At 42.6% G+C, this 106353-nt stretch overlaps 2 protein-coding genes across 2 annotated transcripts; both read right to left on the bottom strand.

Moving 5' to 3' along the window:
- Nucleotides 1-906: 906 nt before the first annotated feature.
- On the bottom strand, nt 907-1883 carry MRPL17 (mitochondrial ribosomal protein L17). The gene is made up of 3 exons (XM_054652101.2): nt 1647-1883; nt 1436-1504; nt 907-1365 (listed from the first exon to the last, which is right to left on the bottom strand). Exons 1-3 carry the CDS (start codon nt 1818-1820, stop codon nt 1111-1113), a joined length of 498 nt encoding a protein of 165 aa, XP_054508076.1. The 5' UTR covers nt 1821-1883; the 3' UTR covers nt 907-1110.
- Nucleotides 1884-3468: 1585 nt separating this feature from the next.
- CCBE1 (collagen and calcium binding EGF domains 1) lies at nt 3469-99213 on the bottom strand. Its single transcript, XM_054652656.2, has 11 exons — nt 99002-99213; nt 98805-98885; nt 28145-28197; nt 22850-22984; nt 21999-22136; nt 16792-16898; nt 11785-11905; nt 9669-9808; nt 9542-9577; nt 8966-9001; nt 3469-7470 (listed from the first exon to the last, which is right to left on the bottom strand). Exons 1-11 carry the CDS (start codon nt 99100-99102, stop codon nt 7237-7239), a joined length of 1182 nt encoding a protein of 393 aa, XP_054508631.2. The 5' UTR covers nt 99103-99213; the 3' UTR covers nt 3469-7236.
- Nucleotides 99214-106353: the final 7140 nt, after the last annotated feature.

Genomic DNA, 106353 nt, shown 5'->3' with positions numbered 1-106353 from the left:
AATTAGCTTGCTACACAGGGCCACTTGTTTAAATCTCTTAAATTTGTGAAACTTGGGAGGAAGAAATGCAACAAAGTTTAGGAAGCCACACTGGTTCCACTGTGTTTTGCCAAGAAAGGTTGGGCCAGGTGTTCTTGAAGTCCTTTCCAACTGGGTATTCTATCCTGTGATTTTACATTTGGGTTTTGTTTTGGGGTTTTTTTCAATTCAAAGTTACAGCTAGGACTTTCAAGAACTAGCTGGGCCTGAAATTAAAGACAAAGCTAACAAATTAACATTCTTATTGCTCAATAGTTGTATCATTCTCAAGAAGTTCTGCTACTGCCCCTTTTTGTTCCAATAGAGTAATAGAGATGTCTTGCAATCCTGCCTCTGAAGCTGGGGTGGTCCGTCAAGCTCTTGCTGGATTACTATGACTCATGACTATGTTACCACCTTATAGGACAAGTTTCTTTTGGTTTCTCTTTATAGTACTCAGCTCAGTGTTACCATCCTATTTACATTCAGTGCTTCTTAAACAGCAAAAGTATCTTATTTCTCACCAAACTTCCCACCCTGAAATGCTGAACACTGGCTCCTAGAACACACTGTTAGCAAATCCATTTTTCTGGAATAAGCTATTAACTTACAAGCACAGGAGTTATGCTGAGGCAGGGGAGGTTTATGTAGGACATTACAAAGAATTTCTTCACAAAAGGGGTGAATAGACACGAAGGAGCTGCCCAGGATGTGATGGAGACACAGTTCCAATCACACCTGGAGATGTTAAAATTAAGACTGGATACAGCACTTAGTGCCATAGTCTGGCTGACACGGTGGTGTTTGGTCATAGGCTGGATCTGATAACTTCAGAGGTCTTTTCTGCCCTAAATGATTCTCCGAACACAACTCAAATACAAGCAAACCGACTTTCTGAACAAAGTTTATTTACATAGAAAATACCGATCATCACAGCTCCTAGCTTTATTTCCTTCTCTTGCTGAATGTCATCTTCAAACTATCGGGAGGAAGTGGTGAAACTCAGCAGCCCTCTCCATGGCAACTTCCATCACCCTCCATCCCTCCTGCCTGCCTCACACACCATCCCTTCCCTGGGCCACGGGGGGAGCCCTAGACGGGGGTGCCGCGGGCCCGCTGTGCGTCCTGCCGGTACCCCTTGAGCAGCTGGTTCAGCAGGGTCCTGTCGGAGTCGCGGCGCGGGCGGACGAGCGGCGGCAGCGGGTTCCCCTTCAGCTCGATCACCGCCATCTTAGCGCGGTCCAGCCCGTCCCGGTTGGGGATCTGCAGCAGCCGCGTGTAGCTGCCAGCGTGCGGCTGGAAGCGGGGCGCCAGCACCTTGAACAGCTTGTGGACGAGGTCCTTCTCCTGCAGGGCGGCACGCTCAGCCCCGGCTCCGTGGCGGGCCGGGACCGATGCGGGGCTGGGGGGTACTTACGGTCAGCCAGAAATCCGCCATGCGCATGGCGCGCTCGTCCTTGTCCCCCCGCTTGGCGTAGTCGATGAGCTGCGGGGGGGAAGGAGGCGGCGGGTCAGGAGAGAGGCGGCGGGTGAGGAAGGAGGCGGTGGGTCAGGAGAGAGGCGGTGGGTCAGGGTGCCTCGGCCGCCCGCCACCCCCCGGCCCGGCCCGGCGCGGTGCCGCCGCTCACCCGCTCGGCGTAGCCGCGCATCTCGTCGGCCCGCGCCCAGGGCGTCTCGATGCGCTCATAGCGCACCAGCGCTGTCACCAAGTTCCGCAGCAGGTCCAGGCGCGACCGCGGGCTGAGCCCGAGCCGCCGGTAGACGCGGCCATGCGAGATGGCGGCCGCCACCGACAGCCGCATCCCGCCGACCGACCGAGCGCCCGGCCTCCGCCGCCGCCTCCCGGCAGCGCCCGGGCGCCGCGCAGCCCGCTGGGAGCTGTAGTCACAGCCGCAGTCCCGCCGTCCCGGAACGGGTCAGGCTGGAGAGGCTCCACGGCGGGACAGCTGATCCAGCCTGCCTGCTCGAACAGGGTCATCCTGGAGCACACGGCACAAGAACGTGTTCATGCAGTTCTTGAGTGTCTCGGATAAGGGAGACGCCGCTGCCTCTCCGGGAAATCTGTTCCAGTGCTCGGTCACCCGAACGAGTAAAGAAGTTCTTCCTCCTGCTGAAGTGGGACTTCCTGTGCACCGGTTGCGGCTCGTTGTCCCGTGTCCTACCGCTCAGCACCACCGAGCAGTGCCTGGTCCATCCCCTGACCCTTCCCTGCAGGCACTGACAGACATGGATAAGGTCCCCTCTCAGTCTCCTTTGGAGGATGAACACGACCAACTCCTGCAGCCTTTTCTCATAAGAGACACTCCAGCCCTTTAATTCCTTTTGCCACCCTCCGCTGGACCCGCTCTAGGAGCTCCCTGTCTCTCTGGCGCTCAGGAGCCCAGAACTGGAGCCCAGCCCAGCGCTCCGTGCTGGGACACGATCACCTCCGTCGCCCTGCTGCTCCTCACGGAGTTCAGCCCGCAGCCGCGTACCGGGACCTCGCACCGGGACAGGGACCGGGGCAGACCCGGCCGAGCGGGGGATGCTTGCGGGCGCGAAGGAGCCGCGCCGCGGCGAGCCAGGGTCCCGGCGGTCCTCTGCTAGTTCTTTTTAAAACTATCGGATGTAAGCCAATTAAACAAGAAGATTTTAAAATGTCTGACTTAAATACACTGCTGTGTAATTGGTTAAAAGGAAAAGGACTAAAAGGACTGCATCGTGTCATACGACTACCATCTGGCTTTCCCCAAATGCACACATCATGTAACTGAGATCCTGCTTTCCACGAATTATTGACAGTTCTGTTTTGTTATCCTCATACTGTCACGGGAACAGTACTACTAGCAGGATCCTCAGGATCTACTAACAGGATCCGGGAACTCCTTTGTCTACCTTTTCATTCCTAGATCTGCTAACCATAGATTTTTGTCTTTAACACTTCGCTTCCACTATCTACTTTCTAAAACTGAAGACGGTTGTTACTGTGACTGGTCCAACTTTTCCCTTTTTTTTTTCCTTCCCCCCCCCCCCCCCCCCCCGCCATGTTTCACTATGATTTATAGACACTTTTCGTTTTCCTTTGTTTACACATCTACCCGCGTATCGGGTATTTCCCCATTAGCGGTGGCGGGATGCCGGGGAGCTCCGGAGCCCCGTGCCGCATCCCCGGGCTGTGCAGGAGCTGCGCGCACCCGGCAGCCCGCGGTGCTGGATCCAGCCTCGTGTAGCCCTGATGAGGCAAAGGAGCCACCAACCATCCACAGGGCAGGGGTGGCTGTGTGCTTTATTCCCACGAAGTCTGAAACCCACCCCAGCTTGCAAGAGCTCATGTCCCAGAGTCGAAGAACTATGACAGTATTGTTCAGCTCCAAGAAAAGTGCTAGAAGGCACAGTAAGGAGATTTCTTGCCATCTGTTTCTTCCAGTTGCAGAGAAAGGGCAAAGTGTAATAAAAAGCAGCTACCAACAGTGTAAGAAAAAATATCTTTGTTATTTTGAATACATCATAAAATCACAGTCATCTTATACACATTTTAGTATTTTATATATAAATAAAGTGAACAGTATAGTTATTGGAATGTGTAAAAGGAACAAACGTATGGATTTTTTAAAGTGTGAAATTAAGAGAGAATTGGACCTCACCCCCACCTTTTGTTGCTGCTCTGGGACTTGGTACATTAACTCTGAAATACTTCTAGGCAGAAGGCTATGCAAGCTGTGATGCTAACAGTAACTCCAGGCACCACCCTAATTCCATTTACAATCAATTTTCCTCTCCTTTTCTTATTTAGTCTGACTATATAGGAATTCTTGTGTGTCAGAACTACAGCCTTGCAACAAAATGTTAAACCCATTAACAATCAGAATTTTCTTATCACTACACACTCTTGCAAATGTTCCCATTAAATATATTTCTAATATTAATAAAATAACAAATTCTTTATTATCCTTCTGCTTATAATTTGATGTCTTAACATCAAAATAATATTTATTTCTAATAAAATTATACATACCATTTATATGAAACAAAGTTGTCATGTGCATAAGCCTGGTAATGAGACTAGCCATGAGTGTAGAAGTTTCTACTTTCTTGTTTTGGATTCTTGGGAGAGTTTGTTATTTTTGGAGCCGCAGAGTAATAAATAATTTGCAAGGTAATGACTTCTCTGGCTACCACTAAGGAAACTTAAGATTGAAAATGATTTCTCTGCTCTGGCTTTATGAAACATTTGGTGTGCTGAAGAAAATGACAGTTTTCTGAACCTTTTTGTGTTTACCCCAAAATCTGAATGAAATGTTGCTGATACAATGTTTTATGAGTTACCACACAGGTAATCAGAACCTAGAAAGTTCCATGCAAAGATCTCAGCTGGATGTGGGCTGAAGGCTGAGCCTTCCCAGCCACCTGTGCTCAGAGGGACTCTCCCTGCTGTAGGAATTCCTGTGTTGTGCCGGGTGATCTTTGCCATGGTGTTCCCTCCTTGCTGCTGAGACTCAAACAGTTCTGAGGCAGGAAATCTGTGCAGAGGAGGGCAATGCCAAGCGCAAGCCCAAGGAACACATTCTGTCACTTTCTTTTTTTTAATACTGTGAAAGCCAATCATGCCAGCTCCAGAAAGGGAAGTCATTGAGGTTTCCATTCAGAAAGCCAGGTAAGCATGTGCTATTTTTATATTCATGAATCTGTACGAAAACTTGCTGTACTTACAGCAAAATATGTATTTTATCTGCTTTTCTGGTCCAGTCTCAGAATAGCTCTTCCCCGGGCACTTTTACACAGCAGGGCACTTGTCACGTCTCCCTGAAATTTGATGGTCAAACTGTGGGAACTTCTCATTGGGTATGTGCCTCTATTCAGAAAAGCAGAACTTAGAACTAAAATAAGTGCCTTTTTTAGAATACATCACTTTGTGGGCAGCAAGTATTAGTATTTAGTTTGTATATAGGAAGTGACTCATCTAACAGAAGTTAGATTATTCAGTGTCGAAGGTCAAAAACCTGCAGCTACTAATTCTCTAGTGGGAGCCAGCCTGATCCAGCAGGGTGCAGTGGTAAACATATGCAAGGATTCCATAATTTGCTAGATTTAAAAATACAACATTTGACATTTAACAAACTTAATTAAAATGGCATATTCATCAATAACATAATCTATACTCAGTTGCCTGCTTCAAATCAAGAAAATAAGACACAATTGCCTCAGTTCATGCTATCTTTGAGGTTTTTTCCAGCCTGCTGCATATAAGACCATCCCTCTTTTGGACACAGGTACCTTCCTCAAGTCTCCCTTATGTGATTCACAAGACTGCTTGGATCTGCAGCTGCTGGCAGAGCTCCTCCCAGGCAGAGGAGAAGCCCAAGGACCACAGGGTTAGATTTCTAGAATTTTTTTCAGCTATCCCCATGACTTAGGCATTGCTTTGTAAATATTGATACAGATATAACGTGAAAAGAAATACAGAACACTCATGTTTTTAAAAGCTAATGCCCTGGCTTGTGGCTTAGTGGCAGTGGGACCTTGGGAAATGGCTACAGGAATGAACACATCCTCTTAAGACAGTACACAGAAGTTATGGAAAAGTCTAGACAACCACCTGTTTATGCAGCATGACCTGTACTGGTGCTGTCAGGATTACACCAACTGTCTTTCAGCCCAGAGAATATGGAACGGAATCCAAACCTTTATGTATTTTCTGAAAAGGCCCTTCTTCTATTTTTACCTGTATTTATTCTACTAGAACATGCAAGCCCTGAAATACATGGCAAAGTAACAACTTTCTCTTTGCATTTGTGACATGGACACTACCAAACACTAAACATACTGTAGAAGTAGCAGCTACACAGACACAACATTGAAATTTTGTGCTTAATATACTCCTTTATATTCTAAGCATGGCAACGTCCTCAGCAGCTGTAGTAATCCAAAAGAAATGGCAACATACATCATCCATGAGGTATGGTATAACTTGTGCATCCAATTTTCCAGTGTAAATAAAGGGCACTCCCTTTTATCCCCATTCACAAGTATAGGATCCCATGTGCAGTACCTCACCTTAGCCATCCTCGTACCAGCTGAAATGTTTTGTCATGTGCACTCCTGCACATACTCACACTCCTCATACACCCAGCCAAACACACTGCCACTCTGTGTTCCAGTCTGGTGAAAGCCATTTAGGTTGGTCTCATGCAGCAGAGGAACAAAACAGGTGGAAGCTCTTTGCAAACATGAGGCCTTTCTCTGGTCTTGATTTCACTCAGACTTCAGAATCAGCTACCAAGGAAGACATGCACCTGCAGGAGGTCAGAACCTGACTCTTTCTGCAAGGCTGGGATATATTTTGTTCTTGCCGATAAGCCTGCCTGATTCACTTTTGATTTGGTTTCCTGCTTTAAACATCCCCTTTATCTTGATTATCTTTGTGTAATGCATCCAACACAAATCTGTTGAGAAAGCTAACTGGCCTTCACACTGAGCAGTGGGACAATGGTAAAGAAAAAGTAGTGTTTGTGTGTGTCCTAAAGTAGTTTAGGACACACACATCTTTTGACTGTCTTTGAACAATACTCTAGCAACACAAAGCCAAATAATTTACTGATCAAGCAGCAGCACCCTTGGTTAACCCTTCAACTTTTTTTTTGCCTTTTTCTGCCTTGATGAGGCATAGTAGAAGGCATGTCTCACTTAGAGATGGCCTCTGCTGTGAAACAGGGGTCCACTTCTCACACTCTCCTGAGCCTGGGGACAGTAGCTGGAGACTTGAGTTTTGTGGTATAATTTATTTGCATTCATAAAGTAACTGTGGACCAAAGTGTTCACTATCAACATAATTCAAGGATGATGTTCAGCTAACCCTTTGTCCCTGGCAAAATTTGTGTACTGGGTCATTTGGACATAGAATGCAAAGTAGGCAGATGGAATGCTGTGGTCTGTGTTATTAGCTAGAGCATGCCTTAATCATACTATATGCTAAGAAGGTTTTTTTGATAGTCTAGGTACAATGCACAGTGCAGGCTTGGCAGTATGGAATTTCTGCAAGGAGGCTACCATGAACCAGGAAAGCTACAGTACAGGCAGCATGGTTCAGGAAAAGCAGAAAGAAAAATGGGAAATAAGATATATATATATATATATATATACACACACACATAGATATATATATATATATATTACATTGTCAGTGCATTTTTTTTTTATCTTGAAGAATTCTAAAGAGGCTTTGTTGTTCAGTAGGAATAGCTAAGGGTGGTCTGCCTTCTGTATCCTGGTGTTTCTGGATGTTGCCCGTGGTTTGTAGTCTTCTCCGGATCCAAAGTCTACTGTGTCGTGATAGTTTGTGAATTCCTGAGGTAATGGAAACTCTTCTGTTGATGAGTGAGTCCTGTGTCCAAACACTCTCTCTTGCAGCTCAGCGATGTCGTTTCTGATGTCTGCCATCATCAGCAATAGGAAATCAAATGAACCCGGTGGGCCCTGCAGTCACAAGGCACTGCCATTAATCACAATCCATAGTTTTCAAACTGGCTGATAGAATTACTCCTGCAGGGGTTGTTCAGTAAAATTCTGCTTTGTATCAATTGCCAAAAGCTAATGGTCTGTTTTTTAACCACCTTTAATCAGGAAACAATTTTTGAAAGAATCAGATGTTTTTGCAGACAGAGCTTACATTTCCAAAATGCTCAGTCCTTTTGTCACTTAATTCCTTTGCTCCATAAGAATACCTTCAGACCTCATGGGAATAGAGGAGATTAATCTTGGTTTCTTGTCTTCTTGCTTATTAAACTGACATAAATTACATTCTTAGAATGATTAATCAACAAATTCTTTTAAGACTGCTATTATTTGTCAAGTGTCTTTTCAATATGGTAACCTTGCTGCTGTCCATCACTTTCTAAATATATTGGTAATTACAATGCAGAGAGTATCTGATTTTAGAAAATCATTATTTCATTTTAGCTGACTTCACACAGTAAAATAAACTCAATACTGAGCACACTCTACTGGTCACACCCTGAAAAATCAACTCCACCAATGAGAAAATACCATAAATGAATAGAATCACAGAGTGATTTGAGTTGAAGGGACCTTAAAGACCATGTTGTCCCAGCACTTCTGCCATGGGCAGGGACACTTTTCAATAGACCAGATTGCTCAGAGCCCCATCCTGCTTGGCCTTAAGCACTTGAAGGGATGGGACACCCACAGCTTCTCTTGGCAACCTGTGCCAGTGTCTCACCACCCTCACAGAAAATATCCTAATATCCTAATATCTAATTTAAACCTGCCTTCTTTCAGTTTGAAGCCATTCCTTTGTCCTGTCACTACATGCCCTTGTGAATAGTCCCTCTCCATCTTCCTTGTGGATTCCCTTCAGGTATGCCATTAGGTCACCCTGAAGCCTTGTCTTTTCCAGGCTGAAAAATCCCAACTCTCTCAGCCTTTCCTCATAGGAGAGATGCTCCAGCCCTCTGATCAACTTGGTGGCCTCCTCTGGACTTGCTCAAACAGGTCCATGTCCTTCCTGTGCTGGGGATCCCAGAGATTTTTTGAACAAGTTCACCTGAAAACAGATCCCCAGTATTCATTCCTTCTTCTGGAACTCAATACCTCTAGTTTCCCAAATCTGAGAGAGGTAAGGGGCAGGATTTTAAAAGATTCCGGGGATCAAATTCCCGGAAGCAGAGGTTGGGAGCAGAGGTTGAACTGTACTAAGTAGCACCCTGCAGGGTTCTGCCTCCTAAGGGTGTCACCTACTGCCTTTGGTCACACACTCAGCAAAGGAAGAGATTTGTAGGCAAAAACATTTGGATGAAAACAGGCAATTACTTTCTTTCCAACAACATTTTCTGTGTATGTAAATTATCTGTTATCTTGGCACAGGAGTTTTTTTTCTTTAACTTTTGGCTGACCTGTGGTTAGTAGTCAACATCACTCTGTTGTGGAAATTCCACCTGTGTGGAATACTTACAGGTATCCCCTTTGGTCCTGGTGCTCCTCGCTCCCCCTGTAATCAATACCACCTCAGTTAGTTTGCTGTGACTAAAGCAAGTTTAAAAAGTTTGCTTCTGTAGCCTCATTTACTGTCCCCACATCAAGAATCATCAGCTGATGCTTATTTGGAAAATGAAAAGGAAGTGAAGGAGGAATGCAAGGAAATTGCTGCTGATTCTAGTGGGAACAGAGTGGAGAATTTCTGATATTTCTCCTGGACAGTAACAAGTGAATCAATGAACAGGAAGAATTCACAATGAATGAAAAGGGCTAAAGCCAACATTTCTTCATGGAAAAGCCAAAAGAGCTGCAGAGAAACAAAATAATTCAGTGTGGCATAGAGCCTGGCAGGACTATTTGCAAGACTTTAGGAATGGCAAACACAAAATAGCAGAAAGATGACATGAAGGAGTCAGAAAACAGGATGCTTTCATCTTTAAAAAGGAAATGAGGTAGCAAAAGGGTGTGACTACAAGCGTGCTGAGTCTCTCTGGCAAGCCGGCACTTCACATGTGCACGTGCCCATCTTATGGAAATTAGTACCTCTCCTCACCTTGCTGCCATCTCTCCCTGGGGCGCCAGGTGGGCCCTGCAAGAGAAAAGAAAGTGTCACAAGGGTGTGAGAAGCTGTGGAGCTAAGGGCACTTGTGCAGTGCACTGCAGGAGACAGGAATACTGACCACAGGGCCCCGTCTGCCCTGCTTAATGTGTGATATGTCTGGAGATGGGCCCATTGGTCCCATTGATCCACGAGGGCCTGGCTGGCCAGGAGGTCCAGGTAATCCAGGAGCTCCTTGACTCCCTTTAGGTCCTGGAGCCCCTGAAATCAAAAGCAAAAGTTACCTGCCAGGGAAAGCCTTCACGACACTTCATCAGTGCAAAAAGTTGGGAACGACTTTTTTTTAAAGACCCAGTGGGCTGGTTACTTAAACACACCCAAAGCCACAACAACACAACCAATTTATCTGCATCTGCACATCAGCAGTCATCTGAGACAACATTAACCCTTGTCACAGTAGCTACAAGAGGTGACCACCAAACAATTAAATCTTGTGTATAACAAGAATTTGAGTCTGCCAGGTAATTAGGGACATAGACTGGGAATGAAAAGAAAAGCACAAATTCCTCATTTTCACACAAAGAAGAACAAACAAATCACATTTAGGAGCATCTGATAAAAAAAAAGCCTCAGAAAACTCATGGGAATTTTGGGTCATGGGCATCTACATGACTGACACAAGCAAGCTCTTTCCAGTGGGGGGCTGCACCTCTCTTTTGCCCAGTGCAATAGCCAATGTGTTAGGGGGAAAAGAAGCTCTGTTCTTCCATTTTGCTTCATGTAATTTTCAGCTTCTGCTGGTTCAGCAGAGCATGTTAGTTTTTGGAAGGACTCAGGCAACAAAACATATGTTTAGCTCAAAGGAAACAGTAGGAAACATAAACCAGAAAATCAGGCACCTGAAACAACATTTGCAGGCAATAAAGACCATTAAAATGTCACTAGCTCAAATGCTTCATGATTAGAAGAGGAAACACTTCTCTTCATACTGAGGGCACATGAAAAACATAGAGAATAAAAGGCAGAGAGTAAAAAGCATTCAGCAGGACCGAGTATGTACAGTTAGGATTTTCAAAAGGAGACAACTCAAGTTCCGTGATGACTCCCTGGGACTCTCTCTGGGGGGCAGCAGAGGAGGTGATCAAGCGTTTTAAGGGGGTTTTTAGGGGTGGTTTTCAGTTTTCTGCAGTACCTCGGACAGCTCAGTCGAGGGGAAACCGAGTGGGGGGAAGACCTGCAGGGTCAGGCCTTTGCAATTCCTTGGAGGAATTTCAAAGCAAGCCACTCTACACTTCAGAGTCTGTTGCAGAACTTCTAAACATACTGTCCTTGCACTTATGAAGAGCTGAAGACTGAAGATACTCATCCTCCAGGAAAGTGAGATAATGACTCAGAAAACAAAGCAAGATTGCAAAAGGGGATGTAAATGGGAAGGTGGGGTGCAGTTCAGGAGGGAGTAAATCAATCCTCATAAGGAACATTTGCCAGTACTCTGTAAGAATCCTGATGAAATCCAGCACAATGCTTGGATTTATTGCTGACCCAAAATTAGATCTGCATTCAACATAATTTGCAAAATTTTGAGTATTGTTGGCCACCAGATGGGAGGTGTCTGGATTAAGTTTGGGCTTTAGGATTTCTCTGTTTTTCACTGTGTTTCAATCTATAACTTAGCAAAGAAGGTGTGAGTGGAGTTATACTTTTCAGATTGCTTTCAATCTGGGATACAACATAAAACCAACAGATTAATCCTTGCAAATCAGACAAAGAAAAATAAAAGAGTTGGCACAAACTCCTACAAACTGAAAGCACATTTTTTCCTCTAATCCTGACTGTGAGCTAAAGCAATAGATATTCCTGAAATTAAATGGAGAGTGTTTTAAGACAAGTTAAAATACTGGAAATGACAACTGAAGCAGGTGAGATATCCCAGGGAGAGGGAGAAATTTGACACATACAGGACAAACACAGCTCGCATGCCAAGAAACACACAGATTTACAATGGATGATGTCAGACAGTTGGCAGAGGCTGACCATAACACCCATAAAGTTTTGTTTGTTTGTTTGTTTTAATTTAGCACAAATTCTAACATAATATATCAATCAAAATATGAAATATCTGGAATCATATGACATGAAATGAAATATGAAATCATGCTGGCAGACTGAAGTTTACTTTTTTAGTCCTAAACATTTCTGTACAACAGTCCTGCACATTTCCACCCCTCTGGTATTACCTGGAGGGCCTGGTTGGCCAGGCTGGCCTGGGGGACCAGGGATATATGCATTAGAGGCAAGCACTTTTTCACCAGTGATTTGCTTGCTAAGATCAGCAGCATTATTTGGCAGCAAAGCCACCTGCCAAGACAAAAAAAAAAAAAAAAATATCTGTGTAAGACCTTAATTGTTCAGCCAGAAAAACTACATTCTTATTCAAGCTTTCATGTGAACAAACAGTTATTTAAATATTTCAGGAAAATATAATGAGTTTATTCCTATCCTTGATTGATATAATCAGAAAAACATTCTTATTCTGTGAGTCTGTTCACTTTTCAAGTCACTGTGGAAATACTGAAAGCCAATCCAACAGAGGACAGAGGAAATTCAGGAGAGATACAAGTTCTGAAAAACTTGAGTCTCATTACTGCTTCTCAGGAAACCTGGTTTTCCTTATTTGAAGTTTCCTCTATTCATTTACTTCCTTTCTCAGGGCAACATTTTCTCAGATATTTAAGTCCTGAATTGCTGCACAAGCCACTAACTTTCCATAGGTTTTAATGAGAACCCTAAATCCTTTGTGAATCTGGTCCTGGAAAGTAACCACACTGTTTAACCCATCAGATGTCTGGATCTGCTCTGCACAGAGAGACAAAGTGAGAATGCAAGCAGAATTGTATACTACAGTTTAAACTGTCATTATCCATTACCTGTTTAATTATCCATGAAACATTCACCTATGCAGTTGAATGTATTTAATAATTCAGCATATTTAGAAATATTCTGCAAATGTTTAGTCTCTTAAGAGGCAGCTGAAGGGTGCCTGGAGGAGCCAAGAGGCTGGTGTGCAGTGAGGAGAGGAGTTTATTAGTGGTGAGTGGCTGCATGTAGACTTAGGGATTTTGCACTGCCAAATTGAACTGGAAAACTATTTCAGCAATAGCAGTGCAGACCTACCCCTGGGTGAACTTTGTTGCTTCTTGAATGAATTTGGCTCATTGGATAAATTGATGCTGAATTCTGCAGCATTTGCCTGTGACAGCTGCATTGAATAATATAGATGATGACTCCTGCTATTTGACAAAGCTTTTTATCAGCTATCTGGAATTCTCTGAGCTGGGCTGTTTTTAAAACTCCTACCTGTTTCTGTAATTATTTGACATACATTCTTCTGCCAGTACTGGAAACCTAATGTAATGCACAGGGGAAAGCCACAGTGTTATGCACCTGCAGTACCTACTTGAACTGGGAAAATTTCCTTTGGCAAACATGTTATTGCTTAAGGATTACAATTTAAAGGCAGCCTGTGATGCTTATAGCTTGGGGTTGGATGCACAGGACAGTTCTGAAGGAAAAAAACAAATCAGGAAAAAAGGTTGAAAATGCTGGGATAGTTCTTGGTGGCATTTCGGAAACACCAGTTTGATTTTGAGACTGGAGCTCAAAATGTGATGACAGGAACACAAGGATTTATCAGCCATTTGTGAGTTAGGTTTTGGAGAGAATTGTGGTTCCAAAGACCAGATGACTACACTATAGGCAAATTAAGAATCATGATGTATGTTTAACAAGAATTTGGTAGATTCACTCCACCCCTGCAGAAATCAGTGTCTGGATGAGATCATATTTTCACAGAAGTCCCAGAGGGTATTTCTTGTATTCTCACTCCTATGAATTTGCTTTTCACACAGAAAATGGGGATTCAGCACACCTATAGCTCTGGGGTGAGCTGTCATCTCTGCTTTTTCAAAGGAAAACATGTGCTTTGCTTACCAGTGACCTTGCAGCTTTCTGGGCCAGCTTCCCAGCCAGTGCAGCACAGACCAAACTGTGGGGCTCCTGAACAGAGGGCTACTCTGTGGGACACAACACCCTACCTCTGGAGCGGAAGAGGAAAATTCCATATCTGGGGGCTCTCACAGATACTCTCACTGGCCAGGATCAGCATGGGAACATCTACTGGCTGGCTCTGGTCAGCAAAGTTTTGTTTCCTAGAGGTGTGTCCTGCCCAGAGGACACACCTGTTCCTGGCTGGATACAAAGGAAAGGCTTGCAAGGACTGTGGTACAAAACTTCCACTACATGACACAAATCAATCAAGGACTCTGTGGTTCCAATGCTGACAAGCAAAAGCAGAGACAAAAAGTCAAATCCTGTGGCTACCTGAGAGTATTATATTTTTAAAGTAGTTTTTTTGAGAATATTTTCAGTATCATCAGTGAGTGCTTCTCCTTAGGGATAGCCACAGCTGAGTGGCAGATTAACTGAAGCCCTCTTTTTAGCTTGCATGTAAATATCTAATTCTGGGGATCTACAGCTATATCAGTTGATAAACAGATGTCACTTAGTACATAGACCCAGCCATGAATACTCTTCAGGTTATACTGCAAATGGTCAGACTGGAGTAAAAAGGTGCATTTAGTGGCAAAGACTCATCATGAAGTGGATTTGGAAGTGTATTCTCTTCTGATGCTTAAATATTTATTTGTTCCTGCCAGCTGGGCTGTTGTAACAACTGAGTAATTAGAAAAGAAATCACATAGCTGCTGTGAAAGCATCTATGCATGCTTCCCCACTGACTCAGCTGGACTTGAAGTACACGCTAGGAGTGCCAAAATACCCAGGCTCTGGTCTAGCTCACTGCTCTTTGATATCTTCTGGCCAGAAAATGGTTGTTACATGCTCTGGGCCAAACCATGTGTTTTTGTTGTTGACTCACATCCTCTTAGCTATTGGATATACTCACTGGCCTAATTTCTGTTTCACCTTTTAACTGAACCAGGATCCCAGTCCAGGGTAACCTTGGCTTTCTCCATCTACAACTCCAATTCCTAATGGCCCTTAGAAAATAATATTTTGGTTGTTTTTCCCATCTGCATCCAAATATTAGCAAGAGTAAATTCTAAAGAAAGGCTCTTCTAGAAATAAATCTTCCATGTGCTGTTTTGCATGTTGCATTTGGAGTTTTGCATAGTTTCTAGGAGGTCTGTGGTTTAGAAAATTGGACAATGCTTGTCAGGAGTGATGTGGAACATGGCTTTCTAATTAAGATGTTTAAACACATCTGTGCAATAGGATCAAGCTTACTCGGTTTTTTCCTTCTTTTAATTGTTGGCTGTGTGTCAGCATGCCAGATATATTTTCCTCAGTTTTTCAGCTTCCCACTCTTCTTCCTTTCATCAAGGTCTTAGATCAACCTAGGACTGCCCACAGACCTCTAGTCTATCAGGACAGTGCATCTCATTGGATGACAGGCTTTTCTGCTAACCACAATTTTGAATAAAGTTAATAAAATCTGAAAGTCTTAACCACAAGACTGAAAACTCATTTCATAAACCATCTCCCTGGCAGACAGAAATAAACTTTTCTATGTAAAACAGAACAGCTTTAACCACAGCTATTGAGAGATGTCCTCCCCAGGAGAACTTGGCCATGGCAAGTGGCTGGTGAAACATGAGGGTTGATGTCTCCCTGGGCAGAGAAGCACCATGGGGACAGGTCTCCACTCAGCATAGACAAAAACTCTCTTTTCTTTGGGGTAACAGTTGCTGAGGGTATTGGGAACCTTCTCTTTCAGCTCCTTCTGTGTGGAGCACAACCCTGTGGGTTCCCTCTGAGGATGCCAAGTCAATCAAGTCTCTCTAGGGGCATACAGGGGGAAAAATTAAGTTGGGAACTATGACAAGATTTAGCTGTGAAGCAAGAGTGAGCTGCTACACAGCTACTACACAAATGCCTACAGTGACAGGTCTCAGTGGTCTGAGTTTTCCTGGAATGAGTTTTGAACACAAGCAGAAGTTAGACACAAAAACCTCCCATTAATTCCATCAATCAATTCTCGAGCAAACAATGTGGCCAATAATGTGACCCCCAGATCCTTCCCTGGAGGTCAGTGTGAGTCTGCTCAGCATCATGGAAAACAGCTGGAGAAACAGGCACTCAAAGGCATGGATCCTTTTTTAACCTCTCTGCTACCATTTTTTGAAAAACAGAATTTTCATCACATGAAATTCTGTCACTTCCATGTTTGTGTTCATACTGATTCAGAAAAAATAAATGATGTTTTGAGATTTTGGAGATAAAGAGTATCTCCAACCTCAGTAAATTTCACTTTAATAAGGAATATTTCTTTCTTCCTAATATTAAATGAGTAACATCAAATGCAATGACTGAATACACCAAATTGTGTTTTGACATAATGGAAAGAAATTAATTGAGTACCCTGGGAGAAATAATTACAGCCTGTCAGCATGATCTGCTGAGAATATTCCTACAGAAAGCTTCAATTTGAAAGAACTTTAGTGTTCAAAGGAGATGCCACCAGAAAAGGCATTACACCTGCATTCCTGCATATGTCTCTCCAAATCTGAGGCTGTGTCTTTGCATTATCTCACTACTACTCTTTCATTATTGCACTACTAAAATGCAAAAGGAAGCTACACATGTGAGCAATTGAAGCCCAGGAAAAGTTTCTAAATGCATTATTCTCTACTAGCAAGGGAATAGGTAAAAAAATACCAAAAGGTTTGTGACTGAGGGTTTTTCTTTTTTAAGAGGAAAGTCATATTTAAAGCTAGTGATATTTTTGTTTAGTCCCACACCTATTTGGCATGAATTCTGTACCAGCATCCTATTAATGAAAAATCATGTTCCCACATCTATGAAATGTCTTGCATGAGCTTACTCTAGAGGTGGATCATGTCCAAAATCCTCTGCATTCAGAGTGAATGAAAAACTCAGGCCAGCACAGATTGCTGAGAAATCTGGGCTCGGCCTGGGATGGGTGTTTGTCAGACTCTGTTACCACAAGCTTGGTAACACAGCTCCATGTATTTGGGGAGCAATCTGCTTACAAATTGTAAAAGAGCATAAGGAAGAGATCATTCCTATGTGATTTTAAAATATATTGCCCTTCTCTTTGTATGTGCAAGAACCACATGTCAGTGACAGCTCCAAACGTAGAAATTAACCTCAGTTGCTGTAAAACATGCAGGTCTGGTAAAGACATGAGTGATCAGTGTTCATACCTTTTGCTTCAGCTGTAAAACTGTCTGCTTTATTTGATGGAATTCCTTACAAGAGGCACAGCACGTCCCCGGTTTCGCCACATTTTCAGATTTCTCAGGAAGCCCAACTGAAAGAAAGCAGTTTCCACTATAAATGTAAAGATCCAAAAGAAAGAAATTCATAAAGTGATAGCAAAAGCAACTTGAAGGTCGTTATATTTCCCCAGACTGTGAAAAGAGAAGGGCATCCTACCATTATTAAATCTTTGACTGTGAATTTCTATGTAAGGCTGAGAAACTTTGCAGGGACAGCTCTGAGCACATTTTTAAAGCAGCTGTTTCCAGTTAACAGTCCCCAGAGAATTCATTTGTTTAATACCTGGAAAAGTTCACACCCCTTCTTTTATCTTTTTGTTTAGGGTAGACTAACCCCATAGATCTGAACTGACTTACAGTCCCCTGAAGGGCAAATTTTCATATGCTATAAATTACAGTAAAATCCCTCAGAATATGCTTATTTCGCTCATTTTGCACAAATGCTCTTTATCATCATGGGTTATTCTCCATGTGATGGAATTAGTCTGAGCAGAGATGGGGATTGAGATTAATGACAGGGATTTAAATCCACACAAGAGGAAGGGTCACATCTGTTGATACTATGCATGAATAGGATCTTTTCAAGAATCCATTAAGTTATTCAAACTGTGAGAGATATTGCAAATGTTATTTTTGTCCTTTTCCCAGTACCATACACAGTCAAGCAGTTCTGCATTGCAAGCAAACCAGCATTGTTGTAACAGATGTCTTCTTAAAGACAAATCTGGTTTCCAAACCACAGGGTGACACATACTGGCAAACTCTAGGTGAATTTTTTTTCACGTCAACATTGTTGAGAAATATCAAGTCTATTGAGGCTTTGCATATGATGGGTAGCCTTGTATGATGTTACCTGGGAGGGCTGCTGGGCGTGTTTGAACACTGACCTTTCAGAGCATGTCCCACAGTGGAAAAGCTCTGCAGGTGCTCTTGTTAAAGCCAGGGAATCTTCAAAGTCTTCCAAAAGGATCAACTGCATCATGCTGAGTTACTGTGTTACACTTGTCTCTTGGATTAAATGCCCTTCATCTTTTCAGAAATGTGTATTGATTTTGAAACATCTGCATCTTTTGAAATGAACCTTGAAGATTCTAATACAAAAAATATTATGTGCTACTTGACTTTAAATATTTGCAAGGTCCAGTATGGAAGACTGCAACCATCTGATGGTTGTCTATGGACCACCTATTTGGGTGGCACATATGGCATATATTTGGGAAGGTATGTTTATTCCATTGGCTATAATGGCATATTGATTTTAGAAGACAAAGCTTATCTGCTAATCAGTTAGGAGAGAGATGTAAGGGCAAGATGCTGGAATAACCAGGAGCATTAGGACAGCTATTAGTACTGATTGGAAAATTGGGGCACAAAGGCCTGGATTTTTTCCTCAGTCATGAACTGCCTGTTCCCATGGCTGCACTCCAACAGCCTTACTATATTACACATATCATTTACCATTTTTATGGCAGCAAGCACACTGCTGTTTGAGCTCCCCAGCCCTTTCCCCAGCACAGGTTTTGTACCTGATCAGCTTTCTGTGCAGTGTTCAGATGACTCCAAAGTTTAAGACCAGATGGTACTACTTGATGTTTTCCAATGGATTCTACACAGCACAGAATAGAATTTCACCAAACTTCAGCTATGCTGGATCTGAAACTATTTAGCCACAAGACCTCCCAGAGGAGCTCCAGCATTTTTGTGAAGCTACTGGAATACACAGTATATGCTGCTTTCCTTCTTCTCTCCTATATTCATAATGCTAATAATTTTTTGCCTTTGATTCCCTCCAAAACCTGTTTGCCCATAAACCTTTCTCTGTAGCTGAAATAATCTTCACCATGCAGGGCTTTTTTTCCTTAAGAGGGAATTGATGTGCTGTAATGAAGACACCACTTAACATTTCTGTAAAAGAAATTTGCTCTTGACCACAAGTCAGTTATTGCAGAGTTCTTCCTCCCTCTCCAATTTTTCATCTTCCTTTAGAAAACCCCAGCATCTTGACATGCCCATTTTTGGACCTGTATAGGAGTTACAGAGGGATGTATACGGAGCCATAAAAGAAAAAAAAAACCCAACTTTTTTTTCTTTCTTTTTCAAAGACCAATAAAGTCTGGATTTTTTACTGTTCTCAACAAAAATTTCTTTTTATAGCTATCTCACCAAATGAGTTCTATCATTGTGTTAGGAAATGTTGCTGAAAGCAACACACAGTCATGTGGAGAGACTGCCAGAGCTCTGCTGTTGGAAACCTCATGCAATCCCACCAGAATCTGTGGAATTATATGCAGATTAAGAAGCGGTGAATTTGGCCTTGTGTTTCATTTTAGAACCCAGTTTATCTTCCTGAAGGATGTGACACACGGGGCTGACAAGCACAGATAAAACAATCCATGGAGACGAATGCTGGGGGGATCAGCTAATGTTTGGGAAATGTCATACCAGTGAGATTTCTGCAAAACTGGCTGGATTGACTTGTCAGAGGAAGAAGTCCAAGATCCTTGTATGAGCAAGCATGAGCTGCATCTCAGGAGAGAGGTGGAATCCCCCTAACTCATACCAGGCAGAGGTGATGATTTTCCCGGGGAAGGAGTCATCCATCAAACATTTGCTCTACCCCCATCCAACCCTGTATCAGGACCAAACTAGGAGTAAAGTCAGAATAAAGTGTGGATAAAGCCAGAAGTCACCTAGGATGGGCCAGCAGAGGCAAAAGGCCATTAGATGGAGCCACCCACGTATGATGCAGAAACTGAGGTCACCTACCAGGCTCAGCTGGGCCAGCATGAGCAAGGCACTTAAATAACTTGTTCCCATTGCACAGACCTACTCAAGGAAACTGAAATTATTTTGAAGAAGGCCTAAAACAGGCCCATTTCATAGAGGGTCTCAGAACACAAGGCTAGCTTACACATGATGGGAGCCCTTTAATCTTGGTGAGATGCTGGTGAGCCCTGTGGCACCTCTTGCTGAGGGATCTGCTTGGGGAGTGCTGTGTTTTCTTTGTGTATGGGCTCGGAGGCCGTGCCTTGCTGACGCTGGGAGAGGAGGAGGAGATGCTGGCAGGAGAGAGCTCTGTGGGAGCTCTTCTGCGGGCAGCCTTTGCATGGAGGCTCTTGAGCTGATCATCTGTGTTGTATTATCTGGGCTCAGCCTGCTGAGATGGTTTCATCTGCCTACTTCTGTGCGGGTAGCTGCATTGTCTCCATCAAATGCGACTGTGGATGCAAGAAAAAATGCTCCCTCTTCTTGCGTCCACCAACCAACCCAAAGCTCGCTGTCAGGTCACTTACAGAGCCAAAAAAAGGGTGACCACATTACAGCCACTTACAGAGCCAAAAAGATGTCTGAATTGCATCCTTTGGGCATGGAACAATGAGAACGTGGCTCTATCTCCCAGAAAACATGCACCCTCGTTAGAAATGGAGAGCGGTAACGGGGTTTTGCCTCTCCCACTAAATTTTAAAATAAAGCGCGTATGTTCCGGCTGCGATGAAAAGCGGATGAGGTGTTTATGGGGCAGGCGCTCCGGCACGGGCGCGGTGCAGGGCTGGGGCCGGCCGCGGGGGGGAGCGGCGCTGCAGCCGCTCCGGGCACAGCCCGCCCGTCCCCTCGGAGCCGGGCACGGACGCGGCTCCTCGCGCTCACCCGCGCTCCAAAAATTCCGAACATTTACGCGGAGTACAGCGGCGTAACTGGGCAGAAGGCATCCTTCTTTACTTCGCATAGCTGGCTGGGGAGATATCTGGAGAGATGGTGGGTGTTTCATTCCAGATTATCTGCTGGAATTGACACTTTTATGTGCCGTGCACATTCAGTGTAAAAATGGTGGTTTTCAAACAGTAGAATAATTTCCATAACCTTGAATATTTTGAATGGTTGGTTATCCCGAATGCTTTGGACATTACTGTATAAAGAAATTTGAACTACCCAGAGGAATATCTAAAAAACCCCTCCAATTTGTAGGGGAATTATCTAGGTTATTTATCACATGCACGCACACACACACTCTGATAAGGAAAAAAAAATTAAAACTACAAGGAACAATTACAGTTAATGGAGTGGCTCCAGTTACACATTTTCAGATGAAAATGAAAATTATAAATTGCTCTGGCCATCCGGTGGGATTTGGATCACACTGTGAGACCACATTCAGGCATTAATTGATGAACCTGTGGTAAGTCACCATTCATCAGAAGTTGTTGGGGCTTTTTTTTTCAGACCACTGTTCTCTTCCTCCCTTCTTTTTAAATTTTCATATCAGTATTTATTCTGTAGTATTCTAAATGCTGTAATTTAATAAGTAGGATGAGGTCAAATGTTTAAAATAATTTTTGCACAGCACATGTAGACACTCTGAACCAACACTGAGATGCAAAGATGCAAGAACAAGACCTTACATTTACCCTTTTCCCATTATATTCCATTAAAAAAAAAAGAGAGAAAAAAAGAGAAAAAAAATAAGACCCCAGGCATAGGACACACAATTTGACATAATTGCAGGTCAACAGCATATGGTCTTGGTCAATGTAATTTAGAAATTGATTTAAGCAAGGCTTGGAAAATGTGTTGGATCCCCAAGCACACATTTTTTGAGCCTCTAAGGGCCAAGGGGCACTAGCCATCCAACTCAGGGCCATTTGCTAATCTCAGATGTGGGTGTGTAAATACAAATTAAAGTTACTGAAATTATGTAATTTACAGGTGAAAATTTTTAAGGTTCTTCATCTGGTAAGATTTTTTCCTATGTCTCTTTAGCTCAGGAACACAAGAAAGTTACAATCCAGGCTTGTATTGGAGCAAACGATGGCTTTTAGCAACTGGATCCAGCAGGAATGATCTAACTGAAGCTATAATGGTAAATTTTATTATTCAGCCATTTTGCCTCCCTAGGAGAAGATGCCTTCCACATCCTCCAGTGTACTTGTGCATTGGAGGAGAGAGTTTGGCAGGGCTGCTCCACAGGTGCTCAGGTGCACAGCGAACTGCCCGGATACCCCAGGAGCATCTGCTAGATCCCAGCTTTGGATCCCCAGCTCCACATGTAGCATTGGGAACAGTTGCTGTTCCTGACAGACCAACCCTTTAGGCATCCATTTGACCCAGGACATTTAGTCTGCACTAGCACCTGCCTTTTTCTCCTTTGGTGCATGTCCTGCCGTCCTCCTCCCGGACGTAGCCTTCGTGACACTCGCACCTGTAGCTGCCCACGGTGTTGACACAGATCTGAGAGCACAGAGTCCCGTTGCTCGTCGCACACTCGTCGATATCTGGAGAGAAGCAGAGATTAAAAACGTCCCGTAGCTGGAGGCTTCAGACCTCCAACACAATAAAAGACTTCCTTTAGAGGTAAAGAGAGATTTAGTGGTTAAACAAACAAGAAGCTGGAACACCACAATTGCAATTGAAGCTGGAGCCTTTGGTCTGGAGCTCTGGGCAAGCTGCACTATTAGAATTATTAACACACCTGGCATTTTATCAGTGAACATTGTTTGAAAGTCTCCTTTCTTTGAAAAGCTCACAAGCAAAGCTCAGTCCTGCAAACCTTGGCTCCCTGGCATGGCAAACCATGCAGGGCAGGGCAGGACTAGCCACAGCAGGACCACATGTAAATGATCAGTCCTGAATTATATTCTGGCTATCTGAGTCAAACCTCAAATATTAGTTTTAGTAATTAGGCCTAGTGATAATGCCTCAATATTCAGTATATATGGCTCACAGCCAGCAGGAGGAATTAAAGGAAAAATTACAGCAGCCCAACACTTCAAAGTGTTTGGGTGTGTAAGTCTTGTTGTAGGTAATACCTCCTAATAATTTCAGGGGCATCTACATCTCTCAATTCTTAACATAGTTAACTCCCACATTTCTTCTGTGATAATATTGAGAATAAGAAAGGTTTCAGATTCAAACTGACTCCTGAAAGTCTGAAGGGAGCAGAATAAATAATTAACCAGGGAGGAGCTCAACATGCTCATCTACCCACCCAGGCAGTAAGGCTTCTCTCTGTTCCTGTGCCTCTCCCGATCATAGCGGTATCCAGGATAGCAAGTGCATAAGACTCTCCCAAAATTATCTGTGCACTGCTGTTCGCAGGGAGCTTCAGCACAGACGTCGTAGTCTAAGGGAGAGGAAAATGTGGTTAGGAAAAATACCAAAGTCAATAGATGGATGATGCTTAGATTGCAAACATTTCGCCTCTCTGCTAATTAATATAAAGTTGAGTTACATTGTTTTTAAGGACTCAAGGAACCTAGATATAAAACATTCATGAGACATAAGCAAAGGAATATATTAAAATTGTAATTGCTATTCACAGCTTTACAGTAGTTAGACTATTTCTTAAAGCTGTATTTTAAGCAAGAGTCACTTTTGCATTTGGCAGATTTTAGGAGTTCTTTTCACATAAATATTAAATTACCTAAAACATTCTTTTAGCTTTCTTCAACAGATTTTTAAGTCTGATAGCAGCATTTCCTATGCAGAATACTGTGAAAAATCACGAGGTTAACCGTGAAAGCCAGGCAGAAAGTATATCACAAGGAAAAGTTAATTACATCACGTGTTAATTGTTTGAAGCCAGATATAACCCTTCTAGCAAACAGTGCATTGTTACAAACCCATCATCTCTCTTAAGAGCTGCAGTGTGCAGATCAGGGTATGTCATTGAAATCCCAAAGGACTGAAGTGCCTATTTGAAACCCAAAGGAGGGAAAATCTGTTTCTAATTTCACTGCTGTGTAGCAGCAGAACTGAAGTCTCAGGGATGGACACCAGAGCACAATGGGGTTTGACCCACATCCCTGTCTTGTCAGGGGCTGGATGTGGCCCTCGGAATGGTGCTGGTGGCAGGGCTGGGGGTGAAGGACAGCTCCCAGCTATGGGTGTGAGGGTTTTGCAGCACCATGGGGAACATCTGCCAGGAGACACCAGGACCTCGAGTGGCATCTGGTCTCAAAACCAGCTTGGGCACAGCCTGCCCAAGGTCAGGTTTTACACCAAAGCAAGTGGCAGTTTCTGTGACCATTCCAGAGAACATCACCCTGCAGAGAGCATCCCGGTCACTGTGACAATCCAGTGAGTGGGCACTGGGGGCCACAGCAGAAATATCTCATCCATGCTCCAGACCAAACTTGTCCAAACAAAATCTAAGTGGTTCATGCAAGCTTCCATCAAAGCACACACTGTGTTTCCATACACATAATTAAAACTCATTATTGACTCACCCTAATGACTAGCAGATACCTCTGGGTATGGTGATTGTTCCAAACAATTAAAATGAGCTAAGAGATGGTAAAGCAAATGAAAACACATTTTCTGTACAAAGTATATAGACTACATGCCTAGCACTGGGGTTAAAAGTGACAGCACGCCAAAATACAGAAAAGCACAAAATGAGACTTAACAAGATGCTGTATGTCACACCAGAACCCCTTAGGAAAAAAATGTACTATTCTAATAGACATACTACTATAATAGTGCCAAGAATTCTGTTTGTCACCTCCTAAATAACAGACATCCTTTCCTTCTTTCTTCCCAAACTGAAGTCTGCCCACAGTGCTGTGGTGGTGAATGGCAATGCTAGGACCCCCTGCAGTAAACAGTGTCCAACAGTGCAGAGCCATGAAAGAAAAACATAACTCTTGCTTTCAAACTGTTCAGTCTAAGTGTAGTTTGGACTCTCTAGGTGATGCTGGGCTGTAAATTCCTATTACATTTGGCACTACTAAATAGCTTTAAAGCATTGCTAGTATTTTTCCTGAGCATGGCTGCAATTTTTTCTTTCCACTGAAACAAAATCAAAGTGAGAACAGGATGGTATGTCCAGCATGGGGGTGAACGTGCTGCTCCTTACCCCACTCAGGTGCGGGACTTGGCCTGTGCCATGTTCAGCTATTCAGAGCAGAGGTAAAACAAGCTCTGGCCTCCCTGTGCTTCCATGAATAGATGTGCCCTAACAAAATCAGAAAAAGCAATGCTGGAAGGCCCCATCTCCCATCAAAAGCAGGAGTAGCTATGCATAAACATTTCCCAGTTTTCCTTTTCCCTAAGGGATGCATATGGCTCGCCTAGTAGTCTGGTCCCAAGATGAAATATCCTTGCAGACAGAAAGCTTTTTACTCATATCTAATCCAAACTCCCCTTACAGACACTTAGGCCCATTATTTTTGTCCTCTTTTCCTCAGCCATAAAGAACAATTTACCTTCCCCCTTGCAGCAAGTTTTCACATACCTAAAAACTCTTATCATGTCTCCCCTCAGCCTCCTTTCTTCTAGACTAAACAATGCCAGTTCTTTTTATCCATCTGTCGCCAAATTTAATGTAACCAGTCTTTGAATGTGTCCACCTCAGCAGAGCTCCATCATGTCCATTGCCTCATTTACCTTCACACAAAGCTGCAGAAGGGTCCAGGAAGGACAAATATCCCTGCTGGTGGTCCCACACACTCAACCCAAATCACACAATGGTTGTAGGCAGGTCTCAGGTCCAGAGCTGCATCCCCAGGGCTTTGGTCCCAGGTAACATGACTTCCCTAGAAACAGTTCTGTCAACTGAGATTAAACTAGGCAAAAGCTGCTGCACCACCTGTGTGTGCTCTGCAGAACTGGAGACGAAAATTCCCTCCTGTGTTCAAATCCCTCGTTTGCCAGCCTCAGAAATGTGGTTTAGGGATGAATCAAAACCATACAATAAGGATCAGGCTGTTCCAGACTTTAGGAAAATGCAAAAGCCAAAGCAGAATAACAAACGTCTCTGTATAAGTTTCAATGAACTCAGAAATGACAGTACAGCACGGAAAGTTTACCAAGGAAATTTTTGAAACAACATTCCTAAGGAAAGACCAGATCTGACTATAGTTGGCCTATAATAGAGTATTTTACTCTGAATTCTTCCACAGCCAGTTTAGGAAACAAACCAGCAATAGGAAGGGTGGTCTCCAAGATAAACTGCTCCATACTGCATCTGTCCCTTCTTCACTCTAACACCATGGGACAGGACCCAAGACTGGACTTGGCTGGAGCAGTAAGTCTCCAAATAAAAAGGAGATCGCACAGGAGAAAAAGGTGAGGAGCTGTTCTTTTTACCCACTTTGCTGAACAGGTGGAGCAGGAAGAGATGCTATGGAGAGAATCAGACACATGGAAGTAACTCCACTCAATGTTTCCTGAGTATCCCTGGTCCTGCAGCTGGAAGCCACAGTGGGAAGGTGAGTACAAAACAGACGAAATGCAGAAACTGGAGGCATAGACTCATACTGTACTGCACTGATTTCTGTTCCTTTTCAAGGGCAGATGAAAAATAACAGGACGAAAACCAATGAGGGACATGGACAAAGCCACAAGCCTTTGGGAAAGATTCTGTTTAAGGAACAGCTGTCCCAGAAGGAGATTGGTGTGTTCCCCAGGCAGCTATAAAAAGGTGGAAAAGGGAGGATCTATACCTCTGTCAACCTTCCTCCCTGCAGCCACTGCTAAATCATAGAGAAGACAGGGCTGGAACTACTTCTCACAGTTTCAGTGTGCCAGTACTGGATTAAAAGGTGCAGACGTGCTCTAATAAACTCACATCTGTAATGCATTTATGTGTCTGTTTGGAGATATGGATTTCATACAGCTACTCTGTCAAGATTATGCCAAAACAATGTGTGAAGAGCCAAGTGATGTCTTGTAACAGAGTAAGTGAAACGAATACTTCAGTGAATCATGTTTCTTGCCCCTACACCAAGGGCCTGAGATTGTCTCAGATGTTATAGAAACTGCTGTGGCCTATGAAGTTCCAGGCAAAATACAGATAAAGCTGAAAAGGGGAAATGGAGAAACAAAGGGAGAGAAGCAGAGAATTGAATCAGGGGCAGAAACTCTCAGGTTACTGAAATGCAGTTAAAAGACGGGATTGGACAAAGTCAGTGGGCACATAATAAAAGCTGCTTTCATAATCACCTAACATCTCAAGAGATGAGAATTAGAAGCCAAAGTAATAAATTGCCATGGCTCTCATTTTATTTTTGCTCCTATTAATTCTCTTGCTGTATCCATTATATTCAGTGAGTAGCCAGTAAATAAAATTCTTAAATCCATAGGAAAGCTGGAGGCCAGAATGTAGAGTCCTGGCTTCCTTCCACCCTGAAAGGATTCAGGAATTCTGCCTCCAATACACACAACTGCCTCTTCCAAGTGTCTGTCTCACACTGGAGCTGTCGTCCATATCACACACACTGAGACAAAACTCACAGCAAAACCATGGGATGAGGAATTATGTGTGAGCACCAATTTCACCCAAACCCTACCCAGCTCCTCCAGGCACAGGGTCATCATGAGCTGTTTCCCTCTTTTTTTCTCTCTGTCTCCACCCCCATCAGTCCACCAATTGTTTTAGTGTTTCTAGCCAGCAGCAAAGAAGACACAAATTAAAAACAACAACAGCAACAAACCCACTACAAACCCATAAGGATTGGAGTTCGAGTTAGAATCCCTTTTGGCTGGACACTGCAACTCAAAACCAGCTGATTCTCCAGTATGTGGATTTGTCACTTTTTTTTCCAAAACATCAGTCACAAACTAGGAAAATTCTCAGACCAAATCAAGGCTTTCCATATATCATCAAATAGAAGAATATGTTGCCATAGATAAACTTTTTAACTTAGTTGTTGTAAAAAAAAAAAGTTTTTTGGCATGTTGTTTCTGGGCATTTGCTCCTGCCTGGTAGTTCCTGCAGTCCAAAAAATTCAGAGCCAGTTTCATCCAAATCAGATCCATTTTTACTATTGCATACTGAATGATCATGATTAAATCTGCATCTTCCTTGGCCCCTGGTGACAAGGAAGCCACACCCATGGGAAATTACAGGCAGGCCTAACTCACCTACTCACCATCTCCCTGTGCACTGACAGGTCAGGTCAGCTGTACCAGATCGGAGAGAAAAAAGGGGAAAGGCATCAGCCATGAAAGGTGCACAGAGTGCTCCCAGCTACCCAGCCAAGGGCAGAACATGTTCCTCTGTCTGCAGAGCAGCAGGTCATGGCACAAGATCTGTGCAGCCATGTGTACTCAGGGGAGGATCAAGGCTTGGCATGGTAAGCAGCGCTTTTGGAAATCGTTGATCTTTTTATTTTCCCAACAATTTCTGGGAAACAGCTCCTCCCTGCACTGATACATTAGATATGGCAAAGCCTGTGCTTCTGTCAGGTTGCTCTTCCAAACAGACAATGTGGAGAAGATGGCAGATGGGGAAAGACAAATGCATGGGGACATGACGTGTAAGAACAGTGAAATCACATACCTTCAGGGATGCACTGTCCAAGAACAAACTTATAACCCTTACAGCATTTTTTCCTGAAAAACAATAAAATAAATAAATGAATAAATAAATGTATCCTCTGTAGATTGGTGCTGCCTTTAGAAACAGCATAAGTGGACTGTGGATGTCATGAACCAAACAAGATGAGGATCCTGGGCTGTTGGAGTTCAGCATTACAGAACACAACAGGGAAATGCACCACCTGGCCCAGGAGGAATTTCACATGGCAGCGTGTTCAGCCACCTCAGGACCTGGGGCAGAGTACCCCAACACTGACCCACCCAACATCCCAAGTAATTCCCAAAAATCCTGCTCTCTTGTGTTGTCTGGCTGCTGTCTGGACAGCTCAATGTTGTCCAAATACACAACTCAGGTCATCATTTTCATGGCACAGCCAAGGCTGTTTTTAAATATCTGTCACTACAATGTAAACCTGCAGGAAGGGATAAGTCTCAGTGAGGAGTACACAGAGGATACATGTTATCAGTCACTTCTCGTCTTCTAATAAACCTGGAGGAGGTAAACTCAATATATTGGGTATCTCATCTGGAGCAAGGGAGAGTATCTTATATAGTCCGAGGGACAAAACTGCAGTGTGGAGTCAATAGGATCAGACACTTTTTATATGCCTATGATATGAACAAAGTCTGAATGCTGAGAAATTACTGTTTCTGACACACTGGCCTGTAATGACATTTAGGCATCCAGCTAAACCTGCTGGTTTTCTCTCCAGGCAGCAAACCACGTTCAGTCACCAAGGCTCCCAGCAGCCCTCAGGAGCCTTTACAAATGGCTGTGTGCCTTATCATCCTGAGAGTCTCTCTGCAGGGACCTAGTGACTTTCAAAGAGACCCAGGTTGGTGACTACCAGGACTGCTCTAAAAGAAAAAAAAACTGCTGTTCAGTGCACTATTACATTAAGTATACATGAGTCTGGGGGGGGAAAAATCCCTCAGTATTTTACAAATACACAGTTTTTTCATGCTTTGTGGACATGATGAAATATCTCCCAAACTGGGAAACCATCCATTCTGTTTTTTCCTTTGATTCAATAACTGATGCAGAAGAATGCTAAAGCCATGTCAGCCACTGACGCTACACTCCCCTGGACAACATGTAGCCATCACAAATCATCATTATGTTGAATTTAAATTAGCTATCAGTAGCAACTGATGGCTTAAAACAAACAATGCATTTCTCCAAACAATGTAAAAACAAACTTTGGCTCCCTATTTTACCCTCTTCCTTAAGATTAGCTGGAATATAAATTATGCCTAATGAGAGTTGAACATCTCAAGAGGAAGCCTTGCTTTGTTATGCAAACAGTGGTGCCTCATTAGACTCCTCTCCAAACACTGCTGTGAAGTTTTATCTGCAAGACAAACAAATGCAGGAGGAACGAGTTCAAAGGTGCACTGGGGAGGCTGTTCATATGCTGCAAGCCCTGCTGATGGCTTTCCAAGTGCACATAGATCTCCTTCCCTCTGCAAAAGAAAAGAGGCTTCCTTGTAGCTGCTCTTCAGAGGAAGATACAGCCCAGCTTGAGAGGGCTGGGAGATGAGCAAGGAGAGGAGGACATCCCTGCCATGAGATGCTGACCCGTGGGGTTGTGCCAGCCAGAGCTAACCAGCCACAGGGAGCAGCAACTTCCATAATTTGTACCCTTCTCCATGGAATTCCCACCTTATTTTCAGGTTTAGGACCAATGAGACCTGTGTCAGCAGATGATGTGATAACCTGCTCCAGGGTAAGGGGTCACCTGCTGGGAAGCTTGCAGGAGCTGCCTCTCTGCTCTCAGCTTGGCTGGTCATGGCTTTTGGCTGGATTCATCAGCTTTCTTGTGGCTAAAGTGAGTTTTATCTGCCTGGCTGGATTATCCCAAAAGCCAAAACACTTGCCCTGATCAAACCCTTCTCCCACAGGCATACATTGAGAACCCATCACATGCTAAGTTTCAGGCATTAAACGCTGCCCTGGCACCCTGATATTGCACAGCCTTGTGCTTTAGCTTTCACTTAAAACAACCAAAAAATCATGTTCCCATGGCTGATATCCAAGTGCTTGCTGAAATCCCTCCCTTCAGCAGCTTCTTGCAGCAATGGGTTCCACAGTGGGATGGTTTTGAGAAATGATTTCCTTGTTTTCAGTGTCCCTCTCAAATTTTTGTTGGAATTTTCCCAAGCCGTACTGATAAGGGGATTTTGAAATATTTTCTCTAAATGTGTGAAGATTTTTCTGCATTGTGGAAGTTTTAAATTATACTTAAAGAAGTGTTTAGAAGAGGGATGCCATGCCTTCAGACCACATTCCACATGATAATCTCTTCCCAGTTGAAAGTTACAGATCTCTGCCTAAGTGCAGCCTGTACTCAACAGCACCCTTATCAGCATGATTTCGCCAGGGAAACTGCTACTTTAGGGTTAATGCAAAGGAAATACAATACAATACCTGTTTCTCTGAACATTACATTGCAACCCTGGGATTCCTGCATGCTTTAGTTTTCTACATTCTTAAAGTGAAATCTGTCAAAATGATGGACACATGAGCATTAGCAAAGGCATTTTAATAGCAACATTCATTTTCAGACGTCCAGGTCCAGGCTGACATGTCTAATCAACGTTGCACAGCAGCAATCTCGTTGTACATAATGAGAGGTAAGAAGGGGTTCCTACTGATAATTTTAGCTACTGGATAACTTTCAGCAAGGTGGTTGCTATGCAGCTGTACATGTGGCCATGCACGAAACACAAACACACGGCTGTGGGTTTGAAGCTCCACCACTAAAACCTGGACCTCTGGGGAAATTAGGTTGATTTGTTAACCTGAAATCTGGTTTACAAAGGATGAAGCTTCTGGCTGACTTTTATCTGTTGCAGCTTTAAATGGGCTACTTCAGCAATTAAAAATGCAGTAACTTTTGATTCTCATGCAATCTTTACTCAGGAATAAGAACAACCCCAAACTGACAGAGGGTTTGGGGCACCATGATTTTTTTAATGCAACATCCAGCTTTTGTGGTTGTAAGAAAATCTGTAATGATAGGGACAACCCCAAAACCAAGTCACCCCTTATTTTTTCTGGCGGGTACCTGCTGGAGAAAGAGGGAGATATTGTGCTCCTACCCTCTGCTCTAGAGTTTGAGATACTTCTAGAAGACTAAATGCCAGAAGATGGGAGATGGGATTTAGGGTCAAACTTTTGATGCCAATAAATATATTTATGACTAGGCAGATCTGTGGCAGACAGTGGCAGATCTGTCTTTTTTTTTCCCAGGATTTGTGGCCTATTACCTTGCCAACTGAGAGGAGGTGAGTTTTCCAGGAGCTCCCCTGTGTCCCATCACCCATAGCCCCCTCCCAGAGTGCCCAGCACACAGGGGTGCATCAGCACAGCACCCCTGCCCCATCCTGCAAAGCAGTAGCTGCTTGATAGCATCGCCTCAGACAGGCTGGACGAGAGGCAAGATGGGAGGAATGCGGCTTAATTAAGCCTCTGCTTTATTAAGTTAGCTTATCTGGCAGCTATCAGCAGTAAGTCATCCAGTGAGGACCGTTTTTTCCCCATAATTGCTTCCACCTGGCGCAGAGCTGCCGTCACCCCAGCCCACCTCCTGCTCTGCACGGGACACCGCAGCGATGCCAGAGACACCGACCAGGGCATGCTGAACCCAGAAAATAAACACATTGTGTGAGAGGGGAGGGAGTCACTCAGGGTCCTACAGCTGCTGAAAATCTTCAGAAATGCAAACAATAACAGGATAAACATTTTAAATTATAATTAACCTGCATCTGTTTGCAGTAACATGGCAGTGAGTTGGGTTATAACAACAGCTGCTCTGTGCGTTTATTGAGGTTTTGGAGAGGCAGCTCTAAATCTCTGCCATGAGTCATGCTGAAAAAGATACATGGTCATCATTTAGTGATTGAAAAAAAGGAACACAAAGGGGAAATGTAAAGAGAAGATGAAAAATACATGTTTTATACCAGTTTCAGACTAAACATAATATGTTAAGGAAGCTCTTGCTAAAGATGTCAAAAGTAGAAAGAGAAGAGTCTGCTCTAGGAAATATTATCCTCCTAGGAGCAAAGCAGACACAGAAATCTCTATGTTGAGCCTGAAAGTGAGTTCTTAGGATAAAATATTGCCCTTGCTTTATCCCTAAAATGCTGCCAGGCAGTCAGTCTCCAGGCTGACTCCTCCCAGACAGAGGTAGTTCAAGAAGAGGAACTTTACCTCCCATTTACTGGGGCTAGGAGAGCACTCACGGACAGTTTCTAGAGCTCCTCTGAGGCCTGAGGTCATGCCACTGGAAGATGCAGCAACTCCATAGGTGGCCAGGCAGGTCAAATCCCTACTCTCCAAAACACTCTTTCTGATATATAAATATCAGATCAGTTGCAATTTAGGGGGCAAAAGAGATGCTTAGGATTTCATACAGATTTAAATAGATCAGCACTGTTCTTTCAAGTTGGTGCAGGTAGAAAGCAACCATAATACACTCAAGAAATGTCTTTAATAAAAAACCAATTTCCTCCTGGGGAAGGGGAGGACTTTTTTCAATACCAGACTTCTTCAGCTTGAATCATAACTTGAACTTAGAAGAACTTATGCTGTGTTCTGAAGACCTGCCAGTTACACCTGGCATGGCGTTTTTAATTGCACAAAGAGTCTTTGTTAGATCCCTCTCCTTATTGTTCCTGCCCAGTGTTTCTTTTTTGATCACCCTTGCTTTGAGAAATAAATGGTGTAGCAAAAATGCAAATATAAGATACAGAAATGAATGTACAAAAAATAATTAGACATCTATAAATGCAAGCCAACGAGGTACACTAAAAACGAGCCTAAAAAAACCCAACCAAGCATCAAACTCACTTTTCTTCTATATGAAATCCAAATGAGCAACAGGTTTGTCTGCCAAAGCACGCACAGACAAAGCCCATCTGCAGCACAAGTGCAGCAGCTCAGTAGCTGTGCACAGTTTCGCCGTAATTCACATGGAGAGAAGATTTATGTCAACATGGTGTAAAACTGAAGCAATGCACTTTATTTTTGTTTGCCTTTCTGTGGGACACATACCGAAATCTTGAGTAAGAGGGGATGGCCTCCCTGCAGACACTTGCTCAGCATACACTTTGCCATGATTTCCAGACTTAGTCCTTTTTCACAGATTTGTAAAGAGATAATTTATGTTCACACTGGGTGTAATGCAAGGTCCAAGGCCAGCCCAAGCCCTTCCTGTCATCATCTCAGCTGAGGGGGAATAACCCAAACACAGTGAAGTCTTCCAACACTGCAGCACCTATGAGTGCTGTGGGTACCTGTGTGCTTCTTTATTTTTCTTAACTGACTGATCAGAGCAGGATTTGCTTGAACAACCCTGGGGAACTCAGACCTCTGAGAGCAAGTCACTGCAATTTACTAGCTGATTTCTGCAGAAGTAAAATTTCCAGTGGTAAAAGCATTGCCTGAAACCAACTCTTGTTTTTTGTCAGCTATTAAAGTCATATAATTTTGCCCACATATAATGGTTTTCTTTCTCTTAGCAGGGGAAAAAAAAAGCGCCCTGCTATCTGCTCTTTTGCTCAACTCTGGCTATTAAGACTGATACCAGAAATGAAATCACATTCCAGTCATTGCTAATGGGAAGGTTTTGATAAGATTCACAGTTCCTGGACTCCTCTTGTGTGAATGCAAGCCAGGGACCTGATCCTCCCCTGGAAAAAGCCACATACCTCTCTTGACTCTAAGGAACTGTGCCAGTGCTTACCCTGGGAGACCCTGACTGATGCTCTTGAAAGCTTTCAGACACGCTCCTTGGCTGCTCCTTACTGTTAACTGACCCCTTCCCTCCTCCAAGTGCTGTTTCATGTCATCTTTTTATGGCCAAAGGGATTTTTATGGTGGCAGAGCATAAACTGGAGTTCCTTTTTCTCAGAAGAGAACTTCCAAATGAATATGATGGTTTACAGCCCCTGCTGAGCACAGTATTTGTGAATGCTTGAAGCTCATTCCTCTATAAAAGAGAAAAGAAATACTTTGAGGTGTGGGAGAAGCCCTCTACCCCACATGGGTATCTCTGGGGCTGGGAGGTGCTGACCTGCATGAAACTGAAAGATGCACAAAAACAAAACCTCACAGGTCTCACAAATTTAGCCACCAATAAAAAAGTAGATTATTTTTGTAGGACAATCTGGGCCTCTGTTCTCCACGGGAACAGTGCAGGACACCTCTCCCAGTGGGGTTTGTGGTTTTACTTAAGTAAATGAGATGTGGTGAGGTATTCAGTAGTGGTTTCAAACAACATCAAGGCAGGGAGATCATTCCCCCAACACATCTGCCTGCATCAGCAGATCAGCACTCCCAGGAGACCATCTTTTTTGGACTTTCTTAGGGCTTCAGGATGCAGAGAAAGGAGTTGATGTGAAAACCCTGCAGGCAGCCACAACAGAAAAAAATTTCTCATAAGCTTCTGCTCATTGCAGAAAGAACTGGCAACTAAACCTTAGCTTTCTATCTCTCTTTTGGGCAGAAGAAAAAGACCTTTGGAAACGTTTCCTGTGATCCTCCCTTTCAATGTGTAACTTAAAGATGCTGTTGTTGTGAAACATAAAGATGCTGTTGGGATTTCCACATGAGCCACAGAGACCACAGTTCCACGCTTTTGGGGAAGCAATAACTCTGTGCAACAGGGCCAGAACCAACATTTTCCCTGGCCGGTTCCTGGCCCAGCCAGAGCCACGAGGCTCCAAACACATTGACCAAGCACAGGCTGATCAGCATCTTTTTCTGCAGAGCAGACCAGCTGGCAGCACTGGTAACCAGCAGGGCCTGTGTCTCACTTAGCATACCAGTGTCCAAAAATGACTGAATAAAAGACTGCCTGCAAATGTCCCCTCAGCGAAGAAGGAAACTCTCATCAGGAAAATGTTACACAACTTTGAAAAGGTAATGACCTCGGCCACCACTGGAAAAGCCATTTGTTGGATATTTTACATGCATGTAAACATCATCCTTGAAATCACATATGAGATCCCTTCAAGCACTAGACTGTACTTTCTTCCGCTCTTTCCTGGATTTTTATTTCATAGTTTTTTTTTTTTTTCATAACACAAGGGAATGCTCATGTGGTTTATCACTAGACAACATGTCAAAAATAGCAGAATGATTAAATAAAAGGCTTTTGACTGTTTTCATCTGCTTAGACTCAGCTGTCAGCTTTGTCTTGCTCTCTTTTCTAACAAATTTCTTTTATTTTCTGGCATTGTACCAAGAAAATGATTTTGTTTAGTTTTGCAGGTGAAGTTGGTATGGATTCTGCAGAATCAAGTCAATGTTTGACAGGTATGAAATCTGAGGGGAAGAAAAAAAGGAATTTTATACAATGATAGCACTGTTTGCATTTAATAAAGTTCTAATGAACTGGCAAAGTATAATGCATCCTCATAAATATATAGTAATTTCCATGAACAAGTAGCCTACTAAATATCAATTTAAATGATCCAAGATTAAGATTCAGTTTTAAAATAACTCACTGCTTTGAGATCTAAAGCACAAGAATCGAGCAAAAGTCTTTTTTTCCACCTTCTCTAACTTCCAATTAGAGTACTGCAAGCCAAATTTCCTTCCAAGTCTGTAAGTAGTATGTTTTGCTGATGGCACACATTCAATTATTTATCTAACCCAAGGTGAGCCAGAGTACAGGACTAATCACAGCACATCTGTCCTGCCTCTTGGATTTTTTAAACTTCCATGACTCTTCATTTCGTAGCTCCAATTTCCTACCAAGTGTCCATGTGAGATAGAGAGCAATAAATTCCATTTCATGGGGGAAGGCAGAGCCAGAGCAGTGCTGCGAGGGGCTGCACTCATGGGCTGGCTGCTGTGCTGGTGCTCGGTCGCTGGAGTCAAACAGCCACTAATTGCTGGCAAGCTCTCAGACTTACTGAATCCAGCCCAATGCAGCCCTGTTTATATAGCATCTCTCGTCAACAAGATCACAAAAATGCTGCATAAGCAATGTCTAATAAACTCCTTTAGGTAAACAGCAAAAGGAAAGCTCATTTTATGCACGCATGCACAGAAAAACACATCACACAAACTGTGCCAGGAAGTCAGATCTCTAAAGCTGCATCTCCAAACAGGACATAAATCCCAATTAACCTTCAGAGACAAGCCAGTCACTCTGTCTACATTTACTTACTGGAGTGCTGATATTAAAGGGCCTGATCCTGGTTCTGCTGCAATCCCTGGCAGCTTTGACAGGAACATGTGTCAGATTGGGAACAGGATCTGACCAAGGCTCAGGATGGTGGATGAGGACATGCTCAGCTCTGAGGATGTGCTACAATTGGACATCTTGGAAGAACAGTTCCAGAAAATCACTCAGACTTGATCAAGTCTTGGTGAAAGTTGTCTTTAAAACAGTTGAAAGATTCATCTTGGTTTTGATGGATCTGGGATGTGAAATCTACCACTGCTCCTACACTCCCCGCCCTCCCCCCCCCGGGCACAACATCCATCTACACCTTAAACCATCCATCTGCACTCTAGACACAGACCCAGACACTTAATCCAGATATTTAATAGGTCTTTTAATTTGTTTTTTGAATGGTTTTTGAAATTCCACTCCAGGAAAAAGGTAAGTAAATAAGTCCAGCCAGGCTAATACTTCCAACTTAAATAGTCTAGAAGTGGGGAGAGCCAAACACAAAGCCTTCAGCTTTTAAGAAGTCAAATAGCATGGAAAAACACTTGAAGAAAGATATATCTTTGAGCACCTTTGAATGTGATTAGTCCTGTACTCTCCACACTGACTCTTCATGATGTCCAGACGATATTACGGTTTCCAGCACTTGGCTGGAAACTGATATGAGGAGGATGATGTCTGCATTTGGATACTCTGCCTCTCTGTGGAAAGCTCATAGTGAAAGGACAAGAGGCATGCAAGGCACAGAGGTTTATGTGCATTGCTCCTGATTTCTGGGACAATGTGAAAATCTCAATGGTCACTTTCCACACCATCTATAGATAAGGGGTATGTGATGGCTCCTCTGTTCAGAGAACACTTTGTGCAAAAGGCACAAAGCAATCTAATTTTATACATTGTGAATCACATAAGGATGCTTAACAACTCCTTATGCCTAAGGATTTTTATCCTTCCAGAACTGGCTTAGAGTCACTGGGGCATGACCCTGCTTCAGCACTGCTGAGGGGACTTTTCAAGGCAAAGTTTCAGCCAAGCAACAGAAACAAAACCCCCATAATTTTAGAAAAATAGATTCACAGCATAATTTGAGTAGCAAGGGACCTTTGGAAAGATTGTGATCCAAGTGCACCTGACAGCAGAGAACTGCTCAGAGACTTGCCCTGATGAATGTTGAATGTCTTTAAGGATGGAGATTGCCTCACTTCTCTGGGACCCTCTTCTGTGTGCTTAACCACTTCACTGCCCATTTGCTCCTTTATATCTGCTTAAAATGGCCCTGCTGCAACCTGTGGCTCTTGTCTTGTGTTGTTTTGCGGTGCACCTCTGATGAAGGTCTGGCTTCATCTTCTCCATACCCCCAACATGTCTTCCTTGTAACTCCCCATTAGTTAGTGGGAGGCACCAATTAAATTCACCCTAAGCTCCTTCCTCTCCAGAATGAGCAAACACAGATCCCTTGGGCTCCCCTTGAATAGAATGTGCTCCAGCCCCTGAGCATCTTGACTCCAGCTTGGTGAGTGCATGAAACTTCACATAATCAAGTCAAAAATAACACTAGCAGGTATTCTTTGAAAATACTAAAAAATTGGATACAAACAAAAACCTTAAAAAAAAAAAAAAGGAGGACAAAGAGGGTTATCTGTTAAATTCCAATTAAATGGGAGATTTGGTCCACAATCACTATTTTGTCTCCCCACTTCATTTCCAAATGGAAGTTTAAAAGAAGAAAAGCTGACAAAAAAAGGTAGTAAAACTTGAATGAAATACAAACAATGCTATTTTTTTCATTAAAGTATTGTCAACAGAAGAGTTGGCCGGTTATCATCACTATCTAAGCAACAAGAACTTGAAGTTGTTTTTTTAATATAATTTCAACATCAATAGCAGCAATGGAATTAAGTTCTTAGTGTAAGCCCTTGGAAATATCTATAAAGACACTAAAAAGATAATATTTCAAGTGTTCACTGATCCAGATGTTTCTCTCTTTTTCCCCTCTGTTTTATTGTTTCCAGAGAAGACCTTATAAATGCTGAAACTGCTTATTAAGTATACAGACTTAATGAATTGGACAAGGGAAGAAATAATTCTTAACATAACATGTTCACAAGTCAGACCCATGTTTATTGTCAATGGAGATGATAGCAAAATACTCTCTATGCAAAGAGTAGTCTCTTTTAGGATAGAATCTGTCTCCATGAACCACTTCCAGCATACTGAAAAGATTAATTTCTAAGACAACGCAGTATGAAAGTTTGTTGAATTATGTAGTGATGCTGTACCATGGCCCCAGTGCCAAGGCTTATTTTTGGAGCCACACATCTGCAGATTATTTGTTGCAGGATGGGGTGGATGGAGTGAATCCTTAAACAATTTCCTAAGTAGAGAAGCATTACTGGAATGAGCAGTTGTTTATATGGTGCAACTGGAAGGCCTGGTATCTGGGATATGGCAGTGGTGTCGGAGCTGCCTGGATAGCTGAGACTACTCCACTCATGCTGCAGTCAGCAGACAGTGGGAATTTCACAAAGCAACTTTTTGATGTGGCACTCAGCTCCTCTGTTCAAAGTGGCAGGAGCAGGAATGCCATCCAGCCACGGGCTGCTGTGATTTTGGGAAGGAGTGTGGGGCCCCTCAAAGCCAGTGCATCCCACTCTTTAATTTATAAACAAATGAGTGGCACTAAGACAGTTCTAAACATAAAAAGCAAAGCTATTTTCAGAAACTTCCCCACATTTCCCCACCACACTGTGTCCTTCACAGGGCTCAGCTTTCAATCCAGCCTGAGCCAATTGCCTGTTGGCCATGTACTAATTGCAGGAGTGATCACACCATGCCCTAACTGATCAAACCACTGCCCCACTCCCTGGTTTTATTGCCTAATTTAATGGGACTGGCATTGGCTGCTGCTCTTCTTTCTCAGCCTGCTGCTGGAATATGGTTTTAGCTCTGAATAACCTGCTGAGGTTGAACACAGGACTTCAATGAAATGCTGAAATGCTACTGAGAAAACTCACCTCCATTTCACTCTGTATATTTGATATTTGCAGCCATGTTCCAGTTGAAAGACTCTTCTCCCTCCTAGTCCCCTCTAACTCACTGCCTCAAAAATAGGGATGAGGTCTGCTACCAGGCATGGCACCCAGGGAGCCTGAGGCAGGATGAAGAAGCATTTTGCTCTGGACAGCTATGAAACACTGAGAGCAAAGAAGTAGAAATGAGCCAAAGGAAAATGGACCTGTTGTGGGGCAAAACCTTGCTGCTGGGACAGATTTTTGCTGAATGCAAAACCTTTTGGGATGCACAAGAGAGGTGAGAGGAAAGGTCACAAACCCAAACCTGGACCCTCCCATCCTCAGATGGACAGTGAAGATGTGGTCCTGAGCTGGTGAGGGTGACTTGTGGATGCATGGAGAGCCTCAAGCATGATGAATTCTGAGAGGAAGCCTGATGGCTTGCAGCACAGTGCAATTGCCCTTGTATTAATTACACCTCCCATTAAAATGGGGTCATGTTTTCAGATACTGATGCCTGCAGGCATTCACCAAATTTGTATTACTTCACCCTCTCCTAAAACCAATGCACACTGGGGATGACTCTGCTGGAGCTGGTGCAGCAGTTCCAGTTCCAGGAAGCAATTCAAAGCTGCCAGTGCTGGAGTGACTCTGGCATTTGGAGCATCAAAAAGGGCTCAGCATTTGGGCTCAGAAGTGAAAAAAACTGACACCAGAGTGAGAACAGAGTCAGGGTTATTGACCAATTTACCCAGGAAGACTGAGTAGGCCCCTCAGTTTGTCTCATTTCATCAGGTTTCCCCTCCCTGCAGCTCATCCTGGACAACTGCCCTGCGCACCAGCCCAGTTGTGACATTCAGTGGTTTTGTCTGTGACTGCAAGGTCTTTTCAACTCACTTGCAAACGTTTGTTTTCTTCTAGTGATGGGACTTTGCTTTGTCTGCCTTATTTCCGTGACCCACAATGAGGGCAAATATCCTGCTGGGTGTCAGTTTTAAGACGTGCTTGCTGCTGGTCATATTCTTGTTTGCCTGTGGGAACCTGTCTCTCCCCATTACTCTGCCATCAGCTTTTGGTATTTCTCTCACAATGTCACTTTTTTGATGACTAGTTTTGGTGGTCTGGGTCAGGCTGCTGTTTCTTGATAATGCTCAGTGCCACATTTCTGCTTCTTTCTTTACCATTAGTATATTTAAGGTATTACAGCATAAATATCTTGCTACTGTAATGCCTGTTCATACCTAGGAAATATATGGAAGGATGGTCCTTGTGGTAGGACCTGAACCTGCCTGCACAGCCATCACTGGAATGGCACCATAAACCTGAAAATATGGTGTTGGTAACAAAAGTTATACAACTGCTATCATATGTGCCTTCATTTCTGCTAATGCTTTATTCTCTATACAGTATTTAAACATCTTTTTCATGTCACAGCAGTCATGGCTGAGAGGAGGCTCAGGAAAAACCATGATCATGGCCATAGGCAAGGGTCAACACCTTCATCTAAAGCAAGCCACCAGGGAAAGTTTGGGTGATTTCTTCCTAATAACTTATCCTCCTGTAATATGTTTCATGCAGTGTCATTGCTAAGCTTCCAGAAATTTTCAAGCTGATGTTGTACTTAAATAAGTAAATACAAAGTGACTGCTAAGGAAGTTTAGGAGATAGAAGAGCAGTGTATTTTTTTTTTAAACTGGTTTATTATGACTGGTGTAACTGTGGGTGACAGTCACTTTGGCTCTCCATGAGTTAAATTCAATTCCTCCTGGAAAGTGGAAGTTGTGTCCAAAAAGCAGTCTTGCAGGTAAACACACTGTACACTCAAGGCATCTGTCTGTGCTAGCCTGTAGAGACAATGCTAAATTTAGACCTAAGGCTAAATCAGTATCAGTAAAAACAAGATTATAATTGCTAGATTCATACCTCAGAACTTCCATTTTGTGTTTCTGTTCCTCTCAGAGTATACATTTTGTGTCACTTTATACTGCTTCTACATTACCACCTATTCATCTTTGTGCATTGTCTTTGAGTGCACTGTTCACACTAGAATATTCTTACAGAGGTAGTATTTTATGCAGAATAAAACAAACTAATTATTTTCTTTCCTACTCTATTCACAAGTTGGTTTTTATTTTTGAGACACTCCAAGGAAGAAAACCCAACATTTTTACCGGCTGAGATATCAATCTGATTCTGTAAGGCTGTTTGAAAGCACTATAATATAACTGGCTCACTCTAATATATTTGGAATAAAGTTTTGGCATGTGGTGTAAAGCAGACTCCCTCAAACCCATGAGTGCAAGCAGCAAAATGAAATCAATACTGTGTGCATTCCTTGAGAAATTTCATCTCGGTTTGGATTTTTTTCCCACCTTTTCTACTAATGAAGTGCTTGTTCATCAGTGTTACAGCCCGATGGGCACAGTGTGTATTACAATCTCACCATCTGCATCATTTACATTCCCAAATGTGGAATCTCAGCCAGATGTCTGACTTATCTCCAAGGCGCTGACTTCAGACATATGGTTTTTATTTAAATGAATCACAATACTAACAGAAATCCAGTATCTATTATCTGTCACAATTGCAGATAATAACTCAGAATAAATTTAACTTGAGCTTTTTATTGTTGCTCACACAGACAATTCTGTGGATGAATCTCCTAAAGTGCAATAATAAAAATCAAATTAAAGTTAAGGCACAATGTTAAGCAGAGTGGTTCATTATCGGTGAAGTTTCAGATTCTATTGCAAACAGAAGAAAAATGCACAAGCTTTAGTAACACAGAGATCCTGAAAGCAATGCACAACACCAAGAAAGAATTCAATGCCAGGATATTAGGTAACCCCAAGCCATAGTTCTGTTAATTCCTTTAAGGATCCAGCAAAACACAGTGCACTGCTGCTCTGCAGTGATGATTGCCATCATGTGGGGGGGGGGTTCATAACCTGAAAACAGCATCACACTCTCCTGTTTGCACACAGAGCTTGAAGCTTCTACTTAAAACTTGTGTGGTGTTTGCTGGCACAAGATAAAATGCACACTTTCATTTAGAAATATGTCTCTATTATTTTGCTCTGACTTGGATTTCTGGACCTTTCCACACTCTTAATTAGTAGTGGTAGGAGTAATAATATGTTTTTACTTCCATGATGTTAACCACTAGGGTATGAATGTTGCAACTAGAAACTAAGTTCAAAATAAAGAAAATCAATAGTTCCTTACTTCAATTTTTTTTCTTCCCACTTTGATAATTCTATGATTCTAATTCCTTCAATTTGCTACCAAATAAACACCATTCTTTACCTTTCACAAAAGAAAAGTATTGATGCTTACACTATTGACATCAAAATGTGCCTGTCACAAACCAGAATCCCAAATCCTTATGCAAACCCTGACCAGAACAATAGTTCCTGAGTGAATATATTTTCAGCTATGACAGGATGCAAGGACAGTGTCAGTGCAGGAAAATCAAAGCCATCGCATTCCTTATTATAACTGTACACAATTTCCTGTGAAATAGATGATTTTCATACCAAAACCACCATGACAGCATGCACAGGGACAAATGTGCTCAAGTACAGGTGCCTCTATCTTCCTCAGGGAGGGACAAATGCTTCTGGAGAGCATCTCATCCTGGCAGTGGCATGGCAAAACTCCTAAGCCCGGCGCCTTGCTTGAGACATACATGTAAGCAGAGAAAACCTGGGCTTTAATGCTCCAGTTTTCACCAGAGCCAAATAATTTATTTAAACTCTTTCAGAGCTCCACTCCTAGGGAAGGTGGTCAAAGGCCATGAAATGATGAAATTTGCACCAAAACCAAGAGGAGGAGATGGCCTCCTTGCTCACTCTGCTGACAGTCTCCAGCCACGTCCCTTCTGGGGTGGGAAGACCCCACAGAGGTACCTCCTCAACCCCGAGCACCCCTATGCACAGATGCATCACCCCATGTGGGAGGCTGGGAGTGTGCCTGTGGTTTGACAGCCAAACATTGTGAACCCAGAGCTCCCCCAGAGAGGGGTCAGCCTTGAGGGAGCTCTTAGGGGAACTCTGTTTGCAGAGCTGGAGACAAGGGCAGCCACCCTCTCAGCTGTGCAGCTCCTCTGACTCTCCCTGTGGGTTCAGCTGTTTCCTAAGCCAGGGAGAGTGCAATACTAAAACATCATTGTATCTGGACCTCTCAGGAAACCCTTCCAGAAATGGAACTGGAAAAAACCTCCAGACTATAATCATGCAATTACATGCTGAATCACAACAGAGAACCACAGAAGCCCAGTGAAAAATATGCTGGCATGTGGTTAACGCTGGCTTTTCTTAATCTGTGCGTGCCAAAATCCTTTGTATGTTCACAAGGTCACTGTCATGTGCAATGGCGACTTTCTCACCACTCCCTGAACAACAAACTCCCTTTCAGTGCTGCTTGAAGCCATCAGAGATTATGCTTTTCTGCCTGCATCTTTTTAGCCAATGTCCAACTTAGCAACTTTATCTGCCAGAATGTTTTAATGATGCAGTCCTGCAGAAGATGGGGTCAGGGCACCACATTGAGACACCATAGGCTGCTACAGCAGCTCAGTGCCAGCCCTGAGAGGGGACTCTGCACATCCAGGAGTGGTGGTGGATGTTTAAGGGGGGACAACTGTAAAACACAGGCTGGGGTGAAGAATCGTGGGAATTGGTCATTATGTCTGGATCTTTTCTAGCCCATTGTGGAATTTGTATACCTATGACAGGGCCCATGAATTAACCCCTTGAGCTGAGGGTGCTCCACCCCCAAGCTAGACCCTAACTAGCCTGATTCTTCTCAAACAGCTTATGCCAGGAAGCTTCAAGCACTGCTCTGTCACTACCTGATGACATGGGTACTGGCCTCACTGGCACACAGCTCGTGTCTCTGAATTTTCTTTGATTTAATTCACTGTTCACACACAGTGTAATGCAGTAGTGCTCAAAGGTGCTCATGCCAGTTTTGAACATACTAGTGTGGGCCTGGAAGTGGGGCAGCTGCCTGAATCCATCACTCTGCCCAGACATGGCTCTGTGCTGATATATTTCCTTGTTCTATGGTTTTGGGGATGAAAAAGGGACAATAGGATTTTTATTTTGCTTTTATTGTTATCACCACAATCACAGTAAAGCAGCCACACTGATTAGTTCCTGCCAGGGTATGATCTTTGGAGTAAATGCTGCTGAGGATTGAAAAAACAGCTGATAGTTTTGTTTGAGGAGCAAGCTCATGGCTTGAGATCACCCCCTTTATTCTCACCTGTGCAATGCAGAACCAGCACAAAATCCAGCTGAAGCCTCCTGCCCTTGAAAGCTGTGCAACTGTTTAGCTGTTGTCTGATCCCACCACAACTGTCTTCTGTGGAAGGATGGGCAGGACTGGTCTGCCCATCCATGAGTGATAAAACAGTTAAAAGAACATATGAGGTCTTATAAAAATGATGAATCCACTTTCCACAGAGTCCAGTAAGTTTTATGTTGCTATCTACAAAAATGTCAACTGCTCAATTTCTCATTGGGATTTAGCTGTTGCATTTTGACAGCAATGGAAAAGAACAGCAAAATGGCCAAATCTGCTCTTATTAGAGCTGGACAGTAAATTACATGCTCTGCTCCATCCACAAAGAAATGTTTATCAACTGCTGCCAAAACCCACAGCACCCTGGTGTTTCCTCAGGCTTGCCTTCCATTTCTACAGCCATTGAGGAGGCTGTTACCCTTGGGAAGTCTCATTTAGAATAAACAGTTCTTTATGTTCATTATCGTGATTCCCAGAGAAAGGGCTGGGGGAGCTAATTAGCAGCTAAGCATGACTGGGAGCGCCAGGCTGGACCCAGAGGATCTGCGAGTGCATTCTCCAGGCTGAACAGCTACAGCAAACCTCATGACTCTTCCTCTGGCCTCAAGGATCCCTGGGCTTTGAGCTAGGTAATTTCTTTTTTTTAGTGGGATGACAAACAGTTCACTGGAGGAGGGCAGGGGAGAAACCGAACTACAGCACTGTGTCAGGAAATGGCTGATTCTAAGAAAAATATAAGATGGACCTGGGGCCCAAGGCATTCCAGTTCCTCACCAAAAAAGTGGTGTTTGCAGATCAGACTTGACTGACTTCTTCACAAAGGCAAAAAGGAAACTACAAGCCCCCAAGCACTAGTGTTTTGGGGGAAGCTCAGTTTGCATTGTTTGGGGTTTCTTTGCAGTTCAATTCAGCCTTTGCATCTGTTAGTCTCTGGTTGAATCTCACCCCTGGATGATGGCAGGTCCAGCCAGGCTCAGTGAGCTTGGAGCTCAGGCGGGAGCACCCAGCCATGCTCACAGCCTCCTCATCCACATGCACCAAGGGCTCTGGACCAAGGGAAGCAGCTTGCCCAGCTGCCGAGGCTGGGGACTCACCCCCAGGGTTGCCCAGCTCATTCCCCTCATCCCAGCACACCAGAGGTCCTGGGCCTGGCAGCTGTAGTCCATCATTCAGCCAGTGAGGGGAAAACAGGACTGATAAGCACCCCTTCTCAGAGCAGGTCTGCTTTAAGTCCAGCAAGATGAAGCATTTTGCCAGTTGGGGAGCGTTCTGCAGACTTTGCCAGTGGCACAGATTTTGGCTTCAGCTTTCTGCCTTCACCAGAGATTTAGCTCAACTTCTAATAGTAGGGGTTAATCTCCTCTAGTCAACACGGCTTATTAAGAGATCACAGTAATCCCTGTATGGGTTCAAAATCAACAAGTTAAAAATGTATTAACCTATGCAACGTTTTGTGGCAGATTAAAAGAAATTACACTTGTGCTGTGGCCTATCTGTAAAGTGGAGCTGGATTTTGTTCTGCTGGTTGTACTACCTAAAAGAGCTGTTTGATAAAATACAGCTTAATTGCTGTCTAATGTTTTTCTATCAGGCACAGAGATTGTCTCACTTGAGAAACATCTAAGATTTCAAAGACCCACGGAGACAGTCTTCCAATTCCCAGTGGCCTGCAGGAAATGCTTGTAACCCATGAGTTTGAATCAGAGCAGTGCTTTTTTTATCAAATCTCATTCAAGTTATTTTTTTCCATTACCAATTTCTTGCCCCCAAATCATTATTTAGTTATACATTCTTTGCTACTTAGAAACCAGGAGAAGAGGAGGAGAGAACAAATGCATCAGCCAGCAATGCACTGAGGATCATCTCTGGGAATGCTAATGACTTCTCACTCAGCAAACAGATTTTGATGTAGGCATGTCTAGTTCAGACAAGGCGAGAGAATGGCACCATTTCACATGAAAGCACATAGGCATGGCCCTTATATAACACAATGGGATTGTCAGCGTGGTTAAAAACAAAACCATCACTGTGGTTCTGGACTGTGCTGTATGCACAGTGCCCTGGAGACCTGCCTGTCCTGGATGCAGCAGGGCGTACAAAAATCTGGGCTATTCACATGGACGAGGAATCAAGGCCAGAATTCCACTGCATCCGCAGAGCCTGGGTTAGCCGGTGTGCTCTGGACATGCTGGGAGGGCTTTGCAACTGCACCAAGATGAGAACGTGCTGCATGGCCCCATCTGCCTTCCCCTCCTCAGCCTACCTGCATTTGTCTCTGCAGGCCAGCAAGCAGAAAGGAAAGTGAGGAAATAAGGTCTGGTGTGGGGGAAATAAAATTAAAAAAAGGCAACATTTAAGTTTCCCGTTGTACAAAAGCCAGAAAACACATGCAGAATGACCTGAAAAGGCAGGTTTTTATTTGTAGGGAAATTCAGCATCTCCCTGCTGCAAGACTGCATGGGTGCCCCAAAAGGCAATAACACACTTTGCTTTAGCATTTCCAAAGTACCTAGAATGGCACAGTCTTATGAAAGCAGGAGAACAGTGAGGCAGCCCTGTGACTGGGGTGACACCCCAGAGCTACTCCCTCCTTGCAGGAACCTGCTGCCCTTGCCACCAGCACATTTGGAGCCAGCAGTTTTCTCCCAGCCAGCCCAGGGAGCCATTGCACGGGGATACCCTTAGAGATGGGCTAATCCTAGGTACCCCTTCCTCAGGTCTTGGCTGCTGCATGTCCTGCACACAGCATCACCCAGGAAACTGAGGCTCCAGCAGCCCTCCCTTCACTGCAGCCCCTGAACAGACTATGGGGTTGATGGTCTGTAACCCACCAGCTTACATGGAGATGTAAGAGGCTCCCAGGATCTACAGGACTGGGACAAAACACCTGAAGGCAGTTGTAAACATAAAGTGAGTTGCATCCCCAGCTCCCAAAGAGCTGACAGAAGACACTCATAAGGGCAGATCCTGGACTGAGGGAGAGCTCTTCAGATGTTTGGAGAAAAAGGACAGGAATGTTCAAAAGCATGGAAGCCTGTAAAGAAAATTTGCAAATAAGGCAAGAAATTTTCAATGTTAAAAAAACCCCAAAATTAAAAAACGACAGTGAAAGAGAGGTGGAACAATGGGCTGAAACTCCAGAATGGTGCAGAGCAGGCAGATAAGGAGCATTGCTGTGCCATGTCTCATTTCATAAAGTCCAAAGATAACCCAGGGAAATGATGAGGCAGCAGAATTAAATAAACCAGATAACAAGTACTTTTTCATTCAACACTAAGCTGCAATATTTGGGGTGAGTTGGAGGCTAGAGGATGAAGGAGGTTTATACAGGACTCAGACAAACCAACAAGAAGGGCTAGGGCTAGGCAAGCACCACAGGTACAAGCCTGCCTGTCGCCACTGTCACAGGCAGGCAGAGATGCTGCCAGCTGCAGATGGTTGATAGGCACAGCACCAATCCTGCCTTGTGCTGCTTTTGTGCTGCCACCTGCCAGCGTTCTATCTAAGCTGATACAAAAACACCCTCTCAGGTCATTGAGTCCAGCTATTAACCCAGCCCTGACAAACCCACCACCAAACACGTCCCAGAGTGCCACATCCACCTGTCGTTTAAATGCCTCCAGGCATGATGACTCCACCATTTTCCTGGGCAGCCTGTTCCAGTGCTTGACAACTCTTTTGTTGAGGAAATTTTTCCTACTATCCGAACTAATCCTCCCCTGGTGCAACTTGAGGCCATTTCCTTCAGTCCTAAGCTTTGAAGTTCTTGCTGCAAGCAGGAATGCTGAGGAAGAGCAGCTTACTCTCAGCCTAGCCAGCTACCTGGGCTAGTTTGAAAGCAAGATAAAGCAGCCCCCCGAGTGTTATGACAAGAAGCTTTTCAACAAAATGAAGCAGGGAGACTCTGTTTACAAGAACCACTTGTAAATGGAAACCAAGACCCAAATCTGAAAGGAAAACCACATGGCCATAATCTCTCTCTCGTGAAAGGAGCAGTAATTACAGTGTCACACAGCAAGCTAAATGGTCTCTAACCAAACGAGGATTACAACTGCATTCCTGGGTCATACCTGGAGAGCGCTCTGAAGTGCAGGGAGGGGATCAGGCCTCACCCCAGCTGTGTTACATGTCCCTGGCACAGCTGGACAAAAGGTTACAGACCAGCTCAGTGAAGTTTACAGAACAACCCAAATGATTTTCCTGGAATGAAACTTTGACATGAATGTTTCCAGTGGGGATGGATACCAGCCTGCTTCCACGGCTTCATTGTCAACAGGAAATGTGTGAAGTATGCGATGGGATTCTCCACATTTCACAATTCAACCTATAGGTGCTAAGTAAGTGCGGATTGAGGAGGCTGTTGCAGTGTTGATTCTACCAGCAGATGTTCCATGCAATGCCTGGACTTCGGTTTGTACTTCATCCCAGCTGAACCATGGGTCAGGTTTGGATTTGCTCTAAAGGACTGCGCAAGAGGGGGCCCACAGGGGCCAGCATATGCTGCACATGTGCACTTAGACAGATACAGATGGACAAACCAGCACTTCTACAAGCAACAAGCCTTAATTGCATGGCTCTTAATGCTTTGGAGCTATGGAGTAGAGATTCCACCCAGGGACTTCTGCTCCTCCATTCTGGCCATTGGAATGTGGAACAGCTCCAGGGCTGAGCTCCTCCAAACCCCCGTCTCACTCTGACATGGCACCTGTGGAAATGTAGGGTTGGAAGAAAGTCTAAAAACCAGCTGGGAGTTCTAATGCAACTGAGGAAACATTACGGGGTAGTATTATACTGAGTAATACTAACAGGGAATAAGAGACAGCCTCTAAAGACCAAAATCAAGGTCCGGGTCAGAAGGCCTTTATCATCAGCTCTGAAAAGGAGGCAGCAGTGTGCACTGACTCAGGACATGCAGCCAGAGGCACATCTAAATGTGTAAGAAAACAGGCAAACCCTTGTTCTCCTTGGGAAAACTCCAGAGGCAGACACTCTTGTACCCACACAGCTAAGCACCCTATTGCACAGCCCTGCAACATGATTCCCACGGGTTTCCACATGGTGGGCACGATGAAAGGGCTCACTGCAAACCCTGACATCAGCAGGGACCTCCCCTGCTCTAGATCACTGCACACACAAAGAGCAGGCACTTGCACCAAGTCCTTACCCTCAAACACAGCCATGGCCCTCCTGACAGCCACAGTCGCTGGTCTTGGTCCGTGGGGAAACAAAACAGCCCAGCGAGTCAGTGACCACACAGTGCTGCTGAGCACTGTGGTGCAGACAGAAGCAGCGGTGCCTGCAATTCACAGCATTCTCTCTGACCAGCACTTCTTGTGGCAAATGCTCACATTGAAGTGACTGACAAACCACTGCAATCAGTGCTTGCCCAACCCCAGATCCCAGTCAGCTCAGATCCCCAAGATACTGCTGTTTTTCCTGAGTAATTTGCAGCTTTCAGCTTTCACTTGAGAACTCAACATGCTGCAAATTCCGAGACAACTGCTGACATTTTTAGCAGCATCACATTCAGAAACCAAAATCAAGAAATAATCCTTAAAGCATCATCCAAAAACAAATAACTCAAGGAGCTAATGGCTGTACTGACACCCTTTTCTAGCTAAGCACGGGTTATGCCTCAACATATTTCTGATAATTGAGTGGAGGCACATGCCAAGATTTCCCTACATCAAAAATACAGCAGTCCTTTCTCAAGAGCTGAAATTTCACCAGTGGCTGCTTGTCACTGTGCTAACCATCATGACAAGCTGGCTTGTTGCAGAAGGGAGTTGTTTTCCTTGTTAATTATGCTGTTATTTCCAAAAACATGCTTCAGATGATAGGATATAAATCTTGGTGGGCCTCTCCTAAGCACATTCTGGCCCACATAAATAACAGCAGTGAAGAAGCATTTGACAAAAGCATTAGACCCAGAAGAGGAACAGGGGGGAATGCTGGTGAGAAGCACAGCTCTGTGATAGCACAGCAGCCAAAGAAAACAGGGCTGCTCTGAGGCTGTCCTTCATTCAGATGAAAAAAACAGATAAAATACGTTAACCCAACAGGTAGCAGCTGTGCCACAACCAACATGTTTCTAGCTCCAGGTGCTGCTTATTATTTCTCCTCTTCCAAAGAATTAGAGCAGCTGTAGAGATCCCAGCAGCTTGTAGGAGACACAGTGGCATCCACAACACAATGCAGGCTGAAAGTGCTGCAGAGGACAGGAACTGAAAAAAACTGCTGTTTTTTTTCTCAAAGCTGAAAATATCTTGCAAGATTGCTCTATCTGCCCCACTAGATGAAGGTAAAGCTCAGAAAGGACCAGGACAAACAAGACAGCGTTGATCTGCAGGAGGAAAGAGGGAGGTAGGAGTGCTGCCAGTCGCTGCTGGGTGCTTAGGCAGGCAGCTGCCTCACTGCTGGACATTTGTGACAGTAATGGCATCAGACAGGAGGTGGGAAGAACTCACAAGAAATAACCCACTGCAGATGAGAAGGACCCCAGGAGTGACCAGAAAGTCCATTCACTGAGTTCAAATGATTCATTCACTTCTTCATTATATGGTCTGCTTGGAAGTTGCACATTTCCCTGTAGCCTTTGACTGGAGATCTGTGGTTTTGTATTTTTGGAAGAGACATTTCACCTTTCGCAATAAATTCTTGACTGATGCAAGCACAAAGAGATGCAAAGGAAACACTGGAAGTGATTTTACCAAGGGGCTAAGAAAACACTTCAAACCCACATGTCAGCTAAGGACAGATTCATGTGCAGCACGTGCTTATCTGTGCTACAGCATTTTTTGAAAGTATTATTGCTATAAGAGATAAAGAAAATTTACTAGCATGCATACATTTCTAAAAACCATTTTATAAGATTCAGATTGGAGATCAGCCACTGCAGCCAAGAGGAAAGATTACAGGATTAAAACCCTCTGTATTCAGCACAAAAGTCAAAACATGACTGCTCAGTCAGAATTAGGATTGTATCAGTTGGAAAAGATGAATGTGTTGCCCAAGAGCTGTTTTCTAACAGTTCATTTTATATCACAAATTTTATGTATTGAGCTAGACACACACTCTTCTACATACACACAAAAATAAGCAGGTTCTGTGAAATTTGTGGAGAGTTTCCTCCTTTCTTTGCCAGGTAGTGAGCTGAAATGCAGGGAGATTAAGACATAAAAAAACCCCGACCAATCAACCAAAAATCTCCACTTACTGGAGTGGTTTGTGCTGCAAAGAGGCTGCATTTTCAGTTTTTGTGCTGTTCTGTGTTTGAAACCTGGCTCCCACTGACTCTGGGTCTAGCTGTGAGGGGTCCCTACTACAGCAAATGCAAACTGAAGTCCCAAACCAGGCATCACCTGAGAAGACAGCTTAAAATATTTTTTGCACCAGAAAGGACTGGAAGGTGAGCTCCAGCTCTCCCCAAGCTTTGCCTTCTGCAGCCTTTGCTTTATTTCCACATGCTCTTCTCTGGCTTTCCAAAAAGCAAAGGGTTGTTCAGAAAAAAAACCCTCTTGATATTCTCTGTGAGAGAAGGGAGAGAAAAGAGAACTTCACCTTCCACCCCAACTTCTCTGCTGGGCAGACACCACTTCTAGGGGTGCTGGCCTTGTGCAGAGATGTTCTGGCATGGCCTCATCCATCCACCACCTCCACGAAGGACCTTCCTGTCCTGTGCAACCATCATGTGTGGGGTCTGCAGCCCTGGGTACCTCCTGGTACATTGCAGTGCCTTTTCTTCCCTCTCGTCTTCGCACACTTGCACACAGAATATTGTGAGGCATTGCTCCCCATCTCCTTTCTCTTCATGCTGTTGGATAATAGGGGAAACGTAAACCACAGGACAGGAAGTTCTCATGTTGATGATATTGCAAGGTCACAGCTACCCCTGTTTCATTTTACTTTAAAAGATCAGTAACACTGCCACTACTCCAAAGAGAGTTTTAAGAAGTTCCTGAAGTTGACTCTGTGCTGAAGTATTATTTAATATATTTCTCAAATCTCTGGCAAATGCAGAAAGCCAGCTATGCTATTAGGTTTCTCTTTAATTTTCTTTTTAAACACATCACTGCAATGCTAAGCAACCCCAGCTATTCTAATGAACTCTGCTTTAAATGCAAAACATGTTTTTCAGCTCTTAAAAATCAATCAAGTTGCCAGAGATTGCTAGAGTAGCTCATATGAATTCCCTGCCATTTTCTACATGCAAAGGTCAAGCCTGGGAGATGAGCAGGCACTATGAGTTTGCAGACTGGCTCCATCTGTTGCACATAAAGTTTGGGCTTGGCAGTGAAAACACTGGAGGAAGGGAGGGAAACCCAAGACTTACTGTCTGTGTTTACTAGCTGCAGGGCTAATCTTGCAGGGAGCTGAGTGTCTCAAGCCTTGGTGGGGTGGAAGGAACACAATGGTGCTCACCCATCTTTGGAATCCTGCACAAAACTCACCTCCACTTGTTTTTATTAAGTCACAGAAACCTGCATCTCCTTTGAAGATTTCACCTCAGCTTTCTCTGTGCCTGTGCCACTGGCTGGGATGCCCATGACTGCTGTGATGTAGGAAACACATCTCCACTTGGGTTGTCCTCCGCACCCACAAATGTGGAACAGGGGTAGTGAAAGGCTGTGCCTGGTTGAACCTCAAGACAACTGGTGCTGCTGGCTACAGCTGTGCCCTGTCTGCAAACAGTGATAAAGAGGGAGTCATGTTTTTAATACCAGAATGTGAGAAGACCTTGTATCAGCAAGGACACGAGAGAGAGAGCTGCACAGCTGCCTCCCCAGCATTCCTCCCCGTGATGATTAATGAGCGCAGACCATCAGCTGCATGGCCGTAATTGAGGGTGACGTGCCAGCAAGGCCTTGTGTTTGTGCAAGGATGGAGGCAGCACAAAGCTGCTCTGGTGGGAGAGGTGAGCAGGGAGCCCTGGGCAGGGAAGGCAGAGGCATCCTTGCCCTTTGGATGCTCAGCATTCCAGCACTGCCAGGTTGCCCACTTCACCTCAGCCTCGACTGTACCCATGGAAACACAAGACAAACAAATCTCTTTTCACCTTCATTTCTACCTTACTTTCTCATTCAAAGGGTTAAGTGTTCCTCTAGCACTGAAGGTATTTTTCTCCTGCTGTCCTTTATCCATGAAAGCCAACTACTGATATGCTAGGGCAGCAGCAGAGGGGATGCAAGGGACACAAATACACCTTGCATTGACCCGGCAAGGCTGGAAAGCCACTGCTGGCCCGGGGCAAATCCTCAGTCAGGGCATTCCTCCTGTGTGAGTCACATCAGGGACCAGAAGTACCAGCCTAGGTTCCTGGCTAAGCAACAACCAAAAACAACCCAATAAAGAGAGCAATGTTATTGCGTCTTGAAATTACGCTTGTGGTAAAATGAAAATCTTTGCAAGAAACGTGAAAGTCTGCCAGATTAGAGCAGAGGGCAGGAGGAGGAGGAGGGCTATTAAAATGGAAGTCAGATCTGAGTTTCTTGTCAGGCTGAATTCCTTGCTGTGAATAATAAGCTTTTGCTACAAAGAGAAAAGAAAGTTTGTTCACTAGCTGGGGTTTTTCCAGAACCCACACAACATCTAAAATTCTACGGCCTTTCTTATCCCAATGAAAAATAATTACTCCAAAGAATATTCTTCAATGAACCCTTAGGGGACAAATTATGATACTTCACTGGAAACACTCTGTTCTTTTCCCTTCCCAAAAAAATGTTCTTGTGCTCATTTCCAGGAGGTAGGCAGGCGAGCACTGCAGCCAGCAGGAAGGCTTTTTGGTAATCCATTTAATATCGCGTGCTCCGTGGCAGCTTTACTGCACCACTCGTGATGGAGATGCTTCAATTTTGTAAAATTCAGCAGCACCAATCAGAAGTCCCATCTAGCAGCATCCCTGAGGGAACCCCCAGCAAAGGTGCATTACAGCCCGAGGTCAAGCACTACAGGCACTCGAGAGACATGCATTCATCTGCATTTGTCAGTGCAAATCTTCCTATAAGCACTGGGCCAAATCAGGATGGCAAATTCGGTTTTGAGTATGCAGGAAATAAGGCTTGTACACAGCAGAATAACTATTTTAAACAGGATGCAATAAGCTCTTCTTGTAGGATATTTATGTTGCTGCAATGTTTTATAAATAACAGAGGAAAAATAGTAAATAAAAAAGGAACTGGGCTTCTCATGAACACACAGACTGTTTCAATCATGTCAGATGTTGCCAAAAATGCTACTTTATTGTGCCTCTAGCTGCCACTCATCCAGATTTTCAGATACACCTCAAAAAGTGTGATATAGGCCAGTGATACCATGGACAATCTTTATTTTCAAAGACTGTAGGGCGCATTTTTAATATACCCCCCTGTCTCATCTGAAGAATTCTTGACACAGGTGTCAGAATCACCACTGCTTCCAAATACGACCACTAACAAAGAGTAAAAAACCAAAACCTTACATGCGCTGTGGAAGTCCACAATCCCCAGGATGTTCAGGGACTTATTAATGCCTCATTTACTATGCAATAATTAAAACAGCTATTCTTGGCATAATTAAATTATTACCAGTAGAATTACAGCAGGAAAGGGAATACCCCTATTACCTTACAAATTTTTTGATTGAACAGCACCGAGTAGAAAAGTGCTGGAATCAGTTCAAATGCACACAAAAATCCAAAAGAGAGTATTTTTGAAAAGCAGCATTCCAGATTGAGCATTTTAAAATAGCTACAATAGGAGTTACTTTATTTACTTTTCCTTTCTTTATGTACAACAATGGTGGGCTCCAGGCTCCCAGGAAAATTATTATTAGTACTTTGTTGATGCTGAGATTTTGGATTATGCTCAGTAGTGTAGGCAGGATGCATTCACAGGCTCCTGCCACAAGAGCTTTGCAGTGGTGCTGTGCAACTTGTTTTATTCCAAACTATTCCTTCCTGCCATCTTCCAGAGTCTCCCCTAACCACTGTGTTATCTCTGACTTGATCCCAACATGGTTATTACTCACAAAATGAATGATACCTACACAATCATGTCACAGATAATAACTGAGAGGATGGGGTAGCTTGAAGTATTTTCTGTAATTGTGCTCCACAAAGAAGTGAGATTTTATTCTGTGCTATAACATAAAGCAAATTAATTCAGCTCTACGAATTTTCAAAGTAATCTGATCCTAGTGTCAAGTAAATAAATCTATATACATGTACATCCATTGAAAATGAAATCCCATTTTTAAAACTATTTCTCATGAGCTCCCTTCTAAGTGACTTGTCTCTGACTTGAAGAGGCTAGGTCAAAAACTCCAGGCAGAACCATCCAGCACAGGAAAAATGCTGTTTAATGGTAATTCAAGTGTTTTCCATGACTGTGTCAATTTTGATGACATTTTCAATAGAAAAAAATCCCAGATGATTTAAAGAGCATTTCAAGTTTTCTTACACATAAATGTTTCAGGCAACAAAATAGTTTAAAATTCTTATTTTAGCCCTTAAATCAGGAGATAGCATGCCCTAAGTATTGTTATTTCCTGTTTTCTGACACATTTGTTTGTGAACTCTTTAATACAATTAGCCTCTGCTCCCAACTTGTGGTGCTCAACCAATCCCAGATCCCTTGGGTTTGCTCCCAGCAGGATGAATCACAGGCCTTGCCCTCCAGAGGACTGAGACCATACAAGTGCTGCCAAACCACAGCCAGGTTTGTGGTGCTGCCAAATAACTCAGGTGTCTTTGGTGGCAGTGGCTAAGAGATTAATTTATGCTTGAACATCAAATCTTTGCTTTTAAAAATGGGTATTTATCTGAATAAGGTGAGATTTCTTTTTCCCCCCTACAAACAAAACTTAAGCCTGTTTTCTGGATACTCTCAGTGCCTGTAATTTACCCTTGGGCTCACCCCCTGATTTCAGCAGAGAAACCATCCATGCATCATTCTCCAGCACTGATTTGACCAGATTGGTTGCTGTGATTTACTTTCACAAACACTGCAAATAACAGTGTCCTGTTTCCATGGGTTATTTTTGACCTAGCAATGCCTCATTTACACACTGCAGTCAGTAATTTTTCTCCATGCTCATACTATTGGTTTGGTTTTCAAACGTGGCAGAATGGCAACGCTAACCCCTCCAAAAATGCCACCCATTAGGGATATCAGCTAGGTAACTGGTAACACTAAAAACCTGTATCCAGCTTTCAATCTAGCTCATGAAAGGACAATTTCATCTTGTAAATTCGTATGGCAACAGTCCAGGCCTCCCCATGCCTTTGGGCATGATTTGTAAATATAGACAGATGCCATGTGTGCAATTTGAGACATGAGGTGAAGTAGTTTTGTGAACATTTGCATTAAAAAAGCATTAAGCAGCTGACTGCCACCAGCTGCTGGTGTAGCTCGGTGTGGAGCCACCCCATTGCCCAGCTCTGAGAATGCCACAGGGCAGCACCACACATCTGCTTTCCAAACACAGTGACTCACAGTGAAGATAAACCAATAAATCCCTGGGTAAACAGGCTCAGAATCCAAATATCAGAAAGGGGGCTCTGTAGCTGAATGGTGAATAAAGACATCAGGCAAGCCCTGCTGTGATCTCGTTATAGCTGCAGTTTAACTCTCCAAGTTGTGCCAGCCAATGGTTTGATCTGCCTGGAGATGTGGTGGATTCTGATGCTGGAGCTGCAGGACAGCATTTGGACACAGACTATCGACTCCTTGGCAAAGTGTAGGAAGAGAAGATGTCTCTGTAAGCAGAAGATTGCTTATCATGACATCCTTGCATGAGGAGCATGCCTTCACAGGCAGACACAGATGAGACAGTCATGCTCTTCTCTAAATATACAGGAGAATATCATCAGAGGTAATGAATAACAAATACTGAGGTTGAGGAACTGGGTCAGGCATAGGAAGGAGAAACTGTACATGAGTCATGTAACAGCCTGGAAAATATCCTTCAAAATCACAATGGCAGCTGACACAGAGCATGAATTTTAGGGAATGTAGAAGAGCACACAGCAGTGTGCACAAGATTTGCAGTGTGTAAGCCTTTCATAAGGAAAGTCAGAGATCATCCTCCCCTGGAGCTACTTCGAGTACCTGTGTGGGGGTGACTTTACTCTCTCTTCTAATTTTCAGCTAGCAATCAAACAGTGATAGAGAAGAGATCTGCCTTAGCTCTGGAAGACAGCAGCCAGTGCTTGCCTTTCAATCCACAGGCTGCAAAGCAGGTGGTTAAGATCTATGGAATTTAGGCTGTAATTTTGATAAAAGCATAAAATTCAAGTTTGTCTTGTATCTGCAGCCATGGTGGGGTTGTGCATCCCCCAGAAGCACAGGCCAGCTGATAGCCCCTACCTGTGTGTTTCAGTGCACTGATTAACATCAGGGTGGAGGAACTGGCTGTTCCACAGGCTCCCCAAGGCAGCCAAAGATGAATTCAGGAAAGATAATGACAAATGGACAGTAGGAATCACTCTTGAAGATGTGGAAATAGACATGAAGGAGAATTTCTGTATATTTTTAGGGCAGCAAGAAGTAGTTTTAAGATAATTGGTGGCAATGGATCATGCAGGGCCAGAAGGAGTGTGTGAAATGAGCACAGCAGACTGGGGAGTCTCACCTCATCCTACTGCAGGCATCCAGGCAATGGTGCCTCTTGACAACTTTTGGGCAGGAATCACATGCTCTGTTTGAGAGGTTCCCTCAGCAGGATTTATGCTACACTATGATACCAGTAATTTATTATTTTGAACTCTTTTAAGGAAGCATTCAGTCTCTGTGTTTGTGACGGGAAGAAAACTAAACTAGAGGATGAGAAATCTTCACACATTATAGAGAACTGATCAGAAAGAGAAAACCAAGGAACACACAGAGGAATTAAAAAAGAATACAGTAAATCCACTGACAAGATTGAAAGCACTGATGTCAAGGTACATGCATCAATGTTAGACTTTTGTGGTATGCAGAAGAAGCACTGAACACCAAATGGGAGCTGATGAAGATACTTCCTACTTAAATGACCTACAGAGGTTACAAAAAGGTGTTATTCAGACACTGCATAAATTGGTAACAAATAAGGTGTCATACAGACACAGAGATGAGAGGGCTGATGAGAGGGCTGATGCTACTCACTATCATGGATATCAGGGAGACCCTGCACAGTCTTGGTTTAAATCCCTGTGTCTTACATTTGGGAAGCAGCAGCTGCTGTGGAGGCCCTTGGCTGATCCCTTTGCTGTTGTGTGCACAGAAACTTTGAAAGGCCTCACTGATGACATGCCACCAACACTCTTGTGTGGCTCCGTTGCACTATCCCAAAGTTCTTTATCCTCATCTTGCTGTCTTTCAACCCAAAAGTCACAACATTTTTGCAAAGGGGCTGTTCCTCCTGCTCTGTGTTGTACAAGCATCGTCCACCAGAGCTGGGGGTCTTGATTGAAACAGACTCACAGTCAAAGCATTGCTGTGTATAAGCCAGCTGAGGCAGTATTCTTGTAGCAATTGAGAATTAGACAGGTTTTAGAAGCTGGAACCAATTGCCAGTTACAATGAAAGAGAAACCTCTGCACAAATGGCTCAGGATTTCCTGTTATTGCAGATTGATTTTTGTGATGCAAGGCAAGATTCATTTTTTTCTCCCCAATAATTAAACACATGTGAAGTAGCATTCTTTCCAGTCCACAACAATGACTTTCCTGGAGATTGTTTTGACAGCGCTTTCAACTGAAATATTTTTTTATTAATATAAATAAGTTTGTTTCTCAAAGTCATGACTGCACAATGATATCACAGCACACCAATCCACTTTTTGAGGAAAGAAAGATGTAATTTTAAGAATGTTCACAACACAATTCCTTAAAAAAGACTATCTTAATCTACTCCATTTGCTGGAAATTTTTGGGCTTGCTGGCAAACATGAGGCTGGTGTAAAAGGCTTTAGCATAAGGAAAAGTAAGATATGGTTTAAAAGTACATTACTGCTTCATACAAGAAAACTTAAAAATTACAGTAATTCAAGTCCACTGATGTTTTTTGCCTATAAGGCATTACAAAGGTAAACTTCTCAGTTTATTGCATCTCATCTGTAAAATAATTGCTTTTGATACAAAAAATGTGCAGAGCTTATTACTGCCTGGAAGTGGACTATGGCCCCCGTCCAAAACTTGTTGATGTTAGTGGGGATTCTTACACAGAGTTTAGTATCTTAGTTAGCAGGAAGTGTACTGTCAAGAAACTTGTTTTTACAAATACCATGATCTAACCACTAGAGATAACTCAATGGTTTCTAACAAGACTTGAAAATACTAGTGGGGTAAGCAAAAATTGGGACCAGTTTGTGTTATTCCTTGTCAAAGGGAACAGACAGTCATGCCACAATAGTCCTACTCAGCACTTTTCACTGCAAAGCCTGTGGTCCCTACAGTCCTGCCACTTCTGGCAGGACTTTTTCTCAAAGCTGTGTGTGCTCTGCATCTCCCTGAGGCCAGCCTCTGCTTCATGCTGCATCCTCCTTTCTACCTACACTCCAAGGCTGAAGCACTCCCCCGTTTGCCCTGTCCCCAGTGCACATTCAGAACCCTACTTGCCCTCTCCCCTCTGCAGAGGCCCCTGCCACCACTGGAAAGATGAAAGTGGGTCATATCAAGGAGATTTAGCCATAAACCAGCGAATGGGCAAGTGGCCACACAGCCCACACTTCAAAGGGCAATACACTCCTTGGGTCTCTGTCCTGGAGAAAGGCCTGTGTGCAATAAACGTCAGATAACTGGAGCCTGAAATGATCTCTTTGTATTTTCACTGTTGCTTTTTATTAAATGTGGGATAACGTATCTTTTATTACCTCCAGTGAAGCAATTCATTTGTACCCACAGTGGCTTTGGGGAAAGACCCAACTTCATTTTCACCTTGACTAAGCCCTTCCACCCCTTGCCCCCCCCCCCTTTACTGTTGCTTTTTGTGCCGAATGAATGAATGCTCACTCAGGCTTCAAAGTACATGGCAGTTTAAAAGGCCTTGTTTGTTAAGATCTCCCAGCCGTCTGCTGGGGAATTCCACACAAAAGCAGATCTCCCCTTAGGGATTATTTCGCTACCTTTGAAGACTGTTTGCCAGCATGGCTGCTTTTTATTTGCAGAGGTATTTCAGCCTTGTGAACTGACGGGCTGTATTGTGCACTGCGGATGGCTTCGCTAAAACAGCTCCACAGGCCAAGCGCCTAAATGTTGACTTGCTGATATCCAGCATCCATGAGGATTTTTTTTTCTCACCTAGCCTAGTCCTTTGAAAAGCAGTTGGACAAATCTTCCCACTGAAGCTGAGATATATTTCGGGATTAAGGGTGCAAGTCCAATACCTGTTTTTCCCCAGGGACACACAGCACCTTGTTCCTGACCATGTACCCAATGCCTGAGTTGAGGCTCTCACTGTCAAACAGGGCTCATCACAAATATCTTTCCACTTTCCCCATTAAAAAAAGGTGCCTGCAATCCTGAAGAATCCCAAAGCTGCAGGAAAGGGCTCCAGGCAGACACTGCAGCACTGAGCAACATCTTAACTTAAAACATGCCACTGGCTTGCTCAGGCAGCCTCTCCATCTCATGGGCTTCCATGTGCTCCCTCATTCAGGTCCTTTCTTTTCCCTAGATGTCTCTGGATGTCTGACTCTGGGATCTGGAATTCATTAGGTAGCCGGGTGCCTAGAAGTCAGCCACTGCAATACCAAAATCCCTTTGGGATTAGCCCAAAGCAACATGCCTAATGACACCCAGCAGCTGTAGTTAACTCCAGAAGGATTCAAGATGGTCAAATGTGATTGAGAGACCCACTCTTGAACCAAATAGTCTCCCTTCTAAAAGATGTAATGCAGCATTTTCCTGAACAAAACACAGATGCATTCTATCTTCTCAGCACTGAGCATACATATCTCTTCCTGACTCCAAATTGGGATTTAGAAGTGCTGAGAAGTTTTGAGAACTGAAATGCAAAGTCTGAGCCTGAAAAGGTGCCAAGATGATGGCTTTAAAGCTCATGATCTGATAGATGTGGGCTGGCACAGCAGAACCGGGAGAGATAAAAGATGGGAGATGGGGGACAGTCCAGTGCACATCCTCTGTGTGCAGTCAGTGCAGGCAGCCCATGTCTCCCTTTGCCAAGTTTTCTTAATATTTTAGAGTAGATAAATGATCTCCTTAACACTTATCACACTCTTCTCTAGATAACATGAGGGGAGGCAAAGAGAAAACAGACAGGGAAGACAGGCAACCCCACTACATTCTAAAATGATAAATTTGACAGTAAGTACATGAGCTTAACATTTATTTTAAATTAGTAGGTTTAAGAATTAATTCTGGGCATGTGCTGTAAATAAAACCAAAACAAACACAAATGGCTGTTTTTTTTTTTTTTTATTCCATAGCTATGGTAATGAAGAAGCTGCACGGAACAACTGTAATTGTTACAACTCATTTGTCTAAGCCATTGCTCTATTTGTCCAAACTTCATTTTTAGAAATTCACCAGCTAAACCAAAGCATATTTCTAAGGCCAAACTGGAATGAAACAAAGGACTTCTCCCATGAGGTAATCTCATAGCAGAAGACTGCTTTGTCCCATGCACAGAGCTATTACCAAAATACTGCCAAGCTGAAGTTTCTGTTCAAATTGTTTGTGTATGCTCAACTGGAAAAGTGTATGAGGAATGGCATGGATTAGCTGTACTTGCTGTTGCTCATGGAGTAGTGCAGGCATGTCAGGCCTGTCATAGTACAGATGGCAGATGCTCAACTTCAAAAAGCTGCAACTTCAAGTGAAGTGCAGTAACTTAAAACTGACCCAGAGAGACAGACATGTATTTATGCCTGCAAAAAACCCTGGCGTATCAAAGCTGAAAGATTAAGGACCAGCAAACCACCACCTCTCATTATGTCACATGCACCATGATGCAAATATTAATGATTCATTGTCATTTCTGACATTATGTTACGGGCCAAGAAGTTAAAAAACAGAGAATGAATTTTCAGAACGAAAATGCTGGCAGTTTCCAACATTAGGTGAAATAGTAGGATAATGACCTGCCCTTGCTATTAATAATAATTAATGCAAGTTAATTACCAGCTGCATAAGGTGGGAAGATCCTTGGCAGGCAAAGCAATCTGGAAATCTGCATTCACACAAATCCAAGAGACACCAGAAAGCCAACAGACACCCCAGTGCCCTGGGAAACTTGCTGGGAAGAAACACAGCACATCCCAGAAGGAGCTTCTACACATTCATAAATTCTAACTGAATGAAAAACATCCAGGAAAAAGACCTCAGAGATGTGAGGAATCCAGTGAGAACATCTGTTCGCTGCACAGGAAGATAAGTTACATAGCAAAGAAAATATTACATTGCCTCAAGAAAGATAAACTAGGAGCATTAATTTTCTAGCAATAGGCTTGAATCTCTAGAAATAATAAAAGCTAACTCTTGTTTGGGGGAAAACAAAACTCAACCTACTCTGAGCCTCTCAGAAAACCTGGTCTACAGAGGGTTATTCATCCTGTGTAATCACAAGAGGGGATGGCCACATGAGAGAGAGACCTTTAATATGTGGGCACTCTGAGATTTGCTCTGCAGATTCCTGTTGGCACACCAGCCTGTGTCCACGGCACTTGGGAAAACAAGCCACTGGCAAGGTCAATACTGGGCATTAGCAAAACTTAAGAAATGCTTCCAAGAGTTTAAAAAATATGCAGTTTATGTCTGTGATGTCAAATACTCATACAAAATTAAACGAGATTGGTAAGAGCATGGTTTAAATCTTAGAAGGGACAAAGAAAAAAAAGCCCACTAAGAGGAGTTTTGTTTTCCATCATAGGCATCCTTCATTTTAAAGACACCCAGCCTGGTAACAGAGCATCCATGCTGACAGTGGGAAAACATCACTCCCAGCAGCTGCTGAACTCATTAGCATCCAGCCTCTCACAGCCACCCTGAGGACATCCCAGAAAGTACAGAAATAAGCCCTTTTCTCAGCCTCCAATGTTCCACCCAAATGACATCCACAGCTGACAGATATTCAAACTAAGCAGTTATCTGAGGAGCCACTTATCCTGAATTTAGTTAAAAAGCTCACAGCTGCTTAGCATACTTCATGGGCTTTACCTCTGCTTTTCAGGACCAGCCTTTCCAGTAGTACTTGGTGAAAACCGTAATTTATATCCTGGGTTGCATGCCACATCATGCAGAGATAAGAAGCCTTCATTTCACCAGCTCTCCCTTTTCCTACAGTTTATCAGTAAATCCCATGATCTCTGTTCTGTGTAAATTTCCCACCTATGGAAAATCCCTGTGTCAGAGAACACATCTCTGGAGAGTTAACAGCAGGCTCACCTCCTCTTTCCTAACTTCCATATGGATCTATCCTATTGCACACCCAGCCCAGATAGATGTTGGAACAGCAGCAGATTTGGTGGATTTCAACCTCTCTGGGAAGCTGACAGAGGGAAAAAGTCCCCACATTCTCTGCTGGCCCCAGCATGGTGATACACCAGCCTAAGGATGGGTAACTGAAGAGCTTTCCTCAGCCTCAGCAATGTGAGGCCCAGCAGTGGGGATAAGAACCAAACAACCTGCAGGTTACCTGTTGGATGTGTTTTGGGCAAAAAGGGGAGGTGAGGATAGCTTTTTCATGAGCTGAGTGGTGAAACAGTTTCCTAGGATCCCTGGAAAGATCCTGGTCAGGATGTTCAGGGTTAAACCCATGCAGGGAACTGGCCCCAGCCACGACCACAAGGCAGTGCTGCCCCAGGGCTGGGGATCAATCCCTGGAGCTGGGCTTTTGGCACTGTACAGCTTTTCAAACATCAACCCAAAGCACACACACAACCTGAAGTGAGGTCCTTTGGACATCAAGGACAGGTTACAGCCCTTGCACAGAAACCAGCAACAGGGCCGGAGGAAAGAAATGCATCACCTCAGTGGTTAAAGGTGGCCAGGAATCAGCCACAAATCAGCCAGAAATCAGCCACAAACCCCTCAAAATGCCATACCAGTCAGGTGAGGAGATTTTGGGGAGCCAAATGAGAGGTCAACCAACCCTGTGCCAGCAGAAACAGCCCCAGGCTTTGTAGGTGCAGATCTGCTTGTGCTGAATCTGGCCACAATTCCTCCCTGCTTCTGCAGAAAACCTCAATGGAAGTATATCCGTCAATAATTTCTTTCCTAATTCACTACAAATGAGAAACATTTTATTTAACAGAAAATATGTTTTAAGAGACGTTTGTCCCAGAAATCAGATTTAAGGAATACAAGGGATTAGAAACAGGCTTTATAGGAGAACCTTTTGTGATGGAGTAACTTTTACCAAATAAATGTCTGTAAAATATTCTGGAGCCTGCCAGGCTGAAAAGTCTCAAAATGCATGATTGCATTGTACTACCTGATGCTGAATCACTCTCTCATTGCAGAAAACAGGGGGCATCAGATGAAATTAGTAAGAATCAGGGACAAATTTAATAAACAAAAGTTTTACCTACACTATGGCTATTTAAACAGTGGAGTTACTTGCCAAGGGATTATAAGAATTTTTTCAGTCAAAGGGAAATTGAATTAAGTCACACAAGAGCAATCCATTATTTTGACTAAATGTTACTGAATTTATAGAAAATGTCTCCTGCTCTTGAATTCCTTGAATTGGAAATGGTTGAAAACTGGAGGAAAATTACAGAAAACTGCTGCAGAGTATTGAGGAGAATGGCTCTGGAAGCTCATGAAGGTGATATATTGGGACTGATGGACCACCAGCACTACTTAACTCGATGATACTGGTTTTAGTCAGCACTTTAGGCTGTGGCATTGCATCTTGGTGGACAGGAGGTGCCAGAAGTGCTGAGTTTTCAAGTACTGTCATTGCTGAGGCCTGTTAGGAGCCTCTGCAGCCTGCTCACCCAGTCCCCTGAGTAATCTCATCACACAGGAGTGGGGAGGACCTACCAAAAAAACAGGCACAGGCAATTTCTGTGCACAGGAACCTTCTCCAGTTGAACAAGTGAAAACACCTTTACCCAACACCATGTTCCTACAGATCCCTCAGCTGAAGCCCATGTCCACACCAGGTTTTGTCCACTCAGTGGTGCCACCTCAGCTGCCCACATGGGGGTGAAACACAGAAAGCTTCCACTGCTGCAGCTTGAAAAGGATTGGCTTTCTTGTGGCTTAAGTCTCAATATTCACACACACTCTGGCAATGGCTTGCAGTTCTGTTTTGTTCCTGGCTCATAAAAAGCAAACCATCATCTAACAGGCATTCCTGGAAAAAACCAGGGACATGGGACTAAAATGCTGGCACTACATGACCAAGTTACAGGCAGGTTGTTAAACAAAGGCCCTACAATGATCCCAGGGACCAGCTGCACCTGCAGATATAAAATATTTTCAGCTGGCACAATGACAATAGCATTACTGGGGAAAAAACCCAGGAAATAAATTATGTAAACAAGAAATGTATAATGAGTTGACAAGAGACTTGCAGGCAACCAACTGATACCTTTTGCTTTTCTGGACAATGCTGATGCTGATACAGAGTAACCCGTCCTTTTATCACTTCCATAACAATCCAACCACAATTCCAAATATTTCCTACGAAATGTTATGGAGTATCAGCAGCATAACCCTGGGACTACGGATATTAGGCAAAAAAAGAAGAATGCAGTTAGCTGGAAAAAGGTTAATGGTATACAAACTCACTAAGCTATGAAATGCAGCTCTTAGTTGCATAATGTGGGTGAGTTTAGAGTTGATTTAAGCTTAAAATAATAGAGTGTCTAAGGTCCTGTATTTTTTTCAGCATTTCAGCAACACAGGGAGCATAGGAAGGTTGTTCAGATCATGAGCTAAAATTGAGGGGATAGGTGCTACACAGTTTCAACAAATCCAGAACTTAAAGTTGTCTTCCTTTCCTTTCTCACCAGAACGTGATATTTTGACAGCTGAATGTGTCTGGCTCTCCTGAGAGATGCAAAGAAACGGACTGGGACTTGACATCGTCTATTGCATCAACACAAAGCAATAAACAGCTGCACACAGTGTCTGTAACAAAAATTCCCCTTTACAGAAAACAGGGAAACTCACAAAGTATGGGTTAAAATCATAGTGGAAGTGGAGGCTGCAGATTTCAATCTGTTCAGAGACTTGGTTCCCAATTGCACATCCTGGCGTGCATGATCTGCCCTTGGCAGAGCAGCCAGGCATCCCCCTGCCTCCTGAGGAATTGCAATTTTCCTATTATTTCTCAAAAAAAAAAAAAAAAAAAAATCAAAATCTTAATATAGGCTTTCTCCCTGCAGGAGCACTCACCCCTCTGGCAGCCCATGAGCAGAGCTGCTTGCCTTTTCAGTGGCCCCACAAAGTCAGCTTTTCTGAGCCTGGAAGAGAAGTTGTTGTGGGGAAATCTACTCCCTCGGAGAAGGGGAGGAATTTGGAGATAACACCAGCAGAGGATATAAACAATGGACACCCAACGGACCCACGCACACCGAGCAAATGCCCTTACACAATAAAAAAAAGGCATAAGATACATTAAAATGCCCACCCAGGTTTGACAACACTGCAGACAGTCTCCTATTCCTTATCCTCCAGAGTAATACAGAAAACAAAGGGCTATTTTTTTAAGATTAAGAGCAGAGACAGTGGGATTATATGAAAGATTTGACAAACTGTATAATGGACGGACTCAGCATGGAAATGGGTTTGGGTGGGTGCCAAAGGCTCAGGTCACAAAAACTACATTGTTTCTTCTTTCCCCCGCTTTTAAAGTCTTTATAAATAAGCATCGTTGGACACAAACTATTTTTCTTCCTATTTCTAGACATCAAAATGATTTCTTAAGCCTGGAAAGTATTTCAGATCCAACTTCAGAAATCAGAAATTTGAAGTTAAATTTGCTTCTGATGATAAAAACAAATGAATCAAATAGATACTTCTGCTATTTGGAGTTAAGAGAGAATACTTCTTCATATTAAGTTTGATGACATGAAGAGCACTAAGTTTACCCAGTTTTCAGGATACCTTCTGGCATTAGCACACAATGTGCTAAATGTTCATGCCCAAAACATAAGTAACCTTAATGCTTCTACAAGATAATATTCACCCTTATGCTAATAATTGTAATTAACTCAGTTGTCTCACAGTGTTTACTTCAGGACTGAGATATGAAGGGTAGAATTGAACATGAATCATTTAGGGGAAAATTCACAGAGCTACTTGTGTGTGAGGTTGGAAGCACAGGTTTGCTTGTGAACACTCTTGGTGCCAGCCTGAAGCTGCTGTGCAGGCAGAGCAGATCAGGGACAAGCACCAGGGGAGGGGGAGGGACCAGGAACCTGTAGTGCCAGCAAGGACTCTGCACCACAAAACTGAGGGTGAATCTCTGCTTGAAAAACACCAGAACAACAAACACAGCATTTCCAGTGAGACACTCAGGATGATGCCATCACTGTATCTCCTAGCACCAAAGTCAGGCCATTTTGTACGTCACATCAAGGAGGTCCAACGAGAGCAATAGAGAGGGATGTGGTCTTTAAAGCTGTTCTTTGGACCCTAAAACTGCAAGGATGACCTGGGCCTATAGGAATGTGGTACCATAAGGGTGGGATGCCACCAGTGTAAAGTGCAGAGGAAGGCAGCTCACAGCAGGCACAGGGATGCTGCTGCACACCTTGGGGGTCCTTCACTTGATATTTTTGGCTTTTTTTATTTTTAACTTCTTGAATCCCTCTACAGAAAACAGTTCAAAAAATAACCATCACCACCAAGGAATCCATCCCTTCACCCCACAAGAACAGCTTTTTCTCAGGAATCATCAGCTCAGGTTAAGGAAGACCTTGGAAACAAGATTCCCAATGAAACTGAAAGGCTGAGCAACTCTGCCACAGCAGCCAAGAGTTCCCATTGATAACTGCACAGGTTGAGAGTACTGTGCTGGCCTTTCCCTATCCAGCAAACTTGCCAGATGTTTGATTCAAACCTTCCCTCATCCTCCAGGAATCCAGATGCAGCTTTTGGCATGACACCAGCTCAAATTATTTTTAAAGCCCCTCTGTGCACTTAAAATGACACTGTAATTAAGATTAGAAAACAACAATCAATCCAGAATTTGATAATACCACTGAAAGCCTAAGAACAAACAATTAAGATTGCTTTCAGTTGTGCAACCCATGTGTAGGATGAATTTGTTAGAGACAATCTGGATAGGAATCTTTTTAGTAAGCCAAGAAGTTTAGGAGAGATAAAAAGAATGTAGTAGTGCATCCAAACTGTTAAAACAAATTTCAGAGTGTTTTGTCATTTTTGAATGTAGCATTTTGGCTCTTCAAATCTTTCATGGCTTTTTAAGAGACATATTTTATTTTCAAGTTACTGAGAAACTAATTCAGCCCGTCACCTCACTAAGTACATGCATGTGTTCTCCAAATACTCAGAAAGTTGAAACACTGTAAAACAAGATTATTTTGGAAATTATTGTACAAAAGAGTGACATAAATAACCAGTGATGATAAGGCCACAAAACTGCCATAGGTAGGTCAGAACAAAAGCCCATCTATCCCAGCCCTGTTTTAAGCAATAACTTAAAGAGTATTAGAAATAGAAATAAAAATGGTCAAGCACTGCATGTTTTTCCTTCTGCATCCCTGTCCCAGCAATAAGGAGGTGGCATCCCAAGGAACCAACAGAGCTGGGGTTTTGGCATGATCCCAGCCAAACATGGGTGTTTCAAGGTGTTTTTAACTCTAAAACTCTTAGAGTTGCAGTGGACTCTGCTCCAGCCCAAGGTGCAGCCCCTGTATGCTGTGCTCAGGGCCAGCATTGCTGCCCAGGGAGCTCCATCTTTATCTGCCTAAAGCACCCTAAACTGCTCTGATGGTTGGTAAAAAGTCAACCACACATCCACCAATAAGCTCATTCTCTGTTCCTCATGGAGCTGGAAAACTGACCCTCAGAGTATCCAGGACCTGGCCAGCTCTTCACCTCTTGGGCAAAGACTTTGGCTAAGGAACTGAGACATCTTTGTGTCCTGGCTGCATTGGTTTGGGTTTCAAAATATTCCCCAATCCATCCCAGAAGAGGCAGACTCCTAACCCAAAAAATTAAGTAAACAGACTTAATTTGCCTTTGAAAATCTTGGCTTCTCTGAGGCCAGTGAGATTCATCTTCTTTTACCCCCATAAACAACTTCAAATATCCCAAAGCTTTCTCTGGCACAGGATTTATTCAAAATTTGAATGGACCAGGACAATGTAGAAAACATCTTTTTAAAAGTTCTCCTTTATGTAAACACCTCAGCTATTTTTGGTAAATGAATGCTGCTATAAAAATTATGAAAAAGAAATCACATAGCAATTATTATTATTATTATTATTATTGTAACTACTCACAAAATAGTGATATGATTGTTTTTGATTAAACAATCCTTCTCCCATGGGATTACAGGGAAAGGTCAAACAAAGGCTTTTCTGCATTTACAAAGCTGCTCTGAAATCTTGGAATGGCCTCAAGTTTTTTAACAGTTTCATCCACCATTTGGGACTGAACTGCAGCTGCAAAGGTACACTGTGTGAAGGAGCAAAGTGCCTCTCAAGGGGATGCCTCTTCAGAGGTGGGAATTTGTATGTTTTACTACCAGTTCTCTCTCTCTTAGGCTCTTTGCTGTCCCCATTCCTTACACTATATCCCTATTCCTCTCCATCCTTCTTTGTAAGGTTGTACCTGAATTGCTTGGTTCTGGCACACATATAATAGTGGCAGCATGGTGGGGCTGAGTGTGACAACACATTTGACTCAGAGTGCATTAATTCAGGCTGGATAAGAAATTCCTCACTGCTGGGTACTACTGAGAGCCCAGTGTGCAGAGGAAGGAAGGAGATGGTCCACAAAGCCAGAGGGAGGGGGCCCAAAAGGAGCAATGCAGACTGTCCCAGCCTCCAGGATAGATGAGGATATGAGGAGTGTCCAAAGGAAGTGGAGCTGGCACAACGAGAGGTGCACTTTGCAGTAATGTGGCTTTTTATACACACAGGATATTTCTCTGGCAATTTTTTCTTTTCCTTTCTTTTTTTTTTTTAAATCCCTTTGAAAAATCAAATTGTGTTCCTAATTTCAATTTAGCACTTTTCTTTAAAGCTGATGTTAGAAAAGCCTATACTAAGTTATGCTCATATAAATTAGTCATTCTTTTTACCTTGGTGATACATCTCATCTTCAGCTCTGGCCATACAACTTGTTTTCAGACCCATATCAACAGGATACCCACAAGATAACAAGGAGAGCCTGAATAAAGAGAATTTTAAAAGTCCATGCACCATTGACTACTTCAGGTTCAGAACTCAGGCTTTCTCATGTCTAAAGTATCACCTTTCTTTAAATTTAAAACTGATTTCATACTATAGCTTCACAGAAAAACATTCTGGATGCAGAAAGGCAGCAAAGTAATTCCCCTCTCTTATGGATTACAGCTTAAGAAATATCTCAGTGCATCCCTCTGCTTTAAGGAAGGGTGAAACTGGGAAGATGCTAGAAGCAGAACATCTGCTCTGACCACTTGGGAAATCTCTCTGTGCAGAAGTCTGAGAGCATCGAATGATTTTAAGGAATCTTTCAAGTGTTGAATGATTTGGTGCATACTGAATGAGATTTTTTGCTGGCAGAGTTTATGTCACTTGGAAGAAACTGGGACAGAAACATCAGGAGTTGATAGCTGAGTGCTGGCCATGCACATGGCAGCTCTGAATTGCCAAACCACTGCTGCCAGGGGGTCCTTCTGCCCCAGGCTTTGCCAATAAGCTTTACCTTCCTTGGTCCTAACTGTGATGATGGCCATCCCATGGGGCTGCTCTTGCCCCTGGAGATGTGCACAGAGCTCCAGTCAGGCCAGAGACCCCGTGTCTGCATCAGCACCGGTTCTGGCAGTGTAACAAGCCCCAAAGGCCTCGCTGGAGACAGGTATCTCACAATCTCTAGTGTGGAGTCGGTGCAATCTGAACCCAAGACCTGCTGCCTCCCTTAAGCATGGCTCATTAATTCCCTTCTGAGCCCACGCATCAGCAGAGGGGCCAGCTGCACCTCTGTGTGAGCATGGACGGGAATGCACACCTTGTCTGGGCTTTTGCTTGCTCTCAGTAAACAATCTTATTGAGCAAAATGGAAAAAGAGATGTCCAATATCAGTGCAACAAATCAATTCCTTCCCCACTTAGCTCTCCTCCTCTCCACAGCAAGGTTAGGGTTGGTTTTATAGATATCTACCTTTTTTGCTATCCACTTGAAACACCGTAAAATAAAATTAAACAACATAATAACAATATTCAGCATGGTATGACTGATCTGTAGAATCAAGACATATTTGCAAGGCATTGCTCTGATACCTGTGTCAGGGCTTACACACCTGAGCTCCCAAACAGTCTGGTCACTTAGCTCAGTGATAAGCACACACAGATGGACATGTTTCAGCCCAATTTTTGGGAATTTAGCCATAGATAATATGGCAGTGTTACATCACTCTCCAGAAATCTGGCCTCCAGCTCCAAACCAGGTCTTGGTGCAGAGGAAACAGCATCTGCACAGCACGGTTACCCACTAAAGATTTCAGGCAAAACATGCAAGGCATTAGTATTCATGAGAGCTCCCTCATTTCTTTGTTATTGTTCAACAGAAAGCACTTTGGAAATTCTGCAGCTGAGTTTTTTAAAGGGGAAAAACAAGGGATAACTGTAGCCAAATGAACCTTGACAAAAGTTCTCTGGCACTGTACAGATGTGAACAGATTACATATCTGCTTGCAGGAACATACAGGTTTGCTATTATACTTCAGAAGGCATTTCTATTAATAATTTCAAGTATTTGGAAAAGTTCATGCACTCTGTCTAAGGAATTTTTGATTAGGTAAAAGATTTGATTTTTCTTTTTCTGGGCCAAGTATGTACACTGGCAGAATGACACAGGCCCAGTATGATACTGAAACTGTATTCATCTTGGGGCAATGTGCTGCAAGATCTTCCTGCTAAGAAGCTCCAATTGGAAAAAGCACATGAAAGCTAAATAGAAATGGTATTGTTTCAAACGAAGAAAACAGAAATGTCCATGAAGAGGATAAAGCGAGTGTCTGTCCTGGTGGAGGAGGTCATAGGTGGAACAAAAGCCTCCAGCAAAAAATCTCTTCAGAGGTTTCTTCAGACAGGTTTAAATCACACTGCTCTCTATCATGCTGGCCTTTGACTCCTGCTATCATCTGCCCCAGGGCATTTGGCCACACAAGCTTTCTGAGGCTGGGCTATGAGACATCTAAAGCATCTTGGTGAGTGGGGAGGGAGTTCAGCAGCTGGGCTTCACGGCAGGGAAGGACTGATTAACTGGATGGATGAAAAGCCCGATTAGTAAAACATGCATCAAAAAGGCAAGATCGAGCCACGCCAGAAGTGTCTTGTGGAAGAGATATGATTTAAATAAGGAACAGAGCTAATTAGGCTTTAGGAAAATAATTATGGATCATATGACTTACTGAAGAGTGAAATGCTTGTCAAATATAACTGGGATTTATTTAATCTTTTGTGATTAAATCCCCTTTATAACTCTAAGCTTTGGAATCACTCTCTCAGCACCAAAGGACAAATTAAACCCTCTAAATGGAGTTTAATTATACTCTGATGGCTATTCCCACTGCCACTACAGGCTGGTAAAAGAATTTGGTGCAAATACCACTACTAAAATATAACGAAAGTGTAGTTTCTACTTTATAGCAATTATTGATTTATTGTTCTTTTGATGTATTTTCTTTACATTAAATGTGGAATGGCAAAAAAGCCCACAGCAGTGAGGATGCTGCACTGGCAGATCTCTTCTGAAGGCAGATGCAACCTCTTCTTTGACAATGTCAAATATGCAGCCCTATGGTAAATCAACAAGAAAAAGACATGAAAACATCACTGAGGCCGAAGACTGTTCTGTCCCGTCAAGCAAGTTAAAGTTCTGGTTTGAACTTCATAATGAGCCTTTCTCTCAGCATAACACAAAGCCTGAAGGAACTAGTTAAATTCGGGGGTGCCATTGTTTTCTTTGGCCATCACTGAGAAGCACCAAATGATCACAGCATGGATAATAGTCAAGGTCTCTCTCCTAGAGCTTTGAAGTCCCAGGTGGTCAGTCATCAAGGCACAACCTCATCCTCAATTATAGAAGAAAAAAATCCCACTGTTGTTCCTGATAAGCCAACCATCAGTAGTGCTGCCTAATTGCAAGAGTGATGAAAGCATATAGAGTTTATTTTTTATTTACATGCTCAACTGCTTTCTTAACTGAATTGTCAACAGCTTAAGACAATTATATCAGAAAATCCTGGATCAATTAACTCATAGACCAAAGAGAGGCCATAGACAGGGAAAGTATGCAAGAAAATAACTTGTAGGCATCTCTGCAGTCTTAAGGGAGGCACTGAATGGGGTGTATTCCTTCCTGCAGTGTCATTTTACCAAGCACCATCAGAATTAAAGACTAAAAAATGTCTTTAAATTCACAATCTGAATTTGCATGAAAAATAACACCTGGGAGATCACTGGTGTGTGGGGATTTGCCTGCCATAGGAAAAATATTAATAGACTGTGTAATGGACACATTCTTGTCCAAAACCAGAAAGGCTAACACTATTCACAGGAGGTAAAATTTTAAAAAAGCAGCCCTTCTGTCAGGAGGATTATGGATCTATTTTCATCCTTAATTAATTGTGTGCTATTAGCAAGTCCTTATAAAATAATAAAATAAAAAAGCCACCAAAATTGACATTGCTGCACCTACTCTTACTGAAGATCTCACAAAACAGGGTTTTTCACCCAGAGTTGACTAACATTTAAGTCCTCTTAATTTTCAGTTTGCCAGCTCATCTACCCTATATTCTTTAATGATTACTTCATTTCCTGTGGCTATGCTTAAAACCACAAAGTTCTTGCACACACAAAAACTTCCTAGTTAAGAACTTTCTCTGCATTAATTCAGCACTACCAGAAAAGAACAGATTCTTCCTTATGCCCAAGGAGAGGATGTACTGTCTTGTCTGGGACACAATTGCCCAGACAATTTCCCATCTTGTGTGTCTGCCCAACATTCATTTATTGCTACAAAACCATAGTCAGGTGTTACAAAACACCAACTGTGCTTAGGCCAGGAATGAATAATCAAATCATATACCCTTTACACACCTATTTTCAAAATTGTGCAGACTTTAAAAGTACTGAGCTGCCACCTTAAAAAGAACACAAATTCCATAGAAAAATCTCACGTATAGCAAGGCACATTCCGGATCTGGAGAAAATTTAGTTTTGTTATTGACACTTGAAACACACTCAGCATATTAGACCTGTACTGAATGTCAGTCTCCCTTTGATTACAGCCCAGGACAGTGTTTGGCTAGCTGGGGATGCCCTTTGGATGTGCAGGATGTAAGCAGAGAAACAGATTTTCTCCCTTGTTTCTGGGCATGGCATCTTATGAAAACAGGAAATTACTCTAAACATTTCTTCATTTTAAAATACTTGGAAATTATGTAACTACAGATGATGATTTTAGTGTTAAGTAGGCCGTGTTTTCTTATCAATCAAACATGAAAAATCTTATTAAAGAGTACAATTTTTTTCATCTTTATTGAATTTAATGACATTTATCTGCCTATGATTTACTTGATGTATTTTTAGTAACTCTTTAGTAAGTTTAATTATGGTTTATTGGAGGTTTTTTCAGTAATGTTTTTGGAACATTACTGAAAAGAGATTATATAAAATACAAAGTATAAAATATTATATTAGAATTATAAGCAATCAAGTAGAAAGAGCCCTGTTAAGACTAATAAAATACAGACTGCAGTCTGGTGATTGTAGAAGGACCCATTCATACCTCCTTGTAAATATGAAGATAAAAAGTAACTTGTTATTTCTGTGATCTGGGTGATTCTAAATTCTGTCTAATCTGATACCCTGTTTTTCACAATGCACATGTAAATTGACATGAATTTTTAACAGAAAATTCAGATTTAACAGGAATTTAATATTCCCCAACATAGCTACTTGACCAAGCTCCTCTCTCTCTGATGGCTGTGTCAGCTCCAGCCCCAGAGGGTTTGAAAATGGAAAAATATGTTCTGTGTTTGTGCTCTAAGAGAAAGGGAGAGCAGTAAGCTCTGAGAAATTTTAATTCAATGAATTGTGACTTTGACAAAACACATTCCTGTAGTTTTGTGTTGTTTGGAGCAGAATTTTCCTTTAGTCAGATCTTAAGTAGTTGCCTGCACGTTCGTTTACTATCTCATTTGTTCTTGATAAAACTTTGTAGTTTGGGAAATCTCTTTCCAAGCATGAAACTTTGGAACAATTTATTCTCTGCTGGCCAGTTATTTTAAATTACTAAAAAAGAAGCCAGGGACTCTTGAAAGATAATTATCTCCCACTGGGTATCTGCCAGGAGCACAAAAGCTACAAACCAGCCGCTCAACTTTACCTGAAGATTCATACAGAAACAAACTAAAAAGACCAAAATGGTAATATATTCCTTCCTTCCATTGTTTAAAATGCATTCTAACTATATGGAGTTGAAATACTGGCATTTGTTTTAACCTCTTATTTTACAATCTGTTACGCATAATCATGTCTTTCCTTTTGGAAAGGATCTCAGGAGTACAGGGATGTGTTGGCCGTAGAAAAAGCTAATGTGGATACCACCCATCTGCAGGACATGCTGGTTTCCCAGGGGATGTGGAAATCTCATTAAGCTGTGTAATGAAAGACAGTGTACACGGGTATTTGTGACTTCCCCAACTGTGGGGCAATTCACGCCGAGCCGCAGATGCACAGCCAGGCTGGGGGTATGGAAAACAGCTTAATGCCATCAACGCCCGGCGCGGCTTCGTGCTTTAGGATACGTATTGTTTGAAGACCATGACACTGTTAAATGCAAGCAGAGCCATGAAACCAGCCCTAGCTCACAGCTTATCTCACATTTACCCGATTAAATGGTCATTAGGATTTCAAAAGCCCCAGCAGATGAGCCAAGCCTCTCTCACGAGGCTACGGACCATTTACAAGAAATGCGCGTTACGGCCATTTTGACAAATAAATCATAAACTAAGCAGAGAAAATGTGAGTCATGGCCTTTCCTGAGAAAACCACCGCATTTGTAAAGCCCAGCTGAGACACCTAGCTGGTGGAAGAGGGTGGATTTAGAGGTAGCCCCCCCACCTGAAGTCACCACAACCACAGAAATTTGACATTACATGCGCAGATGAAGCATTTGACTCCCCATCACCCTGGGTTTTATGACAAAGTCATCTGAAACATAACAATGCCAAAGGGCAGATCTGATGCTCAGCAGAATGGAGCAGATGGAAAAGGTCCCTTTGGTCTGCGAGTGTTTATTTCTCCAAAACCAACACATGTCTGTTCTTGGATTATGGTCAGGGGGCATACAGTGTTTGTTAAAAATGTCAATAATACAGGTGTAAAAGCTGTTATATAATTGCATTCCAAAATGTACTTTTTTAAACAAAGTGTTTACTGAAACTGTTGATGTGAGTTAAGTGCAGGGTCCCAACCACAGTACACTCCCGGGGCTGACTGAAAAAAAGACAGGAAAACTCGGCCAAAAGAAAAAGCAGAATAAAACCAACAAAAACAGTGTTTCCAACCTCTCAGCAAACTCCATCTTACGCAAACTGAAAGCTACATAAATCTGTTTTGAAGCTGTGCCCTCAACAAACACCTTCCAGCCTGGGTTTTCTTGTAGAGATCTCTGCAGTTCTCTGGGTCAGCAGAGTTTACCTACACAAATGAACGAAGATATAGATATAGAAGATATAGAACGTATTACTTGTGAAATATTGTCATAGCATTACAGATAATAACTTTGGTAGTAGCTACCACCAATAATATACCTTTCAAAGTACTCTTTTTCAAATGAATGCTTTAAAAAAATGTCTCCATTTGCCTAGTGAAATAAAAAAAAAGAGATAAAAAAAGATTTTTGTTTTTAAATTATCATTGGCATGCCTTAAAAAACCCATATAAACAAGAAGGGGCAAAAGGGCACAAAGTAAAACTTGTTTTGAAGTCAATGAAACTTATCTGCAGCTTTCAGTTTTTGCACTTTCAGTAACTGCGCTTTCGTACTTTCAGTAATTGTATTTTTAGTTTGTCCTGTCTTTTCCCAGATTCCCTCTCCAGGATGCAGGCATATTGAAATGGAGTAAGCTGAGAAAAATCCCTAACTCCAACCTAAGCCAAAGCAAAATAATAAATCTTCTTGAAAGGAAGCTCAACAAAAATAAAAATAATTTCATGGTCTATCCTGAGCCAACAAAAATGTGAAAATAAGAAACAACTAGAATTCAAAAATCATTGTGTTTCATCTGCAACAAAACAAATCTTCAGGGTTTTACAAACTAGCATTAAATATCTGACCTTCTGTCATTTAAGACATTATGATTTCAACTACTTAGACTGAAAACCTAATTAAAAAGTAATTTTTAAAAAGCTGCAGACTTTAGGTGTAATCTCACCTCAAGAAACCTTTGCTACACTTGTACGAATACAATGCATGAAATGATGCCTTAGGGAATGATGAAGAGATTTATATATATATATAAAATACATATACAAACCCATAAATATTTGAGATTATATATGTATTATATAAATTTTATTATGAACATACTAAAGATGATGCTATATATTTAACATATTTTGATATATTTATGCTAAAAGTAAAGCTCGTCTTAGGAGCATTTTGCAAAAACCAAACTTTCATGGGAGTAATTCATAATGCAAGCTTTCATATCTGAATGTATAAAATCCTGTGAAGTAGACTGATGTTATCATTATTCCTATCATCTTCCAAGTAAAGTCTATTTGCCCAAATATTTATGGGGACCAGCAATATTTTAAAGCCCACTAAAAAACTCTTTGATCATCCTCTTTCTAAGCAGGGTTTAAAATCATGCCTTACCTATATTTTCAACAATATCTGACATATTTTTAATTTTCTTTTTCTTGATGAACCTCATCAACCATTTGGATCTGTTCAGCTGTTTGTATTCCACAAGCATGCTAATCACACAAGTGATAAATGCAGTCACTTGGGAATTTTGCGTGTTCAATTGACTCTCAATAACTCTTAAAATTATAAACATTAGGTCATAGTCTCACAGCCTCTCCTTAAGGAGTAAATATATCCTGGAACACAATTTTCCTTGTGTGGTCTTGAGCTCTAAAACACCACTGGCAAAATGTCAGCAAAAACGCAAGCAATTTAGGTTTCTATTCCACAGTCAGTATCATTATATTGTTCCTGAAAACAGATCACAGTTGGAGCTTTGTGGGCACTTCATGAAACCTCCTACCCCTTCCCCACCCAGTCAGTTTTGATGCCAGCTGATGGGAGATGCTGATATTGGCAGGAGCTGGCTTATTTTATTAGGCACAGATATGGTTTGGACTTGTTTCTTGAGAGTGTCCTAAGTGGGATGTGCCCCATCCCCACTGTGCAGCACACATGGACATCCCACAGCTCCTGCCCTTGGGAAGCAGCCAGAAGGATGCTGGGACAGTGGGGAGAGGAAGGCTGAGGATTATTTCCCTCACAAGTTACTGTGTTCACAGCGTTCTTCTTAGAGGATTTACAGCTCCTCCGCCTCCTTACTGAATATGAAACACCAGTTGTATCCTCAGGGCCCCTGTGGTTCTTCATTTATCTCATCAGTGCTATGTAACAGAAATTAAAAACACCAGCCTAGTTCGGGAGAAAAAGCCCAAACCACAAACCAACCCAACAAATGAAAAAATGCCACATGAGTGTCTGAAAATCTTGTACATGGAAGATGGTAAACAGCAATCTATATTGGAGGAAAAAGCAATTTTTGTATCAGTTAGCAACTGTCATCTCTTTTTCCCCCAAAATCCTCTATGGCTTGAGGATATAAGAAAATATATACAGTTTCTACTCTGAAAAACAGTGTTTCCTGTGCTAATTTTACTCTCCAGTTTGAATCAAGATCATATTTTCAAGACAAGTGGAACAGAGATCCTAAAACCTATTAAATTGTGGCTCTTTGCTAGTTTTGCCCTTTCTTAAACATTACAGCAAGCTTACAGCTGTCACAGCTGAAAATACTCTTTCACCTTTTCCTATAAACCAGGTAAAAATTATAGATATTGGGGGCTGTCAGAGCCTACAAAGTCCTTTCCAGACCTGATATTATCTTTGGATTTTCATTTCAATTGATAAATAGAAGAGTCTGAGAAAACCTTATTACTGATACCTCTCTAGAGAATGGAGATAATTCATGTTCTTCCATTTTCTCCCATACTGTTTGTTCATTTTTGACTTTTCCAAGAAAGTTAATGTTTCTTGAGATCTCCACCCAGTTTTGCTAAACTGTACCCCCTCTGGAAATCCCTGCCAAAATAACAGCATGAGATACAGCTATTGGCTTTAGAACTGGAACTACATTTTCAGATCCTGACCTAGACACAGTAACTGCTCTAAGCTTGTAACAGTAGTTAATGGCAGAAAAAATATTTGGCTTATTTGTGTCTTCCTTTTCTAGGTGCCATGCACCCAAAAAAAAAAAAAAAAAATCTCTGTACTGGAAACAACAAAAAATCAAACAGCAAAAGTAAAATTGGAGAATGGGATAGGATGCCATCATGGGAAGCACTTCCAGCCACCTGATCCATCTGAAAAGGTGGCTTGGCTCCTCGGTGGCACTGGAGCGTCTGTGAAGCTTGCTGGTAATCCCACAAGTTCCTCTGTCCAAATTCAGGGAGTTTAGGCGTGGGATTTGTTTTATTTCAAAATTGCATTTGGGAACACATTGACCCACAGCACGTACTTCATCACATTAACATCCGAATTTTTTTGAAAAGTAAACATAAAAACCAAAATATCCCCACAAGCTGAAATCTACTGCTTTACTTTTCTATAAATCTTTTAATTTAGCTCATTGCACCTCCTGGTCTAAGGCTTGTCAGGTTGTTAAATTGAAACAGAACACTAAATTTCACTCAACAATTTCATCAGGATCTGATAAAAATGACCCCTTTGGTATTGTTTATTTACTTGCATTTTTTTCCATTCTGTTTGTTTTATACATGAAGTTGCAGGATTGTCACCATGTGGCATGTGCCAAAACCAATCACCTGTGAGGCTGCATTACTCTTCCAGTATCTTCCAGCACCCTGAGTCCTCCTGGCAACTAGTTACCAGCTCATGTGGTGGCTATTTCTAAAGAATTAGCCATGTCTGTGGCTAGGACTAAACGTGCCAGTAACTTGCAAATATGGCAAGCTTGGCAATGTTTGCCTTCTTTCTGTTGAGTGATCATAATGCCTTTGGTGGTGGTCAGCTGCCATGACTCATGATTGCACTGTTCTTCATTCATCCCCCAAGGACCTAAAAAATAATAAAAAGAGCAGAATCTACCCCAAAATCTCTGGCATTTGTGGTAATGACCCTTAAATACAGACGGCTGTGAGAAAACAGCTCTAAATGTTGGGTTGAGAGTTGAGAGGATGGCTGGGACAGGCTTGCCTTGACTTCATCCTATAAATCCTCATTCAATAGTAAAATCCTACCCATGGTAAAAATCATCTAGATGGAGCAATTTCTACAAATTATGGAAAACAGAACCATAGCCACTTTCTTTCTGGCCATTGAGTCATTTAAACTTGGTGGAAATTATGTTTTCAAAGACTCTTCTGTCCTTCTTGGATGAGAGACACACTGAGAAGTTTGACAAAGCAGAGAGCTCATTGTAATAATGCTTATTATCCTGTTTCAGATCCCTGTTTACAGTTGTATAGAAAGGATGTATTTTGTCTTCTTGTAGCCTTAAGCAAACCCAGGGTCTGACCCTGCAGCCTCTGGAACGCAGTCATGACTGTTGGGGAGATAACATCGCCCATGTCGCTGCTGTATCAGCTTTCTGCTGGCATCGGTTCAGTTCTCCTTACAGCAACAATCTCCCTTTTCTTAGCCCTCAGCTAACTTCCAGCTTTCACTGGTGCAACTGCTGCTTTCTCAGTTATTCCAACTTTAAGGGTCACTGGAGAGTCAACCTCCAGATTAAGTCTTCTCTCTCTTCTTATCTAGTAACGAGAATCTCTGAAAATCACTGTAATGAGACAACCCACTTCTTCACTCTCCTAATGGAAGATAGCAAAGGCAAACTATTCCAGCTTGTGTACCAGCAACCTCCAGGCTGGATTTGAGCAGGCAGCAGGCATACAGAAAGTTTTCTTTTTATATGTGTCAGGAGACTTTTAATCCCAAAACTGCCACTTGGAACAACAACATAAAGAGCCAAAGTTCTGTTCTTTGAACAATATCATGGCTATTACCCAAAACTGTGTCCCTGGAGATACTGCCTAATTGATGTTAAAATCTGTTGATCAGGTACTGAGAAAAGCAGACTCAAACATTTCTCCCCACCCCCAAAAAGTAGTGCAATGCCATACTGTAAACTAATAAAAAATTTAATTTTTCAAGAGTTTGTGCACGGTCATGACATTAGGGCTCTAATTCCATTTCAGGTTTTAAATCATTCTGTACAAAAGACTTGTCATGATTTAGATCCATGAAAGAGACTCTTGACATTTCAAACTCCCCATGTTATCCTGCTCGGATTCAAAAGGAAAAATCAACATTCAGGACTAGACAAAGAATGCTCTGCTCTAAATGTGTATTAGTAAGCTCCTTGGGAAAACCTTCAGTTTAAACACAGCTCTGGTTTATAGCAAGTATTTTCTATATTTCCTTGTTTTGTTTATTTCCAGGGATATTTGTTCCCTGCTAACAATGACAAGGGAGACGTTCATAAAGAGGCAGCGCCATCACAGGATGTAGAGCCCAGCCATGGAAGTCATTCAGACAAGAGATAAGATTTCCCACATTCACCACGTTCGATAACAAGGCTAAAATGCCAAAAAGGAAGGAGCCCATGATTTTAAGGCACCAGAGGATGACTGTGTGAGCCTGAGGGTAACCATCCTGCTGAAGTAATCAGTGGTAGAACCACAGGTACAGGTGCAAGTGTGAGGGGTTGAGCTGGCGTCCCAAACACCCCGGTTGTGCTGACACAAACACCTCCTGGCTGGAGCAAGCAGGACCACAGGGGGCTGCTGGTTTCTGACATCTGAAGGTGGCACTGGCATTTCCCATGAGACCTGGGAATACCCTGGCTCAGCGTGGCCACAATAGTTGGCTACATGACACATATAAGGACACAGTTTTGCTGGCTAGTGAAACTGTCTGAGCTATGCAGTAGAAGGAAGGCAACTCTAAGCTGGGTGCTTGCATAAAGATGTCTGCAAGGTGTCGTCACCATGTCCAGAATTCCTCGTGCAAACCAGTTCCAAATCCAGAAGACTTGTTTTTCACATGAATATGGCACTATATCTAACAAGACCCATGTCTTCAAGCTTGGTACTCATTGTCACTCAAATAACTACATCATTTTTTAACTAGGAGTGCCTTCTACCTTTCCAAGAGGGTTATTGCTTCTTTCCATCTCTAGACCACTTCCCTCTTGCCATCAGGCTGTCCCTGTTTTTGAAAGCCTTCTGCCAGGTATGCCTCCTCATCCTTGCAAGTTAATGACCAGATTACTCAGACTCTTCCAGCTGAGGTCTTGTCAAGGGTTTGCACAGTAGTATTAAAAATTTCTCACTACTACTGAAAAGACTTCACCATGAAGACTGTGGCACCACACTTGACTTTCTTATTTCCAGTTCCTGGTTGTCCAGCAACCAAACCTTTCCCCCTGTGCCTTGCCCAGCTGATAAGCTTCTCACTTGCAGTGCCATCTCCTGAAAGAGACAATTGCCCCAAAACTCCCACTCGACCAGATAAATTTATTTTACCTACAACAGGCTGCCCGTTTAAAGGATACACAGAACAGCAAATGGTTTAGGTAATCCCTGTTGGGGATCAATTGCTGCCAAGTTTAGACCACTATTTATTTTCTCTCATTTCCAGACATTTAAGTACCAGAGGTGATGATCCACCAAGCAAGAGTGTTAGAAAAGCACAAACATTCCAGAAACTGAATATATTCCTCTAAGAAAACACTGAAGAAAGTCTGACTAGAATGACATCTCTGAAGCAGACAGAATGCGCAGTATATCCCCTGTGATGCATATACTTTGGCTCTTCTCAGATGACAGAACAAGGAGTACTTCAGACCACCTCCTCACAGTTCTGGGTGCCCCAGGGAAAGCACTCTTTTTCTCTGAATTCTAACAAGAAGACCAAACTTTTCAAAAGACATAATTCTCCCCTTATTTATTCAAGTTAATGGGCTTTTTCCTTGTCACTGCCACGACAGACTAGTGGTTTCAGGGACGCTTATCCTGCATCTCTACATTTCCATATCTATGTGTCCCAGAAAAATTACCCACAATTAATTTTCTGTTCTAAATCAAAATCACAAATGCAGTTTTACATTTGTGATCAGATCCATGTCTTTAATTTCCTCTCAGACTCACTGAATCATACCATGTCACACAGCATGAAACAGGGACAGTGTAATCCTGCCATGTTCCGATGCTGGTGGGGCTTCCCTCCTGGGCATATCCAATTCCTGCTTTGGCAGACTTACACACTCTCCCGAGACTCCTGATAAGGCTGAAGTGTTTTCCATCTCTCTGCTTACTTGCTGCACTGTTTTAGCAAAATTATGGTATTTGCAAGCAAATAAAAAAGAAAAATTTGAGGCAACTTTGCGGGGATCTACACAAAACTTCATGAGTTAAAATGACACATTTTGGAAGGCAAAAATGCAGACCTGTAACAAAAAACTACTGCTGAGCTTCCTGGATAATTACCGAGGAAAAAGAGAGAGTATGTTCTGCCTCGGCATCTGGGAGGAGCAGACTCAACCTTAAAATCAATTATCTTTTCTACTCTCTGCAGTTCAGAGATGTTGATAAATGCAGGAGAATTCAGAGAACCAAGGAAGTGATGTGAAGGTGTGGGAATACAGGCCATCCTCCTATTTGACCTTACAAAGATACTGAACACAGACTTAATCACATTCTAAAGTGATATTTGTGGCCTGTTGGTTTTGTTTTGTTTTCCACATCAGCAAGTTGCAAAGTTCTACCACTTACATCAGAATTAACTGCTCCCTCCTAATTCTTATGTTCCACATACCCTTTACTTGATCACAGGCAGATGATACACAGGTGTTGGACTCCTACCAAACTCAATGGGTTGAAGCATCCAAATGGTTAGATCATCCATCTCTTAGGGCATCACAGGGCTGAGAATAAAATTACACTGATCTTGACAGGACAGGGCTAAAAATGCAAAGTCTCATCGGTTTTAGTGAAGATACATTAGTTCATTGAGGATTTCCAACTTTTTAGAATAATTGCATATATCTTACTTATTTATTTAGAAGCAGCCAAAAGTGCTGATCAGCCAAACAAATTATGCAAGAAACCTGGATTTTGCTAGGTTTTTGTTGGGGCTTTTTCTCTTGCTGATTTTTTCCTTTAATCTTGCATAACCAACAATCAAAAATAACTTTTAAAATCTATGGTGAGACAGAAGAGTTCTAAAAAAACAGAACTTAATTGCTCATACACAGCAATTGCTGAGTTAGATGATTCATTGTTAAATACAATCAAATTGCTTCATCCTGATGGGAACTGGAAGACCTCACAAAAGTTGAATTTCAAGGACGAAATCTTATTTTCACCATTATTTAAGCAGCATAAATCTAGAGAAGTTCAATCAAATCCAATGGAACTATATCCAGTTTGCACTAGTGGTGCAAAACAGGTTTTGACTCTAGCTAATTTTTTTGTACACAGGCAGTAAACCCAAACACAAAGTATTCATGGTCACTTGAATGACAGAGTAATTTATGTACCATTTTTATGTGCATATGCTGTGGTATCTCAGCCTAAATTTCTTCCAAGAGAATCCATACTTTGCCATCGGAGACAGCTAAAAGATTGTCAGAACCTTTCCAACTTCAAGAACTGAGATGGTAAGTTTATAAATAATTTCTTTTTGTTATGGTTTTCAGCCCTATACTGTAAAAGGAAAACCTCAGGGTGGCTAATCCTCCATCTAAACATTGACTTTACAAAGGGAATGGTGAAACATCTAAATGTAGCCTGTGAATTACCTCAGAGCAGTTAACATAAAAATACATTGTGGAAAATTTACTCTTTAAGAAGGAAATTTATAAAATGAAGTTGTATGAAAATCAGTACGAAAAAAATACAAACCAAAGGCAGCAGGTGTCTGTGCCTCTCAAATATTCCAAAGATGTGCATTTAGTCTGAGTAAAGCAGGCAGATAATCTGCCATGGTCTATGTATCTGCTACCAAATAATGAAAAACACCTTGCATCTGCTCATAAAACTTGTATTTCAGGAAGGGCTGCAAAAGAAATGTTCTGCCCAATAAACTAAGCTACATTTCATAAAGGCATCACAAAATGTCTCAGGGAGTCTTTCAAATGGGGGAGGTTTTCCTACAATACAGCAGTAAAAGATGGAAAAGCATCTCCAAAGACAAACAACTTCATTTTGTCTCCAGGAATAAGGAAAAACTTGGAATTATTTAAAATCTGCTGTTTAGTACATTTAAAAATAAAACTTATTTCTAATAGAAGTTAGCATCTACTTCTCTATTTATCAAGACTCTGCTTCACCAAATAAACCTTCCTCATCAACAAATTTTTTCATACATACAAATGGGCTTAGGTACTACAGTTTTCCTTCCAAAAAAATCAGGATTAAGGTAGCTTTTCATTCAGATATTGGTATTCACCTGCAAAACACCAAATTGCCAGCTGACTTCCAAACCCATATTTTGGGAGTCTCTGCTTATCTCTGCATTGTCATCAGATAGTTTGGTACAATGTAAGGATACATGGTCCAAGTCTTCCCAACAGCAGCCTGATAGGGAAATCGGGTTGTGGTTAGGATCAGTTCTAAAACTCATGTTCTCAAGCATTTCCCATAAATATCAACCACATGCCTACAGAGCAAGACATCACACAGCCATTTCCAGTTCTCTGTTGCTTTGCAGCTCTTTTCCACATGCATCCCATTGAAGCAGGCAGGATATTAAATCTTTTGAAACACTTAATCTTCTCACAACTGAGACTGGATTTCAGTAATAAACACTTGCTGTAATTTTTCATCCTTTGGGTCATTATATTTCCAGGAAGCAAGGTCAAGATGGCATTTAATAAAAGGATTGCTAGATTTGTTTGGTTCTTTCTTCCAAAAGAGAAGCCTTACAGAGGCAAGCAACAAATGGAACAACATGGAATACAGCCAGGATCTTCAGACCTAATACACAATTAAGAGGAATCTGAACACAGGAAAGTTTTCCCTCTCATTCCATCCTGAAAATATATTTGTCCTGTATTAAATCTTTGTCAAGTCCTTGAGGAAAATTTCTTGGAAGAGTTTTCTTTTCATTGGAACTACTTATAAGTGTAATGACTGTAAGGTCAATGAAAATGTTTGAGGTCTACTTTTATTGGTATTTAAAAATATCCAGAGGTCTATACTGTAAACAAGGATGTATAAATAAATATATGTGTATTTTTGCCATTGTTGTTCCTGACTACTTGTTTTCTACTGCTCTTTTCACTCTGCCACAGTTATTTTCACTGGAGATGTTCCAGTGATGTACCATTAGCTTACTCCCGCTGTGGAAATACTCTGGATACTTTTGAAACATAAGAAAACATCTCAAAAATCTAATTTGTCTCTTGGTGGGTATGAAAAAATATACTTTTAAAAATGTGCATTTTTTCTTCTTATCTCAAACAGTAGTATTTTGTTGAACTGGAATGACAGCAAATCACGAAAGTAAACAAAGTCTAGCAAGTTATTTGAACATTTGATTTACAACAATCTTCTTTGCTGTAACAGGAGTGCTACATCTTCAGCATAAGCTTTCAGGTTCTCTTTCTTCCCTGTGAGGCATAAATTAGACTTTCCCCTCCATTTTATAGCTGGAGAATTAGGTAATATTGACATCCTATAGAGAACTTTAGTGGGTAACTGAAAGCAGAATTTGGCATGATACAGCTCCCTGAGGAGCAGAGAAATGAAGCCCAGGACCTAGAACTCGACTCCTGGCAAGGCCCTCCTAAGGTTAAACCCCACTGCCTCCCTGGATCACAGTGCTCCCTCTGATGTAAATCTGGAAGGGCACCATCCAGGACCCTTCCAGGCACGGTCAATAAAACCGCAAATTCAAGTGTGGGTCAGCACGAGGACAACAAACAGCAAAAACAAGACTCTGGCCAACAATCTCAGCTTGGAAAACCAGGCAGAGAATTCGCTTTGTTGGTAAGATGTGTTCAATCTGTTTTAACATCTTTCTGCACTTTTTTTTTTCTTTTTCATGGAATGCTAAGAATAATTATGAAGAATTCTCTAACTGACGCACTTTGGTGTAGGTCCAGGGAAGTCAGCAGAGCTATGGAAATGCAAACCTCTGCAAATCTTTTCATACGACCTCTTTAGTGCCCATGCAGGGACCAAGAGAGACATCTTTTAACAGAGGTGAGCTTCTAAGAAAAATCAAAAAGGGGCCAGTCCTGCAGACACAATCATAAAATGTTTTTAAGCTCCTGTGCCACACACAGAAATTTCTGCAGGAAAAGGGCCTAATTTAAGATCAAACACAAGGAGAAGGTTTGATTGCACTTTGAATTTACTTCAAACCCAGAGGAGATTCAGGAATGCAGGTCTATCTTTACAAAACCTAGTGGATAAAGCTCTTTGCTGAGGTTATATGACAGCAAAATTTCCATTTATCTTTAAGTCTTAAAACTAAGAGGAAATATTATGTTAGCTTGCTGTGAAGCAAGCTTTCCCTTTCTCCTCATTGACCATACACAGTGAAAAGAACTGGTGCCTGAACTCCTAAAGCAGACCCTGAACAGAAATATCTGAAAACTGGGACGTGTCAGATTGTCCCAATTCCCTTTGTCATCCCTAATTTACTGTGCATTGATGGAAGTTAGAAATGTAGGGAACTGAAGTATGACACTGAGCAGGGCAACACTCTTTGAAGTAGCATGTCCAGTATCTTCTGGTTTGCTACTAGACAAGCTAGAAGGCGAGCAGAATAAGGTAGAATAAAAATCAATCCCACATTCTCTAATTACATTCCCCGTTCCATTTTATGTTTCTTAATTTTAAAATGAGAAGAGCTTGAAATGAATACTTTTGCACGAAAACTCTAAAAAAACCCCAAACCTCATTAAATTAAAAACAAACTAACCCCCACAAACCAAACAAACTAACAAACAAAGCAAACAAAAAAAAACCACCCCAAAAACAAAGAAACAAAAAGTCCCAAACGAAACCAAAAAACAACAACAAAAAAAACCCCACAAAGTCCCCCCAGCGATCTATTTGCAACAGGCTCCTTATCTCTCCAGGCAAGTCCAGTAGAGTAGGCATACACTTTCCTCGGGAAAACAAAATAAATAAAAAAACCCTAATAAGCTTTTAAAATCCAAATATGCATCAAAATAACCTTCATACAACTGCCAAAGCAAACATACTTTTTTGCATACGAGCAGCCCATTAAGTAATACATCAAGAAATCAGTGTCTGAGGCACCACAGGAGTCACAGTCTGAGGCACCACTTGCCCTTAGACTGTCCAGGCCACTGTGCAGACCAGCAGCTGGGTTCATCATGCTACAGAATTCCAAAGATCAGCCCAGGCTGCCAGCATTGTCCGTCTGCCACTGCTCCTTACTCCTGCCTCAGGAAGCTGCAGTTAAAAGCAGATATTCCCAGCAGGATTAAGCATTTACCAAACAGTAGCTCTAGTCCCGGTCCCTCAAGTCTCTTTCTCAACCTCCACTTCTCAATCACTAAGAACTACCAATAAACTACCAAAAACCCTGTTTTCACCTGGTTTTTTTCTCTTCCCACAGATGATGTTTTAAAGATTAAATAATTTTCCCTTTGTCTATTTTTTGTTTCAACTCTCCAAGGCAATAATCTCTAAACTAAGGGGTTTTGTCAGAATTCCAGAGAGCAATGTTTAGGAAATGACACCACTATTTTCATGCAGCTATGATAATAAACTCTTTAGTGAAAATTGAGTATGATAATAACATCTTATTGAGTAGGCAAGATGTCCGGTTTACAACATACATTAAACGTGTTGAATGTGATCACAGAAATATTAACATTCTGCAAAGACATTGGAGCTCTGGGCAGGAAGTTATTTACAAAGAAAAAATGCATCCAATAAAGTTATTTTCTCTCTTTTATTCTGAGCACACTTTTATCCTGGGTGTACTTTCACAAATTTCTGTATTTTCAGCAGTCATCCATTTCCCATGAGATATCATGATAATACTTTATGTATTTCTTCATCCATTTTGAAGACTGTACAGTACAACTTCTTGGACATGCACACTTTGTTACAGAGAATTAGGTGGTCAGCCTTCCTCCTTGACAGCTGATAGTGAGATAATGAAGCCAACATGAACACTGCTACTTTATGCTGGAAGCTATGCACTATAATTTTTCCCTAGAAAGATAAATATTTTCTAGCCCACATGAATATTGTTTTATATTTCTCCAAACTCACGCTCTACAACAACTTGCCATTGACCTATAATATGCTTATTCATTTTTCCAAAAATGATCCACTTAAAAACTTGGATTATAGTTTAGATTTTGCCTCTCTTTCCCACTTAAAACACTGTGTCTGCACCACTTTATCTCCCAGTCCATTTGAAAAGGAAGGAGAAGAATTTTGTTTAATGTGTGTTTACTACTGAGTGGCTGCTAAAATTAATACAGTTAGTACAAACACTGTGTATTTCACCTCATTTCAATTACAGCACAGATTGGCAATTAAAACGAATGTGGTTAGAACTTGAAACTAACAAAGAAACTCAGAAGAAATTATTTACAATAGCTGGATGTATGCTAAATGCTTGATGGTCTTGTACTTCATTTTTTGAACCAGGATCAGCAATGAAATCAACACAACACAATGGAAAACACTCTTTAAGGGAGAAGGATTTTCTAAACACTAAGCTCTGAGATTACTGTCTAAAACTGAAATTATTTTTCTCCTCAACAGTTAAACAGAGCTACTCTCAAGGAGATGCAAACAAATTACTTTTTTTTTACTAGGCCAAGAAGAAATCAAGTCAGGATTGCATGGATTCTGCTTTCCATTGTTTCTGCTTACAATTGGAACCACATAGAAGAACTGGCAAAGTTGAGCAGCAGGGTGACATTTGCTACTGTTAGTTCATAAAAGAAGCTCCTATTAGTTTGAAAACTGAAACCGAGCAAGCAGAAAATGGACAACACAGAAAAAAAATCTGAGCAGACTTTGGGGAAAGCATTTTTTTACTGCAAATCAAAGTCAGCTTTGCTCGTTTGGGGTGGTGGACACAATTAAAAAGAGGAACCCTGGAGTGATCCATATGCATGAGATGTAAGCAACACAAGGTCTCCAGAGAGGAGAGACCCATCTCCCGTCACTGACTCATTACAGAGCCCTGTGCCATCCCCAACAGCTCCAGCTGCAGTGACATGGGTACTGAGCACTCAGTAGTAACGCGCACTTTGAGACAAAAGTCATCTCAGGACTCAGGTCACTGAGGTGGAGGCAAAACAAAAATATTAAACTCAAGACTGTTAGAATTCACCACAATCTCAATGAAACCCAAAATCACACCTGCTCAAATGACCAGCACTGCACAAGAGTGAACATAATCTGAAATGAGATCTATCCCAGGTATAGGGTAACTGCTTACTGTACATCAACATCAGGCATCTCCCTCATAGCTGCTTCGTGTGACCTTGTTCCCCACATGCAGTAACTTCCACACATGCAATGACAGAAAAACAGAACTGCACAGCAGAGGTCTCAAAAAAACCTGTTGCTCACATGTTCTTTGTACTGGGCAATGGCTTTCACAGCAGAATATGGGCAATCCTGTCTTACCTGGGATCTTTAGCAAGCCTGATCTACTTTTCCACAAGTACTTTAAATATTTCATGCTTAACTTCTTCCAAAAAACCTCTTTGCTATGGCAAGGAACGCAGGCAATCTGGACAGAGTAAGGACTGAAAGGGAAATTTAAATATCTGCCTGTAAGTTGTCCCTCCTGCCCCTGCACAGACACACACTTTACAGAGAGGGACAGAGAGGGAGAGAGATTTTCCAGACTGAGGAAGGAAGGAAAGGGGAGAGGCTGTCAAGGGAAGATGCATCAGGGCCTGTAGCTTAGCTCCAAGTCTAGCTGGGAGAACAGGAATCCTCCCAGGAGTGCGTGCGTGTGGGTTTTTGTCTGATTTTGGCTGATGTTTTGTTTTTATGGGTTCAACTTAAATAGAAGCCTGGGAGCATTTAAATTATACTTCTTTGGAGAGTGATTACCTCCCTTCTGTCATACACGTATCTGTCACACAAACCACCACAAAGACAGAATTTTTGTCTTTTTATGGCTGTATCAGTTCTTTTTTTCTGCTTGCTCCATGCCCCTGGGTGTTTTATCCTTTCTCTTCACTGCTGCTCCATATTTTTTTCCTCCCATTCCTGCCTTTTCTGTCTTGCCTGTTTTGTCTGCAATCAGTACAGCACAACTCAGCTCAATGGGTGTCTATCACAATGGGAGCAGTAATACAAGTATTAATAACATCCTGCTGTTAGCAGGAGAGACTACAATCACTTTTTTAAGGACAAAACAGCCTGACCTTAGGGAACATATACAATACTTAAGATAATTACAAACGTCATGCTCCCTTTGGCGGCCTATTTTTATTACCTATTTCGTATCAGGCATGGGAGGCCCTGGGGCTACTATTTTGTTTGTCTGGAGTCTCTGAGCTAGACGACACGGCCAGCAAAGTCAGTTCATATTTAACCCTATATTCTGTAGATGAAAACCATAATGCAAAGCACCTGGGTTTCATTATCAATCAAACCACCAAGCAGGGCACTTATCATAAAGCTCTTGGCTTGCCAGTTCTAAAATTCTCCAAACTGCTTTGATGTGAACATCAAAAACTCCTGGCCTACGTGAAGGACCACTTGCCTGACCTCATCCTTTAATTAGCACATCGTACCTGAGAGCACCACTCACAGTAATTACGCAACGTTCTCTAAGACCATTAATTAAATTGCTTCATTTTGTAGTGAATTGGCTGTACAGAGGAGACACTGCACAGGAAACCCAAAGGAGTGCCGCGTTTTGCTGCAGGAGTCTCTGCTGCAGCCAGTATCATCCACATCTGCTGAGATCTCAGGTGTCCCTAACATCACCAAAACCCAGAAATAATTTGCTTTCTTATTCTTAGCACCTGAGACAGAAAAGTGACACAGAAAGTCACGGCCACCCAAGTGTAGTGTGGAAGCCTAAAGGCAGCTGTATGACATTGGTGTTACCCTTAACCAGCAGATATTCACAATGTGTCTCAGTAGCTATGAGCAATCTGTTCCTCTGGCAATCAATGAATGAAACTCAGGGCTGAATGCAGTCAGAACTATACAGCTTGAAAGTGCTACTTCAAAAGCAATAGTGAAAAAAACATCTAGGAAAGCTAGGAAGAATCTCTTGGCACCATTGTAGCATACGCTGTTTTGTAAGAAAAGAAAATGTTCTGCATTGAAGAAAATTTTATTCATAGATATGTAAAAAGTTCTACCTGTGATGACAATTCCCTGGAAGATTTTTTTTTTAATGTGAATATATATGTATATTCTGTATGTTTAGTTTTCTGAAACCAATACAAAGTTTGAAATCATATTCTCTCTACATTTTCAGAAAAATTCTACTATGGAGTGTATTTCCCTTCAAGATAACTGGAGATTAGGCATTAGTTTGCTCTAATCAGGTTAGTTGCTTGTTTAACTGTTATATTATATCAGTTGGGGCTCTTTCAATGATATGCAATAGTCAGCAAAACTTCAGAGAGGAAATGCAATAACAACTATAAAAAAGAAATTTATGAAAAGTAAAGTCAGAAGATAAGATGACCAACGATTATCCCTGCTTGCTCCAGCTGAAAGCTGCAAAACTATATACAGCAATTTTTTCTCATGTTGGAAAGCTCTGCTACATGCTCGCTGAGTATCTGGGAACCAGGAATTGCATATGGTCCCCAAGGGCATATTAGTGAAAGTGCTGCTCTTTGTGAAACAGCTACAATCCAACTTCTTTGCAATTACTTTTATCTTTTAAGAATGTGCAAAATTATACAGTCTATAAAAAATAGTAGGCTTCAACAGCAGTATCAGCATTGAAGAGGGTAAAAAGAAATGCTTGCGATCTCTGTTTATCATCAGAACAAAGGAGGGTATAAATATATATGCATTCTCTTTCACAATACATTTGAATTGTCTTTTTTTTAGGACATGTAGAACAATTTTTTACAGCATAATTTGAAACTTGAAGTGCTGGAAGGACTTATGCAACATACTTGTAGCTGCTAACTATCAGATGAAGAAGCTGACAACCTACACTGAAATGTGTTAGTCCTATTTTAAAAGATCTTGCTTGCAAAATACTAAAAAAAAAAGTTACAGATTAAGTTCTTAGCCAAGATTTAAGTTCCACAACATGGAGCATGTTTGGAGATATATATAAAGAGTTGGCTCATCTTCACAAAGATTTCACCATCATTACCTAGAATTGTTGTGCACCCTTATTCTAAACTGTTTACCCCTCGCTGCAGAAGGAAGGACCAGGTGAAGTCTCCATCACTATATACACAAAATTAGGGTATAACCTGTCCTTGGATGCTTCATTTTCAGCAAAAAATGCTGGAGACTACTTACAGTGATGCTAGAGAAAGATGGATAATTTCTCTTACCATGTCAATAGTGTATTTGTTTTAAAAATAATCAGTTTTGTCAACCAATTTAGACTAACAGTTTCATCTGAATAAAAGAAAAAAAAAAAACCCAAATCTTCCCTTCGCCCATGAGGGCAATGGCTAAAGTGTTCTTCCCAGATGTGCAGATCCAGGTTCAAATGTCCACCTCCCTGATTTACGGCTGCTGGTCTCCTAATTTAACATTTTATAAAAATTTTCTGAGGAGCAGCAAGATTATTTCTTCCATGTCAACTCACAACAATATTTAAGTGTCTAGTAGGCAAAGAGATGGCCATAGTCAGGCAATGAAAATATTCTTGTTTTCCCACGTTTCATGCTTGAATCTTCCTACAACTCCTAACAGCTTCCCACTAGAAAATATTTCTAAGTACACATATTGAATGATTCTGAATAATTCACTGCACTCTCTGAATTCTAACTGAGTAAAATATGCAGCTCTCCTAATATACAACAGTTACTGTAGCAATCACGCTTGGTTTTTAAGAAGGGAGAAACTCCAATTAATAAATTGTACCAGATTAGATGTTAATCCTCCTGAACTTGGAAGTGACATAACCACTACCACTCCCTTATGGGAACGCAGCTCCACAATCAGGATGAAGCAAGGGAATACCTGCCCCAGATGCTGCTTTTCCTTCTGGACCAGAGCAAAAACATACAGGAGCACTGTTTAAAATGGAAATGAAAGAAGGACTGTAATAAAAAGGACTGCTGCAAGGATGCACAAACTGAATTGTCACAGGCACTGGAGAAAAATGCAACATTTGTGTAATTTTTTATGCCAACAAAGTGTTTAGAAGTCTGTATGAAACAGGTTAACATCACATCCAAACAACTGGAGAAGACAGTAACAAGACACTGGGGCTTCATATTTTCATGCTTCCCAAATTTACTAAAATTTGATGAATTTATGCATACAGTAGGAATTCAAAGTCTTATTGGACCATACTATTATCAACAAATCTGCAGAAATTCTTCTCCATACCTACCTGATGGGGACATCAGTACTGCGTACTTTGTGCAGTTACATACAAAAGTTTAAATGAGATTTCCACGGAAAAGATTTTGTATAAGCTCCCTCTGCTTTTTGCATCTGTTCTTTTGTACTCTTATGAAAACAAATACAGAGGACATATTAAAAAAAATCACAAATCAAACTAAACCAAGGTCCAGACTGCACACATTCAAAAGAAAAAAATACGTCTGATTGTGTATGTGGTTGCTATGACCACAGGGAAAAATGCCAGTATATTCTCAGTGCTTGGCCCCACTTCTGGCTTGGTCCTCCACTTGGATCATCTTTAATCATAAGTAAATCTGGTTAAAAAAAATAAAATCAAGAAATACTTTTTGTGATGAAAAGATGCTATTTTTATTGAAGTGCTCTAAAAACATGCTGATTTTCATGACAAATTCCAGTAGGAGGAATGAAAGGATGATATTACTTTTTATCAAGCATTTTGGTCAGGAATTTTGATGTCTAGCTTCATATGTATTCCTTATTTTATTTAACTAATTTCAGAAAAAATCATCAGTAGCAGTGCATGTTGCCTTATGCCTGATATATCAAGATAAATTTTGTGTCAGTTTGTATAATTTCTACACAAATGGTACTTTGACCTAGAAAAGAAGTTAGGTGTGTCTGCTAATAGTAAATAGAAGCTGACATTTACTATTCCTTTATCTACTTCTAACAATGTATATAAATTACATAACTATTGTCATTATGAAATACTGTGATAAAGATGTGTAGGAAGATAAAAAAATGAAGTGTTGTAAGAATAAACAATAGAACAGCAAAATCAAGTTTATCTGAAACCTGGAGTGAAAGCTCCTAAAAGCCACAGCTGAGTTTCTACCAAGCTGAAGTTCTTTAAGAGTTGGTTGTCATTGCAGAGATGAAAACTGAATCCTTAAGCTCCTGAATGTCCTATGAAACAAAATCTGCCTTGAGGCACCACAGGATTAGTCAACACTTGCAAGTTTCCTGTTGTCTTGTTAACAGCCTCAACCTCAAAGTATTAATGAATCTTAGATTAAAATGTGTTCTGCCAAGGGTAATCCCACGTGCCTGCTGAGAGCACACCTTGCTACCAGGAGCAGTGGGGTGCCCCTGGGGTTTACCACCTCGGGTAGGTGATGCTGCAGGTCCTTGTCAGAGCATGCCACAGCTCCGAGGGGCAGGACTGCCAGCTCAGGTCTGTGCTCGGTGCAGAGCTGCTCTGCTGAGCAGAGCTGCTCCCTCTCAGAGCTGCTGCCCTGCTCTTGTGCATCTCTCACGAAGGAGACCTTGCAGGGTGAGGAATGGAGCCCTCACCCAAGCCTAAAGGTTAAACCTTAAAAATACATGATTACACAGAAATGGAATTTTTTTTCTTTTTTAAAGCAAGGGAGACTTGGAAGTCATAGATACAGAAAATATTTGAACTAAAACAACCAAGAAGTCGATGCAGCAATTTCCAAATTCTCAGCCACACAGACTGTGCTGATTTGGGACAGTGAATACCTCTTGGGATTGTGCAGAGGGAGAGCTGGGGAGGGAGGCTTGTCACAACCAGAGCCCAAAGGTCAGAAATACCTCAGGAAGGATGAAGGAAGTGGGAATTGGCAGCTGGACAGAGTCCTGCTTTCTTTGCACATTGGTCCATAGCTGCCAGTGGAGCCTGTGTAGTCCTCGTCTGTCACACACAAAGCAGAATCATTTTCCTCAGACGGATTTTGGGACACACACAAAGGAGCAGGATGGTGATGTGTGTGCTGCCTTATGCAGCTCCTGCTCTGGCTTCTTCATTCAGTAACTCCCCACTCAGAACTGTCTTGTCCACCCCAGTGCTCTGCCCCCAAATCTGCAGCAGAGAAATGCTGCAGGTTCAACCAAGAACCTGCAAAACCTTCACACTGTCCCTCTCCCAAAATGTGCTGCCACTCGATGTTACAGAGCTGCTTGTAAGAGGGTTCTGCCTCACCTTCACAGTGAGAGGGGAGAGAGAAGATAAGGGATGCAGGGCAGGGTGGTCTCCATTCCCTACACAGCCCTTCCCAGGGACTGGGAGGAAGCTAATGCTCCTAAGAACTGGGCAGTGGCACGACACTGTCCCATGCGGCTGTGGCTGCCAGAGGGTATGAACAAGCCTGAGAGCATGGGAGAGGGACAACATTGCTGCAATGTTTGTCCACAGCTCTTTGGAATTAATGCCAAACAGAAGAGATGGACACTCTCTGAAGAGATGGACACTCTCTGAAGAGTGGACACTCTCTGTAACACTTTCTGCACATGTTACCGTAATTTTGGTATACAGAAGTGGCTCCTTGTCACATGCAAGCATACACACACAGGCAGAGCACAGTTGCCTCCACAAAGCAGCCTCTCATAAGAAGCAGCTTTCATACATGAAATATCTCGTCTGTGGGGACAATGCTAACCTGAGGGCATCAGCAAAGGGATACATGTGTGCTCATACTTTGTGTACAGCTCTTCAAAAAAGCACATCCACTGTCAATCACTGACAGCTCTGGACAGCTATCATCATTAAAACAGATTATGTTTCTCAAACACATAGCTGAAAAATGAAAACTTGTGATTAGATTCATCTTAATTTCAGAGGCCTCTGCCTCATTTCTCCCCCAGAGCTGGTTGCTGAAGAAGTTACCAATTCTGAGAGTGATTCATCTACCTAATTTCAGATACATTTTGCCTAGCACAAATTCAGATGATCTCGCTGCAACTGATCCAGATGATTATCCTGCAACTGATGCAGCTATAGCTCCAATGTGGTCCCGGACACCCAGGTCAGAGGAAGCCTCTCTCACCGTATCAAAAACTGTCTGTGGCTTCGGTACAGCAATGAGAACCACACGCGCCCTCTCTCTCCAGCGATGTCTCAGAGGTGACGTTTGCAGCGAGTTACCGAAACCCTTCCCTGGGACAACTGCAGGACTTGCCAGGGGAGATGCGGAACGCGGGAGGGATGTGACCAAGTTACCTGCTCCGCGGTCCACGGGGTGGTGGCAATGTCGGGGTGGGCTAGCACAGAGCAGGGGGGAGACAAACAGCTGGCACAGCTGCCGTCCCTGCCTCTGACACCCACACGCGTGTGTCCCCCCCTGCCTTCCCCGCGGGCAGCGAGTCCCCAGCCGCGGACACGCGTGAGCCCCGCGCCCCCTCTGCCCCTCGTCCTCCGCGGCTGCGGCGCTCACCTGAAGCAGGTGGTGAGCTCTCCCGTGGGCTTCAGGCAGGGGTACCGGGTGGTGGCGATTTTGTTCTCGGAGCAAACCTCCCTGCAAGGCGGGGAGTCGGAGTATTAAAAAAAACCCCAAAGGGCAGGAAAAAAGAAAAAGAAGGTGGTAGATGGGGAGGACACGCACAGAAGCAGCCTCGCTATCGCAACACCCACCTGTCGCCGTCCTGCGGCTCCTCCCGGTAGGTCCAGGCGTGTCCCAGCGCCAGGAGCAGCAGCAGCCGGAGCGGGGCCAGGCTGCCGGCCGGCCGCCCCATCGGGCCGTCGCTCCCCTCCGCGCCGCGCCGGCTCTGCCCGCCCCGGCCGGCGGCGGGGCTGCGCCGACCGCGCTCCTCCCGCCCCGCCGCGGGGCCGCCCCCCGCCGCCGACAGATGTGCCCGCGGGGAGGGGCCGCGCGCGCCCAGATGTGCCTGCAGATGCTGCCCCGCGGCGGGGCGGCGGCCAGATGTGTCAGGGTCGCGGCAGATGTGCGGTGGGAGTGAGGGGACATCAACACACAGCCCCGCAAAGCCACGCTCCGCTCCCGATCCCCCCGGCTGCGGGCAGCGCAGGGAAGAGGGGGAGAAGGGTGCCCGCCCCAGGGTGAGGGGGACAGAAAGTGGTGGAAAGGTCCCGAGCGGCAGGGGTGATCAGCGGCTCTCGGTGCACCACCACTGATGCTTTCCAGATTCGGCTTTATCTCAAATCTCTTCCCCAAAGGAGCAGAGCAGTTCAAAGCATCTCTGCTGCGACGGCTGTTTATCCCTGTGTACAGCTGCCGCTTCCCCACCATTCATAAAGACGGAGATTAATGACAGCAGACTCCGACAAACAGCGCATCGGGTCCGGCCCGCTTTACCATATCCTGTTTTCGCGGTTAAACTGCTTGGGATCAGGGGAGTGAACCTGCAGGACAACCGTGCCTTTGCAAAGTATTGGGCAGATGCATTGGCTTTGATCACCATGTAACTTCTTACACGTACCAGAAGCTCCAGGAACATGACAGAGTGCAAATCAGCCTTTCCAGCACTTTCACCTGCAGTATAAAAGACCTCATTTTGTAGTCAGAAATATCAGGGATATGTGAGCAATGGATTGTACTCATATATCACTACAGCCAGAAAAGTCAGGGTTATGCAAGGAGCTGTAATTCCTCTGTTAAACCAGCACAGCAGTAATAAAAGGGTGTAAGATTGAGAAACGCACTTCTATTTTCCCCCTCCACAGGCACCATTTAAACAAGTAATTTCACCATTCTGCACCTCAGTTTCCCATGAATTTAAGAAGAAGTTCCTGATAACAAAATAAATAAATAAATAATGCAGATCCCCATATATGAATCAGCTATGATTAAACTGTTAATCCCTTTGGTATGCTATACAGTTCCCGGAAAAAAACCCAAAAACCTAACTATAGATGAGCTGGGAAATTACCAGATTTTTCAGAAGTTTTTCCTGACTTGCACATCATCCACTGTCATCATGGTCTGCTGACTGTGCTGTGAGCTGCCAGCTTCAAGGTATTTCTCTCCTCTAGGCAGCACTGCACTGTCTGCGCTCCTGTGCTCAGTTAAGCAAAGGAGTGCTGCAGGGCAGACTTTTTTTCCCCACTTGTTTTGGCTTTTGCTCTCAAGAGGATGTTTCAGATGTTTATTCTGTCATAATTACTTCTTTTTCCTTTATACAAATAATGAGTAAGCAAAGGCAGGACTTGCTGCCTTGAAGCCAGAGAAAGCTGAAGGTCTTTCTCACAGGGCTAAGCCTTCACCTCTCCCAGGCAGCCTCTCCTGATTTGGAGATAACAGGAACAAAAGCAGGACCTGGGTGCTCAGACCCCAGACCTCGGGAGACACCTGTCTCCACACCATGTTCCTTACCCTCCCGTTCCAAGCAGAAAGTATCCAGTGACAAGGCCTGAAATGAAGAGAGGTTTGCACTGCTGTAACCCCTGTGATGTCTGTCTATAGATAACAAAGGATTTAATTTAACACATTCCAGAAGTGGTCACTGACCCTCCCAAAAAGTTTCCTTTTTTTAAAGAGATTGAATCCCAGAGTACAAACCCGAAATCCTTTGGAAGATTTCCAGCCCAGGCCCAAGTGTCATGAATGAAGAAGGACTTTGATTTTAAAAGGCCTGAATATATGTATATATGTAAAAGGCCTGGCATACATATGCTTCCAAAAAGGTGTTTTTTTCCCAGAACTTTTGCCACTCAGTGAAGATCTGATTCACTACCTAAACTACTTGTCTCCCTGCCTATCCTTTAATCCTTGCCACCCACATAGCACTGTATCAACACACTGCTATCTTTTTAATTAAAAAATATTATTATTAACTTACATATGTATTTATTTAACCCATGCTATAAGCCATGCTAATTTAAAGATGGTAACCTGCAGGTGAAGATAATCCTGTGCTCAGCTCTTTGCCAAAGCAGGGCCCAAAGTTTCATATTCAAAAGAATTTCAGTGTGGTCAATAGTTGACAGAAAAGAGAGGTTAAAGGGCACCATACTTTGCAGTTGGTAACTATATTGCAGCTGAATACATTAAAATTGGAGGTTTGGTCATTTTGCTTCATCAGCTCCATCTCAGCTTTAATGACCACGCAGCCAGGGTCATCCTGAGAACAAGGCTTTCGTCCTGAAAAGTGTTGAAGGGTGACGGTGGTTAAGGAAACATGGAAAAGTTCCTGTTGCCTCAGGGAAGGAATGGCTGGGGCTGTTTTCATATATAGTAAATAAGCAGAATGGGATTTCTCGTGCGAGGGATGCTTTTTCTTGTGCGGGGTCATGTTAGTTTTGACTTGCCCAACTCAAGTACGTATGAAGTTGATTAAGCTGCATGCTAAACTTTGGAACACTCTCAAAGGAAAGAATGAGGAATTAAATGCAGTAAACTGCTTATCAGAAGTTTTATTTACACTGTTTACATAGGAAGAAGATGCATTGTTTCCTGCAGTTCATTCATACTGATGTTGTTGAATTAATAATACAAATTCAAGTTCCTTTCTGGACATTGCTGGTAACTGGAACAGCCTAGAAGCAAACCTTGATGACTGCCTCCAAAGAGGCTTTTTCTGTAGTGGAAAGGCACAGCCCCTGAACATGAGGAGAAGGGTATTCAGAGTACCCCTGACTCCTTAGAAATACAGAGGTTGTTTGCATGCATGAAGATCTTGAGCAGTTATTAATTATCTACTACTCAGTGATCTCTGCCAGGGCAGTTGTATAGACTCAGTACAAATGCATTCAAAAGATTTAAAACTTTGATAGTGATCCTGAACAGAAGATTATTTTTACCCCCTTTACTTCCACCTTTAAAAAAGCTATGACCATGATGTTTGGGGAGAAAGGGTGGGGGTAGGGTAGTACAGGGAATTTTTGGTTAGTTGGCTGGTTTTTTAGATGTTTCACCGCAGTCTTCAGAAGTATGCACTGTGATTATTCTTGATCTGTTTGCAAATGACATTTTTATTGGTGTATTTTCCATCTCCTTCAAACACAAAACAAGTAACCAGTTATTGTAAATAGTCTTAATCCCACTACAGCATTGTGTTTGTATCAAGTGCCTGGTCTCCAGCTGTCAGCACTGACATGTTCAGGGACATCAGAGCAAGGCTGAAGGTGTAAACAGACAGAAAACAGAGATTTGCAAGAACATGTTGAGTAGATACTTTGAAAGGCTTCATGTTGGTCATTCATGGATTAGGGTCCCTTCCAGTTAATGCCCAAACTAAACCTTGAAATCCAGATCCAGACTTCCACTTTCAAGGAATATTGCACAATCCAAGCTCAACTGCTACACCCTCACCCAGGCTTGGGAAGAGTAAAGATTTCCCACACCATTGGAACTCCAGGAGGCACCTAGAGCAGTTTTCCATCTCAGAAAAAAATCCAGAATCAGATAACAGAGAGAGAAAAAAAATTTCTGGATGATTCTTTCTCTCTCTCTCTTTCTCTCTCTGTCTCTCTCTCTCTCTTTCTAGATAGATGTGAAACTTCTTCCTAACCTCTACATGATTAACAGTTACCCACTCCGTAAAAGGCTGCATGAAGCAAGGAATAAATAGGCAGAGTAAAGGCTAGGGGTGAATGCAAAAGCTCTCACAAATGATCCCCTAGAAGCAGGTCTGGGGCAGGAAGGAAGAGAGAGAAAGTGAACAAAAAGAGAGGAAGAAGAAGAGGAAATCTAGGGAAGAAAAAAGGTTGAAGAAATGTTAGGGAACCATAAGGTCTGCCCAGGGTAAACAGATATTACATCCTGAAAGATGATGGTAGAGCACTCAGCAAAGCATCTGTCAGGGCAGGGAAAATGTAGACAGAGGTGAGAAAACAGTTCCAAGTTATGTTGGAGGTAAAGAGCAGAGGACAAGGTAAAGAAGGGCTAAAAACTATAGAAAGGCTGTTATTCTTCTTCCCTCTTTGTTCCAGCCATTCTTTTACCACTTGAAAAGGTATGAAACTGAGGAAGTTAAGATATTTTATTTATTTTGCTTAGTAAGTTCAAGGAGCTCTCTTACCCTGAGCTACAGCCCAACATGTAAAATACCCAACAAAACTTGCATTAAATAAAAATATTGAGGCAGAGAAAGATACTTCTCATCACAAATACTAGAATGGCACTTAATCCATCTAGGAGACAAAAAGTCTTTGCTTTTTTTCTGAGGTATTTTTGGTAAAACACATCAACAAAGGACCAAGGCAGTTGAAATGTGATGCAACTGTTTTGAAAATAGCCATGGAAAAAGGCATGTCAGAAAACAGAAAGCATCAGGCACTGCCTCCAGAGAGCATCACAGCTACAGAAAGGAATTGCTTCTATTTCACAGATAATTACAAGGCTCATCTTAGATTAGCAGCAAAAATAAACACCTTTTGAAAGTATCAGCTAAAACAATAACACCACTGACCAAGAAGAAAACACGTAAATGAGAGCACTAATCCACCAAAAACAAATCCTGGCAGATACATGGTACATGGCATCACACTAACCAGACCTGACTTATTTTTTCGGGGGTTAGGTTTGAGTTCCATTTTGTTATAAGACATCAGAGCTGAAGAATGTGAAATCTTCCATGGCATCCCAGCTATCAAACACTATCGACCTCTGCAGATCATATGTGCTCCTTTTCAGTCTGGGCTCCTTTGAAAGGCCTGGAACACTGCTCTAAATTCATGGACAGCAAGATAAACACCCCTTCTACCCAGTCTTTGTAAGAGTCAAAATGAAGGCACTGTGCTTCTGAGGTTTACAAGGTTATCCACCTAAATTGCTCCTTTGATGAGCATCCCATGCCAGTGTCCTGTTCTAGAAGCCCTGGGTGTAGAGGAGGAAAGTCACTGACCCAGAAATCACTTTTTAACAACAGGCATTTCCCACATGTATGTAGAAGAAACTGAGTAGGTGGGAAACTAGATCTGATGATACAAACTGAACTAAAATTTGAGCACTTGTTCTTTTATTTGCAGAGTTACATTGCAGTGGCAGCATGGAGGAAGATAGTCCTGGTAAGCATTCCTTCTTTTTCACAAGCCAAAGGTATCCTTTGACTAAAAGAAGCTGTGGGAGCCCTGTTCTAGCACGCAAGCTGTTGGCAAAGGAAGTGCAATACTCAAGAGTGCAGTGTGTGCGTGCCACGGAAACAGCCTGTAAATGGCCAGACTCTGACACCATCAACCCTTTTAGGATTATGGTGGATCCCCAGCAAGGTGTTGGGGTTTATTTTGCAAACTCTGTGCCAAATACTGCAGAGACTAGACACAGAGGGGCAAGAGAAAACCTTAGTGAAAAATCTTCTCTTGCTTGAGCGCGAGAAAACCTTAGTGAAAAATCCATGGTAACTGAAAATTTACAAATAAAGGGTGGTGTATTTTGTTTGTTTTTAATTATATATCATTAACTGACAGGCCTTTATTTTGTAGTATAGAATACTGCTCATAGAAGAAAATAGCTTCTTGCAATGGTTTGAAAATGTTAGGAAAAATGTTCCAGTGACTAAGGCATCAAGCCACACCTGTGGCTTATGTAAAGTCTCAAGTATTTATTTGTTCTGATGGCAGTATCAAGTTAATAAAATAGACACCTTTAAAAGTGAAAAAATATTGGAGATTTATAGAAGCTATGTTTCACACTATAGAATATTAGAATATGCAGCAATAGTTTCCTAACTTGCTCCCAGTGCAGATTTCTTCAAGGAGTGTTGCACACTGTTCATCCTAGCTGCTAAACCAAAATTTTTCCATTATGACAACATGCACAGCAAGTTGCAGACAGCTCAGGTATCTGGTCCGTGTAGATGGAGCCTCCCACAGATTTGCCATCCCACCTGCAGAGCAGGAAACATTATCTCATGGGCTGTGCAGCTGTTTTGCAGCTATGGCCTGACACAGCTCCAGGCAGCTCAGGTAGCTGTAGCTACACCTGTGAGAAAGCTGCCCCTCCATAGCTCACTGCAGAATTCCTTCAGCGTGCTCCCATGCCTGGAGCTATGCAGGGGAGTTGAGGAAGGCCTGTGACACAGGGGGAAGCAAAGCAGCCCTCATGCTGCTCTGCTCATGGCAATCCTTGGAGCCTGTGCCAAAGCAAATGCAGCCTGGAGACTCTGTGCACGTGTCCCTGCTGTGGCATCTCCTCCCAGATGTGTTTTCTTTGGCTCAGGCTCCTGTGGAGCCCTGGGCACTCTCCAGTGGTAGATGCATTAACTGGATAAAAATCCCAAAGTTTTTGAGTGCTCTTGGGGAGCAAAAGTTCCTTGTTCATATGGCTATGGAATCATAGTTCTTGTAGCTATGGGCAAAGCGAGGTGCAGGGAGGCTTGAGATGATTGGTATGACACAGATTGGAATCTGCCTCTCCTGGGGTGCTGACTGCACCTGCCCTCCTTGGAAAAGCTGGGTCACGCACTCATGCAAGCACAACTCCTGGACCCTTACCTTTAAATCTAGTAAAGAAGGAATGTTTTCACTTCCATGTAATTTATAAGTGGGCAAATTAATTTTAAACAAATATAACCCCCCACATTCAGAGACTTGGCCGGATTATTTAAACTGAAAATCAACCTGACATGAAGTGGAAGCAACAGTTTTGCACTAACATTGCAGTTTTCCCTGACATGGAAATGCTTGTATGTTTCATGCTTTACATCTCCTGCATAATGGTTTTGTTGCCTTATTAGTTCTGATACATTTTTTTCCATCTGATTTCCTTCTAAATAAGGCAGCTTGGACTGGGGAGTTTCATTCTGCCCTACAGAGCAACACATGTAACTCATCACAGAAATGGGCTCGATTCAGACCAGTCACCCATCTCATTGAAGTTAATCTGGCAAAACACAAGCAAAAAAAAAAAAAAAAGAAGAAGAAGAAGAATATGACCTTCACTCCACAGCTTGTGACAGCTCACTCACTGCTTATTTATTCTGCACTCCTTGCAAAAACACTCCACACATTCAATCACATCTCAAAGAAAGGGGTCAAAAGGCAAGTGTTTTTAAACTGTCTCAGTTAAAGAGTCCCTTCCCATTAAA

The sequence above is a fragment of the Agelaius phoeniceus genome, chromosome Z, assembly GCF_051311805.1.
Source record: "Agelaius phoeniceus isolate bAgePho1 chromosome Z, bAgePho1.hap1, whole genome shotgun sequence".
NCBI lineage: Eukaryota > Metazoa > Chordata > Aves > Passeriformes > Icteridae > Agelaius > Agelaius phoeniceus.
The sequence above is the reverse complement of the archived record's forward strand: the minus strand, read 5'-3'. Positions and strand labels throughout refer to the sequence as shown.

Excerpts from the sequence above, each read along its gene's own strand:
- MRPL17 (XM_054652101.2), bottom strand. The coding sequence starts at position 1,820 with ATGCGGCTGTCGGTGGCGGCCGCCATCTCGCATGGCCGCGTCTACCGG. Across the intron at positions 1,505-1,646 it reads TGCGCGGCTACGCCGAGCGG|CTCATCGACTACGCCAAGCG; the intron begins GTGAGCGGCGGC and ends TCCCCCCCGCAG. Across the intron at positions 1,366-1,435 it reads TGGCGGATTTCTGGCTGACC|GAGAAGGACCTCGTCCACAA; the intron begins GTAAGTACCCCC and ends GCCGCCCTGCAG.
- CCBE1 (XM_054652656.2), bottom strand. The coding sequence starts at position 99,102 with ATGGGGCGGCCGGCCGGCAGCCTGGCCCCGCTCCGGCTGCTGCTGCTC. Across the intron at positions 22,137-22,849 it reads AGAGAAGCCTTACTGCCTGG|ATATCGACGAGTGTGCGACG; the intron begins GTGGGTAGATGA and ends GCTTCTCTCCAG. Across the intron at positions 9,002-9,541 it reads CAGGGAGAGATGGCAGCAAG|GGGGAGCGAGGAGCACCAGG; the intron begins GTGAGGAGAGGT and ends TATTGATTACAG.